A 142314-nucleotide genomic window follows, 5' to 3' on the forward strand; every position below is an offset into this window, starting at 1 on the left:
ATGCAGTTTGAACATGTTCTGAGAAATGACAGTATCTAAGAACAAAACTGTGGCCTCACAAGGTCTCAATATGGAGGAGCAACAACCATTTGGGTAGCTTTGCTAGAAAAGAAAACATCCCATGGAGATTATACCTACATAGACTTCATGATACTAGTTAGCATTTTAAAGCATTTGCCATGCTATCTCATTTAATGCTCACAATATATGAGGCAGGTACCAAAAGGTATCATCTCCCTTTTGCAGATGAAGAAACTAATTCCCAGGTCAGAGTTGAGACTCAGACTCTGATGTAACTCCAAATTCCAGTCTCATAATCATTATGGTACACAGCCAGAAGAGATGAATGAAACCCAATAAAGTTAAACTTTCGTCTTTTTAAGCCTTCATATTTCCAAACCTGAAGTTGGTAGTCTCTGATTTTGAAATTATTTTTGTCCTTCTTTTTTAAATGAGTTCTCTGCTCTCCTTGGGTTCTGTTGAGGGAATACAGAAAAAGTGTGTGTGTGTGTGGGGGGGGAAACTGAAAAAGAAATTTAGCAAAATGAGCTCTCCTTTCCAACCTTCCATTTCCTCAATCAAACTCAGGAAAACAAGAATTGGACTTCCCTGGTGGCGCAGTGGTTAAGAATCTGCCTGCCAATGCAGGGGACAGGGGTTCGAGCCCTGGTACGGGAAGATCCCACATGCTGAGGAGCAACTAAGCCCGTGCGCCACAACTACTGAGCCTGCGCTCTAGAGCCCATGTGCCACAACAAATGAAGCCTGCAAGCCTAGAGCCCGTGCTCCACAATGAGAAGCCACTGAAGTGAGAAGCCCGCCCACCAGAACGAAGAGTAGCCCCCGCTCACTGCAACTAGAGAAAGCCCACGCACAGCAAAGGAGACCCAATGCAGCCAAAAACAAATAAATTTATTTTTTTAAAAAAGAAAGAAAGAAAACAAGAATCAGGAATTCCCTGGTGGTCCAGTGATTAGGACTCTGCGCTTCCACTGCAGGGGGCACGGGTTTGATCCCTGGTTGGGGAACTAAGATCCCGCATACCACGTGGTGTGGCAAAAAAAAAAAAAAAATCAACTTTCAAGTTCAATTAGGTTTGTTAAGTCCAATTTAAGAGTGATGAACACTTGGTCTTTGGAAGAATTTAACACCACATTTTCCCACTTAGCAACAGCAGGATTCCCTGGAGACTCACCATCGGCACCTTGGCGCATCTACCCGCTAACACTGAACTCTGCAGCCATTAAAGAGACTGGCACAGGCGGTGGCAGCAGCTGCCACCTAAATTCCAGAAATCAAATTCTAGGAGACTGTTGAACATAATATTTGGTCCATTGAGTTTTAATTATTTTAAGGCTTCCCTATAGGCAGACAGAAGAGTTATGTGTGACAAACCTTAGGAAGTGTTACTGTAAGCTTTTAAACAAAATCCAGTAGAATTCTACGATTATTACCCATATACCAATATACATGTTATACTGTTACACAAATCAGATTTAACAGGGATTGTGAGTCTTGCTCCCTCAGTATAACTTACTTAGGTTTGTTTTGAAAGTGCAATAAAATAGTAAGAATTGATTATAAATAGACTACATGTGTATAACTAAACTTTCATTACCTTTAAGTTAAAATAACCATTAGAGGAAGGGGGAAAGTCCTCCCTAATTATCATTAATACTAACAGTCATATAATACCTATGCTTGCATGGAGTTTTTCCATTTACAAAGAGTTTCAAATACAGTATCTCACTAGACATCTGCTACATTTGGACATCTTGAAATGTGTCACATCCTTTGCCCTCTGACCCTCCTCTCCGGATTTTTCTCTGGGTTCTGTAATACTCCTCTCCTCTGCCCATCATTACCTATTGGCGCTCCCAGGATTCCAACCTTGATGCTGTTCTCACACTCAATCAGGGCCACTCCATTCACTTGCATGGTTTTCACTGCTCATTTCCATATTCACTATTCTCATTTCTTTATCTACAAGCCCATTTGGGGTCCTGAGCTCTGGACTCATATTTTCAACTACCTGCTGGGCATATGAACATGTGTTTGGACGTAACAGGTGCTTTAAACTCCTCAACAAGTCTCTAAAGATGGTTTTTATCTCCCACCATTTGCCCCCTTCCTCCCTGACCTCCACCCACCCGTCTGGTTCCTCCAGTATGCCAACCGCTGCCTAGCACCTTACATTTGCTCTTTGGTAAATTAAGTACTTAGAACACTTTCCTCCAGATATCCTGACAGCTTCTTCAGAAATCTGCTCTAATGTCACCCCTTTGGAGAGTCTTGACCATCCTGTCTAAAATAGCAGTCCCCCTTCACTCCCCTTCCCTTACTCTATTTTTCTTTATTGTACTTGTTACCACCTGATGTTATGTATACCTTTGTGGATTGTCCATCTCCCCCACAGAATACAAGTTCAACAAGGGCAGAGTCTTTGCCTCATTAATTCCTATGCCAGGTACATTGTTGGTGCTCAACAAATTTTTGTTAAATGACTTAATTAACTTCTATTCTCTATACCCACCCCAGATTCCTCCTCTTTGTGTGTTCTGGTTCCATCCATAGCATACTCGTCCATCCAACAAATTACTCACCTCAGGAATCTGGATATCATAGGTTCTGACTCCTTATAAGTCACTGGTAAAAACAGTTGATAGGGGCTTCCCTGGTGGCGCAGTGTTTGAGAGTCCGCCTGCTAATGCAGGGGACACGGGTTCATGCCCCGGTCCGGGAGGATCCCACATGCCGCAGAGCGGCTGGGCCCGTGAGCCATGGCCGCTGAGCCTGTGTGTCCGGAGCCTGTGCTCCGCAACGGGAGAGGCCACAACAGTGAGAGGCCCACGTACCGCAAAAAAAAACAAAAACAAAAACAAAACAAACGAAAAAAACAGTTTGATAGTATGCCTGGAGGCTAGGACTAGGAGATGAGCAAGAGTACAAATAAGGGACTTCCCTGGTGGTACAGTGTTTAAGACTCCACGCTTCCAATGCAGGGGTGCAGGTTTGATCCCTGGTTTGGAAACTAACATCCCACATGCAGCAGCATGGCCAAAAACAAAAAACAAAAAATAGAAACAGATGAAAGCTTGCCCGCTTCTTTTCCTGTTCTGGCTTTGTCCTATTCCAGGAGGGCCCTCAGGTCCACGTGTGGCTGCAGGTCCAGTCTCTGTCCATCCTCCCAAACCAAGGGCTATGGGTACACACATGGAGATTGGTTTGCCCTCAAGAGAACAAACTTGGGGAAGAGGCTTGAAGTGGGCTGTCCGGGCAAAGAATTCCAAGGTCCGAGATAGTTGAGGTTTGTGATCTAGAAGGGGAGTGGGGGGGGGGAGTATGAGCTCTAGATGGGCACATCCCCTTGGCATAGTGGGGAAAGGTGCAACTTTAAAGTGCAGGGCTCAGGGAGATGGCCCTGTTGCTCTGGTATAATGGCAGTACTACCTGGGCTAAAATCCAAACTCCAATAGAGTGGACATAACCAAATGAGGGTGAAATCTAGAAAGCATTCTTCTTCCCTCCCTTGCCTAAAAACCAAAGATTGAAGTCTTGTAACTCAAGAACTATCAATATGGAGATTTAGAAAAGGAAATCTTGGGTAAAAATCCTATTAGAAAACAGGACTTCATCAAAATTTAAAACTTTGGTTCTTTGGGGTTTTTTTTTAATATAAGTGTATTTATTTATTTATCTTTGGCTGTGTTGGGTCTTTGTTGCTGCGCATAGGCTTCCTCTAGTTGCAGGGAGTGGGGGCTACTCTTCGTTGTGGTGCGCAGGCTTCTCATTGCAGTGGCTTCTCTTGTTGCAGAGCATAGGCTCTAGGTGCACGGGCTTCAGTAGTTGTGGCACGTGGGCTCAGTAGTTGTGGCTCACGGGCTCTAGAGCGCAGGCTCCGTAGTTGTGGCGCACGGGCTTAGTTGCTCTGCAGCATGTGGGATCTTCCTGGACCAGGGCTCAAACCCATGTCCCCTGAATTGGCAGGCGGATTCTGAACCACTGCGCCATGAGGGAAGTCCCAAAACATTGGTTCTTTGAAAGGCACTGTTAAGGGAATGGAAAGCCAAAGACTAGGAAAAATATTTGCAAATCATATCTGATAAAGGACTTGTAAGCAAAATAAATAAAGAACTCTCAAACAAGAGATCCAAAACTTTCATTAGATTCTCAAAGGAATCTGAATCCTCCTGAAAATATTAACAACTATTGGCTTATGTGCTCAGCTTGGAGAATTTCAGAGGTTGACCAACAGCCAAACCTGCAGCTGGGAGCTTAGAATCCTGCCCAAGCTTCCTGTATTGAGAGCTTGCCTTGTAACATGTCACCAAAGTTGCCATGATGTCTAATCCTAGATAACTCTTCAAAGATGACAATGATTCAAGTACTGGAGCATGAGGGGCCGGTGACTTTATCCCAGCTTTACCTTGGGAGGGGGTGTCTTAGTTGGGCCACATTGCCTTTAGGTGCCTTTTTCCTCTTGCATTAGGCCTCACCAGATATGCAATGAGAGAATATCTACCGTTTCTACAGAATTTCTTTTACGAATAGCTTGTGCAGTGACAAATCAGAAATGAAGTCACCAGTCCTGATGAAGGGAATGAAGTTTATACATATTCTCCTCTCAATTATCCAAGAAATATTTGTTGCCTGCCTACTCTAAGTCAAATATTTTGCTAGGGGCTGAAGATACAATGATGAGCAAGACACAGTGATTTCTTCAAGGATATCAAAGTCTAATGGAGGAGATGAAAAAGTGAACAGGCAATTACAAAATGAATAAAGTGCTTTCGGTGGGATAATCCCAGGGAACACTGAAGAGGAACACTTGATCCAGTCTCATGGGATCGGGAAAGGATCCCTAGCACAAGTTAAGTATGAGACCTGAAAGATGAGGAGGAGTTGACCAGAAGAGTGGAGAGAAAGAGATGCAGCTTGAAGAGCGTTGCAAGTACAGGGAAAGTGCAGAGAACTGAAGCTGACGAGGGCAGCAGAGGCCAGATCTTGATGACCTACATCACACTGTAGGCTGCTGGCAATGGGAAGCATGAGAAAGTTTTGCACAGAAGAGTGGCATGAAGGGATTTGCCCTTCAGAAAGCTCATTCTCGCTGCAGCAAGGGAGAACAGATGGAAGGGGGTTGAAAATAGATGAGACTCATTAAGAGATTGTTTCAGTAAGCAGGCTGTGGCTTGGTGATGGTCTGAGTAACTGCAGTTAATATTTTGAGCGCCATTATTTAATCTTTGCAACTCTGTGAGATGGATATAATTACCCCCATTTTACAGATGGGCAATCCAAGGAACAGAGAAGCTAAGTAACTTGCCCAAGGTCACATGATAAGTGGTGGCAGAACAGAGAGCAGGTAGACAGATTTGAGAACTATTTAGGAAGTGGTATGTCATAAGACTAATTACTGAAGACTAATTATTCAACCAATTTTCATGATTGATTTTAGGAAGGTGGCTAAAGGAGAAGGTTTCAAGTATGATATGCAAGTTTCTAGCTTGGATGACTAGGCCATGACTGAGTTAGGAAATAACATGAGAAGCAGGTGAGGGGAGACGGTGATAGAACAAAGTGGTAAATTCAGTTTGGGGTCTGCCTGGGTAATTTCCAAGTGGAGACGTCTACAGGGCAGCCGCAGGGGCTGGTGTGAGAGTCAAAGTGAGATTTTGATGTTATCAGCCTCAGTCTCTGCCAGAGGGAAAAAAAGCACCTTTGAAGAAGCTGAAAATGATACAAACTTCGAATATGAAGCATTTAGGAAAACAGATCATACAATGGGATTCACCATGAAACCGTTTTAGGTCATTACAAGGTAATTTTCTTCTATTCATTTTACTCATTTTTCACTAACAACTTTTTATTTTCTCCAGTCCTTTTCTCTCCACTAATTTTCTCCCCTTTGCCTATTCACATATCACAGTGTTCTCTGTCCTTAAATGAAAACCTTTTCCATTGCTTTATTTCCAGGACTTATTCCTTACTTCTTTTCATACAGTCTTCTCTCTCATCTTCACCAAAAGTTTGAAGTAATTTCAACTGGCTGCTTCTGATTCCTTATCTTCCATCTATTTTTTTTTACATCTTTATTGGAGTATAACTGCTCTACAATGTTTTTTTAAAAGATTTTTTTCTTTTTGATGTGGACCATTTTAAAAAATCTTTATTGAATTTGTTACAATATTGCTCCTGTTTTATGTTTTGGTGTTTTGGCCACGAGGCACGTGGGATCTTAGTTCCCCGACCAGGGCTCGGGCCCACACCCCCTGCATTGGAAGGCAAAGTCTTAACCATGGGACCACCAGGGAAGTCCCACACTAACAACTTTTTATCTTGAAGTCTCCTATAGATAAGCAGGTCCCAGTCGGCTACTCCATCACAGAGTTAGGTATCTAACCAATGCTTCAAAGAGGTGCCTTTCTCCCAGGGCGTAGGAACTCCTTTTTCAGCAGGAACACTAACCTTTGAAACACTAGGGAACCATTTAACAAATTATCATTTCAGTAGACTCAGTGGGGTTCTAATGGGTTGGAAGCACAGCCATAACAAAGGGCTAGCCTCCTAGAGAAAATTCAAAGAAGGAAATCTGCCTCTACTATAATCATGGCGAAACATTAACATGTTAAATGCCCTGAAGGAGTGGTTCCAGGTGACCTTCTCCAGCATTTTCCTTACTTTCCTACCCAGAAATAAAAAATGCTGAACATGTAGAAAGGAGAAAAGGAGTTTAAAAAAATGTTTACAGGAACTCTCTGGAGGTCCAGTGGTTTGGACTCCACGCTTTCACTGCCGAGGGCACGGGTTCGATCCCTGGTCGGGGAACTAAGATCCCGCAAGCCTTGCGGTGCAGTCAAAAAAAAAAAAAAAGAGGTTTGATAAAATCTCTTTCTTTTTCTAGTCTTGGCCATAGGGTTAATTAAAACTTTTCTTTCGTATTTGTATTTTTCCCTGATTTAAAGCACTTCCACTCCCTACCTCTGCCTAGACTGGCCTTCCATTTAAAAAAATGTTTTTGTAAGATAAAATTACATGTAAGTAATTTGAAAATCATGGCCACACCCTAGTAGAACATAATCACTGCCTTAGGCAGACTGCACAATCATGTCATGAATATAGAGCCTTTGTTTCTAAGACGTATCTCTGTTCTGGGATCCTAATACTAATTTAATAGAAATTGTTTTAGTATCCTTAACAGATACTCAAAAATATCTCCTTAAAGCAATATGGCCTCCTCTCATTTTTCCGTTAGGATTTTTTTTTTTTTTGCTTCTGTTTCCCTTCTCCAAAGCTAATGAGTTACCCATATCAAATATTTCCATGTTGCTTTGCCACCAGCCTAATCTTCATAGGGAACTGTCCAGGTTTTTGCACTTGCCAAAATATGGCAATATCCAGAGGGTTCACCAATAATGTGAAGACACGGTATTCCCAAATTCCCACAAGAACATCTGTACAAATGCATCAATATAAAAACAATTGTGCCCAATTTTAATAAATCTGATGAAAAGCCGTTTTATGAATTGGTGCTGGATTACTAAAATAATTCTCAGCTTTTTGATTTTAAAAATTATACTTTTAATTACAGGATATTGTTAGAATAATACAGATATAGATAGACACAAGATAACTGTGACAAATACCATAAGGAAAACTGCTGTACATACTTACTTGTTCACTCACTCTCCACAACCATAGAAAACAGGCACAATGTGTCCAGGGTGTGTGCAGAAGCAGCCAGAGACTTGGGAGCAGAAGGCATGCAAAAAGCTTTAGCAAAGAGAGACTGAGGCATAACTTTACACAGAGTTCAACACAGCAAATGGGCAACAATTGGCAGGAAGAGAGGAGACAGAGCTGGTCCGGCCCTTGCCCTTTTAACTTCTCAACTGAAGTGTACATGTCTGGAGAGATGGCTGGGGCACTTAGAAGCCAAAAGCAGCAGAAGGAACAGCTTGGGGGCGGGGCAGGGGAGTAGGGAAGGAAAAGGGGGTGAAATAGTTAGGTCATGGAGATGCTGTCTTCTTCTACAGCCACTCCGAAGCTGATGCCCCTAGTGGCTCACAGAAACAACAGGAGAACTTTGATATTCTTTAAAACCACCAGCAACACTGATATGGGAAAAAGACATTTGAGTTTAGTCATCAAGAACATGTAAGTCATTCAACAATTAAAATATGAATATCCAAAGTCAGCTAGATTTTGTATAGAACAAAAACCATGCTCCCTGCCCAAGTTTGTATTTAAATAAGAGTGACAACATAAAGACACCTACTTGGTGGAGTGGTTTTTCATTGTTACTTTTGAGGTTGTGTCATTTGCAAGGGATGCAGACCCACATGGTTGTGGGTCATAATAAATCACTATAGTACACTACCTAAGGGAGACCACTGGCTCCTTTAACGCCAAGTCCCAAAGAGCTATGGCAAAAGTTTTTCAAACGTTACAACACTCACAATACAGTAGAAAAAACGTGGGGCAGGCTCAAAAAATATATATTCCTCACTCTAGTCCCATCTCCTGGGCATCAGTTCCCTCCCACTCCCACCCCCAAATGCTTGGATAAGCATCAACATTTGGGATATTCCTTAATTCCTATTTGGGCTGAGATAAGGAGAACTGACACTACTGGGCATAAATTGGGTCAACTCTTACATTAACCACTTAAATCTGTAGGCTGGGAGAATGGAAATATATTCCTATCTAGCTTTATTAATTCCCTGCGACTAGGCCAAAGAGAAGATAATTCAGTCTGAGAACAGGACAATCAACCTATTTGTCTGGTAATAATCTCCAACTGACTGATACATATAAACAAGTGCTTGGTTCTGTACAAAGACAGATCTTACAGGAGAGTACACATTACAGCACTAGTGTTTCAATTTTTTTTCATAAAGAATGAAAAAAAGGACATTTCTCACATTGGAGTTATGTCTGTAGTTCTGTCACATGATCAATATCACCCAAGAACATGCTAATTCCGTGTGAATTCAGTTTCTGCTATTGGAAAAACAATAGGATTACACGTTTTACATGTACATACACATGCCCTTATGCAAGCTAAGATAAACACTGGGATGTGGCCCTTATCAAATCCTAGAGTTAGCAGTATAGGGAGAATTGATCTTAAAGGGTAGAGGGGAAAGAACAGAGAAATGACCTGCATTCCTTGGGAAGGGACTCTGTGTTTCCTTCCCTGAAGTGGTCAATTCGACTTGCTCCTTACACTCCACCATCACTTATGGTCCTATCTTTCCTTGAAGATATTTTCCCTACAATATTCCCTACAGTGATCCCCAAAGAAAATTAATAAATTCTGATTAATGGCAATAACAGTGGGCATCTCTTGCTAAAGTCACCACTGTTGATGAGTCCTTGGTCCCCAAACCTGTGTCTCATTTTTCCTTTTAATCTGTATCTTCAGTTAGCTTCCACAAACATGAAAGCTTTAAAAAAGTTAATTAGAAACAATGAGGCAAAAAGTTATGATCATTGCCTTCATCATGCAGAATCCTGCTCTTAGGAAGACAGAAAGATACAAATGCATGAGCAACTCAAGGAGAAAGCCCTTTGAAGGGAAGATGTGTGTGCCCAGCTACCATGGTGAGTGAATAGGTGTGGCAATTCAGGCAAAGTCTCTGGTTGTCTTTTACCAAAGCAGCTGTGACCACCCTATCACAGGTCAATATTTCCCCTAGCATAGTTCTTTGGGCCAAGGATGGGAGAAATTACTTTTAAAGATTTACTCCATTTCCAGGCCTGAGCATTTACCAGCATTTAGCACCTGGTCTTCAGATTTCCAGTTACTTGTGGGGCTGATTTTGATGAAATAATCATTAATATTGGGTGAATAAAAATCACTATTTTGGAGGAAGGAATACCATTCCCAAAGCCATGGATCAGAATTTCAAGTGGCTTGTCTTCTTCGATGTTTTAAACTGTGGCCCACAACACGGAAATTCAGTAAAGTAAAAGCAGCTCAGTCTTGAGAGAGCTCTTTGATATCAAATAAAATTGTACCTTCAAATGAATCATTTCTCAGTCGTAATTACAGGACTTAGTCAGTGTGAACTCTCTTATGTTTAATGAGAGCTGAGCTCCGGCTGAAACTCTTCTCACATTCGGTACATTCATAAGGCTTCTCTCCCGTATGAACTCTTTGATGTGTGATGAGGTTGGAGCTCTGGGTGAAACCTTTTCCACACTGCACACACTCATAGGGTTTCTCTCCTGTGTGGGTTCTCTGGTGTTTAATTAGGTCTGACCTTTCACCAAAGCTTCGCCAACACTCGTTGCACTCATAGGGCTTCTCTCCAGTGTGAATTTTCTGGTGTGTGATAAGATGAGAGCTCCGGCTGAAGCTTTTCCCACAGGCGTTACATTCATATGGCTTTTCCCCAGTATGGGTTCTCTGGTGCTGAACCAAGTGTGAGATGCGGCTGAAATTCTCCCCACATTCATTACAGTGGTACGGCTTTTCCCCTGTGTGGGCTCTGCGATGGCGCACAAGGTCGGAGTTCTGACTGAAATTCTTCCCACACTCATCACACTTGTAGGGCCTTTCCCCCGTGTGGACACGATAGTGTTTGATCAGATCAGATCTCTCACTGAAGCCTCTCCCACATTCGTTACATTCGTAAGGCTTCTCACCTGTGTGGGTCCTCTGGTGCTGAGCTAGGTGAGAGCTCCGGCTGAAGCTTTTCCCACACTCCTCACATTCATAGGGTTTTTCCCCACTGTGGGTCCTTTGGTGCTGGATTAAGTGAGAGAGCCGGCAGAAACTTTTTCCACACTCGTTACATTTGTGGGGCTTTTCTCCAGTGTGGATTGTCTGATGCTGAATGAGGTGAGAGCTTCTTCCAAAACTTTTCCCGCACTCATTACAGTCATAGGGCCTCTCTCCAGTGTGTGTTCTTTGATGCTGAATAAGGTGGGAACTCCGACTGAAGCCCTTTCCACATTCATAACACTTATAGGGTCTGTCACCGGTGTGGGTTTTCTGATGTCGATTAAGGTCTGAGATCTGACTAAAGGCCTTTCCACAATGAGAACATATATGATATCGGATGCTTGTATGGACTTCTTTGTGGACAAGCAGATCAGTGACTTGTTGCAGAGGATAGCTTACCCACTCTTCTGCTGTTAGATCTCCCCATTGTCTTTCTGATCTATCCCTGTTTTCAAAGGCCTCTTCACTTTCAGGACTGTCCTCAGTATTACCAACAGGTCTTTCAGATGCAGTCCCAAATTCCACATCTTCACTAATCTCTTGCTTTGGATTCACCTCGTTTTCACTCCTGATTTCAAAATCTGTAATAAAAGGTGAAGAATAATACTGGTAAACACACACAAAAATTATCTACTGTGTGCTGGGCACTATGCTAAGTTCTTTTTTAATTTATTTTGGGCTGTGTTGGGTCTTCGTTTCTGTGCAAGGGCTTTCTCTAGTTGTGGCAAGCAGGGGCCACTCTTCATCGTGATGCGCAGGCCTCACTATCGCGGCCTCTCTTGTTGCGGAACACAGGCTCCAGACGCGCAGGCTCAGTAGTTGTGGCTCACGGGCCTAGTTGCTCCACGGCATGTGGGATCGTCCCAGACCTGGGCGCGAACCCATGTCCCCTGCATTAGCAGGCAGATTCTCAACCACTGCTCCACCAGGGAAGCCCCATGTGCTAAGTTCTTTACGTGAATTACCTCAGCCACCCTGAGAGCCAGGCATTATAATGATTTCTACTTTATGAATGAGAGATTCAAGACCCACAGAAGTGACTCACAAAAGGTCATACAGTAATAAACGGTGAAGCTAAGATTCAAATCCAGTTGTCTGATAAAAGTTCATGCTCTGGGGCCTCCCTGGTGGCGCAGTGGTTGAGAGTCCGCCTGCCGATGCAGGGGATACGGGTTCGTGCCCCGGTCTGGGAGGATCCCATATGCCGCGGAGCGGCTGGGCCCGTGAGCCATGGCCGCTGGGCCTGCGCGTCCGGAGCCTGTGCTCTGCAACGGGGGAGGCCACAACAGTGAGAGGCCCGCATACCGCAAAAAGAAAAAAAAAAAAAAAAAAAAAGTTCATGCTCTGTATCACTACAGTTAATGGTTCCTTATGAATATTGTATATGTTCCTGGTGTTTCAAAAGAAGAAAACCATAAACAGAAAATATAAAGACTCTAAATTAGAATTTCTAAAAGCCAAGAGCCTAAATATTTTATATGTGAATGAATGTGTGTGTATGTGTATGTTCCTAACTTGTCAAGCCTTCTCCATTACCATTATATAATATTTACTAAGAACCTACTGGGTTAGCATGGAGAAAAACAAATTTTTATCAATCTATATCAAGTCTCGGTTGACAGGAAAAATGACAGCCAAATGTTACTTGCTACTTTTCAGTGGCTTTTTTTTTTTTTTTTTTTTTTTGGCTGCGCTACGTGGCTTGCGGGGAACTCCACCAGGGATCAAACCCAGGCCCAGCGCAGTGAAAGTGCGGAGTCCTAACCATGGGACCGCCAGGGAATTCCCTCAGTGGCCTTTTAATGAAAATAGAGGTGGGAAGGTTGGAGAAGGCAAAAGAGATGCCTGGCTCAGAATATTCTTGGCATTGACTAGGTAAAGACTTTAAATGAAAATCAAAATATACAAAGTCACTGTCTACAAGAAACTTTCTACCAGACACTGCTTTTTCCAAGTTGTGTTTCTTGGTACACTCTTCAGAAAGAGATTACTAGGTATGCTGGGAGAAAAGGGTCCAGGGATAAATTAGTTTGGTAAATGGTGCATACAACATCATCTTCTTAGAAATTAAAAATGCCTGATATCACATTAAAGGTTCTGAAGAGTCTTGAGGTAAAGAAGCCTTGTAAACATTATCTAACTCACTCCCAAACTTATATGGGCAAGAAATATATATATATATATATATATATTTTTTTTTTTGCGCTTCCATGCTTCCATCCTTCCAAAATGTGCTCCTTGGGCTGGACTACTGACATATAAATTCACATTTCTTTAAGATTCTCATTTCTTGCTTTTGTTGGATTGAATGGAATATTTGGGTTACTGACTACAATAGATCTGGGTAGATAACTTCACTTCTGGCTGCATTTTGAAAGGAGGGATCCAAGAAAGTTGGGACATCAGAGGGAGCCCAATTTAAAGAGGAAACCCTTCACAGTTTGCCTTTTGTTTGTTAAAAGCTATAGGAATAAAGATTTCATAAAAAGGAATAATCCTAATGAATGGCAGATGACCTAGTCAACCATACATGATTGCTAACTTCTGTCAAGTCCTAACAGGAGACAAAGTGAGTCAAAAGACTTTCAGCTCAAGAATACACTGTTTATTCTAGTTACACCCAGACCAAAGGATATCTAAGAGAAACGAGAGGTTTGCAGACCATCAAAAAAATTAGCTTCCCTCTCTAATAGAATTTGTGATCTCATTTAGTTCAGGATTCTTCTGGAACAACATCATCTGACACACTCAAAATCTATGATCAGCTCTGAAACATCTCTAGACAAGTACCTGCTCTGGATAAATAAAGGACCTAAGTCAAAGCTACAGCTCTGAAGCCAAAGCAAACACAAAAAGGTGGCTTTTGCCTTCCCATGAACCTGGGTCAGAACCCCTTTATCTTCTAGTAAAAGCACCATTTACAGGGGCATTTATATCCTGGCAAGCACCATTATGTCAGACCTGTTTGGTCAGTGATCTGTACAGACAGGCTGGAGAATGGCAAATGACTCAGGGCGCAAGAAATCTGAGTGTTTCTAAAATGTGCAAGAACGATTTTTCATTTTAGACCATATGACCTTGATATTCCCGCATTCAAAGATCTGCCTGAGGACTCAACTCAAGCCAAAATCCAATTAAGAGCTTTAAGAATCAACTAACTAGGTTGTGTTGAAAGAGCTAAGGCATTTTTGACAGTCTCAAAAACGTGGGGTGGAGAAAGATAGAGAATCCTTACCTAATGAGACAACATTTCCATAATTCTCCTGCATAACATCCCTGTAAAGGTCCCTCTGTGTAGGGTCCAGAGGTCTCCATTCTTCCCGGGTGAGATACATGGCCATATCTTCAAATGTCACAGGTGCCTGAAATCACACATTGCTTCCTCAATACTTGGTATCTAGGAGGTTAGTACCAGTTTTTCTTCTCGAAATTAGAGACATGGCTAGAATTGTTGAGGAGGCAAAAGGTATTAGGTCTGATATGTAGAGTCCAAAGGAGATATAAACAAGCAACAAAGAGATGTGGCAAAGGAGAGAGCAATTTATGAGCTGATTGCTTTGGTCCCATGGCCAGATATCCCTGCCCCACTCCGAACCTTACCCTCTAGCAGTACTTTTCTCAGAATACAACTAGCACCTACATCATTCCATACCTTTACCCACACTGTTCCTATTTTCTTGGAATATCTTTCTCAGGGTAGTGAAATCCTACTGTTCCTTAAGGCCCTGTTCCAGCACCGACGTTCTTCAATGCGCCCCATCTCGCTGCTCTGCTACACTCCTCCCTCCCTCCCACACCTCAGATAGAATTAATACTCCCACTTCTTGGTTCCCACAGCATGTTGCTCCTACAGAAAATAGTGCTCTTATCATGTAGTTTCACGGTTAACCGGATGCATCTGTCTTCCTACTGATTGTGAGCAGGCAGGGAGGGCATGCCTCATGCATGTTTTGTCTCCCCAGTATTTAAAGGCAAACAGCAGGTGTTCAATAAATGCTTGTTTGTGGCTATACTGTCCTGATACTGGGTCTCTGGAAGCAGAATACCGAAGCAAGCGAATTACTAATCTCAGGGAATTTCCCACAGAGATTCGCGGAGCAAAGAAACGCAGGGACGAGGTGGGTAAGCACAGGCAGGGTCCGAGAAGCCACCCCCGGCTTACCTGGGACCCAGCCATGAGCAGGGTGGCTGCCATCTCGGGCTCAAGGATTCGCCTCCCAGGAGAGAGAGAGCAGGAAAAGCAGCTAGCAGACAGCGCTAAAGGAGGCGAAAAGCAGGGCGTGAGGCACAGAAACAGGCCCTGCCCACTCCCCGGGGCTGGAGTTCTGGCCGCCAGGCGACTGGGGAGGGCCCTGAATCCGGGCCGGGTCACTCTCCTCCCTGACCCTCGAGCGCGACCCGCCCTCCGTGTCTCCGCCACCAAGGGGTGGAGGCTCCGGGAATTACTAAGACAGCCCCCTGGCTCGGTCCCTCCCGGGCCGGGGGGTCAAGCCGAGGCTGTCTCAGGGAGGAGGCTCTCAGCCCAGCCCACAGAACGCCTCTGCTCTTCCATGTCGAGGCTGGGCCCTTTCCGGCAGCTGCCTCAGCCAATCAGCGAGCGAAGTGAATACGAGGCCCGCCTCTTGTAGCACGGCCGAGCACCTTTATCACGCCTGAGCCCGCCCCTGTGGCCTGTCGGGAGTTGGAGTTCCATTCGGGCGTACAAAGGCCAGTCAGAGGCCAAAAGCCACGGAGGGAAAAGAACAAAAGGGTGAAGAAAAAAGCGCGTCCTCCTAGCCAGGGCGGAGTATCTTCCGCTCTCCTCTCTTGGAGACCACAGCCGGCTTAAGCCAGGGAGGTTGCCTTGCTTCTCTTCACGTCCCTAGAAGCTTATCTTGAGTCGGACCTTAACTGCGACGTCGAGCCTAATTTAGGCGCTGGCCTGTGTTGAGTTCAGCTGGGATTAGCTCTCACTTGACATCCTGGGCCTGAGAGGAAAGCAGCAGCCGCCCACTCCCCAGGGGAGACTCAGCGGCCGCGCTGGAACTTTGAGCTCCACCCACGCACTACATCACCCAGCAGCGACTGCGGCATTCTCACACTGCTACGCAGACTACAACTCCTAGGGGGCAACGCGCCACCCGTCCGCCAGCAAGTGTGGTCCGCGGCTGGGCCAGGCTTGTGTCCCGGCTCCATCGCTGTTAACCCTGTAGGGGCGTCCTTCTAAAGAGGGCGCTCCTTGAGGGGCAGGCTGAGTTGCGCCTAGCGGAGGGGACGCAAAAGCCGGAGGGAAATCAGAAGCGAGGGTGGGGTATAGGGGCGCGTAAGGTGGAGCGAGCGAGACCCCCAGGGTTGGGAAGGACCGTCCTTATCATCCCTGAGGGCTTGCCTGCTAAAAGGGTTCCTGGCGGCCTCCCGCATCGATGGGATCGTGGGCCTCTAATGGCCCACGCCCGGCGGACCCTTAGGTTGTTAGCAGTCCCTGATCAACTGAAGGTGGGAAGCCGAAAACCCGAACTGGGAACGAACAGACCTACCTCCTGGCCCGCAAAAGATCCGCTAGGTCGCCGGCTCCGAGATCCAAGAGGCCTCAAACAGATTTCAAATCCGCAGGCAGAGTTCTCTGAGACTACAGACGTTCGGAAAGATTCTGGGGGTCATTGGCAGATCCTGTCTATCTCAGATCTGCAGGTAGATCTCGAATCCGTAGACGTGCAGGCAAAGCCCAGAGATCGTAGGCGGATCCCAAAGACTCACAGATTCCCGAGACCTCAGACTCTCAGACAGCTCAGAGAAACCACAGGCTCCTAGGCAGATTCCTGAGACCACAGCAGCTAGCCAAGAAACACCACCAGCAGCTAAGCTACATTCAACTGGAGTTCTTCCGAACGGAAGGACTTGCAGCCTTCCCTTTCCCCAGCCAGGATGAGAAAATTAGACAATGGAAGCCGAGCACTAGGGAAAGCAGGCATTCTGCGTGGGGAAGAGCTCTGAGCTCGCTGTAGCCTTGGAGAGGGAAGTGATGGAAAAAGAATATAGCAGCTTATTAGGGACTCCCACCCTCTTCAAGTTATAAATATCCCCAGAACCTTGGCTACATGCCCAGAAGCCTGTTGTCTCTAACTGTACAGGAGACTTCTCTGCCTGGGCTGGGAAAGGGGCTTTTCTTTTGTTTTGCAGATATGTCCACCCACTAAGTGACTTGAATTTTTTTCTTCAAACGTGACTCTAGGCTATGCTTTTATTAGTGAGTGTCCTGTTCCCAGTGCCCAGTTATCTATGGTTAAATTACTCAAGTGTCTAAAAAGAACTAAGACCCTACCCAGCCATGAAGCAGACTCTCCCACTCCCGCTCCTCCTCTCACTCCCAACTGTGAGGCAAGGAATTTTTTTAGATACCACAGAATTGTACCATCCTACCCCGTCTAAAATTAATATGGGAACCACAAAAAATAGAATCGCAGAGGGTCCCCAAGAGGCAGTGTCCTGAGTGGGAAGTGTGTGGGCACCAAGGTCAGACAGACCTGGGTTGGAATCCAGTCTGTGTATCCCTTGGGAAGACATTTAATCTCTCCAGGCCTATTTCCCTTTCTGTGAAATTGGGTAATCATACCTAAGGTGGTGGTGAGCAGTAAGTGAGATGACTTAAAGCATTCGACACAGAGTGAGCACTCAGATGATTGTTGGTATTATTATTAATCCTGCCTTTGGTGGCAGGAGAGACTTTCAGAAAGGCCTGTGGATATTTTCACTGGCTCAGAACATCTGGGCAGTCAGAGTAGCTGGATAGCTTTGAGGATCTGCTGATGACTGTATTATCCATAGTTTCTGCTGAAAATCCAGAGAGAACTGGAAGTTGAGCCAGTTAGTTGGGTTCAAGAGAACTGGTGTATTGAGCCGAGTAGAGCAGAGGTATTTGGGGCTGCCAAAACCCCAGCAAGGTGAGGCCTTGCACTCCCAGGGAAACCTCTGGGACAAGGAAGAGGGAGATCGGTTCAGACTTTGGCCAAGTAATTGCAGGTTTCTAACTGGGCCGAAGGTGAGGTGAGTGCCTGAGCCCCTCAGCTCAGTGGGGTTCCCTTTTCACCCCTTCTCTGACAGATTGCTTTGTAAACTTTCTTAGGCCTTTTCTTTCCCCTTGTTCCAGAGCTTTAAGTCCTTTTTTGTCCTCTCACCGTTCCTTTTATTCCTCAGGCCTGCCTGGGGGCAGGACTGACTCTCCAAGCCCAGCTTGGCTGCTTGCCTCCTTCTGTGAGTAAGTGCTTTTCTCTTTCTTCACCTGGGACCCTCCAGAGGCTAGAGGAGAAGAGGGGCGGAGAGCAGATGGAAAGCGTGAGTGCATTTGGTGCCCCTGGGTGGGGGTGGCCCCTGAGTGGGGAAGAGAGGGAGGAAGGACAGTGGGTGAGGGGTTTCCTGTTGCAGCCTTCAGCTGGACTCTGAGAGTTGGGGGTCACTGGAGGAGGAGGTGGCTTCCTGCCCCATTGTTCAGGACTTCATTGTTTCCCAGGAATACTTATTGTGTGTGGGTGTTCAATAACCAACTTGGAAAGCTGTGTTTGTTACCATTATTCTGCAAACAATGCGCACCTACTGTGTGTAGAGGCAGCAGCACAGCCTACCACTGGGGAAAGGGGCCCGGAGTACCATTTCATCAGGGTCTCCAATTTAGGCTTTTGACATTATCTCCAAATGGGGTTTTACATTATGTCAGATCCACTGACCAGTTTGATCAAAGAGCCTCCTTGTATATCCTGAAGCTTGTTTCCTATTAACAGACCACTGTGCCTGGGGAGCACTATAAATTATTATATTTTAATAAATGCTATAATTATCTTGTGAGCAGCACAGTTATAATTTTTTGTATTGGAAGCATTCATTTGCTAGACATTGAAAAATATGCCTCAATATTTGAGATCTTTTTTTTTTTTTTTTTTTTTTTTTTTACCCGGTACGCGGGCCTCTCACTGTTGTGGCCTCTCCCATTGCGGAGCACAGGCTCTGGACGCGCAGGCTCAGCGGCCATGGCTCACGGGCCCAGCCGCTCCGCGGCATGTGGGATCTTCCAGGACTGGGGCACGAACCCGTGTCCCCTGCATCGGCAGGCGGACTCTCAACCACTATGCCACCAGGGAAGCCCAATATTTGAGATCTTGTTTTGTTATCTCTTCATTTTCAAATATACCAGGAACATTGAAAAAAAAAATCAGGGCTTCTCTTTACCCCTGCTCAGAGCAGAGATGAAGCCTCATCTCAGCACAAGGAGCTGGGGACATGGGGGACACCCAGACTTACAGTTATTGCAGTCCAACTGCTAGAGCATTTGGAGGAGCTAGCTAGTGGGCTTCGAGGAGGGGCGGGCTCACAGCTAGGGGGGCGGGTAGGGGAGGAGTCTTCACAGAGGAGGTGACTTCAGAGCTCACTTGCGAAGACTGTAGGAGTCTCGGAGGTGGAGAACGAGGGGAGGGAAAGCATTCCAGGCTTCGAGAACAGCATGTGCAAAGTCACGGAGGCGTGAAAGGACAGAGCATGTTCCAGAATGGTCAGGATTGGGTATGGTTAGAGGGAAGAGTATGGGGGTGGAGAGGCAGGTGGAGGAAGCAGAGCAGGGACAGTCTCTCATATCCCTTTGCCTGCCTGCCTGTTTGTCTATGGTTTTGGCTGTGGATCAGCAATGCTGGTGATGAAGTGCAGATTGGGGGGTGGCCTGGGGTGTGAAGAGCAGATTGACTCTGCAGGAGGGGAGGGGAGTGTCGAGGATTGGGAAGCTCTTTATGACCTCATGCATTTCAGCTGGTTTTCTCCTTAGAGAGTCAACATTTTCAAATAATGTAAACAATTGCATTAAAAATGCACAACAAACGTATTTAGTATTGTTTAACCTATTTAAAGGCATCAAATAGGCCTATATTCACTGAACATATTTACTGTCTCTGCCCTGCACCGACACTGTGCCGGGAGATAGGATACTGCCCCTCACAGTGACTGCAGGGCTGCTGTGAGGATTAAATGTGAGAATGGCTGCAAAACGTAAAATGCACGGATACAGAGGAGGGCCTTGTCACACAGTGGCCATCATGGTTTAGGAGAGGTAAAACGCATCACAGATGATTTTTCACCTCCCATCTGTGAGGTGAAATCATATTTCAAAGTGACTCAGAGCATGAACGGGGGCCCAGGTTCAAGTCCAGATTCTGTCTCATAGAAGCAAATTACTCTCTGAGCCTCGGTTTTTTTGGTTTGTAAAAAGAATATAATAATACAGTTCATAGAGACAGAAAGTAAAATAGTGCTTGCCAGGGGTGGGGAAAGGGGGAAATAGGGAATTGTTTAATAGGAATAGAAGTTCAGGGTTTTTAAAAAAATATTTATTTTATTTACTTATTTATTGGTTACATTTTATTTATTTATTTGGTTGTGCTGGGTCTTAGTTGCAGCAGGTGGGCTCCTTAGTTCTGGCTCGCCGGCTCCTTAGTTGTGGCATGGGAACTGTTAGTTGCGGCATGCACGTGGGATCTAGTTCCCTGACCAGGGATTGAACTCCCTGCATTGGGAACGCTGTGTTAACCACTGCTTCACCAGGGAAGCCCCAGAAGTTCAGTTTTGCGAAATGAAAAGAGTTCCTGGAGATTGGCTGCACAACAACGTGAATGTACTTAACACTGCTTGACTTTATGTACACTTAAAAATGGTTAAGATGGTAAATTTTTTTGTTATGTATATTTTCTCACAATTTAAAAATTTATTTTTTAATAAATTTATTTTATTTATTTTTGGCTGTATTGGGTCTTCGTTGCTGCGCGCGGACTTTCTCTAGCTGCGGTGAGCGGGGGCTACTCTTCGTTGCGGTGCGTGGGCTTCTCATTGCGGTGGCTTTTCTTGTGGAGGACGGGCTCTAGGCGCGTGGGCTTCAGTAGTTGCATCACATGGGCTCAGTAGTTGTGGCTCACGGGCTTAGTTGCTCCGTGGCGTGTGGGATCTTCCCGGACCAGGGCTTGAACCCGTGTCCCCTGCATTGGCAGGCGGATTCTTAACCACTGCACCAGCAGGGAAGCCCTCCCACAATTTTTTTTTGCACACAAGTTCATTTAATCTAAAACTCACCAGTTCTCAACCCACAAATTTTTTTAAAAAGAACCTAGTTCAGGGGGTCTGAGGATTAGTTGAGACAATATAAAGTACCCCTATACTCATAACAATAGCTAACGTTCACTAGTCAGGTACTTTGTGTCAGGTATGATTCGAATGAATCCTCACAACAGCCCTATGAGCTAGGTGCTATTATTGCCATCATTTTACAGATGAAAGACGAAGGCATGAATTTACATAATGTGCCCAAGATACCCAGCTAGTAAATGCTCAAAAATTAATAGATATTATTTTTTTTAATTAATATTTATTTATTTATTTTGGTTGCGCTGCACCAGGTCTTCGTTGCAGCACGTGGGATCTTCACTGCGGCATGTGGGATCTTTAGCTGCAGCATGCGGGCTCTTAATTGCAACATCCATGTGGGATCTAGTTCCCCAACCAGGGATCGAACCCAGGCCCCCTGCATTGGGAGTGTGGAGTCTTACCCACTGGACCATCAGGGAAGTCCCCTTAATAGATATTATTGACACTGTCATACAAAGGAATTATTATCATCATCATGGTAGAATGCACTGTAATTATTGGCATTTCACAGTGCTGTGGGAGGTCTGAGGAACCATCTCTTGCGGCCAGGGTTATCAGAGAAGACTTCGTAGAAGACGTGTATCTGAGGTGAGCCTTGAAGAATGGGTAAGATTTGGACTGGGGTGGAGGAGGGGGAATTGGAATAGGCAGTCACAGTTGGGAAGGTCCATCAGGTTTTCAAGAACAGGACAAATACCTCCCTTAGGCTGGAGCATAAGGGGCAGCAGGGGTGGAAGATAAATCACTAAAGACAGGCAGATGGAAGGGAACTTTGAAAGTCAGACCAGGTATAGCTGGTGAAAAACCACTGAAAATGATTGGGGGAATGATGCTCAGAGCCATGCATGGCTCATGCAGGTAAGGTAGGGACTGTTTTTTGTTTGCTTATTTGTTTTTGTTTTTTTGGCTGCACCACGCGGCATGTGGTATCTTAGTTCCAAGACCAGGGATGGAACCTGCGCCCCCTGCATTGGAAGCGCGGAGTCTTAACCACTGGACTGCCAGGGAAGTCCCGGTAGGGAGTGTTTTGAGTTGGGAGACCAGTAGAAGGCCTTGGCATCAGTTGGAGAAAAAAGAAGACCTGAGAGAAAATGTTGATGGTGATGGCAATGGAGAGAAGGATTGGGTAAGGGAGAGACTGTAGAACTGATCAAATGAAGAGGGCAAGGGGAAAGGCTCAAAGACAGTTCTAAGTAATGAACTAGTTCACAAATAGAAAAGACAGAAGAGGGGATTTAAGAAAGAGAAGATGTGAATTCAGTTTGTGATTAATTGTATTGAGAGGGCCAGTGGGGTACTTGGAGTAGATATCCAGATAGGTACTTGGTGACTTAAGTCTCAAGCTCAAAAAAAAAAAAAACCTCAGAGCTAAAGACAGAAATTTGGTAGTCTGGATGAGACTACTAAGAAAGACGTCTCTGTAGTATTTCAGGTTTCTGTAACATTTGAAATCCTGTTTTAAACTGGTCATAGGATCTTGACTCTGGTTTTCAAGGTCATTTGGCCCTAACATTCCTGGTGAGACCTTCTTTCCTCCATCCCAACCATGTTGCTTCTCTGTTTCACCTAATATCGTCTTTTTCCTCCTATAAGGTAGCAGCAATCTCCCTCCCCCTAGGAAGACTGTCAGGGAGGTAGAGTTAACGCTAACTCCCTTGAAGCTCGCACCCTCTTCATCTTTTTTTTTTTTTTTTGTCTTCATCTTTGATATTAGGGAGGCGATGGGGTTAAACCATGTATTCTGGCCAACAGCATGTGCAAAGCCTGTGTGACGGGGAGGAACACAGCACGGCCAGTGGGGCTGGAGCACAAAGTGTCGGGGAGAGGCACAGGCTAGCCCTGCAGGGCCTTATAGGCCCTGCCAAGAGTAGTGGGAAAAAATGGAAGGTTGCAAATAGGGTGGTGGAGTGGGGGGGCAGGAGCTGTAACATGATCAGACTTGCAATTTTGAAAAGCCTATTCTGGTCAGCGCAGTGGAGAGCATGAACTGGAGGGGGTCCTGGGTGGACACAGGAAGACCAGTGGGGAGGGTATTGACGCGTGCTGATGAACACAGTCTGAGGCTTATTCATGCTTTTCTGTGTCCTTTTGCGAATGTAGATGTGTACTGTATAGATGTGCGAACTGGAGCGGACTTGTTCTTCTGCTGTTTAATCTGACTCATCTCCTTTGTAAACAGTAAGGTTATTGAGGGTAGAGATTCAGTTTTGTGTTTTTTCCTATGCTGTAAATCCTTGTGACACCGGGAGCGCAATGGACATTTAGACCGTGACTATTGAAGATCGCCCCAGGGTGCCATCTTTAAAAAGCCCAAAAGTAACATTTATTGCTATTATTATATTAATAGTGGTTGCTATTTTGTTCTGCTTTTGATTTCTAGACGTTTGGATGGTGGATTAGATAATGCAGAGAAAAATCTGGGTATCTCAACCAGTACTACTCAAGTGTGGTCTGTGGACCAGCAGCATTGGCATCACCTGGGAGCTCGTTAGAAAAGAAGAAAATCTCAGGCCCCACCCCAGACCCACTGAATCAGAATCTGCATTTTAACATGATCCCCAGGGGATTCCCACCTATATTACAGTTTAAGAAGCACCTGGGTATCTAAGCAACATCCTTCTACACTTCTGTGGGTAATATTCATACCTCAGGCTTTATCACACCCCACCTGGTGTGGAAGTCTGCACCTGTGGCTTCTTCCTCTGCCAGGCTGGGAGCTCCTGGAAGGTAGGGGCCGAGCACTGTGTATGGCCCTGGATTTCTCATAGCATAGAGCACAATGACAGGAAGCGGGAGACCTGGGTTTCCGTCCTGGATCTGCCATTTACGAGCTGTGTGTACTGTATCTTCTGTGAGAGGATTTTCAGTCCTTCCAAAGGACCCACCCCAAATCTGACTGCTGAAAAGCTGGAGATGGTGGCAGGTTTCTGTACACAGTTTATTTACAGGCTTCATCTACAGGAGGAGGCACTTGGGTAGGAGGAGGAAGGTGATAACCAATTCCGCCAGGGCACATAAGAAACTTGGGCTGAAGTTACCCCAACAGCTACCCTAAGTGTGAACCAAGGCAGATGGAAACTCTATGAGGCAGGCACTAGTACCACTCCCATTTTTAATGGGTAAGGAAATGGGTCAGAGAGGTTAAGTGACTTGCCCAAGCTCCCAGGAGTTCACAAGCTCCTACGCGTTAGTTATTTTAGAAAACACGGTCCAGGAGCCTCAGCCTGGGGCTGCTGGAAGGCCAGGGACAGTCAGAGACTGAGACCCAGGACAGACCCACCAGACCTGCCCCCAAGGCTTTTCCAGAAGGTTCCAGATTTGCCTAAAATTCCTATCAGCTTAAAAAGCAAGCCAATTTCATCACGAGAGAAACACAACAAGGGCCCTTGTGCCCTGCAGACTTCCTCTGTAGCTCGGGCCACAGTAGAGCTGTGAGGAATGCATTGCCTGGGCCTGGATGGGTTCCAAGGCTCAGGACCTCCCAGGGGCCACCAAACTCGGGCACCACTGTACTCTTCACTCAGAAACCCTCAGCTCAAGACGATATGTCCCCTGCCTAGAGGGACCAGGTCTGTAGTCCTCAAAGGCCCCCAAACAAGCTAGGAACAGGGAATAGCAGAGAGTCTGGGAAGAGTGGGGAAGAGGAGTGGGGAAGAAATCTTTCTACACGATGTGGAAGTCATATCTGCCTAAGGCAAACCATGTGCCAACTGTACTGCACGTGTGATTCATGGTGGGGTGGGTAAGATTTGAGTCGGTCTGGTAGTTTTCAACTCAGAAAAGGCCAAGAGGTTCAGATGTGAAGGAAGGGACTCAAAGCAAAGGTCTGCCAGTCACTGTCAAAGATACGGCACCTCAGCTCTGAGGCTCTGAGTTTCTACAAGAGGTCTGTCAACACGGACTAAGCATTGTACCCCAATTAGCCTCCCCTATTAATCACTATTAATAACTGATTATTAATTTGTAAAAGAATTCTCCCTCTGATCCCTAATGCCCCATTCAGAGTTAAGTACTTTTCTTCATTTTAATTTTTATTTTTCTCCAGTTACGATGGCTTAGTGCTTTCTCTTTGTTCTTCCTCACCTTGTTCACTGAAATCCTGGCTGGTGGTTCTATCAGCAGAACTACAAAACCAAAAAGGCAACAATGTTTTAGAACTTTCTTTGCCGTGACTCAGGGAGGCTAGAGGCAGGTGGAGGGACATGAAAAGGAAGGTGGGGTCTGGAGCCACACAGACCAAAGTCCAGATCCCAGCTCTGCCGTTATTAGCGGTGTGACCCGGAACAAATCACTCATCTGCGTAATGGGATCATAATGCCGATCAATGCAGAAAAGCATATCAAATAATGAATGGAAATTCGATGGTGGACATGCAGTAGGCTCTCAATTTATGGTCAGAAATAACACCGTGATTATTACTAATAGCTTGGTTAGACTTTAGGTCTCCCACGTGGCAATGGACACTACCTGAAAATTTTGTCAGAAGCCATGTAGCTGCCACCTCTAGTGGGACCTGCCTCTCCAACTTCCAAATTCCAGTTTCTCTCCAGGAATTAGGGAGGAGGAGCTGGGTTTGGAGCTTTGCCCAATAGTAACACAATAGCTACAACTGATTGAGCACTTACTCTGGGCTAGGCAGCATTAACGTATATTAACTCATTTCATCCTCACAGCCACCCTGTGAGATAGGCACTGTCATATCTCTTCCATTTTCACAGGTAAAGAAGCAATTCAGACAGGTTAAATGACTTGCCAAAGCTCCCATAATACCTGATAGGTAACAAACTCAGAATAATAAGAATGGTGGTTTCTATGTACCAGGCGCGTATGTGCTCAGGGCTTTTTTGTATGGCTGTACAGCTTGTTCACTGCACAAGAGAACTTGGCCAAAGGGGCAGGTTGGGGCTGAAACTCAGCCCCTGCTCTTTGCCAAGCTCTGTACCCTGGTGCAAGGCTGTGTCTACATGGAGGCAAGGACACTTCTTTCTAATTTGACAAAAATACCACATGAGCTATCAGAAGCCCTGTTAATTCTTTATGTGTATTACCTTCTCAATCCTCAAAACAGCTCTGTGGGCTAAGTATTCCTACCCTTATTTTATAGATGAGGAAATCCAGACCTAGAGAGTTCAGGTCACTTAGCAAAGTCACCTTGTAAGTCATAAAGCTAGGATTGGAGCCTGATACCAAAGCCCATGCTCTAAACCAGGAGGCCATTATACTGGCCCCATCCCTAAGTGCTCAATAAGTGAATAAAAGAAAAATACATAATTGTCTGACTTTTACCCTAAAATACATGGCAGTTCTTATGAGGCCCCATGGCTGTTGAGGCCCTACATAAAGCTGTAGAAAACTCAATCGATCAGGAATTTGGAGTACTGTCTTTCAGTGCTCGAAACTCTGTGACTTTATGCTTGTTAACCATTTCAGTAGCTCAATTTCCTCATCTGAAAATGAGAGTAATGTTATAAAGGAACATTTCTCTTAGTTGTTGCAAAGTGAGTGTGCATATGTAATAACCGTCACATCAACCATGGGAGGAGAGTGACACGCTCAGGGTCACCCAGCGAGTAGGGCAGAGTGGAGACCTGAAACCAGGGCTCCTGACTCCCAGTCCCATGCTCAGTCCTTGCTAAGTACCTTACAATTTTAGGAGCACCTGCAGCCTGCCTGGTGGCCCAGACATTACACAGCACACATGTGAGTCAGATGGTACTGTAAACGGACATTAACCATGTGACCATACTCAGTTGTTTCAGAAGACGAGGCAGGAAGGAGCGCTCTGAAGGGAGTCTTTGCTTGGCTCCCATGCCTGAAGACAAAACCGCTGCCTTTGCAGGAGCTGGGGCCCACCTGGGTTACAGCCTTGGGTAATGTAAGGCTTTTCCAGAGCTGCTTTAGGAGGGGAGGATGACCTGGGAGCATCTGGGGGCAACGCTGTCTCCTCATCCCTGGCTGTGACCAGGTTCCAAGGAAAGACCATCTGTGGAACCACTTTGCAGAGAGGCGTGGTCCAAATGCAGAGTGCTATTGTTTTTCCTCCCCTCTGTGGATCTCAGGAGGCTGATTCCATCTGTGTTCAAATGACAGACTTGCCCTTCCCGTGATAAAATGCGGGCTGCTGTCCCCACCCCAGCTGGGTGCTTTCCAAAAAAAAAAAACATGCACATACACATGTACACTGTCCCCACCTCCCCAAAACAACCCACCACTATCTCCAGCTCTGCAGGCCTGCTCTGAGGAGGCTGGCAAGCCCCCCATGTATGAGGTCCCTTTTGGGCTGTGGGCATCCTACTCCTTATGTGGGCAGCATCTGTGGATGACAGGGAAGGAAGAAAGATACAGACATACAGACCTTCCAGCGATTGCCACATTCATTGCATAAGACAAAGGTAGTCATGGGCTCATCAGCACTGCGTGTCTGCACCTGAGAGAAAAAGAGAGCAGGGACCACTCATGAAGTCACTTTCCTGCTCTAGGACCTGCTATGGCTCCCACTGTCTGTAGAAGTAGGTCCAAATCCCAGAGGTTGGCACCATTACTCCCACTCCACTTTGGCAATTCTCTTATCACTAAGAATTCCATTGTGTGGGGCTTCCCTGGTGGCGCAGTGGTTGAGAGTCCGCCTGCCGATGCAGGGGACACGGGTTCGTGCCCCGGTCCGGGAGGATCCCACATGCCGCGGAGCGGCTGGGCCCGTGAGCCATGGTTGCTGAGCCTGCGCGTCCGGAGCCTGTGCTCCGCAACGGGAGAGGCCACCACAGTGAGAGGCCCGCGTACTGCAAAAAAAAAAAAAAAAAAAAAAAAAAAAAGAATTCCATTGTGTATTCATATGTTTTCCATCAGCTCACTTCCAGTATCTCCCTGGCTCAACCTGACCTTTGCACTCTCACTCTTGTTGTTGATTCTTCTGAACTGATCTGTCTTCTCTTGCTTCAAGACTCATCTCCTACTGGAAAAATGAACATATCCTATTGGATGTACCTCTCTGATCAGAACTGAGTGAGCTGGAAGCACCCTTACGGATCATCCAGTTTGTTGTTTATTTTACAGGTGGAAGAACTGAGACCCAGAGAGGAAAAGGGATTTGAAGATCATTGGGGATATTTAATATTGTTTTCTAGTTTCTCATCCCCTTAACCAGACCATTCAGGTGCAGAAACCAGGTTTCCCACAGCAAATCCCTGGTATTTCCAGATTTAACAATTGCTGTTCTGATTTTCTGCAGCCAACCCTGGATGGCCATGACATGTAGCAAGTTGTTGCTTTGTGGACACTCAGCTATGAACATGTCAACTGGAGTCTGTGGAGTGGGGGGAAGTCCCCCTGCTAATGGGTGAGTCCAGCAGTGGGCCAGGAGGACACAGCCTAGCACAGCCTTGTCACTGCAGAGCAATGACACCTGAGGAAGGATACCACTGGGGTCTCTCTGTGGAGAGAGAACTTTGCAAGTGGGCATTTGACTTCTGGTGGGAGGCGATGCACAGGAGGCATGTCATCCCACAGGGAAACGTGCTTGGAAGGGAGCAGGAACTTGCACACACATCTCCAGATTCCTGAACTAGAATTCTCCGAGGGACTCCTGAAAGGCAAGGCTCACTCTTTCTGCTGTAGCCACAGATCCCCAAGGGCAAGGTGCTCTGATAAATCTTGCTTGAGAGCAGATGGGGGAATGAACAGAGTTCTAGAGTGACAAAGCACCAATTAGAATCCAAGAATATTGGTGCCCCAAGGGCATAACACGTACAGCCCAGAAACAGCTTTTAAGTCTCAGAGAAGAGGCCTCCACAGCCTCCCACGGCTCCCCATGCCAGGGCAGTGGTCTTCACCCTTACCTTACGACTCGGGGCTAAATCCCTTAGGCTTTACTACCAAGTTGGCTGTATTGCAGGCAGAAAGGTCTGGATCTGGGTTTATTAACATCTCTGCCACTGTCTTTGCCTCTTTAGACAAAGCCGCAAAACTTGTCCCCATCTGGACCTCAGCTTCCTTGTGTGTGAAGTGAGGGAGCAGAGTGTTTATTGCTAAGTTCCCTTCCAACCATCTGTGACTCTACAGTTGTTCTGTGCCCTGTGAGTCTGGTCCCTCTTATTCTTGCTTCAGGGCAGGCCAGAACACGCTGGCCAAGCCTCACAGACTCAGATCTGGGTGCTTCTGCATGCATCTTTTCTAGAAGCCACAGACGTATCATGTTGGTGTACCAAGACTTGCCCTTCTCTCTGCACCCCAGGGTTTTAGCCCTTTCTCCCCCCAGCTTGTCCCTAAGCTCCTCCTGGCCCCTGTCGCCTCCTCCCCCACTGGCCCCTCCCCCACCCCATACCTGGTTATAGGTGCAGTTTTTCTTCTTGCATTTGCTGCACTGGAAGAGGTCGGTGGTGGTGCCGCCTGTCTTGGCCATCTGGTGCTCACGGATGGCCTCTTGGGTCATGGCGTTCCTCAACTCCCTCAGCTCATCACTGGCCATTTCCTGGAGAGAAATGAGTCTGCCCTTCAGGGCCAGGGAGCCCCAGGAGCCCTGGCCCTGTCCCAGCTGGGAAAAGGCTTTATCAGAAGAGTCCCCATTCTGCCTTTGGGTGGAAGGTCAAATCCGGGTGCTCCAACTGGGCCAAGTACAGTAGGGCACATATAGGAGAGTACAAGGCAAATAGCCTCCCCCAGGATCAACACTCTTGTGTACATTTCCTCAGGTACTCTTGTGTACCTTCCTGCTTAATCTGACTTGATTACTGACCACCTGATCTATGATGTTCCCCTTGTCCTTCCAGTCTGGACTTGATCCACTGCCCGTCTGAGCTGGGATCCCTGCCCAGCCAGGCCATTCTGCCTGGTGGGAACCTTGGTCTCGACTATTCATGCCTTACTGCCGTTACCCCCACCCAAGCAGGACCTGAAGCTCCTGGGTTCACACAACGAACTGCTCACCTGTGATTGCATCATGGAATATCTTCTTCCATAAGTTCCTACAGAACAGAGCCCCCTGTCTCTCGTCAGCTCACTGTAGGCACTTAGTGTCTGCATTATCCAGGTCCTCCCCTTTTCTGTCCCTCCCCTGGCCATTTGACTTGCCTTGAACTTCTTCCAGAAGAGAGCAGAGAGGGAGACACTCAAACCAGAGAGAGCTGTAGTTAGTGTTGGTTTGGGGGGAGGAAGATGGCTGAAGCTAATTTTTTTCCTTTTTAAGATTTTTTTGATGTGGACCATTTCTAAAGTCTTTATTGAATCTGTCACAACATTGCCTCCGCTTTCATGCTTTGGTTGTTCGGCCGAGAGGCATGGGGGATCCCAGCTCCCCAGCCAGGGATGGAACACACACCCCTTGCACTGGAAGGCAAAGTCCCAGCCACTGGACCGTTGGGGAGGTCCCGAAGCTAATGTTAAAAGAAGATTTGGGGAGTTCCCTGGTGGTCTACTGGTTAGGATTCAGTGCTTTCACTGCTGTGGCCTGGGTTCAATCCCCGGTCAGGGAACTAAGATCCCGCAAGCCACGAGGCACAGCCAAAAAAAAAAAAGCAACAAAACTTTTTTTTTTTTTTTTAAAGAGGATTTGGCACTGGCTAAACATTTTAATTATTGCCATCTAGCATGACCCCTTAAACTGTGGAGAACAGAGTTGGTACAAAGGTCAAATGAATTTAGTATGCTGACTGCTACATTATAACCACTTGGGTTTCTTGACAAAATGCAGATTCTTATGAATCCAAAGCTCTAAGGGCAGGTCCAGGAATATGCATTTTTATTAGTGCCCCCAAGTTATCCTAGTACACACACGAATGTCCTACTGTGTCAAATTCAAGGACTAGGTCCTAACCAATGGCAGGGGTATATACAAAAACAAGTCAAGCCCAGGCCATATAAGCAAAAAGCAGCTGACTTTAATGTTGGGGGACTTTCCAGAGCATAATACATTTATTCATTCAAAATGTATTGGATGTCAATTTCTTGAATGCCTTTCACTGCACTTGTGTGCTGGTAAACTGGCTTTGGCTGCAGTGGTGGCTAATTTGTAGCATTTACCGATTTCCATGGTGTAAACACTCCCACCATGGCCATTTTCAAGCTACTAATGTGAATGCAGAGTTGGGAAGAGCTACACATAATCATCTCTCTTGAGCTGGTAGGAGCTGGCTCCAGTCTACCACTGCCTCTAAGCCCTAAGGATTCCGACCTGATTGGGTTCCTGTCCCCAGGTAATGCTAATCTAGTAGAACAGCCAAACATTTAAACAAGATTGCAAGATAGTGTAGGAGGTACTAAAGCAAAGGTATACAAAGTGTAGGCAAAGCCCATATGGTGGCTAACTGCCTGGGAGCAGGGAGGCTCATTAAAGAAGCTGACACCTTCACCAGTCTTGAAAGATAAGCAGGACTTCCTGAGGGGGATGGCACAAGAGAATAATAGATGCCAGAGATCAGAGGACAAGAATAACATGTTTGGGGAAGGGTACTCAGTGTGGGTCAAGGTGAGGAGTGTGGGAGATGTGGCTGTGGGTCAGACTGTGCCAGCTAAGAAATAAACAGGAAATCAACTATGCTTCAATTAAAAAAAAAAAAAGAAAAGAAATAGAGATCAGGAAAACTCTATCCACTTACCAATCCATTTACCTATCCCTTCCTGCCTCATTTAGGAGGCAGCATCGGGGGCTTCCCTGGTGGCGCAGTGGTTGAGAGTCCGCCTGCCAATGCAGGGGACACGGGTTCGTGACCCGGTCCGGGAAGATCCCACATGCCGCGGAGCGACTGGGCCCCTGAGCCGTGGCCGCTGAGCCTGCATGTCCGGAGCCTGTGCTCCGCAACGGGAGAGGCCACAACAGTGAGAGGCCCGCGTACCACAAAAAAAAAAAAGAAAAAAAAAGAAAAAAAAAGGAGGCAGCATAAAAGACACACGGGGTCGGTTCAGTAATATAGAAACTAAGGTCGAAAATGAGGGAAATAAGTCTAGAGATGACACTGGATCTTCACGTCATGTACAATGTGAATTTGCTAAATATTTGTTGAGTACTCATGACACACCAGGCACTGGCTTTGACGCTGGGAACAAAACCCCTCTCCTTGTGGGCTGCCAGTATGTCCACTCAACAGCTCTAATGGGTATCTCAGAATCTGCCCCATTCTTTGATTCATCTGGGTTTGAGAGAAAAAGAGAGAAGGAGGAAGAATGAGGGAATCAGGTGGACCAGGAAAGAGACATAAAGAGGGAGTTAGGGAGACACAGGAGGCAGAGAGGGATGTCCACTCACTCACACAGGCATCGGCTGCCCCAGGCTCTGCCTGACGGGAGCCCCTGGCCTCTGAGCCACAGCATAGCAGGCAGCCCAACCCAAGCTATTATTTTTCTATTTTCTTTTTTAAAAGATTTATTTATTTGGCTGTGTCAGGTCTTCGTTGTGGCACACGGGATCTTCGTTGCGGCACGTGGGATCTTGCACTCGTTGTGGTGCGCGGGCTTCTCTCTAGTTGTGGCGCGCGGGCTCAGTAGTTGTGACGCATGGGCTTAGCTGCTCTCCAGCATGTGGAATCTTAGTTCCCTGACCAGGGATCAAACCTGCACCGCCTGCATTGGAAGGCGGATTCTTTACCACTGGACCACCAGGGAAGTCCCTGTTATTCTTCTTCCTGGAGCAAAAATGGTCCTATATTTCTTTCTTTCTTTCTTTCTTTTTTTTTTTTTAAGAAATTTATTTATTTATTTATTTGGCTGCACCGGGTCTTAGCTGCGACATGTGGGATCTTTTAGTTGCAGCATGCTGGATCTAGTTCCCTGACCAGGGATCGAACCTGGGCCCCCTGCATTGGGAGCACGGAGTCTTAACCACTGGACCACCAGGGAAGTCCGATCCTCTATTTCTTATAAAAACTTCCTGCCTAGAGCAAAAGTTGACCCCAGGAAGGAGGGCTTCTGGGCCTCCGTTGCCTGGGTTGCGGGCAGGGGGCTCCTCAGCGACTGGCACTGGCAGTCCTTGTGGAGGGCGTGATGCAGTCCTGGCTTGCTGCCCTTGGCCTGGTCAGCCTCTTCTTGGGCCTGGGTTGATCACCCGATTCTCTTGCCCTGTTCTAGTGAATAGTCCTTGGATGGGGCCAGACTTGGCCGGTTCCTTTGCTGAGACTTCTGGGGCCTGTCTTTGTCCTAATTCAGTCACCCAGCTCTGTTCCGACCTCCAGCTTCTGGGAACTTGCTGGGTTTGGCTCACACCTGTGCCTATACCTTGCTCTTGGTTCTCCGAGGCCTGGTTTCCCAATGTTTCTGGAACTGCCCGTAAGACAGTCTCTTGATAGCATTCCCATGACACACACACAAAGAGAAGCAGAGGGACCCCAGAGCCACAGAGTGAGGGACAGAGAGAAGGAAATGCAGGCTGGATTCCCATCAAAGTCACAGCTTCACCTCACAGGGAAGGATAATACTCTGTTAAGCCAAGTTGCAATTTGTAACTCTGGGTATATGTTGTTATTTGCCTAAAAAGAGCATATATTTTAGATTAAGCCAAAAGATATCCCTGTCCACCTGTGCCAAGTTCCCCATTTTATCCTAAAGCCAGGGCTCTTTGTAAAATTTTGGGTATTTGAGGAAAGCAGCAAACCCTCTTCTCAGAAAAATGTACACGTACACATTACATAACCCACACACCACACACCTGCATACACCACACACTAACCACACACACCACACACACATACACTACATCACACAAACCACACATACATAGACATTACGCACACCATAAACACACAGAGGCACACTCTTGACAATCGTTTCAGAGGGTTCCCAGACACCCCAAGGCACACCCAGACTCCAGGACGTCAGTGCATTTCCCCTCCCCTTCTCTGGGCCGCTTGGATTTTGTAGCGCTTTAGCAGCGCCATTGCCACGTGCTTGCGGGGAATCCCCTGAGTTAGCTCTGGCAGCAAAGAGCCACTCATACCTGAGGGTGTACAAAGGTCTTTCCAAGACAGAGACTCTGAAATAAACAGAGCTGGGATCAAATCCTCATCATCACTTATGAGCGGAGGGTGGCTTCAGTTTTCTCATCCACAAAATGGGGATAATATTTCCTCTTTGATTGCACTGTGATGACATGGCCAGTGAATGGGCCTAACATATACTAATTCCTGGGAGGGCTTTACTTGCCTTAACCTTCTAAACACTTCACATGTGTTAACTCATTCAAGCCTGCATGGGATAGCTGTTATTACTTCCACTTTACGGATGAGAAAACTGAGACACAAAGAGGTTAAGTGGCTGGTCTAAGATCACACAGCTAAGTGGCACAGGCAGAAGTCAAAGCCGGGCAGTTCGGCGCAGGCCCCGAGCTTCTAACCACTGCGCGTACTTCCTCAGACGGGCTTGTTCCCTTTACCTTCCCTTACTGACCCCTTCAAACTGGGTCAATCCTCCCCTCCCGTAAGTTCCCATGGTGGCTCTGTCACGGCAGCCACCACCTCTGTATTCTATGTATGTGTATACATGTCTGTCCCCACACCTGGGGCTGTGCTCCATGGAGTCAGGGACTCCGATTCTGGCTTCGGCCCAGAGCTGAGTAATGGGATATAGGACTGAACGAGGCAGAAGAGGGAGGCAGGTCACAAGGCAGGGAGGAGAGGGTGCTCCGGGGCCAGACAGCTTGGCTCCTGGCATCGACCTTTTCTAGCTGTGTGCACGGGCAGATCACTTAAGTCCTCTGAGCCTCAGTATCCTCACCTATAAGATGGAGATGATAAGCATTTCTGTCTCGGTTGGTGTGAAGCTAGAATTGGCCAACACACCAAAGCGATTAGCACAGTGCTGAAGACATGGTAGCTGTGTTCACTGTCCTGATGGTCCAGGGGCCCTGAGGGATGGGGAGTCTTAGATGGTCCGGCTAGGGAAGCCCCTGGTTCATCACTGAGTTACAAGCCACTGCCTCTCAGACTTGGGCAAGGCTGGAGGGGCCCGGCCCCTTGTCCCACCACGCAGAAGTCCCGGCCCTGACCCTCACCTCTGCCGTCATCTTGGCAATGAGCCCAGAGGAGATGGCCCCGCTGAGCACGTTCCGCCTCAGGCCGGGGTTCCTGGGGTCCTTAAGGTTGCTGATTCGGCTGCGCACGCGGTTCCGGTACTTCATATCTGTGCTCTTGAGCTCCTGGTAGATATGTGACACAGTCAAGGGCCAGTCAGCCACTCGCAGAGAAGCACAGAAGGATGGGGAGCCTGTCCCTGAAGCCCGAGGAGCTGCAAGGCCACCTCTTCCTTTCCTTGGACTTTTACAAGTGGTCAGGCACCTCTGTGGCCTCTGACTCCCCAAGTAGGGGGTCTCACTTGGGCATTTGGGGTCAGCCACATATCAAGGAAAGGAAATAGCCTCCAAGGTGACAGCAGGTCATCTCAAGCACTGTGGTGTCAGGGACCCCAGGAATGGGCAGCCTGGGTTTGTCTAAGCCTCTTGTGTGATCTCAGGTGAGTCCCATGACCTCTTTTGTGCCTCGGCTTCCTTATTTATAAATAAAAGGCCGTTATGAGGATTCCGTGAGCTAAGCTGCATGAGGCACTAGCGTGGTGTCTGGGGCATGTCAAGTGCTCAACATTTAGGGGCTAAGGTGATAGTGATGACGATAACCTCTAGTTTGAAAGGGCCTCTGGAGGTCGTAAGTCCAGCCATCAGAGGAAAACATAAGATTAGGGGCCACGTGTCTAAGGCTCCAGGCAGTATTGCAATAAAGAAATCGTTGAGTTTTGTTTACTCTGGTGTTCCCAACATATTAGAGCATAGACCCACCTGCCTGCCCCTCCTCCCTTTTCTCTGGGAATACCTATCGCGGAACCCACTTTGGGCATTGCTGGTCAGTTACTTTGCTCATTAATAGATGAGGAAGCTGAGGCTTAGAAAGGGTGCAGGCCCTTGCTCAAGGTCACAGGGCACATTCCCAGCAGAGTCAGGGCTGGAAGCCAGACCCCCTCCTAACGGTAATGCTCTCTCCACTCACCCGGCAGGAAGTCGCCCCTGGCCACCGACCACAGTGAGTTATCTGTCCAGACACTGCATCCCAGACAGGCCTCCCACCCCTTCCTCCCTTCTCCATCCTCTGGAGGACCTCAGGGAACAAAGCCACATTTTCTTGGTCTCCTAAACTAAGAAGAATCAGGAAGATGAAGCCTTTGCTGGGAAAAACCATATACAAGAAAGAGAACGTGGGGAATGTGGGAAAATGGACACAGCTGGCTTTCTCCAAGTGGTGGGAGGGAAGGTGGTATTATTTATGTTTTCCTTGATTGTTGTTTGTACAATACAAATGTGAAAAGAAAGAATATGCCCTAATGCATTTGAAAGCCAAAATATTTGTTTAAAAATCTGTGTTTGAGATTCTTGGAGGTGGGGATCTGCTTGATATGTGGGGACAGCAGGGCTGGCAATCCTTTCATCAGCCTCTTCCTGGGTCTGCCTCCATTTCCTGAGGTCACAGAGGGGGATGAGGTGGAGTGCAGACCTAGGGATCATAGGCCCCTACCCCCCGAGACGAGCATATGTGAGCCCCACGGCTGCCATGTTAGTCCAGGGTCGCTCCAAAGAGGTCAGATCTTTTTTAGGACATAGAGCTTTCAAGCCCCCAAACTTATCCTTCCCCTGACCTCCCACCACCTAAGAACAAAGAGCTAAAGCGTTGGTGCAGCTTTGATTTCCTTTCCTTCAGAAGAGGGTCGTTCAGAGGAGGGAAGGCCAGCAGTGGAACTATGGACTGGATCATCCACCTTTGTATCTAACTGGGCTTGAAGGTGGAGGGACCTGCTTGGAGGGACAACTGTTTGGGAGAAAACAAAGATGAAGCTCCTGAGAGTCTGATACCTCATGTTCTGTGTTACTGAATTAATTGGAAATTATGAAAATGTACTTGGAGAGGTGTTAGATTAGCTCAAGAAGTGCTGGTTAATAACTAAATGATGGTGGAGGGAAACTCCCAGATATGTTGAAAGATAATAGGGTGGTTCTCAGGCAGGAGATGGAAGCAGGAAGTTTGTTTTCTGAGATGGCCCCTGTACCTTCCCAACCCCAGCTGAGCCCCTAGGTGGAGCCCAGAAGGCCAGAAAAGGGCCTTAATGGGACACTCAGACCCCTGTTCCCTGGGGATTCTGTTCTCACCCTCCATACCTTTTTGATATGCAAAGCTTTGTCTCCAGTAAAAGGAATTCCATGCATTCATTCAGTGGGGCACAGTGTGGAGGGATTCCCCCTCCAAGACAGAAATCTTGGGAATTCCCCGGTGGTCCAGTGGTTAGGACTCCGCGCTACCACTGCAGGGGGCCTGGGTTCGATACCTGGTCAGGGAACTAAGATCCCTGAATGCTGTGTGGTGCGACCAAAAAAAAAAAAAAAAAAAAATCTTTCGGTGCAATCGGCCATATCATATGGTAGTCACCTCCTCTGTCTAGACAAGGCTGCTTTCAGATGGTGGAAGCATGGCGCATAAGGGAAGAACTCAGGACATGGAATCCAAAGACCAAGGTTTTCAGTTCAGCTTTGATACTCAGTAGTTCCTGAGCCTCAGTTTCCTCATCTGTAAAATGGGAACAACAGCCCCTGCCTCACAGAGATTATTGCAAGTATTAACAGAGGTAGGAAGTGTCAACTGCCCAGGGCACAGTGCCTGGTACATATTAGGGGGTCAAATATGGGAGCTGTTATCTTCAGAGGAGGAAGAGAGGGAAGGGCTGAGCACAAGGAATGCTGTCCTCTCTCTCTGTCTCATTGACAATGTCACAACCCAGGCACGTCAAGACACAGCCTGAGGACTTCCCTGGAGGTCCAGTGGTTAAGACTTCGCCTTCCAATGTAGGGGATGCAGGTTCGATCCCTGGTTGGGGAGTTAAGATCCCACATGCCTCGTGGCCAAAAACCAAAACATAAAACAGAAGCAATATTGTAACAAATTCAACAAAGACTTCAAAAAATGGTCCACATCAAAAAAAAAAAAAAAAAAAAAAAAAAAAAAGACACAACCTGTCTGAGCCCTCAGGTTCTACAGTCACATTTTCTGGGTTCAAATCATCCCAACTCTGCCACTACTATTAACTGTATGAGCCTGGGCATGTAACTTAGCTGCTCTTAGCCTCAGTTACCTCATCTGTAAATGGGATTAATCCCACAGGGAACCTACCTTGTGGGATTGTTCTCAATGTGAAATGACGTACTGCTCGTAAACAGCTTATCGAAAGGCCGGCAGGTGCCAAACTTAATAGATGTTAGCTAGAATTAAGAACTCAGGTTCAGGGGCAGAGCAGGGGCCTATGCCTGAGTCCTTCCACTGCCCACTCACTGTCCTGGATCCCTTGTACTTGGGAGACCTGCCGCTGGACAGTTCAGGCACCCACAGCCCTGGCACAGCTCAAGGATATGGTCTTCGATTTCTGATGCCATCTTGTCACAGTTGACCCCATAGTCCTTGTAATCGTCTAAAAGAGATTCGGGAAACACAGGCATCAGCTGGAGATGACCTTGGCAGTGAGGCCTGCTTGGACAGGGTACTCTAACATCCTGTACCACTTTCAGGGTGCTGAGAAAGACCACCTCTCCCTGACCTTGGGAAGCCCTCCCTCCCCCGTCCCTGGCCCAGGCCCTCTCACCGTCCGCCTTCAGGGCCGCGGAGAGCATCTCCACACACTTGTCCCGGACAGAGTCCCCCGTGAGATAGCAGGGCGCCAGGAGGCAGACAGAGTGGGCAAAGGTGGGGCTCGAGGGGCTGCTGGGTGCTCTGGGAGTCTCTGCTTTCGATTTGCTGCTGTTTGATCTGAGGATGAAAATCAGTAATAGACATTTTGACATTAAGTGAATAAAGCATTTACTGAGCACCATTCTAGATGTTTTTATGGATGATCTCCTTTAACCCTCATAAAAACCATATGAGGAAAGTACTATTTTTTTTTTTTTTTGGCTGCGCAGCATGTGGGACCTTATTTCCCTGACCAGGGATCGAACCCGAGTCCCCTGCATTTGAAGCGTGCAGTCTTAACCACTGGATGGCCAGGGAAGTCCGGAAGGTACTGTTTTAGGCACTTGACATGGATCATCTCATTTAATCCTCCTAACAACCCCATGAGGTCTGTACTATACGTAGCCCCATTTTAGAGTTATATTTTCAAGTGCGTTTTCGAGAGAGAGATGCATTTAAAGATGCATTTAAAATAATATGACAGGTCACATATCTGGAAACCAGTAGAACCAGAATTGAAACCCAAGAGGGTGAACTCTGGTACCCAGGCACTTAGCCAACCACTGTGCTCTACTGAGAGGTTACAGAAAGTGTCACGATGCCAGTAACTCTATCATCCACCAGGCACCATGCTAGCGGCTCTATCTGCTCTCATAGAACCATGTATTCACTCATTCAATAAATATTAGGCACCTATTTTCCAGGTACTGTGCTAAGAACAAGGGATAAAGCAGACAAACCAGGAAAGTTCCCTCACTACAGTCCAGTGAATAATGAATTTACCACCACTTAAGAGAATTGTCTTTAACCATGTGCCAGGAACTGTGCCAGGCACTTTAGGAGCATTTTCTAATTTGATCCTCACAGCAGTCCTTGGAAGTAGATACTGTAATCATCCCCATTTGCAGATGAGGAAACAGAGTTACACTACTGAGATCTGCCTAAAGTTACAACGCTAAGATTTGAACCTAGATCTATCTGATTCCAATGTCTATGCTCTTAACTCCTATGATACACTGCCTAAGAATGATCCCATTTTGGTTTTGGCTTAAAAGACCACAAATATATATGAACTGGAAGGATAATCATGTGTCTTAGCTCAGGCTGCCAAAACAAAATACTATAGACTGCATGACCTAACAGAAATTCACTTCTCACAATTCTGGAGATTGGGAAGTCCAAGATCAAGGTGTCAGTTTATTTGGTTTCTGGTGAGAGCTCTCTTCCTGACTTGTAGACATTCTCTTTCTTGCTAAGCCCTCATGTGGTGGAGAGAGAGCAAGTGAGCTCTCAAGGTATCTCTTATAAAGATGTTAATCCTATTGCATCAGGGTTCCACCCTCATGACCTCATTTAACCTTAATTACCTCCATCTCGTAAAGGCCCTATCTCCAAATACAGTCATATTGGGGATTGGGGCTTTAACATATGAATTTTGGGGGATCACACAGACCATAACACCATGTTAATAGCAATTATCTCTCTGAGATGGGATTATAGGAGATTTTCATTTTCTTCTTTCACTTATACATAATTTCTAAGTCTTCTATAAAGAATAGATCTATTGATACTTTTGTCATGAGAAACACTTTTTTTGTTTGTTAACATTTGACAATCATGAGTGGTCCCTCTGTGCTGATGGCTCAGACCGGAAGCTTCCTGTCTTCCTGTTCTCAAGAAGCCGCCAGCAAAAGGTGGAAGCAACCCAAGTGTCCATCAGTAGATGAATGTATGAATAAAATGTGGTATATAACACAATGGAATATTATTCAGCTATAAAAGGAATGGAATTCTGAAACATGCTACAATTTTGAAGACATTACGATAAGTGAAGTAAGCCAGATACAAAAGGACAAATATTGTAAGCGTCCACTAATATGAAGTACCTAGAGTAGTCACATTCATAGAGTAGAATGTGGCTGGGGGAGGGGAGAATGGGGAGTTATTATTTAATGAGTATAGAGTTTCAGTTTCAGATGATGAAAAAGTTCTGGAGATGGATGGTGGTGATGGCTGCACAGCAATATGAACGTACTTAATACTAGTGAAGATGATGCTGGGCTTCTGAAAAGTCAAGCCCAAGAAATTGTGTCTGGGAGTGAGGCTGGCTGAGTAGCTCAAGCTTCCCAGTGTTAAAAACCTGGGGTTACAAGAGAATCCCATCCGACAACTTGCTGAACACTGATCAGTGTGAATTCTGCCGTCCGCCTCCTCATCCCCCAACTTGTGCTATTTGTCCTAACCTTGGATCCCCTCTGTCACCAAAGATACCCTTGGACCACTGAGAGTTTTGTGTTTTCTGGAGCCTTCAGGTTCCTCAAAGGTGTCTCAGTGCTGCCACAGGAGTGGGGTGGTCTGAGGAGGGAAGGCTCTGCTCTTTTAAGGCTTATGGGTTTTTTTTCATAGTTCCCCAACCTGAGATTGAACCCAGACCCAGGGCAGTGAAAACACCAAGTCCTAGCCACTGGACCGCCAGGGAACTCCCAAGGTTTACATTTTGAGTTCCCAAAAATTTTGTCCAAAGGGATTCCCTAGCTTTTATTTTTTTAATGCAGTTTGAACTTTACTCTTCTAGATCAATTTACCCTGGATTCTACCCAGCTCTGTCTGACAACTGGGTTGCCTGGCAGCAGAGCACAGGGAGGGATAGGGAAGCTGAGATGCAACCAGCTCTCTCCTGTAGTCAGATTTCAGCGGGAGTAAAGGTGTGGGTGGGTGAGTGAAGGCTGGGAAGGGTATAAACTCTAAAGTCTAAGGGCTGCCTGCGACCAAAATGAATCCCCCTGCACCCAACCCTTGTCTCGGCCCCTGGGCTCTCACCTGCACAGCCACAATAGCCCCAAAGCTGGTCTCCTCTTGCCCTCCTTACAATCTATTTGCCACACAGCAGCCCGGGGGGTCCTGATCCCATCGCTACCCTGCTTCTGACCCTCTAACAGCTTCCAATCATTTTCAGCATAAAGTCAAACTCCTCACCATGGCCTCCTACCCTCCCCTCTACATCTGGCCCCTGTCTCCCCTTCTGACCTAATCTCATGCCCCACTCCCCTCATAGTTCACTGAAATCCCCCACTGCACTGCTGCTTTCTGTTTCTTAAATACACCTATCACTCCCACCACAGTGTCTTTGCACTGGCTGGTCCCTCCTCCTGGAAGGCTCTTCCTCCTCCAGCTTTTCCTACAACTGATGACTGGTGCTTTCCCACCAGGCAGGTCTCAGCTCAAATGTCACATCCTCAGGGAGACCTTCCCTGACCACCCCAGCCAAGCCGACTGTCCTGCCCTGTAACTCTCTAGCACATGACCTGATTTCTTTCATTCACGGCACTTATCCAAGTCTAAAATTAACTTGTTTATAAACACTGTCTGCCTCCATCTCCAGGGCACACACATGATAAATCTCTGTCAAATGAATGAATAGATGAGGGAGTTGAGGGAGTTGGCCACAAAGAGATGAAAGGCACATCCAGGGGTCTAGACGGAGCTGAAATGGGCAGGGGCAGGTCCTCTTTGGAACACCAGCTGCCCCACTTCTCTAGGTTTAAGAGAGGGATCTCCTCTGAGCCAGCATCTGTCAACTCCCACAACCTGGGCCAACCCATCTTCTACAGCTGGGATGGAGCCCCAGATTCTTCCTGGTGCTGCTCTTCACTGACCTGTGTGCCCAGCACCACACCCTCAATGTCTAGCACTCACCAACGGGGAGCCACCAGGAGTCAGTAGCACACTGCTTGGAAGGAGGCGTAATAGAAACATTAACAGCAGTTGTCATTTTGGGGACAGCTACACTGGGGTGGTATATTTATTAAGAACCCAGGCTCCAGAGCCAAACTCCCAGGTTCAGTGTCTGACACCACCACCTTGTAGCTATTTGACCTTGGGTCAGTTCCTTAACCTCTAGGTGCCTCAGTTTTCTCACATGTAAATGGAGAAAACAATAGTACCCACATTACAGAGTTGCTTAGAAGATTAAAGCACCTAAGAGAGTTCCAGACACAGACTATTTACAGAGATTGCCACATTAAGTGTGAGTATTATTACTAAGCATTATGCATCTATTGAGTACTCATTTGGGTTAGGGATGGTGCTAAGCATTTCGTTATCTCATATGATCCTCACAGTGACCTTGAGAGGTGGGGTCATAGTTATCCCCATCTTACAGTTCAATAGACTGAGGCTCAGAGAGTTGAACTGACTCTCTCAAGGTTATCCAACTTGCAAATGGTAGAGTCAGATCACACATCTAGCTCTGTCTACCTTCCAAATTCTTTTCAACACATCTCACTGTGTCTCTAAAAAGCGGAGAGTTTTCCAGACTCCCCTTACCTGGGCTGGGCTGCCTGCTGCATTTCCCGCACCCACCTTCCTGGCAAGGCACTCCCAGCCTTAGTCCCTCCTCTTGGCTAGGAGCTGGCTGGCTGGCTGGGATTCGTGTCTGGACGGCATATCAGGCAGCCACGCTCATTTTGCTTTCAATGCACATGATTGGGAACTGTGCCAAGTTGCAGAGAGGGCATCATCGGCGGAGGCGGGGGTGGGGGTGTTGGATTTGTCAGCAGCTTCCTTCTGCTCCCCGGATGTGGCAGTGCCAGCACCCGCCTGTGGTCTGACATCACCAATTTCTTAAAAAATCCTGCCCCAGGACTGAGCAGAGGCACCTGGAGGCCCGTCTTGCTGCTCCTATGCGCCACCTCGAGGGCATTTTGGTTACTGCACCACCAAGCCTGCCGAAACTGCTTGGGTGAAAACAAAAGTCAACCGAATAAGACAAATGGTCCTAAGGGCAGCTGGCAAAGTGCAACCTTATTCTCTGTCACAGTGGTGGCCTTTGTAGCCTGTCCCCTGGTACTCCAGCTACAGTTCCCCGAGCACCATGCTCACTCATACTGCCACACCTCTGCACGTGCCATTCCCTCTGCCTGGGATGCCCTCAATTGGCTTGTCTACCAGGCAATTCATCTTTCACTTCTCAGCACAAATACTCTCTCTTCCCTGAAGTCTCCTTTGACTTCTCCTGTCATGTTGAGATACTGTGTTCCCATTATGCGTTACATCTTCGAAAAACAAGCATTTTGGTGTCTGCCTCCACACTAGTGATTAGCTGTGTGAAGGCAGAGATCATGAGTTTATACCTTTGCCTGGCTTTAGAGGCCACAACCTGGTGGGCTACAGATGTGTTTTGTTTGTCCTACTGTGTCTTAGAAAAATCTGAATATGTTGCCAATATATAAAATTGGGCGTTTCTTATGAAAATCTAATTGGTCAGCTTTCCTTAAAAAATTGGAAGGCATGGCACTCTGGGCATGCATTTCCATAAAGCATCAACCAGCTGGGGCTGGGTAGTGGGTACCCCCTTCAGATGGGCAGGTACTCTCCACTAGCCACCCAGTGTGTAAACATGCCCTTGACCCCTGGAGGATATTGAGTTTGCAAGAAGGTGCTCAACAAATATGCTTGCTGAATGAATGAATGAATGAATGAATGAGAAAGATAAAATAGAGAGGTAGAGAGTGCAGGAAACAGCCTGGGTAGTGGATAAAGTGAATTCACAAGACTTGCTTCTCTTCCTTTGGGTTGCCCACCCTCAATACTGAACCAGCAAGAAATGGCACAACTTCTGGAAAGCCAAACATACTCTGCTTGACTGACCTTCAGAGAAAGAATGCATTATGGGAAGGGTGCCAAGAGACTTCCAGGCCACAAGGCAAAGTAAGGAGAGGAGCCTGAAGGTGTAAATCCTTACACAAATGCCAAATGTGTTTACTATAACATCGAACCCAGAAATGGGTTAGTGGTCAGTGCTTCATTTTCGGATAGGACAGTCCTTCTTTTTTTTTTTTTTTTTTTTTTTCTTTTTGCGGTATGCGGGCCTCTCACTGTTGTGGCCTCTCCCGTTGCGGAGCACAGGCTCCGGATGCGCAGGCCCAGCGGCCATGGCTCACGGGCCCAGCCGCTCCGCGGCATATGGGATCCTCCCAGACCGGGGCACGAACCCGTATCCCCTGCATAGGCAGGCGGACTCTTAACCACTGCGCCACCAGGGAGGCCCAGGACAGTCCTTCTTTATGCAGGGCTGTCCTTCACATCCGGGACTTTTAGCATCTCTGGCCCCTGCCTACTAAATTCCAGTAGTACTCTTCTCCTCCCTCCCATTATTGCATTATATTATAGACCAGATGTTTGTGTCTCCCCCAGATTCATATGTTGAAGCCCTAACTGCCAATGTGATAGTATTTGGAGGTGGGGCCTCTGAGAGATAATTAGGTTTAGACGAGGTCACGAGGGTGGGGCCCTATGACGGGATTAATGCCCTTATAAGAAGAAGAGAGATCACAGCCTGAAAGCTCCCTCTCTCTGTCATGAGCAGTCACAGCGAGAAGGTGGCTGTCTGCAAGCCAGGAAGAGGCTGCTTTAGAACCAGGATGGTGCTGGAGCCTCAAGTCCCAGGCCTCACCCATGGCAGACGTTGCTAACTGACTACAAAACTCCTTTCTTCTGACGTAGGACGCAGCCTCAGATTCACTCTCCAAGCAGAACTCCAGAGAGCCTCCACTCAATGGCTGGAGCTGGCACTCGGCTGCCAGGGTGGGGTGATGCAACACAGCAGCCCCATCAACATCCCGGGCCTGTTTTATCTTCATGAAACCTTAAACGACCTAATATTTGCACCTCTTCTTTTCTTTCCAATGTCAGTCTTACTGGTGCGTTAGGCCTAACGTACCTGGGCAGCTCCCACACATACTCCCCTAGAAGCCAACACCCTTACCACTCCCTCTGGTCATCCCAGCATCCAGTATGGCCCCTGGACCTTAATCATTTGCCTTGATAGACCTCTAAGCCACTTCCTGGCCTGCCTCGCTCTCCCCTCGCACTGCTTCTTCTGCTCTGACCTCTGACCTCCCTCCTGGACGACAGTTCATACTCCTCTCTCCATCCACAATCTCTCCTTGGTGATCTCATCCAGGTTTGTGGCTTCAAATGCTATCTACACATTAATGACTGAAATTTATATTTCCAGCCCAGAATTTCTTCCTGAATTCCAGCCTCGTTTAATCTATTGCCTCTTCAACTTCTTCACCTGAATGATTTATACACCCCTAAATCCAACATAGCCAAACCTGAGCCCTTGATCTCCCACCTCAAGCCTGATGTACACACAGTCCTCCCCATACCAATCCATGGCAACGCCATCCTTGCGGACGCTCAAGTGAAAAGTCCTGGAGTCATCCTGACACGTATTCTTCTCTCGTACCCCACATCCAATCCGTCCGAAAATCCTGACGGCTCTCCCTTCAGAATATGCCTGGGGTCCCCCACTTCTCCCCACATCCACTGCTGCCACTCTGATCCAAGCCACCATCATATCTTGCCTGAATTATGGAAACAGTCTCCTGGCTGGTCTGTCTGCTTCTGCCCCGGCCCTAACAATCTAGCACAGCAGCTAGAGGGATCCTGATAAATTCGGTCATAGAATTTCCACCCTCAGCAGCCTCCAGTGGCTCCTGTTTCACTCCATCTTCCAACTCCCCCCCTCACTTATTCACTCCGGACCCACCGGCCACCTCACTGCTCCTTGACCCTGCCAGGCACACTCCCACTTCCGAGCACTTGGTTTGGAATGACCCCGATGTCTGCCAGGCTAATTCCTTTCATTTCTTTCACGTTTTTGCTCAAAGGTCACCTCTCAACGAGGGCTCTCCTGACCACTGCAGTGACCGTCCTTCCCAATCCCCCTCACTCTGCCCTTTCCCATAGCATTTATCACCTTTTGAACCTTCGTGTGATTTACTTATCATATGTATTACCTGTCTCCCCCATGAGAAAATAGGCCTCATGCCTGTGGGGATTTTTGTTTCTTTTGTTCACTGCTATATCCTTGGCACCTAGAACAGTCCTTGGCACATAGTAGGCCCTCAATAAATATTTGATGAATGAGTGACTTGATGATTTAGGGTAGTTACCCTAACCAGGTCTGCCCAAACCCAGAGATCCCAGTCCAGGTACAGTCTCTCAAGACCCGTTCTCACTGGGTTCGACTTGACCTTGAGAATGTTCCCCAAACAGTGATGGGGCAATAGTGATTGGTCAGCCACCCCAGTGAAGGAGCCACACCTCTGATTCAGAGGCCCACCCAGTCTTACTGTGTGGTCTTAGAAATCAGAGGCAACATAAGATATGACGTTTCCTCCTCTCTCCTGCCTCGGGCCTCCTCCAGTAAAACAGAGAGACACACATGCTGAACAGGACTGCTGGGGTGGAGGAGTCCATGGCTTCCTTTACCTTTCCATCGATGGTCTTTTTGGAGAGGAGGTGGCCAAAGTCTTGGAGTCCACAGAGTCTTTCCTGAAAGAAAAGAAACTGGAGATGAGATACTCTCGTACGCTAGCATGAGTACTGGTCTAGAGAGCTCAGAGGCCGGAGAGAAGGCATCCTGGAGCCAGACCTGCTGTGCTGAGGATGACGAAGCCCACCTGGGCCACAGCTGCCTGGGAGGGAGAGCTCTAGGAGGTGCTGGCTGGTCACCCTCACCTACCCTCTGTCAAATGAAGTAATACGAGGGAAGGAAACCAAGATCTGCCAAGCACCTAATACGTGTCAGATATGTTACATGTGTTATGTCATGTGTTACTAATTATTAATAGCTAATTCTCAGCAGGCCCTTCCTCCTTGCTGACAGGCAGGCCTTGGCTAGCTGGAATCGATGGATTGGAATTCCTGGGATTGTCAATTCTCACGAGGAGCTGGAGAAGATCAGCTTCAGACTCTCCTGTGGGCACCTTAAGAGGAGGAGAGAAGCACGTGGGCCTTGGAGCTAGAAGCTGGGTTTAAAACGGCAAGTGAAAAAGCAGGATATAGGACTTTGCTGGTGGTCTAGTGGTTAAGACTCTGTGCTTCCACGGCAGCAGGGCACAGGTTCGATCCCAGGTTGGGGAAGTTTCGCATGCCACACCAGTGCGGCCAAAAAGAAAAAGAAAAAAGCAGGGCACAAATTTAGATGCATACTGTGTCTTAAGTCAGACGAGAAAAGTAATGCTTAGGAGGGGAAAAGATGAAAAGAAAATACATCCAAATGCTAACCATGGTTATATCAGGGTGATGGGATTAGGAGGGAAAAGTTTCCCCCCATTTTCCAAAATACATGTAGCTACAGTCTTTATACGGTAGAATGCATTTTCCCCTTTTTTTGGTTTTATCATTTTAATCTGCTTGTAAATTATAACTCCCCATGTCATTTACCCAGCTCTCCTTTTTATTTTTTATTTTTAAATTTTTATTTATTTATTTATTTATTTATTTATTTATGGCTGCATTGGGTCTTTGTTGCTGCATGTGGGCTTTCTCCAGTTGCAGTGAGCAGGGGCTACACTTCATTAGAGTGTGCAGGCTTCTCACTGCGATGGCTTCTCTTATTGTGGAGCACAGGCTCTAGGCACACGAGCTTCAATAGATGCGGCACGCGGGCTCAGTAGTTGTGGCTCACAGGCTCCAGAGTGCAGGCTCAGCAGTTGTGGCACATGGGCTCAGTTGCTCCGCGGCAGGTGGGATCTTCCCAGACCAGGGCTCGAACCCGTGTCCCCTGCATTGGCAGGCAGATTCCCAACCACTGCGCCACCAGGGAGGTCCCCCAGCTCTCCTTTTAATTCCAGCACAAGTATCACCTTCTAACAGACTATTTGTTTACTTATTTTATGCATTGTCCGAGCACCTCTCATGTAAATTTCAAAAGAGCAGAATTTGGTGGGTTTTGTTCACTGTGGTGAACGCTGTCTCTGCTGAGCCCACATCATTCCTTGGGCACTCCTTCTCCCAAGTGCACTGGGGCCCAAGGGCTTCCTCCTGCAAAATCCCCTGGGCCTCTGCCCCAGGGAGTTCTCCATGCCAGCCAGCGCCAGCAGACCAGTGGGCAGGAAGTGCTGGGGAGTTAGCCCCAGGAGCAGCCCTCAACCAGACACGTGGAAATAGGTGGGCAAATACCCCAGCTTCCTCGGCCCTCCAGAGGGTGAGTTGAGGTGTGTTCTCCACTGCTCTCCAGCGGGATGTAAGCCCTGGTGACCCAGGGCAGTTACCTGCCCACAAACGCACCCTGTGCCAGTTCCCTTCCCTTCCCTGTCTCACTTCCTCACTCCTTTGTCTGCATTTCCTGAAATCACTTCCCAAATAAGCCTCTTGCACTTGAATCCATGTCTCAGGGTCTGCTTCTGGGAGGCCCAATCTAATATATTCAACTGACTTCTCCCAAGTGAATAGAACAGTGCCTGGCACAGAGTAGGTGCTCTATAAATGTTTGTTGCTGAATGCTATGAAGTCGAACAGTAAAGAAATATTTTAAAAAGTGGAAAAAGAAACCTGCCCAGAGGTAACAACTGTTAGGTTTAATGTCCTTCCTTCCAAATCTTTTTCTACACGCATACAAACATATATGACATTTATCATTCTAAAAAGGGAGGCAACGACGTGACTTGTAATCCCAGCCCTGCCCCTGGGCAGGTCATGTTCTCTGAGCATCAGTTCCCTCATCTGTCAAATGGAGAGAAAAGGACCTATGTCTTGGGGCTGGCTGGGAAGAAGAATTTAGATCATTAACATCCCTACAGCAGTTCCCACCACAAAGCTGTCCTCAATACTCCATAATCCTAGGTATCTGACTTCTGGTCTTCCAGATTATGCAAGGTTCCTGCATGGATTTCCAGCTCCCATCTCATCCTCCAGGTGGTCCGGGAGACAGTGGGTGAGGAAGGTTCAGGGGCCAGCTCTAATTATCCTGTGGACCAGACTCATCCAGCTCTGGACCTTTGCCCCAGCTTAAACACAAGGAGAGGCAGCAGAAAGGGAGAGGGGCAGAGACCCTCCTTCACATGCCCCTCCAGTCCCACACGGGGCCCTGGGAGTTCCTCTGCGGGGTTCCTCCCCGAGTGCCCCATGGGGATGGACAGGTGCAGGCAGAGCCGGAAGCTGAAATTCTTGCAGCGGGAGAAAGGAGGGAAGATGCGAGCCTCTCTCCACAACTCCCGAGACTCCCCATTTTCTGGTCCTTCCTCATTGCTTTTCCTTTCAGAACAAACCAGAAATATTCTGCAGTTTTAGCAAATGATCATTATGAAAACTATTCAGGAACATGAGAAAATGCCTAGAATACACTAGGAAGATAAATGAACAGGGAGGTAATAGTTTGTAGATGCTGCCTACAGGAATTGGGAAATTATGTATGTAAGTAGATCAGGACTGGGAGGGAAGAGAAGAAAATGAAAGCTGTTTCATTTGTTAGAAGTGGCAAACTGTGAAGAAATATTTTTAATTCTTACTTGACATTTTACTAGTGTGGTTATACTGTTTATATAATAAATAATGATAATGAATTGTCATTAAGAAAACTAAAAAGAAAGGAAGTTCATCAACTGAGCTGCAATAGGACCCCTGCCCACTAGATTCTCCCAGCAGGGTGGGGGGACCACTGCCTGCTCAGCCGTGGTGACAGCTTCATCTCATAGCTCCAGCTGTGAAAAGTGAGCTGGCATTAACAATTCAATGCCCCAGGATGTTGTATAAAATGCTGGTTACAACACAGTACATACAGTGAGGTCCCAATTTTATTAAGAAAATACAACTCTCTCTCTCTATGTTCTTAAAAAAGATGAGAAAGATATACATCAAAATGTTAACAGTGTTATTTCTGTTATGTTCTTCTTGTGTTTGACTTTCTAAACTTTTTATAAAAATGTGATTCACCCTTGAAATAAATAAATATATTATGTGAAAATGCTACAAAATAGAATGTAGAGTTTAATTCCATTTTATTAATACAATAAGTATTTCATGGGTAAATGCATAGGAAAAATTCTAGAAGGATATATATATGTGTGTATGTATACACACACACACACACACACACGCACATACACTTTATATATAGTGAGATAATGACGCTTAGGCCATAATACCGAGTCTTAGAGTCTAAGGGTGTGTGTAAGTGATTAATTTCAGCCCAGAATTTGGCTTTCTGCTTTCCAACCGTCTCCTTGCCATTACCTATTGTCCTTGTAGGCCTTTAAAGGAAATCCCTTTGCTGATCATTCAGTGGGATTTGGGGACAGAGCAAAAGGAAACACCTGTGTTCAGGCTGCCATCTGTTCCCAGACGTCTGCACTCGCTATTCTACAGATTAGTCCCGTATCCCATTTGGTCTCAGCCTCTGTCTTTCAACTACATCTCACAACATCCTGAGGCTTCATTTGCTAAGGTGCTCAGGACCAAACAGTTGCTCCAGACATGGCCAGACCAGCCAGAGTATGAATTTTCCACAGGGGACTGCAATGGTACAGCCGGGCCTAGCAGTATTCAATAAATGCTCACTCCATACTGGGCATGGTGGCTCACAGGATCCCTGGCAGCCAACCTTCTAACCCATTTGGGAAAACCAAACACACCATGTGAAAAGTTAAATGCCAATCAGGATTTCTCCAAGTGGGATACAATTGCAAAATTAGCAATATGAAAGGAATAGAACATACAAAAGATTACACAATCTTTTGACAAGTACTGCATTTTAAAAAGCAGACTATAAAACTGATGATGATTATAGAAAACAAAGAGAAAATAGAAAGAAAAAACATATAACAAAATATTAATAGTGATTGTTTTGGGGTGGTGGGGATGTGAGTGATTTTTTTCCTACTTTTTATTATTTATTTATTAAAATGTATTTTATTTATTTATTTTTGGCTGCATTGGGTCTTCGCTGCTGCATGCAGGCTTCCTCTAGTTGCTGCAAGCAGGGACTATTCTTTGTTGCGGTGCGTGGGCTTCTCATTGCGGTGGCTTCTCTTGTTGCAGAGTATGGGCTCTAGGCGCATGGGCTTCAGTAGTTGTGGTGTGCGGGCTCAGTAGTTGTGGCTCGCGGGCTCTAGAGCGCAGACTCAGTAGTTGTGGTGCACGGGCTTAGTTGCTCCACAGCATGTGGGATCTTCCCGGACCAGGGCTCGAACCTGTGTCCCCTGAATTGGCAGGCGGATTCTTAACCACTACGCCACCAGGAAGGCCCTAAAAGTACTGTTGTTCTGATTTCAAAAGCAATACAGAATCATTGTGAAAAAAACAATACAGATGAAAAAATTTTATTGTAAAACATAGAATATGAAGCTCTTCTTAATTACAATCACACAGATACAATTTTGTTTTTTAAAGAAGTTTCATTATTTTTTCTCATTTCAAAATTGGTACATATTTATTGGGAAAATATTAGGAATACAGAAATTTGCAAAAAGAAGAAGAGGGACTTCCCTGGTGGTCCAGCGGTAAAGAATCTGCCTTATAATGCAGGGGGCATGGGTTCAATCCCTGGTCAGGGAACTAAGATCCCACATACCGCGGGGCAACTAAGCCCGCGTGCCACAACTACTGAGCTCGTGCGCCTCAACTAGAGCCCGTGTGCCGCAAACTACAGAGCCCACACACCCTGGAGCCTGAGTGCCACAACTAGAGAGAGAAAACCCGCACGCCACAACTAGAGACAAGCCCGCGCACCGCAATGAAGAGCCTGCGCACTGCAACGAAAGATCCCGCATGCCCCAACGAAGATCCCGCATACCGCAGCTAAGACCCGATGCAGCCAAAAATAAATAATAAATAAATAAAAATAAATCTTAAAAAAAAAAAAGAAGACGAAGAAAGAAAAGGAAAAAAACCTCTCAATCTTACCGCCCAGAAATAATCACTATTACCATCCTGGTGTATATCCTTCATGTCTTTTTTCCTATGCATGTACATAAAATTCACTTATTTAATTTTTATAAAAATGGAATCATACTATATAGTACACTATATAGTACACAGCTTCACTTAATACTTAGTGAATATTTTTCCACGTCATTAAATATTCTTCCATTCTCTCCATGGGGGCCCTATTGGCATTTTGAACATAATAAATGGTTCTTTGGTGTGTAGGACTATTCTGTGCATTGCAGGAAGAGTGGCATGGAGCATCTCCTCTGCCCCACAGTTATTTTTACAACTAAAAATGGGAGTAGTGTGGTGGAGGTATATCTCCCTCCTGGTCAAGAAACACTCCTCTTATAGCATCATTTCCTAAAAACACTTATTTCATAGAATTATAATAAACATTCATTTAAACAGCGTTCAGAGGAAAAAATGTTTCAGAAATGTCAGCTGAAAAATGTTACACACAGAACATAACATCTGTATGTTTAATCTGATTAATTCCTTAAAATGAATTCCTTGTAGTGGATATATTTGGCAAAAAAGGTATGTACATTAAAAATGTTGGTATATCACGATACTATCTGTATTATCTAGTACCATCAGGTACCATTCAGTGTTATCTAGTCTCACCCCCTTATCTATTAGATGACCCCCTCCCTAAGGAATGAAGTGATCTTTCTAGTCACACAGGGAATAGGTAGGACTTACTAATCCATCCATGAAGGCTTTTATCTACTGTCATGGATAAGGCATTTGGGTCTATCAGAAAGTCATGCATTTTGGGGGATCCTGGCTGCGGGGGGCAAAGGGGAACGGGCACGGTGTTGAGACCTCAGCAGAGGTCTGGGGGCCTGACAGGCAAAGATGGGAATCCCACTCTGTCACATGATGGCTGTGTGATCTTGGGAAAGGCCCTGCTCCCCAACCTTCAGCTTCCGCGTCGCAAATTGGCAATTTGAATAAAGAGCCAACAAAACACTTTTCCTTCTCTGTGGACAAGTAAGTTTCTAGCCCCATTTACCTGGAACCCTGACAAAAGTGGAACGTCAGCTGTACTACTAGGCAGCGTTGCTTCTAGTGCAAATGAGTACTGATTGGTGAACTGTGTCTAGACAGGAAGGGCTATGAAAGAACTATAAAGGATTAGTGGAAAACCACAGCTTTTGGGCTACCCTGAGTGCAGTGGTCATTGCTCTTGTAACTGGTCATTGCCTTTGCTGGGATCCTGGAAGCTTTGTCTATGGGACTGTTGTAAGATTTAGGATGTGGGGCTTCTAAGTCAGGGCGTTCCCACCCATTGTGGTCTCATTCTCCGCACCTGAGAATGTCACCTGGGTGGGCCAGAGAATAGCTCTGGACGCGGCTGGTCCCCTATGAGAACTCTTGGTGATGAGAAACACCTGAGGCTACCCTGCTGGCACAGTGCGTCTCCTGTCCCTGAATCCTTCTAGGCAAAGCCTGTGTCAGGGATGGCCTGTTTGGGTCTTGTGAGTCTGTCTGGTTGAGCCAAGAAGACCCCCAGAGGGGGCACTGTAGGAGATAATAACAATAGCCACCTCCTAGTGTGTGAGGATTAAATGAAGTTATATAAACAGAGGTGTTGCCATAGGATGTGACAAGTGTCAGCTCCCTTCTCTCCATCCCAGAAAAAATACCTGTCTTTGGGCTCTTCCACTCGTTTTTTCCTTGGTGGAGAAAGGCTTGTCTCTGGCTTCCAATCTGAACAGTCAAGCCCTTTATCCTTCTTCTTTGCTTTCACTCTTTCTTCTCCTTTTTCTCCTTTGGGGGGGGCTGGGGAGCGTAAAAACAAAATGGTGACATTGTTCCTTAACTCTCTGTCTCAGCCCAACCCAGGACATGGGGAGGAAGGAGCAAAGGTCAGGGACTGAGATAGCCTCCCCCTCCCCCAACAAATACCTGTTTAGAAACAAGCGCATATCCAATATGCACATGTGTGTGCAAACCGAAGCTCACACATGGGGACAGGAAGATCTTTGCACACACCTATGCACATATTCATATCAATGTGTATATACAGATATGTACAAACACACAAGCACACAGATATATATACATAGGAACATGTACAGGAAAACCCACCCATCTACAAATCTCCCACTTGTTTAGACAAGCACTGGCAGTCCCACTAGAGGCCATCTGTCACTTATTAAGTCATTCAACAACCATACACTGAGTGCCTGTGATAAGCCGGGCACCGTCCATCCAGGTGCTGGGAGGAAAACTTGGCCCAAGCGACCCTGCCCCTCTCACCCAGCAGCTGCTTCCAGTTTCTGATGAGGACTTTGGCCAAGGACACCACCTCCTTGTCAGAGCAGTGCTTGCGGACCCCATTCACGGCAACTCCAATCCTGGTGGTCTGCAAAGCAGGAGGGTTAGTGGCCGGTCTGGGAATTAGGACCCACTGGACTGGCTGCCTTCATTGGCAAGACCTGCCCCAGCTCAATCACCCCCTTCCCCTGGCCCAGCCTCTCCCGAGTCCCAGCCTGGACCTGTGGCTGAGGTAATAACCCTGACCTTATAACCGAGGCCCTGACCTGCTGTCCTGAGTGAGGTCAGTGCCCAAGGCCCAGCGCCCTGCAGGGATGGGTAACTGTGGCTCTGGTGAAAAGCTGGAGCAGTGGTGGTGGGTCTGGCTGATGACCAGGACTCCTCCCCATTCTCTTCCCCCTGGTGTCTTTGAGTTCAAATTTCAGCTTAAGACACAGCTCTGGCTACTACAGCTTGGGTATGTGCTAATTTTTTAGGGCCAAGAGCTTCTGGTAAAGTTTGGGGGCTACATGGGTAACACATGGAGGATCCAAAAATTGGGGGTTTGGGCTTCCCTGGTGGCGCAGTGGTTGAGAGTCCGCCTGCCGATGCAGGGGACACGGGTTCGTGCCCCGGTCCGGGAAGATCCCGCACGCCGCGGAGCGGCTGGGCCCGTGAGCCATGGCCGCTGAGCCTGCGCGTCCGGAGCCTGTGCTCCGCAACGGGAGAGGCCACAACAGTGAGAGGCCCGCGTACCGCAAAAAAAAAAAAAAAAAAAAATGGGGGGCTTTTCCCTCTCCCTGAGTCACTGGCCTCTTGGATCCCACAGGCCCAGGGCCTTGGGAATTGGGGTACACGAGGAAAGCAAGTCAGTCTTTCCCCCAGACCCAGAGGGCCCCGAGGGCTTAGAAGCTACCCTGCCATCATCTAAAGGCCTGGGTTCCCACCCCCAGAGTACCTCAAGATCCCATCCTGCTGCCTTCCCTTCAGAAATTCCTCCCAGACCCCATCCTTGGAGGGCTCCCCCTAAAGGGTCTTTCCCTGCCCCACAAAGTCACCCTCCACTCCAGGCACTGCCCATCCCCACACACCTGGAGTAGCTGGATGGACATCTGCCAGCTGTTCAGCTTCTTCAGAAGGTCAAGGGCCCCTTCCTGTGGGAGGCCACAAGGTGAGGGCTGAGGCCCGTGGGGTCTGCCCCAGGCCCCTCTCTGACCATTGTGTGGTCTCAGTGGGAAGGAGGGTGGCAGGAGGTAGGGAGGAGACTCTTCCAGTGACAGGATGCAGGCAGCCAAGTGGTCAAAGAACAGAAGGAGGAGAGAAGGAAAAGCTTCTGCCCCAAACCAGCTCTCTAACTTCACCTCCCACCACCCTGGGTGGTGGGTTCAAGCCCCTCTGAGCCAGGGTCCAGCCCTACCCACTCACCCTGACCCCCAGCCATTGGTTCTGCTGTTCCTTCCACTGGGCACGCTCTTCCCTTCCCCATCTCTTCCTCTGAATTTAATTGCTTCATGGCTTATTGCTTCCGCTTTTATGTCTGTATCTGCCTCCCCTCACTTCCCAACTGGGAACGTCTGTAGGTTGAGGACTGTGGCTTTTTCTAAACAGCTTTATAGAGGTATAACTGACATACAATAAAACACACATGTTGTAGGCTACAATGTGATGAGTTTTGACACACATATACTCCCCTGAAACCATCACCACAGTCAAGATAAGGACATAGTCAGCATCCCCAACATTTTCCTTGTGCCCCTTTGTTATACATCCCTCGCTGCACCCCCAACCCCTCTAGATGAGCTTGCATTTTTAAGGATTTTATAGAAAATGACTGTAATGGAATTTCGCACCTGCCTCCTTTCACTCAGTGTAATCATTTTGAGATTCATGCACGTTGTTGCACAGATCCACAGTTCCTTTTTATTTCTGAGTTGTTTGCCATTGCATGTATATACCACAATTTGTTTATCCATTCACCTGTTAATGGTACTGTTAGGTAGTTTCCAGTTTGCAGCAATTACAAATAAAGCTGCTGGGAACGTTCATGTACAAGTGTTTGTGTGGACATGTACTTTCTTTTCTCTCCGGTGAAGAGGACTGTTTAATCTCTGAGACCTCCGGGGTCAGCATACCGAACTCATCACTCAGGGAGCATCTCCCTGAGTGAATGAATAAAGCAGAAAGCAGAAGGCAGAGTGGGAGAGTGGGAGGGGAAGAAAGGAGACTCGGATGTGAAAAGCTGTTGGCTGCCAGGCCCTGAACAACCCCTGACCCATTTCAGCCTTCTCTTTCTTTCCACCCACTTCCTAGAAGCCAGCCTCGGTCTCCAGTCCTGAGATGGGTTCCCTGGGGAGCACCAGCTGACTGTGCTCTGTATGCCCCGAGTCTTGGTCCCACTGTGCACTGCCAGCCACCAAGCCCCTCCGTATTAGTCTTCCTGGGCCACATCCCAAGAGCTGCCCTCTGTCAGTCCTCAGCCTCCCTTAGAACTTGGGTTCATAGTCTGTTTCCCAAGGTGTGACCTGTGGATGTGTATGCATGTGAACTTGTGGGCACATAAGCCTGCATGTATCACTAATTAAAGGCTTATTATCTGCTGGACACGATTCTAAGTATTTTACATACATTATCTCTTCTAACTCTCTCAATGACCCCATGAGGTAGGTCCTATTACTATTCCCATTTTTACAGAAACATTATCCCATTTTCAGAGAAGAGAAATAGGAACTGAGCTGGGATTCAAACTTAGGCCCTTTGGGTTCGACCCAATATACAACCATATAGGTAGGTATGGACATAGGTCTGGCTAGACGTGTGCAATCATGAAATATCAACATGGGTAAGTGCAGTGGTATGTTGGTCAATGTTTAACAACAAGTTCTCAAAGGAAAAAAATTGATTTGTAGTGTTTGCCCATTTCTGTGGTGTCAATACTCCTCCCATGGCCAATGTCAAGATACCAGTATGTTGTGACTGACCTGAAGGAGGTATTGGGAAGAGATGTGTGATGCGAAACCATATTGATATAACAGAAGTAAATAACCTCCAGACCACAGATGACAGTAAAATGCAATAAAATAATAAAGAAGTGATGATTTTGGAGTATTTATGACCTTTGTTTTTAATATAATTTATTTAATGTAAGCATATAATTTAATGTTAAAAATAATGGCTGTATTTAAAACTGGCTTGCAAAATCCCTGAAAGTTCAACAGTGTTAAGCCAGTTCCGGCTCACCACTGGGCGTGTGCCTCTGCATGTCACACTGTATAACTGGGTCATGTTGGAGAACAGCCATGAGCCTGGGTTGCAGCTGGACTCACAAAGCCTTGTGCAAATGTTGCCAGCTGTGTCTCTCTGCATGCACGAATGGGATGTGCAGCCAGCAGTACCTCTGGTCCAGGTAGGGAGCTGCTGTGTGTATGCTGCTCGAAGCATAATGTGTTTGTCTTTGAGAGATGATGGCCATGTCATAACATGTCTGAACATGTAAGTGTGGCTGTCTGCTAAGTTTGTAGATTTGCATGTCAGGGTGTAGCTTATTGTGTGTATGCACACGTGTAGGCATGTGTGTAGTTGTCTTTGTGTATCCTTCTGCAAATATAATGGTCAGTGTGTCAGTCATGTCAGGGTCAGTAACCACGTCTTTTACGTAGTTATGTTCATAGTTGCTTGTTTAGCTGTATTGTGTGTGGCTGCATGTATGTAGTTATGTTTGTTGTGTGTGATCATAAGGATGTTTGGCTGTAAGTCTGAAGCTGTTACAGTTGCTGCGTGCTCCCGGCATCTGACAAAAGCTCTAAGTTGCTGGGACTTCAGTAATTGGCAGTAAACCCTGGGCCTGAGCTGCAACGTGGAAGATCCGTCTTATTACAGGAAGTGTGTCCTCCTCTCCCTAACCACCACTGGGCGGGCCCACTTTCGCTCCCAGAGCAGGCCCCACCTTTCTAGGTCACATGCCCAGAGCTCTGTGCCCACCCAGATGCTGCCAAGAACCCAGGCGCAGACGTGGCTGCAGACTGGCTCTGTGCTACAGGGACCCTGAGGCCGGACTTGCATCTTTACTGGAGAAAGCTCTGGGTACTTCCACAGGAATCCTCGCCAAGGGACACCATTTCCTCTTCCCATTTCACAGAAGAGGAAATCGAGGCCAGAGAGGGAAAGTAGAGTGGTGGGTCTAGGTCCATAAAAGGAGTGAGGGGAGGCCAGGGCAGGTCCCTTCCTCCTCAGCCAAGCTGCCTTTCTCAGGTTTCCTAAGCTGCCCCCGCACCCCTCACCCAGAGGCCCGAATCTCCTGGCCCTGGGGTCAGCAGGGGCAGGGCTGGGATAACCTGTCTACTTGAGTTGGAGTTTGGTTCAGGAGCCCCGGGCTGGGCTCTGCCGTCCCCAGTTGAGCCTGATGACTTGAGGCTCAGTTTCACTGACTTTGGAGCATCCTGGAATGGGGGCTCCCAACACTCTGCAGGTTTCTGTGTTTCCTCTGGCTGTGCAAAAGCAGGAGTCACTCTCTAAGCCTTCCCAAGCACTAGTCCAGGTCTTCCTAAGGGTTTCACATCTCTTCCACCCTCACCACCACCAGCAGAGACAAAAATCCAGTGACATTCCTTCCCAAGAGGTATGTAATCTCATCTTCTTACAGATGAAGAAACTGAGGCTCTGGTCTTTGTATGGACACCAACTCATTACTGCCCATGTCTACTGGAGAGCTCCCTGACACTCCATGGATCCAGCGACCTCTCCCTCTTCCCTGCTCTAAAACCACCCTTAGGGTCCATCCCTCTCTCAAGCTCCTAGGATTACAGAATGTGCTGGAAACTCAGGTCCTGCTCCAGCACATGCCTACAGATGGTGGGAGGAGGAGGGCTCTGGGACAGGGCAAAGTGAGGGACCTGCCTGCTGGCCTACCTCCTCTCTCTTCCCTTTCCTGGTGAGCTCCAGCCCTCCCCGTCCCAAGGCCAAGTTTGCTTGTCTAGGCAACAGGGCGGCAGCCAACTTGAGGCAAAGATCACAGGGAGGATCAAACATTAACTTCAAGTCTGCCCGCGCTAAGGGCTCCTGGCACTGAGCGCTCAGGGATCCGCAGGTGAGGCCTCCATCCCTGATTCCCTGCAACCTCCGGGCCCCCCTCTCCCCCCAGCCTCCTCTGCGTCGCAGCCCAGGCCTACAGCCGGTCCCCCTTCCCCCGCCCCGCGGGCCCCATGGGCGCAGCGGCTGCCCGACACCTGTTCGGCCCCCGCCCGCCTGGGCCCCAACCCTCGGCCAAGGAAAGGGAGAGTTGCAAACAGAGCAGCTCCTGGAGCCTCAAGCTGTGGAGTTGCGGGATCCGAGGCCCTTCGCTTTTCTCCGCCAGATCCACTCCCGGGGTGCGGGGTAGACGCGGCTCAGCACCCCTCATCAGTTCGTTTCTTTGCCCCTTCTCGGGTCACCCAGGATTTTGTTTCCCCCCGTCTCCGGCTCCCCCGTCCCGCAGTCGCCGCCGCTCCCCGGGCTTTGCACACGCCGAGTCCCGGGGCTTCGAAAGTCCTTTTCCAGCTGCCGGTCTCTTCACTCTCTTTCCCGGGCCCTGCACAAGCTACCCAGGGGCCCCAACTCTGCACGTCCAGGCGTACGTGCACAAGCCCAGTCTTTGGGGCCGGCACGGTCCACCCCGGAGCCCCGGGCCGTGCACACGCCCACCCCGAGGTGCCAGCAGTCCCCAAGGGGCTCTGAGCCCTGCCCCGGCCGTGCCTCCCTCCGGTCCCCGAGTCCCGCACGCGCCTTCCGGGCGCCCAGCCAGCACGGGCCCCCGGGACTCCCGGGCTCGCACGCGCCGCGCCTCCCGGGGGCTGGGGCTGTGGGTCGAACTCTGCAGCCTCACCGTGTTCTTCCTGGCCACCATCTTCTCCAGCTTCTTGGCGATCCTCAGCAGCTCCTCTTCCTGGCCCATGTTGGCCCGCGACGCCCGGCGGGACGAGGGGCGCAGGGGCGGCAGCCGGGTTTCGGGTGCCAGAGGCGCAAAGGCTGAGGGCGCGCAAGCCGCGCGGGCCCCAGACGCACCCGACACACACGCCCGGCGGGGGCGGGGCTCTCCCCCCACACCCCCTCGGCCGCCTGCCTCCCGACAGTGGGGGAGGGGTGGCGTGCACTAAATATAGACTTCAAGGACTCGCCGGGGCAAAGATTGCCCGCGCCCGCCAGTCGGGCCACCCGAGAGAGGGACGAGGCTGCGAGAGCGGGCCCTCCACCTCGGGCCGGTCCTGGGGCGCCGGGAGCTGAAGGGAGATTTGGGAAGGAGGGCTCTCTGGCGAATGCGGAGGCCGACGTCCCTGGACACAAGAGGCTGTTGCGGCGAGGAGGGCACCCGAGGGTGCCCCGGGAGCTTCCAGAAGAGTTCTGGGCTCCCGTGTCTCTGCACCGTTGCAGCTCAAAGCCGGCGGACCTAGTTCATGCCTATGCCCAAGTGGAGGCAGTTCGGTACGCTTGAATCACATTATTTTGCATGATCATTAAATCCAATTCTGTCCTACCCTGTGCTCACTATTCGTGCACACGCGTGCATCCAGGCCCACTGTTGCCCTCAGTTTTGTCTCTTACAGTGACGTTTTGCATTTCTAACAAGCTCCCGAGCGCTGCTGGCCCCACGACTACACTTTGAGTAGTGAGGGCTTGGGAAATTCTTAAGCGCACCAGACTTTGAGAAATCCGTGTCCAGGTGCATGTGCCCTTTATTTAGTCGGGGTCAGGACACTGCCTCTCCAATGGGATTGGATCTGGAAGGGAGGAAACAGAATCATGCCTCCACAGCTGTGCACACATCGGTGTTCCTGTGGAAGGACCTTCCAAGTGTCCCCAGCAGACCCAGATCCCTTCCTAAACGGGAGTTTAATTGATAGAAAATGACCTATGTGTGTGTGGAGTGTGTGTGTGGGTGCTTATGGGCCTGGAAGGGAGGCATGAAAAATGGTCCGCAGTGTGTGGGGATGGGAAGTTGTGGCTTGGAGTGTTCAATGAAATCTCCAGACTTTCCTGAGAGAACCTTAGAGAACCTCATCCTCCATCACAGGGTGGACTCACCTGGCTTCTGATGACAAATTGAAATTAACATAGAGTGATCACAGTTAAGGCATACAAAAATGGAGTCCGGTAGCAGTTGAGGATCTGGTTTCAGACACATCTCTGCATCACTGAAAACCTGAACTTTCTTTGGGCTGTACCAGATCCACGGACATCACCAGAGTACTCAGAACAACACTTGCCAGCTGCAAACCTTATGGTCTCAAGGTCTCCCCTTGTAATTATGCAACCATTTCGGACCCCAACCAATCCTTATTTAATAAGCGCCTTTACTTCTGGCCAGCTCCAATTGTAATTCTTGATAAACAACTCCTGTAACTAACTGTAACCTTGCGGTTTCTGCCTTTATAAGCCTCCCCATTTCGTAGTCCTGCAGAACACGATTGAAGCTTTTCTTTTTATATATAAATATATATATTTATTTTATTTTATTTATTTATTTTTGGCCCCCTTGGGTCTTTGTTGCTGCGGGAGGGCTTTCTCTAGTTCTGGCGAGCGGAGGCTACTCTTCCTTGTGGTGGTTTCTCCTGTTGCGGAGAGCAGATTCTTAACCTCTGCACCACCAGGGAAGCCCTGAAGCGCTTCTTGAATCTGTGTCTCCAGGAGTGCAGTGCTAACAAACCCCAAATAAGCACCTTGTTTTTCAATCAGGTCTCCATTTCTAAAATTTTGGTTAAATCTTCTAACTGTGCTGGAACCAAGGTAGGAAGGGGTGGGTTTCTCATTCATTCAACAGATACGTATCAAATGTCCAAGCAATGAATAAGACAGACCCAGTCCCAGCAAGCTTGAGACTCAGTCTATGGGTAAGAAAAACCTTAAACAAATACAGACACCATCAATTCTGTGTTATCACAACTGGGGTGAGGGTCAGGAAGAAGTAGAGGATAACTTGCAGACATCTGAGGGGACTTGCACCATTTGGGGTGTCATGTTCTCTGAAGAAATGAAGTTTAAACTTTGGGTGGAAGTGCTGAGTGGGACTTGGGAGGAGGAAGAGGAGAGTGTTAAAGTAAGAGGAGAAGAAACATTTATACATATATTTATTGAGCACCTACTAGGTGCCAGAACTTTTAGCCCTGAGCATCCTGAGAGGTACAAATCAGTCCTCCTGGAGTTCCGAATGTACAAAGCTTGGGGAAGGGAGGGTGCTTCACGTGTTGGGGCTTGAAGGAAAAACTGGTGTGGCTACAGCACAGCGATGAGAGGGGTGTTCGGAGGGGAGGGGCAGAGAGTCGGAGGTGGGTGGGGCCTGACCATGAAAAGCGCCGTAGGCCACTTTTAGGAGGTTAGACTAAAACTTCTTGGCCAACCCCCAAGCAAGCCCCTCTGGGTTGAAGAGACAGCTGTCTGCAATTACTTAGGATTGCCTTTTAGAAAAAGCAGATTTGAGTTTCCTCAAACTTCCACCCAGCTCCCACTGTGAGTTGAGTGACATCAAAAGAAGACAAGACTTCAGGGCTTGAAGGACCCTAAGAAAACATCAAGTCCAACCCTTTCTTTGTACAGGTTGGAAGACTGAGGTCCAGTGAGGCCCAGGATTGCACTGCTCAACCGTATCAGACAGGTCAATACCCTCTACATCCCCTCTGCCTACCCATCCACCTTGGAGGTCACCAGCAGGCAATTCCTGGACACACCTCTGACAGCTTCCTGCATCTCTCTGACTGAGGGCTTCAGGGCAGCCCGGAAGTAGAGAATTAGGAATTGACACCCCCAGAAAGGACCCCTGAACCAGCGAGAGACCAGAGTTGGTAGTAAATACACCAATTTCTTCACTCCTGATGGGATAACTTGATGGCACGCTCCTTTTTTTTCACATCCCTACTACCCACTGTGGGATCACCTCACAAATAAGCAGGGACTGTGGCAGAGTTAAACTGCAGGTCTCCAGACTCCTAGTCCAGTGCTCTTTCCTCACACCAGGGTTTCTCAACCTCGGCACTATTACCATTTTGGACTGGATAATTCATTGCTCGCAGGGGCTGGCCTGTGTATTGAAGAATGTTTAGCAGCATCCCTGAACTCTAGCCACTAGATGCCAGCAGCACCCTCCAGTTGGGAACAATAAAAAAATGTGTCTTCCTTGTCAAATGTCCCCTGGGGGAAAATCACCCCTGGTTGCAAACCACTGCTGTACACCAGGCTGTCCCTCTTAGGAGGTCTAGAGAAAGAATTTCAAGCCCTAAGAATCCCTCCCCTTCCCGATGGTTCCTCAGAGAACATAAATGAAACCACTGAAATTTACTCTGAAAAATCTTTTATTAGAGATGAGTGAAATAACAAGACACTGGGGGCTCTGAAAACAACCTCGCTCCTGTGGGATCACAGACCTGTCAGGTCTCCAGGGTAAACAGCGCAGCCTCCCGGACCAGGCTGCTGCATTGGCCATTGGCATCGTCTGGCCTCCCCTGTTTGTCCTGGTCCATCCCTGCCAGGGCCCAGCGCCCAGTGCCTATAAAGCTGACCTGTTAGAGACTGATGAGGGCTTAGGTTTTCCAATATGGGCCTGAAAGCGACGGTGGAATTTCTGGCGCTGGGAAGTAGAACCTTTAAGTCTCCACCCTCCATTTCTCTCACTCTCCTTTCTCCTTTCTTGGCCCTTTCCTCCCCCGAGACTGGAAGGTTCCTGAGTTGACTGACAGAAAGAGGAGAGAAGTGAGGATAATCATCCCAGACTATTCCTTTCATTCTTGCTAAATCAAGGAGAGTAAGCAAATGGGGGTGAACCCTCCTCTACTTCCTGGCTGGGAATCTATTATAACAGAGGTCCCCAGCAAGGCTGTGCTGTCCATCAAAAGGAGTGATATTCAGAATATTTATTTAACAGCCAGTACAGCATGGGCACTGAGAAACCAGAATGGATACAGGCTGTAGACAACTGCAGTGCTATTCAGGTGTAAGCCAGCTGATGGTCAGTCTGCCCCTAAGCCCAGAACCATCCTCTGGAATCTAGCCCTGCCCATTTCCAAGCCTAATTCGTGGGACCGGCTGCCCAGAAAGGGACCACATCTGTAGGACCTTTGTCTTATTCCTATGACATCTGCAGTGCCTAGCACAGGAATGGATAAAGAGCCAGAACTCAGTCAAAGAATACTAGGCTAATGAATGGCTGAGAAGACAGTCCTAGTCTGGCAGAATCCCTGGCCTGCAGAATGATGAAGGCAGGTTAGAGCCCCCCAGACTGATGGAAGAAACACAGTCCTGGTCTGATGAGGGATTGAAGGCTCTGCAGTTGGAGCTGGGTCAGGAGCACTTGGGTCCAGCCATAGGGCTCCCTGGTCCCTGGCAGGTATGAGATGGAGACAAACCGCCATCAGCCCTAACATGGAGGGGCCCAGTGTCCTTGGCAGGGGCATGGGCCCATGTCAGGGAGGAAGGCCAGCCACAGAGGCACAAGGGACAGAGACAGCAAGACCCCAGGGCATAAACACCTCAGCTCCCCAGTCTTGTGGGCTCAAGTCCTAGCTCTGAATGCTGGCGTCCAGCATGGGGGTGGTTCAGGCACGCAAGGGCTAGTAAGGAGCTAGTCTTGCAAAAGCTGCACAGAACTTGCTGGGAGAACCCCAGTCCTTGAACCGTCTCCTTCAGTGAAGCCAACCTGGAAAGAGAAGGATCAAAATTGACATTTCTTAAGCACCTGTTATATACCAGCTGTTTATCTCACTCAGTTTTAAAAGGTCCTATTGTAGGAACATGGAATTATCCCTATTTTACAGATGAAGCTGAAGCTTGAAGAAGTGAAGCCACTTTTCCAAGACCTCCACGCTTCCAAGCCCAGGCTCTTATTATCACATATGTCTCAACAACAGGCATCAACTAAATGCTAGGTGATGGACACCTGGTTGTAGACACACATTTGTGTCTGGTGCCTGACCCTGATAGACTGAGGATGATGATTCCCTAGAGCGACCCAGCTCCTTCCATCCCCTACTCTCAACACAGACAACCAACGCCAACCCCGACAAATCCCCAGGGGAACCAGGTACAGAGATGGCTTCCTTCTCGGCACAACTGCCTCTGTCCTATGCCCACTCCCAGGCTCCTCATCTAAATATGTATGATTGTGCGAGACTCTGTGATTCAGCAGGGAGAAGCTGGATTAAGGATGACAGCTCTTGCCTTGTTCCTGTCACATCCCTCTATGCCTGGAAGTTTCAGTGGATTCCAGGAGACTCCTGTACAAGGGGAGAGCTGTGCAAACCAATGGCTGGTACACGGCCACCCTAATCCTTCCTCGTCTGCAGGGAGCGCTTCCTTCTCTGAGCCACCAGCCTGGCTGACACAGCTTTGCTCACCCTCCTTTAGGGAACAGTCAGAGCTTGGGCCTTGTCACCTCTGCCGCCTCTCAAGGCCTGGGCTCACCCCAGCTGCACCCATCCTGGACTGGGGAAGGAGGAGCACCAGGACAGGGACTGGGCAAATGATGGCTGCCCCCAGCCCTGGAGAGAGGTCTGCCGCCCTAATACACTTACTCTTGACCAGCTCTGCCTCCCACGTACCCCATCACCGCCCTTCAAACCACAGTCCCGGAGTCTTACCGGCATGTTCCTTCTGGGGAGAGGCTGCCGGGCTGAAGGACAGTCCTCCAGGCTCCGGCCCCCCCGCCGATAGGAGCGAGTGCTCTCAGAGCTGGAAGACAGGGAAAGGCCAAGGTGACCCCTGCACCCAGAGAGCCCCTTAGAGTAGGGGAAAGGGCTCAGGGATAGAGCAAGGCTGGGGGCTTGGACTGGGTGGGTAGAGAGTTCACGAGGCCCCCAGGCTGGGTGCATCACAGGCCCCAGAGGCCCGGAACTGACCTCCACACTGAAAATTTCACCATATCTATTCCCCAAACTCCAAACTGAAAGGGTTTGCAAGGAAGAGAGGACTGGATCCTGGGCTGGAGGTGGGGACAGAGTGAAAACCCCACTGCGAACCTCTAGAACAAGCCACAGTTGGCACTAGGCCTTCGCTCTTCCAGCTTCAGCAGCCTGAGCCCCAGACCCCTCCCCAGCTCTCCAGGCCAGACGCAGGAGCAGGTGTGTGAAGGGGGAAGGGGTCCAATCACCCTCCACTTAAGGTCTAGCATTTCTGCATTGTTCATGGGCCTCAGCGCTGGAAGGTATCCCAGGCCTCAGGCAGGCACCGTTTAGAGGTAGCGAAGTAAATGGATGCTCAGAGAGGTCAGGAGACCTGCTGAGACTACACAGTTGGGCTTTCACCAACCTGAACCTGACAGGGGGATACATCTCTGAAGGGGTGGTTCCAGATGTCAGGCTGGGTCGGGAGGGGCCCGGGGGCTCCCAAAGGCCCTCTTCAGAGCTGGGTAGGGTTTGGTTGGGACCCCCAGGTTCCACGGGGCTTGTGAGGCTGGAGGAGGAGGAGGCTGGACTGCTCAGGTTCTCAGGGACCCCAGCAGACTCCGAGCTCAGGCTGGGAACTTCGGAACGATCTGAAATCAGAAGTGATAAAGCCTGTCTTTATCACTTACTCTGTGCTCAACTTCCAAGCAGCTTTTGGCCTCTGGGATCTATCATGGTTCTCTCCCAATTCCCCAGCTCCCATCTACCTCTCCAGCACTCTCCTTCAGCTCTTCCCCATCACGCTTCAGTATCATGGTTCATGATGTTCATTCCTGATGGCCAGGGCCACACTGACTAGCACTGTTTCACTTCTGCTCACACCCTCTCCTCAATCTGGACTCTCCTGCTTGTCCCTCAGGCTCAGCTCTGATGCTGCCCCCACCAGGAAGCCTTCCTAACCCACCTACCAATCCCAGCAGGATAGGCTCCCTCCCTCTCCCGAGTTCCCAGAACAAGCCTGTTCATTCATTCAACAAATAGTTCTTGACAACAGCCAGGCACTGTGCTAGGTGCTGGAGAAATAGTAGTCAACAAAACTTGCTTCTGTCCTTTTGGAATTTATTTTCTATGTCACACTGTGTCTTATAATGAATTACATTCCAGTTTTTATCTCTCCCACTAGACCGTGTCTCAGTAGCCCCTAAGGGACTCAAGACACAGTGGATGCTTAAAAAATGCTTCTCTCTCTTTTTATTTCAGTGAAGCATTGAGGAATTTGGAATAAGACAGACCTGGGTTGGAAGCCCACATCAGGGACTTAGCTATGGGATCTTGGGCATGTTACTTAACATCTCTCTTCCTTTACCTGTAAGGGGGAGATGATAACCCCTACCTGACAGGTGACAGTGAGGATGGTATGGACTAACACAGCACTCTGAGCTCAGTGCTCCAGCACATAGCAGGCCCTCAATGAATGGCATGAGAGCATTTTTCTGGGCAGCCAACCATACCTCCACTGGCATGTCCCGCACGCCCTTGGGCCATGGTCCGAGAAGGGTTTTTGACCGGCAAGGGTGGGGGGCAATCCTCACTCTGGATCTTAGGGGCAGCTGGTCCCAGGCTGGCGATGGTCTCGTAGGTCTTGTTGCTGATGTCCAGCCTCCCACTGGCCCAGCGGACCTGGGCTGGGGGCTTCAGCGGGCAGCGCTGCTGGGGCAAAAGTGTGGGAGGGAGGATGCCCTTGCTTCCTCCAGCTCAGCCCCGCCCCTCCCCACATCAGGTCCCATGTGGACCTGGAAGACCATCAGGTCTTCCCTTCGGCTGTCTGGAGGCCTGAGAGACAAGGGCTGGGACGCACCTTCTCTTCCTCATCCTCCTCACTGTCAGAGCCAGGCTCCGTGGAAATCCCCCAGGGGTAGTCCAGGTGCAGGGGGAAGGTGAGGGTCCCAGCATGGGCCTGCTCCAGCTGCCAAAAACAAAGCCTTGGTAGTTCAGAAGGTCAGGGGCTCAGCAGAGAGACAGAAAGGGTCAGGGGCTCCCTCTCCTTCCCTAGACCTCACCAGCTCCTCACACTCTTTGTGCTGCTTCTTCCTGGCTATGTCCAGAGCTGTCTCTCCGGCCTCGTTCACTGTGAGGGATAAAGTCAGGGGTCATGGTAAGTGTCAAAGAGGCATTATAACTTAGAGGTTAGGATGAGCCTTTGGGATCAAGATCGTCTGGGTTTGAATCCTGGCTCTGCTACTTCCTGGCTGTGTGACTTTGGACAAGTGACTTAACCTCTCTGGGCCTTAATTTTCTCATCTATAAAATGAGTATGATACTTGTAACTACTGATGAGGTTGTTATGAGGATTAAATGAGTTAATATACATAGAGCACTTGGCACATTACCAGGTACACATTAAACAGTAAATCATAGCTATTACAAGCACTATTATTCAGATTTAGTTAATGTTTATTTGTCTAGGTACTTTAAGAAACGTTGTTTTATTTTATCCTTTCAGCAGGTCTGCTAGGTCAGTGGTATTATTCCCATTTTACAGATGAAGAAGCTGAGGTTCAAGAGATGAATGGACAAACCCCAAAGTCACAAAGGTGGTCAGAAGCAAGCCAGGATTAGAACCCAAGTCTGTGTGCAAAGTCCATGCTTGTTACCAGAGCTCTCTGTCTGGAAATAAGGCAGGAAGTCCCCCACGAGGGGTGGTCAGGAATGGGAGTCTGATGGAGGAGTTGTCGGAGCCCCACCTGTGCCAAGTGAGGCTCTCCCTTTCAGCAGCAGCTTGAGGCAGTCGGGTTGGTTGTAGAGAGCAGCGCAGTGCAGGGCGCTGTTCCCATCAGCAGCCTTGGCATCCAGGTGACCACTGTGGCGGGGTGTGGGGGGGTGGGTCAGGGAGGAAGGAAGGGAACAGACAGGTGAAGGGGTCAAAGTCAGGGCGAAAAGAGAGAGAGGAAAGGAGGGAGGAGAGGGGGAGAAGAGGAAGGCAAGGGGAGCGTGAGGAGGTGGGCAGGGAGGTTCTCACCCGTTTTGGATGATGAAATCCACCAGGGGCAGGGAGGTCTGGTTGGTGACTCTGATAGCCAAGTGCAGGGCGAGCTCTCCAGGTGCCTGAATACATGTCCACGCTTCTAAGTTTACCCCAGTTCACCTGCCCCCCAATATTACCCTCTTAAGCTCTTGCTGCCCCCTGACACCTCCAGATATGAAGCTGCCAGAACCCCTGAGAGAGGAAACTGAATGGGGAAACCTCATGTTTGGGAGGAGGATGAAAGGCCATTCCCTCACTGCTTCCTTCAGTGGTTCTACCTCCTTCTCCCCAGTAGAAGGTGTTTCCCAAACTTGGTTCATGGCCTTGGACTCTTCTCTCTGCTCCTCTCTCACTGCCCCCAGAGACGTCGAATAACCTCAAGCTTTCACTTAACACTCACGTGTAGGCTGTTCCAAATTCTTACCCTGTAAGTGCTACACCCATCCTGCCCACTGGATAGCCCACAAGATATCAGGCAGACAGCTCAAAGACATGGCATCCAATTTTTGATGTCCAATCAGTGTCAATTTATTCCTTCAAATGTCTCTGATATCCTTTCCCCCTTGGCTCACGTGATGTTTGTTACTACAATCACCAATGCAATGGCCTTCTTTGCTCTGATCTGACCCACCCCTCCCCATTTCTAAGGCTATTAAAGGGAAAAAAAGATTCTAACACTTATCGCACATATATTATGCACCAGGCCCTTTCATACGGGACTTAATTCTCACTTCGACCCCATGGGTGCTATCATTAACCCGTTTTACAGATGAGAAAATGAGACTCAGAGTTCAGTAAACTGCTCAGGATCACACAGCTAGGAAAAGACAGAGCCAGGATTTTGGCTCAGGATTGCCTGACTTAAGTTGTGCTCTCTCCCATTTACCCCTCTGATGGGTGGGGTTTGAGCAGATGTCAGAGGTGGGGCAGGGGGGAGTAACAGCCAGCCCTGGAGGAAGACTGGGGCGTGCTAAGTGTGGCTGGGTTATAAGTGGCCCTTGGAGAGGGTTCTCACCTGCCCCTCAGGCCCCGGCAGTGGCTGTCCAAAGTCCTGCCCATTAGCGAAGGCCTCCAGTACAGACAGGAGGTCCCGGTTGCAAATGGCCATCCAGAGTCTCTGAGGCTCAGGGGTGGACCGCCGGGCAAACCTGTGTTCCACATACTTGGCCACGATATAGTCCCTGCGGGTGCTCCTGCCAAAAATAACCGCGGGATGTCAGAGCAAGGACCGTTTCTACTCAGCTGACCCTTGAAACTACCCCACATGTCCTGGACTCTTCCAGATCTGAGGCTCCCCTCTCCCCAGACTTCTCCCTGGGAGCCGGGGAAGCAGAATCCCCCGGCCAGAATCTGCCCCCAGCTGAGAATCGCCTTACATGTCACTCTCAGTTGAGGGTTTAGGGCCGCCGTGCGAGGGCAGCTGGGCCTCCATGACCTCATTGAAGCGAGTGTTTCCGATGTTCAAGGCCAGCTGGGTTCGCGGGAAAGTAGTGGGGTTAAGACGCGGTGGTTAGGACAGCGCCCCCTGGAGGACTGAGCTTCCAGAGGTCCCGCCCCTCAGCCTCCCTCCTGGTCCAGGCTCGGCTCCGCCCCGCCCATCCTCTTTTTGGCTCTTCTGGGTCCTGCCCCAACTTGGCCCGGCCTCACCTTGGCCCCGCCCCATCCGACCCCATAGGCTCCCGCTGAGCCCTTTGGGCCCAAGCCCCGCCCCCTCATCAGACCACGCCCCTGATCGCCTCCGGCCCCTCCCCGCCCTCACCAACAGCTCGGAGGGGCCCAGCAGGTCCAAGGTGAGAGACTGCATGCGTGAGAAGCGAACGCCCAGCTCGCGGTGGACGCCGGAGCACTGGATGCAGGTGAGCACGCCCAGGTTGGTGCTGAGCCAAGTGGGTTCTGCAAAGTAGCGCAGCTCGTGCCTGGAGGCGCGGGCCCCTCCCCTCCGTTTCCACCTCCCTCCTCGCCCGGCCCCACCTGCAGCCCCGCAGTCGCAGCACTGGCCATTCCCGGGCCTGCTCTTGACCTCGGCGATGAGCAGCTTGGTGAGGTCCTGGGGCTCCCCGTCCAGCCCGGCGCCCCCCCAGGGCCCCGGGCCGCCGCTGGGCTCCCCCAGAAAGGCACTACTCAAGGCTTCGTCCTTGCTGTTCTGCAGCACTGACACCCACCTGCGGAGAGTGCGGCGTGGCGTGGGGATGACGCCCGCGGTGGTGCGGTCCTGTATCGGGCCGGAGGCTGCTCCCCTGCCCCTACCCCCAGGCTAGCCGTGGGGGGCACTCACGCCTCACACTCATGTTCGTCCTCCGCCTGGAAGTGGTATGTCCTGTTGTCTGTGGGGAGAGGGGCGTTGTCTGGCTCACTGAAATCCTGCTGTCCTTGCTGCCCTGGACCTGGGGAGCCCTCACCCCCACCGCCGGCTCCAGACGGAGGTTTTGTTCCTTGGGGCCAGGCTCTGCTAAGCTACAGTGGGCGGATAATGATAGTGGCCAGCAGAGGGGGTAGTTTCTCAGAAGAAACCTCCAGAGTAGGACCCCAAGAAGGCCCTCTGTGAAGCCCAGCTTCCAGGGTCAGGCGAGGTTTCCCAGGGCACAGGACCCCCCTCAGGTCACGGGCAGAGGAGCCTCTGAACCTACGGCCACCTCCCCTCCCAGCCCCACAGCCTCCCTTCTGGTCTTCCTGCTCCCCACCTCTCCCCCTCGTCCCCCAGCCCGCACCAGCTGCCAGATTGCTGGGCCAAAGGTTCTGCTCAAATCACGCCACTTCCCTGCTCCAAGGCCTCCCGTGGCTCCCTCCTGCCAGGAAATAAGGTCCAAACCTTTAAGAGGCGGTCCCAGGCTTCATCTCCCACTACTGCTATGGGAACCCTGCACCCTGTCTAAACTGGAGGACCCACTCTCCTGGTTCCATGCCTTTCATCTCCTGAAACATCCTCCCCCAGACTCTATGTTCTGTGTCCTTCACGGCTAAACTCTGAGGAGGCTTTCCTGATTCCTCACAGCAGGGCAGGGCTTCCCTCGCTCTAATATATCTTTTTAAATTTTTTTTTGATTGATGATTGATTGATTGCCACACCGCATGGCTTGCAGGATCTTAGTTCCCTGACCAGGGATTGAACCCAGGCCCTCAGCAGTGAGAGTGCTGAGTCCTAAACACTGGACCTGACAGGGAATTCCCCCCTCACTCTAATCTCTCTCCTGGACATTCCCCATCACCTTGCAGTTCCGGGTCCCCACCTCACACCCCTGCCAGACAGAGCTTTCTGAAGACCAGATCTAGGTCTTTCTCAGCCTGCGCTGGCGCTCATGAAAAGCCTGTCACCAAGACCCCCAAAGATGAAAACTGAACATTTTAAAGTAATAATTTTGAAAGCCAAATTACCCAAATCCACTTAAATATGCTTTACAGAAATAATCATATTTCATGTGGGGTGTGGGTGCATTTTAATGTTTAATGTGACATGGGGTGAAGCCTCTAAAAAGTGTCCAGAGCTTAAGGAGTCTTATGCCTGCCATAGCAACTATTTGATAAACACGTGTGGAATTGGACACAGGCCCCTAATTGGAGCCTCCCAGGAGCTGACAGGTCTCTCAGAGAAGCCCTGGGCAGTTGCTGGGTAGGGGGCAGGGACTACTCACGGGTCACCAGGTCAAAGCACTTTTTCTCCTCGGGGTTTGGCCTCACTTGGCACGTCAGCAAGGTCAGCTTCACTGGTGGCCGGTTTATCTGTGCGAAGTTGGGGATGGAGGATGTACATGTTACCCTCTGGGCCTCCCAAACTCTTAGGCTTATTTCCCAATCTGTTAAATGGGCATAATAATCGTGTTCCAGTTTATGTCTCCCCTCTCCTAGCACCTCAAGGATGTGGAGTGTGAGGCTTTGGATCCCCTCCTTCCTCCCACAGGGAGTCTCCAGTTCCCTGGATCCAGGTTTGCAACCAGTCTTCGAGGGAGGGTTTGACATCTGTCTGCTCTGAACACCAGGAGGAGAGGACCTATCATGTCCCGAGACCCCTCACCCCTCCAGGCCTCACCGTGCTGTGTGAGATGGTCAGGCAGCCATACTTGACTCCACACTTCCTTTTCTGCCAGACTCTTCGAATTCTAGGGCCCAGAGGGATAGAAAGACAATCACTAAAGGCTCACACCTAATTCCCCTGTATCAGTGAACAGAGTCCTGGATCAGGACTCACTTCTTCACCTCTTCTGTCCCGTGACCCCTATGCCCCTCACTCCCTGGGCTCCCTTCTGCTGGAGGGGACACAGCCCTGCCATTAGGAAGCTCCCAGTCAGACAGCCCCACTCTCTAGGAATCTTTATTCTAAAGGGGCATGTGACCTTGGCCCTCTGAGAGCTTCCAGTCTGATGGATGAGACAGTTCCCAACCTTAGGGACCTCCTAGTCTGAGAGGAGGAACAGGTTCTTGACCACAGCAGATGAATTATGGTTAAAGACAAAGCAAGATAAATATCGAGCCCTCAAAAATAAAATTAGCAAATCCATGATCAAAGCTACTTGACACTTTTCCTGTAAGAGGTAAATATTAATCGGTTTAACAAAGGTATTCTTCTCTGATAAAAACCGATTAGTGGGCTTCCCTGGTGGCGCAGTGGTTGAGAGTCCACCTGCCGATGCAGGGGACACGGGTTCGTGCCCCGGTCCGGGAAGATCCCGCATGCCATGGAGCGGCTGGGCCCATGAGCCATGGCCACTGAGCCTGCGCGTCCAGAGCCTGTGCTCCGCAACGGGAGAGGCCACAACAGTGAGAGGCCCGCGTACCGCAAAAAAAAAAAAAAAAAAAAAAAAAACCGATTAGTAAGTAAAAAAATTAACGGATTCCCATAAAGGCCTTTGCATTTCACAGACTGATTTTTTTTTTTTACACCAGGGAGCAGGGCACAGTCAACAGTTTCATTTCCAGGCATAGTCAATATATTATAGAGATTACGGGTGAGGCCATGGAGACTGTCTAGTGCATAATAAGTGCTCAAAATTGTTCGCTGCTGCTATTCTTCTTCTTTACGTTAAGAACAACCACCAACTTTAGCAGAAATTCACGAGCCCAGGATTCTGATGGTTTTGCACTGCCAGAGTGGAGGGTCCTGGAACCCTCAGGGTCTACACAAATGATAGGAACAGTCCCTTCAGGCAGCTCACCCAACCCTATCATTTACTGGCTGGGTGGCTTTGGGCAAGTTACTTGAGCTCTCTGAGTCACTTACCCATCACTTTTCTTGTACAGAAAGCCCACCTTCTCTGTCCCAAACTGCTTGTTGCCTTGGTGCTGGTGGATGCTGTAGCCACCTCCCGAGTTCTTCCGGCTCAGAGTCTCCTGTTCCTCGGACATGCAAAGGAGACCTCAGGGCATGTGGGTGGGAAGAGCCCCAATCTGCAGGGGTCTCACTCAGGGAGACTTCTCAAGGGGACGCTATGGGGTCTTCCTTCTCTCCCTCCCTCCAGGGTGGGCCTTGGGAGTGGGCACTTGGTTGGGTATGATTCAGGGGCTGACTTCTCTGCTCTCAAGCTGCAGTGTCCCTCGGAGGGAGTCCCGGAGCTGGGTCAGCTTCTGTAGCTCCTCCTCCTGGGCTTGATGCAGCTATGGGACAAAGGGCAGGACCCCATCATCAGCCAGCGGATGTGCCAGGTACAGAGCCCAGACCCAGAGCAGCAGGGCAGTAGCCACCTTGCTCTCTGGACAGAAGCCAGCAATTCCACGGCCACAGATTCTCCCGGAAGGACAGGGGACTTGACCACAAGCTCAAGGGTGAGGCCCAACTTACTGTGTGTACTGAGGCTGCCAGCTTCTCCATGAAGGGGGACAGGCTCTGAGCAGCCTTCCAGCCATCTTGGAAAAAGCTAAGGGTGTGAGGCCAAACAAGGGACCAGAGAGAGAGATGAAAATGAGAGGGGAGGTGTGGGAGAAGGTGCTCTAAAGATCACAGGGCACCTGGGGGCAATATAGCGTGACGGCCACGAGCAGGCACCCCGGAGTCAGAGTGTCAGGGTCCAGATCCCACTTCCTAGCTGTGTGATCTTAGTAAATCTGAGCTTCAAGTTTATCATCTATGAAATGGGGATACCAGCAGTAGCTGCTCACAGGGGTGTGTGTAGGGTACACAGGTACATGGTGCTTGATACGTGGTGAGCATTCAGTAAAGGGCAGCTGTAGAAAGCATTTCCAGTGAGGTACAGACACGCATGGAAGCCTCAAGGGTCTGCCAGACCCTGGGGGTGGCCTTGTTCTCGGCTGCCTGAAGGGTTAAGGGGCGAGCGACCGTGGGGATGGGGGTGGGACACGGGGAGAAACCTACTTGTGCTGGGCGTGGAAGAACTTGATGAGGCTCTGCAGGAAATCAGGACCTTGCTTCATCTGGCTCTCCCCGGCTTTCAGCAGATACTGGGGAGAGGGCAGGGAAAGGTGTGTGCTGTGAGCAAAGCTGAATCCTGGGCACAAGGGGCTGCTGTCCCCATCCCAGGCTAATCCTTTTGGCCATGACTGGACCTTGGTGACCTCTCAAGGGCCATCTGGCCAGGACCTGGGCTGAGACTGTGACTGGGCCCCCGGGGGCGTTCAGGGATGCAGACAGGAAGACACATCCCACCCCTCCCTCGGCCTGGGGCACCCCTTACCTCACACATGTGCAGCTGGAAGACGCGTCGCTCTCTCTGGGTGTCCTGTGCCACCTCCCCGGCACTCCCTCCTGTCACCCTGGCCCGGTCCCTCTCCTTCTCCAGCCTGGCCCTAGGCCCCCAGGAAAGAGAGGCCTGAACAACTCTCACTATCCCCTTGCATGTCCCACCATCCCTACGTGCTCCTGTCTGTACGGGCACACGAGAGTGAGGGGACCCTCCTCTGCACAGCTGTGTGGTGGGGCTGGGGTACAACGGTTAACAGTGTGGATTCAGGGAATGTACAGGCTGGTGAGGGGGGGAGTCAGCCCCGTGAATCAAATTACAGCCTTGAAGACAGCAATGGGAGAGTAAAAAGGGGGATCCGACCTCATCCAGCTACTCAGGAAGTGATTCTGGAGCTGGGATCTGAAGTCAGAGGAAGCTAGGGCTGGGTGGGAGGATCAGACCATGGGACAGCCCGGAGGCAGGAGAGATCAGGGATCACAGCAGAGACGGAGAGGGAGGTGGTTCCACGTGAGGTAAAGAGAGGCCAGACCACACAGGGCCTGAGTCAGACCGTGTTGACGTGTTGACGTTCTTGGTCTTTATCCCAAGAGCAATGGGAAGGAGGTGATGGTTTCTAGGCAGGGAGGGGATAGGCTCAGATAGGGCCAGGTGGGATTGGGGGTAACCAGTTCTGATTTTTCTGCAAGGGATTTAGGACCATGTGGGTTAAAAGACCACAAGGTGCCTTCATTCTTCTGAGCCATGGAGCTTCCCATTTAAAGCTTAAAAAACCTTGATTCTTTTCTTTGTAGGTGAAGACAGAAAGCGCTTCCCATCCTGTAGCTAAGAGTAACCTGGGCTTTCTCCCCTAAGGATCTCAGAGTTGGTGGTTTCTCCTGTTTGTGGATGGGTGGAACTGTGTATAAATGGTTTCCTGGAAATCCCACACCCATCAGACCACCCACTCCCAGCCAGGAGAGTATATCCAAATCTGGGGCTGGACGCATGAGACCGTGAATCCCGTGTAAAGGAGACAGCTTGTGTATAGTTTTGCTCCCAGTGGGTGCCAGCCCTAAGCAAAGAAAAGAGATGCGGGATAACCTTACATCTGCATTACTTCCCTTCTCCAAGCCCTAGTCTCCTCATCTGGAAAATGGGGACCTCTATCTGTACCCAGATGAGATAAAGTATGCAAAAGACTCAGCAGACAGAAGACACTACAGTATAATATTATAGGCCCCTTTAAGCTTCAGTGTTCCCGTCTGTAAACTGAGGAAGCAATGGCCCAGACTGAGTTCTCAGGCCCCTTCTGGTTCTAAAGTTCTAGACCTGGTTCTAGAGTTCCAGACCTCTGGAATGGTGTTTATTTGCAGAATCTGTCCCTGGAGACCCAGAGGGCAGTTTCTCAACCTCGGAACTACAGACATTTTGACTAGATAATTCTTTGCTGTGGGGGCCCTCCTGTGCATTTTAAGATGTTTAGCAGCATCCCTGGCCTCTGCCCACTAGATGCCAGTAGCATCTGCCCTGTTGTGACAACCACAAATGTCTGCTGGGGTTGCAAAATCACCCTGGGTGAAAACTACTGGGTGTGTGTGTGTGTGTGTGTGTGTGTGTGTGTGTGTGGAATCTGTGGCAGGGGAGTGGAGTTAGGTGAGGACTGACCCTGTGAACGGGCCTGGAGGTCAGGGCAGATGCTTTTTTGCGATCTGAAGATGAGCAGCAGAGAGAGAAGTGATGGCCAGGCCTGAGCAACAGTGAGCCTGGCAGCTTGCTAAGGAGGGCGGGAGACTGAGGGGGCAGAGCAGCTGGGAGAGGGCAAGGGCAGCTCCCATCTACACTGTTACCATATCTGCAAAAAGTGAGAGGGACTTCCCTGGTGCTCCAGATTTAACAGACTCTGCGCTTCCACTGCAGGGGTCATGAGTTCGATCCCTGGTGGGGGAACTAAGATCCTGCATGATGCGTGGCATGCCCCCCCAAATAAGTAAATAAATAGGGAGAAATGAAAAACTAAGCTAAATATTTATCAACAGGAAGTAGTTAAATAAATTATGCTATGTGCACATATAGGAATACTATGCAGCTGTTAAAAAGGATGGGGGAAATCTATATATACTGGCATGGAAAGAAGTCTGCTCCAGAGTATATGGACAAAAAGGAAGCCACAGTATAGTACAGTGGCTAGAAATGTGGATTCTGGATTTGAATGGCAGCTCCCTCGCTTACTTAACCTTATAAATCTTTCTAAGCTTCAGTTTCCCCATTTCAAATATGAGACTAATACTGCCTAGTTCTCAGATGACCTAATGCACTGGAAACATTTAGGACAGTCCCTGGTGTATGGTAAGCCCTCAATAAATGACAGGATTATGATGATGCTAATGACACTGATGATTATAGTAATAACTTGATGACTCCCTTAGATAATTTATTTTTATTTATTTATGCATTTATTTATCTATCTATCTATGGCTGCGCCATGTGGCTTGTGGGATCTTAGTTCCCTGACCAGGGATCAAACCTGGCCCCCGGCAGTGAAAGCGCTGAGTCCTAACCACTGCACCGTCAGGGAATTCCCTAGATAATTTTTTTAGTGTAGCATACTTCCTCTTTATTTATTTAATATTTTTTATGCAAGGTCTAGTGGAGGTTAAAGGACAGAAGCTACTTAGCTCAGGATGAAGATAAGCTGTGAAGTATGATACATGGCCTTGTGAATTACCATAGCTCTGTCCCTCAGCCTCAGCTATGGTAATTTACAAAGATTTCCCTACGAAGTCTGAAATAGTCACCCGAAATGACCTGATACACCTCAGACTAACAGCTGGGAGTGCTTTCATTCCACCGCACATAACCCCACACAGAAAACAGCAAATCCCATTCCCTCCCTGTCCTCAAAGTATGATCAATGTTTCATAAACATTTCAAATGTTAGGAATATTTTTATTTTCTTTGAATGGAGTTGCAGCAGGAATGAAAAGTGCTGAAAGGCTAGTTACTAAGAAGACAGAGATAACTGGAGAAGGGGACCACAGCCACAGTCTAACATCATTCAGGGGATGAGGAACAGGTACCAGTGGAGTGAGGAGGTCACAGGGGAGGGAGACGGGAGAGGAAAGGAATCAAAACGAATCATGCATCTGCCAACCTGACACCTTGAACCACCTCTCCTGTGATGCCTTTTCCAACCACCCTTCCCTCCACCCCAAAACTGCCTGCCTGTTCTGCCACCTCTGTGCTGATGCCTTCACTATAGCACTGTCACTTTGTATTTTCATTATTTGGGGACCCACCTCTCTTCTTGCTTACAAACCAGTGGGATCCACCAAGGCAGGGATTGTGGTGATATTTTTTCCCTCACTACTTACCTATAAATTGGGGATAATAGCACCTTTCCCTTCCAAGATGAATAACGGATGACAGATGTAAAGAGCTTATCACAGCAGTTGGCACAAAGGAAGCTCTTAAGTAAGTATAAGTATTAGCTGCTATTATTAATAATTATTGTTAAGTGCTAATTTTGTGCTGAGTGGTCTGCTAGGCCCTTCACACACTAAAGCAATAATCTCATGAGGCAGGAATCATGACTCCATTTTACAGATAAGTCACTTGTCCAAGGCACACAGCTGCTAAGTACTAGAGGATATGAACCCAAGTCAGCCTGATGCTAGAGCCTTAGGGACAGCACTGGTAACGAACACTGTGGCTCCGACTTGTTCCATCCCTCCTTCCCTGCCTGGTTCCCCCAGCTGGTGACAGTCACAGTGTCTTTTCTGATAGATCACGGTCAGGGACTATTTTCCAAAAGATGAAGCTGAGATCCAGAGAAGGGAGGTAATTGCCCCAAATCCCAGGCTGGTCGGGGAAATGCTAGGAGCAGAGGTCTGGGCTTTTGCCTCTGAACCCCTTGCTGTGTTATTCTGGCCCCAGTTCTGGCTCAGAAAGATGGCCAATAAGTACGTGTTGAACTGCAGTGCCAGGTGCTGTATATGCACTGCACTTATTTCATCTCCACATCAACCCTGCAAGGTATCGTTGGCCCCATTTTTCAGGTGAGGAATCAGCCCTGAAAATGGAACAGCCTAGATAATTGTGTCCCCTGCACAGGGCCTGGGATGCCTTTCTTAGCAGCCCCAGGTGGAGAGGGGAACCCCCTATATGAACAACCAGGGGGTGAGAATCCCGGTGGTATTCAACAGATGCTATCAGGGCCCTTGGGCCTTTGCAGTTGCTGCCCAGACTGGTTTGGTAAGAATGAGTTTGGAATTACACAGCAACTCATGGCTCGCTAATATCTAGCTATACCTGGAGCCCTCATAAAACAAATGTACACAGACACCTGTGCCAGGACATGTAGCTCGACCTATGGCATAGAAGCAGGAGCCAGGAGACCACTGGAAGAAGAAGGCCAGACTCAGAAGTCCTGGGTTCTAGCCCAGGCCCTATCGATAACTCACTGCGTAACCTCAGACAAGCCTCTTTCCCCATCATTATACACAGTCTTTTCTTTAAACGAAACCTTACAGGCAAGATCAATATATCAATCTGGTAAAAGCAGAGCTACTTGGGGAAGGTCAGTAAGGTAGGGCTTATTCTTTCTATTTAGTAGATGATGCCCTGAAAGGCTAAAAGGCTAAGGGCTTAGTCAAGGTCGCTCAGGAAGATGAAGACCATGTGCTCACCCATCAAATCATAAAGAGAAAGATCACCTGCCTGCCTGTCCACACCCCTCCCTAGGCCTCTGATGAGAACAGATGGCCACGCTCATCACAGCTCCCACACCCTTCACCACAAGATCTACACCCACAGCGGGAGTGTAGATGGAGATCCTCGTTGTGGGTGAGGAGTTTCAGCCTCCTTCAGACTCAGGGAGGTCCCCATGGTGCTGGGAGCTTGAGGAACAATAACGCTCCAGGATCTACTTCTTGGAAGGATTTTACAGAAATAATTATGAGTGGGAGCAAGGATTTAGTTCCAAGGATGCTTCCCCAACAACAGGGGCAGATTAAATACATTGTGGATTATGCATATGTTGACACACAGTGCACCCATTTAAGTGACGTTGTATAAAGACATGTAATGATGTAGAAAGATGGTCACAATGTATTTTTAAGCAAAAAAACCCCAGTATGATTATTATGATCTCGGTTTTGTAAAAATATTTCTTTATATATAGAAAAATGACTAGAAAGATGTTAATACTTTAGGCTTGGAAATGAAGGATCTTCTTCCTGGGTTTTGGTAGTTTCCCCTGCCCCCGCTTCCCCCTCCCAACCCCCAGCCTCAACAGGCCACTTGTGGGATCTTAGTTCTCCGATCAGGGATTGAACCTGGGCCACGGCAGGGAAAGCACCGAGTCCTAACCACTGGACCACCAGGGAACTCTCCCCCACCCTCCACTTTTTTAAAATGATGAAATTACAGTGCTACACACACTATGTAAAAAAATTCTAGCAATAGAGAAGTACTAGATATTCCCCCACATGACCCTCATCTTCTCCTAGAGATAATTAAAAATGTTTCCTCTTCTACTTCTCCATATTTTCTTAGTTATTCATAATGAACACATATGGCTTTTGCAAAATGCAAGAGAAGCCAAAATTTTACAAAGAAGAGCAAACGGTGCCCTGAGGTACAGTGGGCCCAGCTGGGTCCTGGCAGAGGGCTGGGGCCAGGACCTGGACAGAGTTTGGCAGGCAGAGCCCGAAGAGTCCCCGCTCAGGGGCAGTTGGTTACTGGGTACCTGGGACTCCCTCTGTCTCCCTAGCATCCCAGTAGCTAGGGAGAAATCTGGAGTATTGTGTGTTGCACACAGAGGCCCGGGTATGGCCTTTCATCCTCTATGTCCAGCTAAATGTTTATAGATACTGCCTGGTGCTGCAGAAACAGGATCAATGAACGTGAATCCCAGCCCTGCCTCTGCCTAGCTATATGGCCTCGGGCAAGTAACTTAACCACTCTGAACCTCTAGTTCCTCCTCTGATAATTGGGATACTCATATCTCCCTCACAGGGCTGGGTGAGTGTGAGGATGGGTGTCTGGCACATGGAGGTGTGGAGTAAATGGATGCTCCTTTCCGTCTCTCTGCCCATGTCTGGCACCACTGAGCAGATGGGTCTCTGAGAGCAGCATCTTGGGGTCCCTTCACAATAGCTCCCCTTTAGTCATCTCGTGGTCCAGCCCCCAGACTCCTGTCAGGCCTGGGCATAAACCAGCCCCCATAAACATTTCTAGAGAGTGAGGTGCCATGCGCTTCTGGGTGACGTGCCCTGGCAGCACTTAGGTTCTTCCCCACATCCAGCCTCCCACTGCAACAGAAACACTGCTCTCCTGGACAAACCATCCTGGACGCAGCCACTTACATTTTGGCTTCATAGTCCTTCCATGCCTTCTCCAGTTGCTTTTTGGAATCCTGTAGTTCAGAAAGAACAATTTGCCCAAAGGGGCTCTTGGGGTGTGGAATCTACAGTACACTTTGCTACCATTAGGGGGACCCTGCACTTGCATGCTCCCCTGTGCTGCTCAGAGCCACAATCCAACCGCCCCCTGCCCACATAGCCCTGACTGCAAACCTGACCCCCCAAAATAGACCCAACCAACCCCATTTCTCAGCGCTGAGCCCCTTCTCCCAACTGACCTCTTCCCGCAATTGTCAGTAATCCGTCTAAATTGGTAGGCTCAGGCCTAGGGTATTGGGGAGATTTTGGGGGGTCTGCCCTGAGTCCCCTCCCTTAGAAGATGGAGATCACCATGAGGAAAAGGATGGAGGATGAAGATCAGAATCCTCCCCTAACTTTACCCCACTGTTTTCTCCTGCCTGGTACTTGCTCACCCTTTCAACAGGAAGGTACAGGTGGAGGGACATATGCACAGAGAGGCTAAGAAGTCTACCCAAGGCCACACAGCAAGCCGGAGAGACCTGGCTGATCCCTGGCCTAGTTTGCCTGGGCCTCATCCAGCAGGCTGCTCACACCCTTCAGAACAGCCCCCCTGCCCCCACCCCCAAACTTCCAAGGTGCCCCAGTCTACCAGGCGAAAAAGCTGCTGGTCTGGTTTGGGTGGTTCCCAGGCGAGGAGGAAAGCCTCTGGGGGGAGAACCTCTCAGGGGCCTTCTGGGGCAGACTTCCCAGGGAGATTATTCTGTTACTCTCTTCGAGTTCTACTTTGCCTCTAGCCAGGAGCTGCCTGCTGCAGAGATAGCAGCCAAGCATGGGCGTCAGGAGGCCTGACTCTCACACTGGCTCCTCCACTGACCAGCTGTGTAAACTGTAAGCAGGTACCAAACTCCCTGAGCCTCAGTTTCCTCAACTGCAAAATGGGGATAACAGCACCTACAGGACCCCCCCCCCCATTGGGTTGTTGTAAAGGGCCCTGGCAGACAGTAAGTCAGCCATCCTAGGCTCACCCCAGGGCCAGGTCCTCCTGTCATCCCGAGGGTCAGTAATGTGGGGTCAGCACACCCACTGTGACAGCCTCGCTTGGCCTCCGTCCTCAGCCCAGCCTTGCCTCCCCTATCGTCTCCTGCCCACCCCTGTCTTGCTCCATCCCACCACCTCTGCACTCGCCCTGCTGCCCACGTGGAAACTCACCTGTCGCCCGTCCCTCAGCTGCCCCTTCAACAGACTGTCCAGGGGGAAAGAGACAATGTTGTTCAGGTTCTGAACCTGGAAAAAGCAGAGACCCCCATACCCCACCTTGGGTGACCATCCATCCAGGCCCAAGGGGCTCAGGGTACGGTGAAGCATCACAAGGCAAAGGACAGCACTGGGGTAAAGGAGGCAGGGGAGAGAAAGACAAGAAAGGGAAGGAGTACAGGGGGTGGCGGGGTCGGCCTCCTGTGAAAGCTCTTCCCCTCCCCTGACTAATCCGCCTTATCACCTCACTGCTCAATCCATGGCATCCATGGTCAGCCTGTCTTTGTCCCTTTGCCAGAGAAACACCCTCACCTCTCCCCTCTGACCCTCTGAGGTCCACCTGTAGCACCCATGTGTTGTTTCTGTCTGGCTAGTTCCTCGACTCCCCTTATAATGTGGGGAACCCATTCCCTATGGTCACATGGGGTGAACACAGGAGTCAGAGCTGACCAGAGTGCCCCACCCTCCGGCTACTGTGATTGGATCAGAAACAGGCACATGACCCAAGCCAGCCAATCAGGATACTTCCTGGGACTTCTCTGCCAAAGTCACGGAAGAAAGATTGTCTTTCTTCTGTAAGGTGTGAATCTGGGCCTGCCCACTGAGCAGAGACAGAGAGAAACTCTTTAAGAGTTGGAAAAGGAGCCTAAGACCAGCTGCATACCTGGACTTCCCATTACAGGGGCCAGTGAATTCTCTTTTTAAAAATTAACCTAGGGAATTCCCTGGTGGTCCAATGGTTAGGACTCTGTGCTTTCACTGCCAGGGCTGGGTGGGCCCAGGTTCAATCCCTAGTCAGGGAACTAAGATCCCACAAGTTATGTGGCATGGCCAAAAAAAAAAAAAGATTGAAAGAGAAAAAGACATATAAAAAGAAAAAAATTAACCTAGTTTGAGTTGAATTTCTGTCATTTGGCAACTCAAAACAGCCTATCTAATATTTTAGCCCACCTTTCAAGGTACAGCTCGGGCCTCCCCTCTTCCAGGAAGCCTTCCTGACTACTTCCTCCTGTGGTCTATCCTGACCTCCCCTTTTCTGAGCCATGGCAGCCCTAGGCCTCTGACCCAAGCCGCTGGGTCCTTGAGTTTGTGCCACACTGCTGGTCTTGCTTGGTGTCATTTCACATCTCAGTTCCTCGACTAGGCTGTGGCTCTCCGAGGCAGTCTGACTCTTCCCTGTGTCACCAGCCCCTGGTACACCACCCACCACTGAGGAGATGCTCAGCAAACACTAGTTTGACTGAAACAAGGGGAGGAGAGGTAAAGACAAAAGACGTCACTGATTCAGGTGAACCCAAACACTGTTAAAGGCCTCTACGTGTAGGACAGGGTGCGAGGCAGTGCTACGCAAAGAGACAAAATGATGACAGACGGCAATATTAGCTAATGTTAACTGAGCGCTACCCCGGAGCAGGCACTTAACTTGCGAAATCCTCATCACCACTCTGTGAGGTGGGGACCATTGTTATCCCCATTTTACAGATGAGGCTTGGGCAGACTGAGGCACTTGCCCAGGGTCATACACCCAGTGAGCAGCAAAGCAGGGATTCAAGGCCTGAGTCTAAGCCTGAGGTGTGGGTGCTTGATCACTAAGCAAATTGCCTCGTAGAGATGATGTGGTCCGCGCCAGCCAGGAAGGGCCCTGGGTGGAACTTGAGCCACGAAAGCTGGGCCAAAAGCTACGGAGCCTAGAGGGAGAGAGGCTTTCCTGGGAGGTGGTACAGCCAGGCTTGTGCTCGGATGCTGGGTTCAAATCAGCTGTGTGACCTCGGGCAAGGTGCTTAACCTCGTGTCTTAGTTTCCTAGCCTGTACAGGGGGGACAATAGTAAAAACAACCCCACAGAGCTGTGCTCCAGGATGAAACGTTAACACACGTGAAGTACTGAGAACCATGCCTGCACCAGGAAAGAGCTCATGTTTTGGGGTAGCTTTGAGGCGGGGACTTGGCAGATGGGGAGGAGGCCATCTCAAGAAGGAACCTGAGGCCACTGGGCCACGTGCAGGAGCTGAGAGGCTTGCTGAGGCGAGGCACGTTCTTGCCTTTGAGGACAAAGCAGGTATGGTTGGGAAAGCAGAGGACAAAGGGGGTGAAGGAGAGGCAGTGGTGCAAAGACAGGAACCCGAGCCTGCCCTCCCTTGAGTGGGGCTCCTCCCCACTGTGAGACCCCCTCTGCTCCTGGGTGCTCACCACAGAGGAGAAGGAGGAGGGCAGGCAGGGAGGGAGGGAGAGAGGGGAGAGGAGACGCCGGCCGGAAAGAAGTCAGAGAGGAAGAAGAATGCAAATAGGAGGTCAGAACTGGAAAGGGGGACTTCCCTGGTGGTCCAGTGGGTAAGACTCTGCGCTCCCAATGCAGGGGGCCCGGGTGCCATCCCTGGTCAGGGAACTAGATCCCACATGCACGCCGCAACTAAGAAGTCCGCATGCCGCAACTAAAGATCCTGCGTGCTGCAACTAAGACCTGGCGCAGCCAAAATAAATATTAAAAAAAAAAAAAAAGAACTAGGGCTTCCCTGGTGGCGCAGTGGTTGAGAGTCTGCCTGCCGATGCAGGGGACACGGGTTCGTGCCCCGGTCCGGGAAGATCCCACATGCCGCGGAGCGGCTGGGCCCGTGAGCCATGGCCGCTGAGCCTGCACGTCCGGAGCCTGTGCTCCGCAACAGGAGAGGCCACAACGGTGAGAGGCCCACGTACCACAAAAAAAAAAAAAAAAAAAAGATACAAAAAAAAAAAAGAACTGGAAAGGAACCTCAGGTCATGGGTCAGAGATCAAGGGAGACTAGAAGTCAAGGGAAACCTGAAAGAAGGGTGGAAACCAACCCTTTCCCAGTCGGGTTTTTAAGTCACTGGTTAGATTTGCCCTGAGCCTGGGCTGAGGCTGAGTGAAAGAGGAGCAGGGCCTCACCAGGTTCTTGAAGAGCGCGGCCACCTCACGGGTGAACACGGCCAAGTTCAGGAAGCCGGTGGACAGCTCGTGACTGTTTTGAGACAGGTGGCTGTTGCCCAAGGACTCCACGGCCTCTCGGTACTGCTCCTCGTTCTCCACATGCCCTGTGGAGCAGGGAGGCGCAGAGTTAGTTCCAGGCTGGAGCTGGGGAAAGGGCTGCCTCGCCAGGCTGGCACCAAGCAGGCTCACTCACCGAGGCCGGAGCTATGGATCGCCCGCACAGCCTTCTTTATTCTCTGTAGGATGGCCTGGTCTCCTTCCAGCATCTGGAAACAAATGTGGACAGAGGTTCAGGGATGCTCAGCCGGGAGGGGTGCCTGACTCTGCGATCCCACCCTCCAAACACACACACAGCACACACAGTTCCCTCCCTAGGGTCCCCCTGCACTCCAACGGAACATAAACAGGCCACCCTCCCCCACCCAGACCACATGGGAAGCCACAGACCAGTCACACCACACCAGGAAGGCCAGGCTTTTCTCCTCATGCGGGACAAGTAAACATAGCAATTCCAAGGCACGTGGCATCGTGGGGTATGCCAGGCCAGGGTTTGAATCTCGGCTCTGGCACTAACTAGTGTGTCAACCTAGATAAATCTGTTCGCCTCTCTGAGCCTAGGGTGCCTCATCTGCAAAATGAGGATGACACTACAGAGTTGCTGAGAGAATGATCTGACGAACACATACATGACGCTTAGCAAAATACTAGAGGAAAACATGGACATCTCTATATTCTCGAAAGACTCAGATGCGGAAAGACTTGGTCCCCAAACCCCAGCCTCGGTAAGCAGCCACGTGAGGATAAGGAGGGAGAGGCTGGGACACCGTCGGTGGGCAGTGAGATGAGGAGGGTAGAGGTGGACACTCAGCGCCCCTGGAGAGAATTGCTGGGACGATATCAGGCAACCCCAAATTCCAGGGGCTGCAGAACAAACAGCAGACTGTGGGGAAGCCAGAAGATGTGGCTGCATCACATGCAGGAGTCCCATGTCCCGGGCGGCTCAGCCCGGATGCAAACCCCCCAGACACACCCCTCTTCCAGTGGGGTATAGAAGCTGCCAACCTCATGAAATCCTCATGAAATGCATAGTTAAGTGGGAAATTATAGAATTAGGGCTGCAAAGGGCCCACAGAGCCACAGATGAGGAAACTGAGGCCAAGAGAGGGGAGGGTCTTGCCTAGAGTCAAATAGTGGGGAAGCAGCAGAGCTGGGCTTCCAGGGGGTGCCCTAGTACAGCGCTCCATCCACACACGATGGCTGCACCCTGACCCCAGCCCCCCCTATTTTGTCCAGTGACGATAATGGGATCAAAGTTTGATCGCCAAAGAGTTACTTCAATGTGGCAAGAGTTAGCAAACATTTGGAATGGTATCTGCAAAGATTCTAAACCAAACTCACAGGAGGACAAGCACAAGGCAGTCCTCGGAGGCAATGTGGAGTGTTTTCAGATGCCTTGGGCACACGGGAAGCCTCTGGAGGGAGAGGGGTCTGGTTTTGAAGCCCAGCTCCACTGCCCAGATGCTGTGTGACTTTGGGCAAGTTGCCTATTCTTTCTGAGCTCCCTGATTAGCTATCTGTGAAATGAGAGAAATAATGCCTACCTCTCAGGGTTATTATGAGGACTGTATGTATGAGATGATGCACATAAAGGGTTTAGTCTGGTGCTGAGCACAGATGTGTCCTAAATGAACAGTACCTCTGATTGTCAGCAGTTGCTCCTGATGCTAAAAAGTACCCATCAAGGGCTTCCCTGGTGGCGCAGTGGTTGAGAGTCTGCCTGCTAATGCAGGGGACACGGGTTCGTGCCCTGGTCTGGGAAGATCCCACATGCTGCGGAGCAACTAGGCCCGTGAACCACAACTACTGAGCCTGCGCGTCTGGAGCCTGTGCTCCGCAACAAGAGAGGCCGCGATAGTGAGAGGCCCGCGCACCGCAATGAAGAGCGGCCCCCGCTTGCCACAACTAGAGAAAGCCCTCGCACAGAAACGAAGACGCAACACAGCAAAAATAAATTGATTAATTAATAAACTCCTACCCCCAACATCTTCTTTAAAGAAAAAAAAAAAAGTACCCATCAAATTCTGGGTACTTTTCCTCCAGGGAATAGAAACCTAACAGTCTCTCCCCTGAGTATGACCTTGAGACACTTTCATGTTTGGGACCAGTAGAGGCCCATCCCAGAGCTGAAGAAAGAAAGTTGAGGACTTAGGGAGATTGGGGAGAGGGGGCCATAACTGACTCAGCTAAAGAACTAAGACGTTTCTATCTGAGAGACAAAGACAAGAGGGGAGGACACGGACATGTCTGTAGTTCCCAAAGACCTAGACGGGGAAACTCGTGTTTGCCAAAGCCCTTGACTCCCACCTTGAAACTTGAAAGGGAAAGATAAGAGTTGATTAATTTAAAGAGCTAGGATTTCACTCCAAAAGACAGTGCAGGTTAAAGATACGAACAAATTCCAAAGAGATTTAGAAAACTCCCTAGAAGGCAGGTCCATGTGCCTAGCATACAAAAGGTGCTCAATAATTGTTTACCTAAATGAATGATGGTTTGCAAAGCCCTGGGACACAGACCTGAGAGGTCTCTGTCCATGCTCTAGATACCCTTTGGGGAGTCTTCCTATCCCATGACACTCGTTCTCTGAAAACCCCTCAACAGCTGGGCCCTTGCTGCCTTGTTTGTCCTAGCCAGAGTTGACTGGACTAGGGTTGACACTTGACCTAAGCTGGGCCAATCCGATTCTCTTTCCAAGGAATTTGGAATCGGGCTCTGGAAAGCTAGCTAATTGATTGGAAGTGTTTAAGCAAAGGGAAAAGAACAAAGTAGATGTGTAGAAAGAAGCAAATGAGACCCATGCTGCCACAGAGAAGCACAAGAGAAGAGCTGCCCTGGTTTCTGGCAACTTTCCAGATCCTTCACCCTCAGAGGCCCTTCCATACTTCCTGTCCTTGGGCCTCCATGAAATACCCCTGAACCTAGCAAACAAATTCCCTTTACTGCTTAAGCTAGTTTGAGAGGATCTCTCTTCCCTGCAGTGTAGCAGAGGCTGCTGGTTGGCTCCCAATCCATTCTCTCTTCCTCCTTAGCAATTAGAACTCTGACTTTTCAGATGGCCACTTGGCCACTCACAATAAAGACTACATTTCTGGGGCTTCCCTGGTGGCGCAGTGGTTAAGAATCCGCCTGCCAATGCAAGAGACACAGGTTTGAGCCCTGGGCCGGGAAGATCCCACATGCTGCGGAGCAACTAAGCCCGTGCGCCACAGCTACTGAGCCAGCACTCTAGAGCCTGCAAGCCACAGCTACTGAGTCCATGTGCCACAACTACTGAAGCCCGTGCACCTAGAGCCCATGCTCTGCGGCAAGAGAAGCCGCCGCAATGAGAAGACCGCGCACCAACGAAGAGTAGCCCCGGCTTGCCGCAACTAGAAAAAGCCCGCGCGCAGCAATTAAGACCCAACGCAGCCAAAAAAAAAAAAAAAAAAAAGACTACATTTCCCAGCCCAACTTGCAGCTAAATGCGGTCATGTGACAGTTCTAACCAATGGATATATCATTTGTTAGCTTCCAGAAAGTAGTTTTAAAAGGAAGGAAGGGGACTTCCCTGGTGGCGCTGCGGTTGAGAGTCCGCCTGCCAGTGCAGGGGACATGGGCTCGAGCCCTGGTCCAGGAGGATCCCGTGTGCAGCGGAACAACTGAGCCTGTGCACCACAGCTTCTGAGCCTGCCTCTGGAGCCCGCGAGCCACAACTACTGAAGCCTGTACTCTGCAACGAGAGGCCACCGCAATGAGAGGCCCGCGCGCAGCAACAAGGACCCAACACGCAGCCAAAGATAAATAAATAAGATAAATGGATTTATTAAAAAAAAAAAAAAAAGGAAGGGAGGGATTTACACACCTATTAGAATGACCAAAACACTGACAACACCAAATGCTGGTGAAGATGTGGAACAACAGGAACACTCATAGTGCTGGTGGGAATGCAAAAGGGCACAGCCACTTTGGAATCCAGTTTTGCAGTTTCCTACAAAACTAAACATACATTTACCATATGATCCAGCAACTGCTCTCCTTGGTATTTACCAAATGAGTTGAAACTTATTTCCACATAAAGACTTGCACATGGATTGTTTATAGCAACTTTATTCATAACTGCCAAAACTTGGAAGACAACGTACTATTATTTACTGCTAAAAAGAAGTGAGCTATCAAGCCACAAAAGACATGAAGGAAACTGAAATGTATATTACTAAGTGAAAGAAGCCAATCTGAAAAGGCTACAGACTGTAGGATTCCAACTATATGACATTCTGGAAAAGGCAAAACTATGGAAACTGTAAAAAATCAGTGGTTGCCAGGAGTTGGGGGAAGGGAGGGATGAATAGGAGGAGCACAAAGGAGTTTTAGGCAGTGAAACTATTCTGTATGATACCAGGATAGTGGATACACGTCACTATACAGTTGTCAAAACTCATAGAATGTATAACACCAAGAGTGAACCTTAAGGGACTTCCCTGCTGGAGCAGTGGTTAAGAATCTGCCTGCCAGTGCAGGGGACACGGGTTCAATCCCTGGTTCAGGAAGATCCCACATGCCGTGGGGCAACTAAGCCCGTGTGCCACAGCTACTGAGCCTGCGAGCCACATCTACTGAGCCCACGTGCCACAACTCCTGAAGCCCGTGTGCCTAGAGCCTGTGCTCTGCAACAAGAGAAGCCACCTCAATGAGAAGCTGGCGCACCGCAGTGAAGAGTAGCCCCTGCTTGCCGCAACTAGAGAAAGCAACGAAGACCCAATGCAGCCAAAAATGAATAAATAAATAAATAAATAATAATAAAAAAGTGAACCTTAATGTAAACTATGGACTTTGGGTGATAATGATGTGTCAGTGTAGGTTCACTGATTATAACAAATGTACCATGCTGGTGTGGGATGGTAATAGTAGGGGAGGCTGTGCCTGTGTAGGGCCAGGGGTGTTTGGGAACTCTCTATACTTTCCACTCAATTTTGCTGTGAACCTAAAACTGCTCCAAAAATAAAGAAAAAAATATTTAATAAGAAAAGAAAAAAAAGGAAGGGAGGGGTGTCCTGTCATACTTTTCTCCTATCTAGAATGCATTTGTGATGTCTAGAGCTCAGGCAGCCATCTTGGACCATGAGGTAGAAGCCACATGTTATGGATGGTGGAGCAACAAAGTGGTAGCCTTGTCCCTGGTGACTGTGGAGCCACCCTATCAGCTCTGGACTACTTATCTGTAGATGTCTTTTATATGAAAGAAAAGTAAATGTCTATCTTATTTGAGCCACTGTTATGCTAGGTATTCTGTCACTTGTAGCTGAACCTAGCTCTTACTGGTACAGGCAGGCAAGTCATCCTAATCACCCACAAACTGTCCCTTGATGCCCTTGTCAGAAATGTATCAGGAAATGGCTTCCTGGCAAGATACCATTCCTGCCCCTACTGCTCTTAGCAACCAAGGTTCACACAGCTATTCATTCATTCATTCAACTAGTTATTGAGTGCCTGCTATGTGTTCACATCCTGCATAAGAGACACATCTCAGCTCTTAGGGACACCACCATCTAAGGAAAGAAAGAGCCAAGTAAATAGATACTTATAATGCAATGTGATTAGGGTTATAATGGAAGATGGACAAGGTACCTCAGAGCCCAGGGAAAGCAGAGCTGTGTCTGCTTAGGAGGAACAGGGAAAGCTTTAAGCTGTGGTGCTTGGCTGTGAGCACTGGACTAAGAGGCTGCGCTGTGACGTGGTGTGGGGGAGTACTAGGTATAAATGATAGAAATGCTAGAGGAGGGAGGCTCGCTCTGGGAAGGATGGGCAAGGAGAGGATCATTCATTCATTCATTCATTCATTTCAACAAGCATCCCCTGGTGCCTATTTTATGGCCCCTTCCTTCAAAAGGTTCACAGACATATAAACACAAAGTGCCCGAAGGGGAAACAAAGAGGGGGGAACTCTAATCACCCTTTTCTCAAGAAAATATTTGAAAATCATTCAAACTGGGGTATAAATGACTGATAACACCTACCCTCTATAATACAATGGGGCAAAAATTTTAGCTAAAAAAAATACTGTTTTAAGGAGAAAATTCAGATCAAAGCCTGGGGATGGGAAGGAATTTGGAGAAAGGCACAGAAGTTTCTAGAACTCCAGTAATGAGGCAAGCACAGCACGATGAGTCCCAAGCTACGATTCTAGCCCCAGTCTCCTGAGAACTATCTCCCTGGGTGATACTAGTCCCGCCAGATCTCTAAACCTCCTCTTCTTTTTTTTTTTTTTGAAGTACTTGGGCCTCTCACTGTTGTGGCCTCTCCCGTTGCGGAGCACAGGCTCCGGACGCGCAGGCTCAGCGGCCATGGCTCACGGGCCCAGCCACTCCACGGCATGTGGGATCTTCCCGGACCGGGGCACGAACCCGTGTCCCCTGCATCGGCAGGCGGACTCTCAACCACTGAGCCACCAGGGAAGCCCTAAACCTCCTCTTCTTTAAAATGGGAGGAAGATAATATCACATGGGGAAAAAAATCCATTCTCCACTTAACTCATAGAGTTACTGTGAGGCTTAGATGAGATCACAGACACAACAGCATGGTGCCAAGGCTTGGGGCATTTGGAAAATATGAGTATGATTTTTACCGTGATTTGTTTTCTGCTTCTGTACGAGATCAGCCCTCATTCCTCGTGCCTGTGACTGGATAGGTTAACAAAACCCAAAAATCAGCCTCTGGACTCAGGGAGTCCTTTTAATCCCAAGTAGTCAGTGATTCTCAAAGTAGGGTCAGCAGCAACAGCTTCACCTGGGAACGTGTTAGAAATGCAGATTCTTCAGCTGAATCAGAAAACCTGGAGGTGGGGCCCAGCGATTTGTGTTTCAACGAGCCCTCGGGTGATTGCGACCCATGCTCCAGTTTGGGGATCACTGGTCTAATTCCACCTTTCAGAGATGCAGTAACTCATCATTGTTAAAAGTATGAGGCTGGCCCCAAACTACCTGGTTTTAAATTCTAGCTCCATTTTGGTATTTGCTATGTGACCTCTCTGTGCCTCAATTTCCCCATTCACGAAATGAGGATAATAGTTTCTACTATATAGGGTTGTTGGGGAGATTAAATGAACTCACGTAGGTAAAGTGCTTAGAACATTATTATTTGATTGCTAATGATGTTATCCATTGCAAAATTAAATGGAATTTGGTTTAGGAATTTCTCAACTTTCCTTGAGCTAATTAAAGATACCTCCCCCCACCCCCATGATCCTGCTCAGCAAGATGTGGGAACCACAGGTACAGAGGGACTGCAGTGAAACCTCTGTCACTGGGCAGATACAGGATGCAAGATGTTACATGTCCTGAGTGCCTGAGTAAGGGCTCTGGGCCAGACTCTTACTTGTCACCCTCCCAGCCACCGTTTGAGACAGGCATCACCATCTGCATTTTTATAGATGAGCCTGTCAGGGGAAGGAACATGTCCAAGTACGTCCAGGTCACATAATGCTGAACAGTGGCAGAGTCATAATTTAGACCCAGGTCTGGTCAAATCCAGGGCCAATGTTCTTTCCATAACACCAAGCTGCCCCACAGAGGTTAAGGGACACGGCTTCTTTGACCCTGGGACTGGATCTGCCTCTGAGCCTGAATTTCAGCTCCACCATCTCTACCATATCCCCTCAACATCCCCTCACACAGGAAGGGAGGAGGGAGGGACAGAGGGAGACCTGTCCAAAGAAAAGGAAGTTGACAGCAGAGTCAGGGCCCCAACTGCAAATACTCCAAGGGCTGTCCTACTGGAGAGAAAACAGGTTTATTGAACTTGGCCCTGAAGAGGATTTCCAGGACTGAGAGGTAGAATTAGAGACACAGAGACAGATTTCAGCTCAAACACAGGAAGAAGTTCCTAAGCAAGAATAAGTGACCCTGGAGGGAGTGACCTTGAAGTATTTAGGGACTTCAGATGGTAGAGCATGATTCAGGCACCAGATTTTGGATTAGTAATGATGGCCATTTAGATTTCTCTCAAAGCTAAGAGCCCATGCAAGAGCCTGGGCAGGCACTGGGCAAAGGCAGGCGAAACTCAGAATACAGGGACATGTCTGAACTTGGAAAACCAACTGGAGTCCTTCGGGCAGCCTTGCCTGGCTAGGCCTGGACAAAGTCTGAATTCCAGTTGGTGATACCGCCCTTTGTGGCCCCCCACCCCCTCCACACACACACACACACACACACACACACACACACACACACACACTGTGCTCTCGCTCTCTGCAGGCAAAAGATCATAGATGGCAGCACTAGGGCCATGCCCAGCTGCCTTGCTTGGAAGGGCCTTCTGCATGCCCCCTTCCTGGGTCAGGATTCATCAATAGGAGCCATTCTTCATTCCTGTGATTTCTCAGAGCCAGCTGTGGTAACCATGGTGACCCAGCCCAGGGGGCAGAGCTGCTAAAGCTAAGGCCTTGAGAGCTGCAGATTAAATTTCACCATTAGACATTCACTCTTTTGGACTATTATAATACGGGGCATAGGCACCCCTTTTGTGGCATCCCATGACCATTGGAGCCATCATTAATCAGTCACAGTATTTTTCCCACTGTCTCTGGTTTTGTTCCATCATTCTGTTGAGTCAGTTCTTCAGGTAGCCTCTACCAATTAAAGTATAGTTGGCACAGGAGAAGAAAACCAGTTTCTAGCTTTGTTTTGGACCATGATGTTGTCCCTTGAGAGACTAAATCACAGAATATTGGAGATAATCTAACATTACTTCCTCGTTTTACAGACTGCAAAACAAAGGCTCAGATGAGTTTCTTGCCCCAGGTCTCATAGGAAATGCAAACAAACTAAGGAAAGAATACAATCCAAAACTTGCACAGGGCTTTACAGTTTGTAAAGTAATTTGACATCCACTCTTTAAGATTCATAGCATCCTGATAAGACAGTCATTGCTTTTATTCCCATCTGGCTGATGAGTTAGTGAGGCTCAGAGAAGTAAAGAAAGTTGCCTGAGCTCACACAGCCAGGAAGTGGCTGAGATGGACCTGGGACAGTTGGACTCCAACTGTTGGACCCTAACTCCCTTGTTTATTCCCAGTCTGTGGGCCCCAGGCCCTGGAAATCCAAGGAGTTACTACCATGGCCCTATGAAGGCACACTTATATAGTAAGCACTACAGACCAATAAAAAAGTCTCACAAATTAGTATGACCACATTCCAAATATGAATGCAGCTGTTATGATCAATAAGACACAAATCTTTAAATGTATTTTTTTTTTTTTTTTTTTTTTTTGCGGTACGCGGGCTTCTCACTGTCGTGGCCTCTCCCATTGCGGGTGCGCAGGCTCAGCGGCCATGGCTCACGGGCCCAGCCGCTCTGCAGCATGTGGGATCTTCCCGGACCGGGGCACGAACCCGTGTCCCCTGCATCAGCAGGCGGACTCTCAACCACTGCGCCACCAGGGAAGCCCTTAAATGTATTTTTGAATTCATGGTAGCTTTTTGTCCTTTTCCATATTTCTTAATCAATCAATCAATCAATCAATCAATACTAAAAGTACAAGTGTAAAGGAAAGGTCAGTGAAACCTTGACATTAAAAAGCGTTCCTTCTGTCATAGAGAACAGACTTATGTTTGCCAAGGGGAGAGGTGAAGGAGGGATGGGCTGGGAGTTTGGGATTAGCAGATGCAAACTATTATATAGAGAATGGATAAACAACAAGGTCCTACTGTAGAGCACAGGGAACTATTCAGTATCTTGTGATAAACCATAATGGAAAAGAATATGAAAAAGAATGTGTGTGTATCTCTCTCTCTCTCTCTCTCTCTCTCTCTCTCTCTCTCTCTCTCTCTATATATATATATATATATATAGATAGATAGATAGATAGATAGATATGTATAACTGAATCACTTTGCTATACAGCAGGAATTGACGCAACACCGTAAATCGACTATACTTGAATAAGATAAATTTTTAAGAAAGGGGGTCCTTCTGTGAGGTGGCAGGATCCTGGCTCCTTTGATCTTTGATGTCCAAGAGAAGATGAAATTATATGTACTACATGTTAACTGTGAAAAATAAAATACAATATTTTAATGAGCAAACCAAGTTACACTTCAAATATTTAATGAAATGACAAAAAATGCACAGAAAACCCTGGGGCTTTTCATTTCTAACTGCTGATTTATTTACAGAAAGTGCAGAAGATGGAGAAACTCGTTAAACCACACCTGGGGAATGCAACAGTGAGCACAATCAGATGATGTGAAACTACAGAATAAGCCACTGGTTTGTTTTCCTGTGGACTACAAAAAATGAAACCAAAAATGATGGAGGGGGAATCTTAGGAGCCTGAAAACACCCATCAACAAATGGACTTCACTTGAATCCTGCTTTTAAAAAAATAAACTGTAAAAGAAGTTAGGATAATTATGAGACAACTGGAAATTTGAAAACTGGATAGTTGATGATTTAGGGATTATTATTAATGTTTCGGGGTATGAGAATGGCATCCCATTTTAGTTGTGTAAGCAAAAAAAGAAATCCTTACTGTTTAGAGCTATGTATTGAAATATTTAAGGCTGAAACAATATGACGTTTGGGATTTGCTTCAAAACACGATGAGAGTTGGGGAAGCAGGTTGGGATGGGCACGGGGCAGGACTGGGTTATGAGCAACTGGAGGTTCATCATTTTGTTCTGTTTTCTATGAATATACCAAACTCTCCACAAGAAAAAATGAGGGCTAGGAGATGAAAACATAAAATTAGCAAAATAATAGTTGTTGAAGCTGGGTGAGTCTACTTTTGTGTTTGAAAATTTCTACAACGTGAAGTTAATGAAAGAAGACAGGGGGTTCCTACGTTCAGAAAAGTTGAGGACCACTGCACTGTTACCTGGAACCCCTTGACACCTTAGTATATGAGCGGGCCCCTTTCAATGGACAGCTGTCTGGGCACAGCATATTTTTTTTTTTTTTTTGCTGTACATGGGCCTCTCACTGCTGTGGCCTCTCCCGTTGCGGAGCACAGGCTCCAGACGCACAGGCCCAGCGGCCATGGCTCACGGGCCCAGCCGCTCCGCGGCATGTGGGATCTTCCCGGACCGGGGCACGAACCCGTGTCCCCTGCATCGGCAGGCGGACTCTCAACCACTGCGCCACCAGGGAAGCCCATGGGCACAGCTTTTGATAAGAGGAATGGGATGGGAGAGAGTGGGGTTTAGAGAAATCGGCCTGAGAGAGACAAAGGAAGGCAAGGACCAGGTGGGAGGGTCCTTGAGGGGCAGACAGGAAGGGCTTAAGGCTGACCTGCTGGCTAAAGGAAGCTGCACAAGCTCTGTTGCCTAATTCCAAAGAGGGCACGTAGCAGAAAGAGCACAGGATGTAGAGAGAGGAGACTGGGGTTCTATTCTGGACCCAATACCAAGACCCTGAGCAAGTCTGCAATCTCTCCAGTCTCTGGGCCCCAGGGTCCGCATCTGCAAAATGGGAATGATAGTCAGTGCCGTTCCAGCCACCTCCCACTGGGAATCGAATCAATAAGGGCTGGCTAAGTTTGTAGCCCTTGCAAACGTGAGCTGTCCTGTTCACATCATGCTCAAAGTTTGCTTTTGCTCACCCACCTGCCCAATCAGCAGATCAGAAGAAAGCAGGGAGCCCCACAGGGCCCTTCGTGGGTGGCCAGCAAGGAGGGGCAAGGGTGGGACTGGGAAGTATTCGCTCGCATCCCTCGTCCAGGTGATCCCAGCTCAGCTCTACTCCCTGAACAAGCATCTCCCCTGGAACCTCAGATCTGCAAGCCTGCCCCTCTCCACCCAGTGGGGTAGAGGGAGGGGCTGGGGCAGGGTCTCCAACAGAGTCACTGGCACACAGTAGGGGCTCGTCCACACATACTGAGTGTCCGGCTGTACCGTGCCTGGCCGTGAAGGTGCTGGGAAGAGAGGGAGGTCAGGCTGGGCCCTGCCCTCAAGGTGCTCACAGCCCAGTGGGGAAGACAGAACATAGACAAGGATGTGCTTGCCAAGGGCTGCGGAGGCCTGGGTGAGGCCACAGCAGAAGAGAAGCCTGTGGGGGGCACAGACCAGGAGCGCCCACCCCACCCTGGGATGAAGTGATGCTTCACCAGAGCCTTGAAAAATGAGGAGACACTGGTGGAGCAAAGTAGGACAGGGAAGGTGACTCTAAGAGGACAGAGGCGCCTCGGTAAAGTCCCCGGGTAGGAGAGTCAGCACGTTAGGGGAGCAGCCTGGAGCTTAGGGGGCAGGAACCTACCAGGGCCGGTGAGGAAGTGGTGAGCAGTGAGGCCTCAGGCTACGCAGGGCCCCGAATGACCCTCTGGGAGTCCATGCTCCTAATGAGAGGCGAGGGGATGCTTTTATATCACGGCCACATGCCAGGCGTCTTCTAAGCACCTGACAGACTTTGCATTATTTCACCAAATCCTGTCAACAACCCCAGGAGGTTTTACAGATGAGGAACCTGAGGCCCAGGGTATGGCACCTGTCCAGCTCACATAGCTGATAAGTGGTAGCACCTAGACTCCAGCTCAGGGTGTCAGGCTCCAGAATCCATGCTTTTAACCCAAAACTCTAGGTTTTGTCCCACAGGTGATGAGGAGCTCCTGCAGGGTTCTGAACAAGAGAGGAGTGATTCAATAAATTCTCATGGTAGATGGGACTTCCCCAGCAGTCCAGTGGTTAGGACTCCACGCTTCCGCTGCAGGGGGCACAAGTTTGATCCCTGGTCAGGGAGCTAAGATCCTGGCAGCCACGTAGTGTGGCCAAAAAAAATTCTTGTGGTAGAAAGACTTGACTCTGGGGCTCATCTGCAGACCCAGGCCAAGTGGGAGAAAGGGGGTGCAGCCCTGAACCCCAGGCTCGACTGGGTGACAGAGAGCACAGCCCAGCCCAGCTCAAAGCAGATGGCCAACAGGAGACACTCGGATTCCAAGCTCCCAGGCTGATCTGATTACATGAATCCAACCGCCACCCCACTTGCTACGTGCTCGTTTTATTTTTGTTACTTTGTTTATTCCTGTGAGGTAGTTAATATCTTCCCCATTTTACAGATGAGAAAACTGAGGCTGGGGGAGGCGAGGCAACCGGCTCAGGGGCATGTCAGTAGCTCTAGGAAGTGTAGAGCCCTCTGCCTTCAGAACCTTCTCTCACTATCACACCTCTCTAGGCCCCACTTATCTCTGTAAGGATCACTGTGAAGATTAAATTAGGTCCTATTTTTTCTAACGTAAGCAATGCAGAAACCCTTTGGGGGAAGGGAGGGGAGGCACTGAATTTTAGGCTTGCCTGTGCCATTAGGCCCTCTGTATCCCTCTGAGCAAGTTCCTTCCTCCATCTGTGCCTCCGTTTCCCCACCTATACAATTCAGAGCTGACAGACACGCCCCTTCCAGGTCAAAGCTCCGGGACTCAGGGGCGGGGTTAATCATATCCTGCAAGACTGCCCCAACCTCAGCCACCAGCAGGAGCAAAAGTCTCCAAATGGTTTTCATCTGGATAAGGCCCCAGCCCTGGCCCCCAAGAGTCCAGGCTGGGACAGTCAGGAGGAGCTACACTGCAAGGCCTGCAGCAGGACCTGGGGCCACCCCGGGTCGGCCCTGGCCCCCGGTGTGACCTTGAGCAGTCTCCTTCCCTCCCTGGGCCGACTCCCTGTCTGGACCGAGGGGCTGGGCGGTGACGTGGAAGGCTCCTGCCAGCTCTGACATTTATTATTTCAGGATCCCTCAGTCTCTCGCTGTTTTCCTTCCTGCGCTGCTGGAGCCTGTGGCGGGCTGTGCGTCCCTTCAGTTGGGCCCCTGAAGCCGTCTCCCCAGCCCGGGAACCCGGCCAGCCCTGCCAGCTCAGCCTCAGCAGCTGCCCCCTGCAGCATGGTGGGAAGTGGGGAGGAAGAGGGGTTGCAGGAAGGGAGCCGCACCCTCTGCAGTGCGCTGAGGCCTCCACAAACCCCAAGTTTCCTGGCTGGGATTTTCCTCGGGAGACTGCTCGGCGGTGATGAGCTAAGAGACCAAGAACTCTGCAGGAGGATCGCTGAAGATTCCCATCTGACCCCTGGCCCCAAGCCCTGAATTCCACCCAACCCTGGGGAGAACCAGCCTGCCCTCCTGGACACAGCAGCAGAGGGCCCCACGCCACCCATCCTCTGGGTTCCCTTGTTGGCCTGGATGAATCCCTCCGTGCCCCAACTCGATAGTCATCATGAATCCCTTAAACCAGGGGTCCCCAACCCCCCGGGGCCACAGACTGGTACCGGTCCTCGGCCTGTTAGGAACCGGGCCGCACAGCAGGAGGTGGGTGGCGGGAGAGCCAGCGAAGCTTCATCTGCTGCTCCCCGTCACTCGCATTACTGCCTGAACCATCTCCCCCACCCCACCCACCCCACCCCCATCCCCCGTCCATGGAAAAACTGTCTTCCACAAAACCGGTCCCTGGTGCCAAACAGGTTGGGGACCGCTGCCTTAAACCCCAGTCCTCCCCAACTCTGCAGTTTCCTCAACGTGCCTCGCTGTTTCCAGCCGCTAGACCTCTGCCAGGAAAGCCTTTTTCCCATTCTGCCTAGTAAACACTCCAACTTTCCCTTCTCAGCTTACAGGGCACCCCCTCCCCATCACAACAAAACTGACTTTATGCCACCCTGTGCCCACTACAGCCTTCTATCAGAGCATTCGTGGCCCTTATTTACCACGTCTGACTCTCTATGGCACTGAAAATGCTAAAAGGGCAAGGACGGGCTCATTTGCCTTTATAGCCACAGCACCCAGCACGGGGCCTGGCACATGAGTAGCAGTAAAGTTTTGTGGAATGAATGAGTGAGTAAATGAATGAATAGATACTAGCAAGGCCCTGTGGGAACACAGAAAAGGCAGCAGGGGTTAAGAATTCAGGACATCACACTGTTCTGAGGTCCAAATTCTACTTCTAATACTCTTAGTTGTATGACCTGGGGCAAGTGACTGTTTCTCTGAGCCTCCATTTTCGCATCTGTCAAATGGGATAATAATAGCACTTATCTCATGAGACTGAATGTGATCGGGCATTTAAGTACCTAGCCCAGTGCCAGGTATAGAGGGAGGGCTGCATGATAGCCATCCTGCCCAGCAGACATCTCTGTATTCCCAGGCCAAGCGACACATCCCCAGGCTGAAAGGAGAATCACCTGGGGTGCTTAAAAAAATAAGGGTTCCAGAGCCTCACTTCACACCTGTTAAGTCAGAGTCCCTGGGGAGGAAGAAGAGGAGTGAGAGGTAAGGCACTCAAGTGTGCTTTGAACTGCCCAGGTCCAAATCCTGGCTCTGCCACTTACTGCTAGCAGAGTTGCCCAATTTATCAAAAATAAATCCAGGACATGCAGTTATATTTGAATTTCAGATAATCAATGAATAATTTTTAGTATAAGCATGTCCCATACCTTGCACGCACAACCTGTATGTTCTTTGGCAATCCTGTTTACTGGGTTATTTCATCTCTCTGTGCGTTTGATGGGGATTACATGAGTTAAAATGTATATGGGAAATGCCTACAACACTGCCTAGTGTGTTTGCTATTCCTATTTTTGCTTTAAAAGCAATCCAGACGATATGGAAGAAACTTGAAAACATTATGCTAACTGAAAGAAGCCAGACACAAAAGTCCATATATTGTAGGATTCCACTGACATGAAATGTCCAGAATATATGTCCAAATCCACAGAGACTGAAAGTTGCCAGAGGCTGAGGGAGTGACAGTGGGGAGTGACTTCTAATGAGCACAGTATTTCTTTTTGGGCGGATGGAAATGTTCTAGAATTAGTGGTAATGATTGCACAATACTGTGAATAAAGACTGCCGAACTGTACACTTTAAAATGGTACATTTGGGCCTCCCTGGTGGCGCAGTGGTTAAGAGTCCGCCTGCCGATGCAGGGGATACGGGTTCGTGCCCCGGGCTGGGAGGATCCCATATGCCGCGGAGCGGCTGGGCCCGTGAGCCATGGCTGCTGGGCCTGCGCGTCCGGAGCCTGTGCTCCGCAACGGGAGAGGCCACAACAGTGAGAGGCCCACATACCGCAAAAAGAAAAAAAAAAAAAAAAGGTACATTTTATGTAATATGAATTTTATCTCTATTTAAAAAAAAATCTGGGCTTCCCTGGTGGTGCAGTGGTTGAGAGTCCGCCTGCCGATGCAGGGGACATGGGTTCGTGCCCCAGTCTGGGAAGATCCCACATGCCGCGGAGCGGCTAGGCCCGTGAGCCATGGCCACTGAACCTGCGCGTCCGGAGCCTGTGCTCCGCAGCGGGAGAGGCCACAACGGTGAGAGGCCCGCGTACTGCAAAAAAAAAAAAAAAAAAAAAAAAAAAAAATCTACCTAAAAGCAACCCAGGGGATTGTAATGTGTAGCCAAGACTGAGAATGGGGTAGGCTCTCAACGAATGTTTGATGAAGAAATGAATGGATGGGAGAGAGGAGAGAGCAAAGGGCAGAGCAGAGGGGAGAACCTGCCTTGTCCAGACCTAGGCTCAGCTATTCATTCCCGGACACCCACAAGGTACACAGATTTCTCTTTTTGCTCTGGTGCCAGGACTGCACAATTTTAGTGCTTACAGTAATTACTTCAGCCCTGTTGCAATTATCTTCCCCTTTTCTCTGTGGTTCCTAATCTATTTAACCATCCTATATGCAGGTGTACTTGTGTCTTTAGCAAAAGGGAATTAAAAAAAATTAAGTACCTGTCATGCACCAGGTAGATGCTAGATGCTTTATATGTAATCCCCTCAAACAACCTCATAAGACAGTTATTATCACCCTGATTTGCAGATGGGGAAACCGAGGTTCAGAAAATTCAAGTCATGTGCCTGAGGTCACACAACCAATAGGCATTCAAACCCAGGTCTGCTTGACTTCACTTACGGGACAGTCTCCACAGATCTCAGCCACCCCCCTCTATGCTGTGGGCTGTCAATCATCTTTTCATGGGCACGAGTCTTTCTTCCCAGATGGGGACCTTGTCTTGTCATCTCCATCCCCTCAGAACCTACCATCTCGCCTTCGTACACAGCAGGTGTTCAATAAATAGTGTTTAATGAATAACTAACCTTAAGGGGGCATGCAATAGCTCACCACAATAGTTTTCCCTCTGACTGCTCATCAGAGTTGCCTGGGAACCTTCTAACTGTTCCCTTGCCCAGGCCTCACCCCTGGGAGATTCTGATTTGTAGGTCTGCATGGAGTCAACAGCATCTGAAGTTCTTAAAAGCTCGGTCAAGGTCAAAACCCAGCCCAGTTAGAAAACCTTTAGCAGCTGTTCCCAGCTCAGCCTCCTGTACCCTTCACAGTGAGGCCCACTCTCTGACCCCAGTGATGCCCTCTCACAAAGTTCCCAGGACAAAGGGGGCCCAGGGCCCTGCCCCAGACTCTGGGGATCTCACTGTGCCTCCGTAGACTTCACTGCCTCATGTACTCTGGGCCCATCAAAGGGACTTTCTAGCAAAGATGTCTGAGGGCTATACTACCAAATTGCTTTTGAGGAAAGCATTTTCCTTCTGCTCTGACCTAAAGCTTCAGTTTCTGTCCCCAAATATGCCTGTGCCACCTCGGTGGCCAGAAACAGCTGAATACCAGGCAAGGAAGGTGGGCTCAAAGACGGCCACTTGGGGAGGTGAGGAGCCTTTGTGAGACTGGGCTTGAGGCTGACACTCCAGGAGGACCCTGTGTCCTTGTGCAGAGGCAGCCTGGAGTGGGAAGAGGCTAGGCTCAGATGGAGTTGGGTTCTAAGTCTGGCCTGGAAAACCCTCTTGGCCCAGGTCCCTGGCCACCATCCCATGCCTCTACTTCCCTTCTCAGGAATAATTCTCACCTGCCTCCTCCTCAAATCCAGTCCAGGCCAGTGTGGAAGGGAAAATAGCACTAAGTCTGTTTTTTTTTTCCCCCTAAATCAGTTCTCAAGGTCATCAATGACCTCCGTGTTGCCGACGTCAGGGGTGTGTCTCTTTCATTTTCTTATGTGACCTCTGGACATCTAGGCAGCATCCGACAAAGCTGAGCATGGCTCCCTCATTGAAACATTCCTCCCCGGGCTTCTGAGGCACGGTCCTCTCTTGATTTCCTTCCTTCCTCACTGGCAGCTCCTTCTCAGTCTCCTTCATTAACTACTCTTCCCATCCTAATCTCTCGATCCTGAGCTCCCCAGAGCTTGGGCCCAGGTCCTCTTCATTCCTTTCCTTGGGTGATTTTATCCACTCCCACTTCTTTAAAACCAGCTAATGCACTATACGCATTATGTGGTTCATGGACCACCTGCATGAGCAACTCTTGGGGGTGCTGGTTAAGATGCAGATTCCCGGACACCCTCCTGCAGGCTGGTGAACCTGCCAAGGACATTTGTCGTTTTAAAAAAATAATTAATTAAAGTAATTATTATTAATTAAATAACAATTAATTTATAATTAATTATAAATTAATTATTTATCTTTGGCTGCATTGGGTCTTCTTTGTTGAGCGTGGGCTTTTCTCTAGTTGCGGTGAGTAGGGGCTACTCTTCGTTGCAGTGCATGGGCTTCTCACTGCGGTGGCTTTTCTTGTCGTGGAGCACGGCCTCTAGGCGCGTGGGCTTCAGTAGTTGTGGCTTGCAGGCTCTAGAGAACAGGCTCAGTAGTTGTGGCGCACGGGCTTAGTTGCTCTGCAGCATGTGGGATCTTCCCGGACCGGGTCTTGAACCCATGTCCCCTGCATTGACAGGCAGGTTCTTTTTTATTTTTTTTTGCAGTACGCGGGCCTCTCACTGCTGTGGCCACTCCCGTCGCGGATCACAGGCTCCAGACACACAGGCCCAGCGGCCATGGCCCATGGGCCCAGCCACTCCGCGGCGTGCGGGACCCTCCCGGACCGGGGCACGAACCCGTGCCCCCTGCATCGGCAGGCAGGCTCCCAACCACTGCGCCACCAGGGAAGCCCCGACAGGCAGGTTCTTAACCACTGTGTCACCATGGAAGTCCCAGACTTTTGTCATTTTTGCCAGACTGGTATCTGAACCTCTCTCCTACATCTGGGAAACTACTTGCTGCACAAGTCTCAGCAGAGCTTGCCTCCTACAAAAGCTGACGAGACCAAATTCATGCTTTTCCAGACTCCTTTGCAGCTAGGGTACAGGTGAGTATGAGCTAGCCTTGGCCAATCCGAGGCACTCACTACAGACTTTGAATCAGGAGCGGAGAGAGTGGAAGGTCATTCTTATACTGATGGCAACAGCAGTGAAGGTGCCCAGTCCCCAGGGGACAGTGGTGGTATATGCTGTGGCATTTAGTGCAAGGCAGCAGTGTCCTCGCCAGACTGGCTCAGTGGAGTGATTTTGGCTGAGATCCCCCCTGCTGCCTCGCCCCAGTTCTCTAGCTTCCCAGAAATCCTGTGAACTACTGAATATTCCCTTTCAGTGAACTCCTCTTCTGTCTAAATCGGCTCAGGTTGGTTTCTGTTACTTGCAGTAAGAAGCCTAAGTAAGAAACAGCTACTGAATTGGACTCTCTGGGAATGATGCCAGGTGATTCTTACACAGATCCGAGTTTGAAGCCCACTATCTCAATGCTGACAACTCTCAAATGTGTATCTCCAGCCCACCCACTCCTCTGACCTCCAAACTCATATATCTAAATGTCTTCTTGACTTCTCCAGTTGTATGTCTCAAAGACCTGTAAGATGTAAAAACAGAATTCTTGACTCTCCTCCAAACCTGTTCCTCTCCCAGATTTCCCCTTCCTAGGAAGGGGCAATGGCGTTCTTCCATTAGGAATTTGGGAACCATTCTTGACCACTCCCCACATGCACTCCATCAACAAATCTTGATGCTACTACTTATAAAATACTTCTAGAATCTGTCCACTTCTCCACCAACCACAGCCCTACCCACAGCACCATCGTCTCTTCCATGGACAAGTGCCAACAGCCTCCTTGGGTCCTCTCCTGCCCCCTCCAATCTCGTCTCCACACAGCAGCTGATATGACTGTCCTAAAATATAAATTGGATCATGTTGCTTGCCTGCAAAATAAATAAAATCCAAACTTGCCACCAGGGCCTACAAACTTGAATATGATCTGGCTCCAGCCTACCTTCCCAAACTCATCTGTTGTCACTCTTCCATTTGCCATCGCTACGCTTCTGCTCCTCTGGCCTCCTTTCAGTGTCACAAATACTTTAGGTTCTTTACTGACTCAGGGCCTTTGCCTAAGATGTTCCCTCCAACTGGAGCACCCTCACACCATTATTCTCTATTAATGCTCCTTTTCACGTTTCTTCTTTTCTTTATTTGTTACTCCCATTGATATTTTCTGAGCTCCTACTATGGTGCTGTGGTAAATACTAGGGATAAAATGGTGAGATAGGTTATTTTCTCATGGAAGTCAAAATCTAGTGAGAAATCAGATTTTAATAATTATGCAAATAAATGTCAAATTTATCTAGGATGTGTGCTGCAAAGGAGAGAGACACACGGTGCTATCAGGGAGAACTGAGCTATAGAGTAAATGTGGAAAGACAAGTTAGGAGGCCAGTGCAGTGTTCCAGGGGAGAGGTGACGGTGATGTGGACTAGGGTAGCGATGTAGAGAAGTAGATGGGACGGCAGAGGTGTTTAGAAGGTAACACTGATGACCCTTGGTAAGGAAGGGTGCATGTGGAGCTTCTGGCTTGCTTACCACAAGAGAGGGAGGGACCACTCTCTGAGAAGGGAACACCAGAATGGCCAGCCTGGGGGGGAAGTCATGAATGTGGCTTTGGACACATTGAGATGTCCAAATGAAACAGCTGAGTGAGCAGTTGGACATGAGGGTCTGGGCTAAGGTACAAATGTGTGAGTCACCTGAAGATGGAAGAGGACTTAAACCATGGGTGTGGATGAGATTGCCTGGGGAGAGAGGCTAGCATGCCAAGAGATGAGGACCCAGGACCAAACCTCAAGGCAGGCCTGGACAGGGAGAATGAGCCTTCATGACATTTATTACACGTGCAATTGCTAACTTGTTTGTTTACCTGTTTACTGCCTGTCTTCCCCAGAAGACTGTAAGCTCAGTAGAGAAAGGACTGTGTCTCTTTAACAAGCAATGTGTCTACCCAGTGCCTAATACAGGGCCTGGCATGGAGCAGTTCCCATGCATGATGCTGGCCACTGTGTCCCTCGGCAGGGCCGGCCTCATCCATTCCTTAGATAACATGGTCTCCACTGGTCTCCACTGTCCAGCAAAAAGCCCAAATGCCTAAGTGACATTCAAGGCCCTCCAAGTCATGCTGTACCCCCTGAGCTCTCCGATCCATCTTTTTAATTCCACTACACCTGAGCTTTCCAAACTGGGGTTCCTTTACACCTGAATAACCAGAGGCACAAAACAGGATGAACACAGTGCCTCTCCCTGGAGCCTAGATTGTGCCAAATGAAGAGAAATGGCCATGGACACATGGGGGTGCGGGTGGGGACTTTCCAGGCCCTGCTCCTCTTCTTCGAGGAGTGTCCCCTCCCACAATGTAGGTCTCTGTGGCCATGTTTCCCTGCCTGAGTCAATCCCCCATGACCTCTGCTAATGAAACCAGGGGTGGGGACCCAGCTTCTGGAACCAATCCAGAAGCTGGGCTGGGCCGTCAACCTCTCTGCCAGGAACTTGGACGCAAGACAGGCTTAGTTGCCTTTAGATGCTGGACCAGTGAGGTCACGTGAATGTGGGGGCTGAAGATGCCTGACTTCCCCAGAAGACTGTGTGATGCCCTTTGGGGCCTGTGTGATGACAAGTGAGCAAAAGCACTGTTTAGCTGTGCAGAAAGAAACAAGAGGCAAGAGACAGCGGGAATGAGGAAGCAGCTGCCTTTGTTCCTGATGATTTCCCAGATTCAAAGGAGGCCCTGGTGAGGCCCGGGTGAGCTCTACTTTGAACTACTGTTCTTCAGTCCCATGAGGCACCTCTCTCTCGATCCTTAAAACAAATTTCCTTTCAACATAAGCTTTAGAGGGTTTCTGTTTCTTGCAAACAAAAAAATCTCTAAGATTACATAATTTTTATTATTTTTTGCAAAATAAAAATGTTATTATTTTGGTAAAACAAACATCGACACATGATGAAGCAGAATGGAAAAGTCACAAGAATATTAAGAATTAATGAAATCCTTTCTAAAATAAGATTCAAAAACACTAAAATCACAAAGGAAAAGATACATTTGGCTCCACTGAAACTTAAAACTATGCATTATAAGACATGATACCGACTTAGACAAACATTCCTCTTAACCACCACCCCTGTATTGATAATACATTTTCTCTGAGGACAGATAATGGGAAGCATGCACATTTCCATAGCAGTTACCTCTGGGGAGAGTACAGGAATCGTGAGACATGGTCAGAGGTGACTTTAGTCTTTTCTGTTATGTATTTTAAATTTTAAATTAAAAATTAGTATGTCTTTTGTTCAATTAAAACTTCATTAAATCTCAAAAATATATATATAAAACACAAGCCTTTGAAGATCCCCTGATTGTGGTGGACTGCTTCATCCAAGACTCACTGGGAGATTTAAGTTCACCAGTAGTTTGAGACACATGATATAGCATGAATTCTCAGCACTGTCACAGTGGCTTACTTGGTTCCTGAATATGCTTTCTTCCCCTCTGTCTCCAAATTCACTCATTTGTCCTCTCCACTTAATTGAGTTCTTGCATCCTTCAGGACCCATCTGGAAGTGTCACCTCCTCCAGGAAGCTCTCCCTGACTGCACCAGTCCTCACTGCTCTCTCTCTCTCCCTCGCTCCACTGGCCTCTTATGGCACTAACCATACCTTCTCTGTATACCCTGGACAGACTCCTGGGGTTCCACTTATCTCGCTAAGACAGGTTACATCTCCCCAACCAGCCAGCAAAGCTGAGCAGCATCTTTATGTCCTTGGTGCATAGCAGAGAAATGGCATGGAGAACTGACATAGCACAGGCCTTAAAGTCGGACAAAGCCACTATGTGGCACAATGCAACTGCCTTAACTTCCCTGGGCCCATTTTCACCTGTGTTATTGTGAATATCAATGAGATGATGGATGTAAAGGGGCCCAGGACAGGAAGATGACGGTTGACAGAATGATTATCTGTCTTAATACTCCCTCACATTTGAGCAGCTTTTAATTAAAAACAAAAAAACATTTAACAACCCAGAGAGGTAAGCAAGGAAGGTGAAATAGGGTGAAATCTTAAGGGTGAAATAACTAAGGTTCAGACAAATTACATTGGGACTTTAGAAGGAAAGAGAATAGGACCAGGGGTTAGAACGTTTGGGTAGAAATGCCAGTTCTTCCACTACCCAGCTGTGGGAGCTTAGATAAGTCTATAGCACTCTCTGGACATCAGTTTCCCCATCTTAAATGAGAGAGTTCCTAGGTGATCTCTATCTTAAAGGGTCCCTCAGCACTGACATTCTAGCTTCCTGTAACCTGCCCAGGGTCCTTCCTAGCAGGACTGCAAAAAAAGACGTCAAGTCCCAGGACAGAGTCCCTAGTTACTCCCAGGAAACCAGCTGGGACTGGAACACTTGCTTTGAGAATCAGTCAAATTTGATTCTGCCAAATGGAGCTTCAAGCCTGGGGGTCAGTCATGCCCAGAACTGAGATCGGGGTAATGACAGCATCAAACTACATGTAAATATAAACACAAATGCAAAGCCAAACAGGAAACCTCAGGAAAGTCCAATCCAAAGGTCAGATTCTAACTTTTGAGGCACTGAAATGCTGAAGAGAAAAACTGTATTTGGGTGTCAGAAACCTTTCTATTGCAAAAATGAACCTTTGTGCGCACCAAACTAACGTCCCAAAGGCAAAGGAGACTGGGTTTTGTCTGGCCTAACCTGGAGTAAAGCTGAGCCCTGACGGGAGTCTGCTGTGGCCTCCAGATCCATCCTAAGGGCTCTCTCCCCCAGGCACACACAAGTGCTTACACACACGAAGCCAGGCAAGGCCAGATGCACGGGCATAAATGGGCATTTCTGTCCCTGGAGAAGGGTTCATAGTACAGCCCTTTCTCCTGATCCTGCTCTAACATTTTAATGAACAACCCAGAGAAGAGTGTGAACTGTGAAAGCCCTAAGGATGCTGATCGTACTGACCTCTTCTAGGTCACAAGATGAAGACAAACCTCAGGAATCAATCTCTCCTCTGGATGAGGCTCTGAGGCAGTTTCCCTGTGAGCCTCCAGTAAAATACAATCTACCTTCATAGGCGGTGGACTCTAAGCTACTGGTTCTGCCCAAGGAAGGAAGCCAAAGCTTCTTATTTTAATTAAAACATGTACCCCCACTATATGCAAAGCACTAGGCTAGGCTCTGTGAAAGAAATGAGGACAAGAGAGACCCAGTCCCTATCTAAAGAGGTCTGTCAATTAACCCCATAATCATTCCACTAATCAAAATGCATGCCTTACATACATGGCCTCATGTAATACCATAGTCCTGTGAGGTAAACATTATTATCCCCATTTTATAGATGCCAAAAGTGGGGCACAAACAGATCAGGTCACGTGTCCAAGCTCACAAGGCTGGCAAACTGCAGAGCCAAAATTTGAACACAGGTCTGCCTTCCCCAAAGTGGGTGATTTTCCACAGTCCTCTATCACCCTTACCAAGTGATACACACAGACTGTGGGATGGGGGTTCAGACTGCTGGGGAGAGGAGGAGAAGAGATTTCCCAAGACATTGGCCCAGGGTATTATGAACTATAAATCTTTGTATCTACCACACAGTAGGTGCTCAGTATTCTTTGGTGAAGGATGGAAGGTGAGAGCTGCTGTTGAGGTCCAAAATGCCACACCAATTCAGGGCATCTTCTGAAAGGGAGCTGCAAAAACACATTATTCTTTGGCCCAAAGCCTCAGGGTGTCTGCCCTAGAATATTCCTGCAGAGGAGGCCGGGGAAAGTGCAGCAGGTCTGAAGAAAAGGAACTAGCTCCAGTGAGCAGGGGAATGGGGTGGGGCAGCCTGCAAGGGCCAGAAAAAAGGCCTGGGATGCATTTCTGGAAAAGACAAAGAGGAGAGGGGAGGGGAAGGAGACTGTAAACTTGTGAACAGCCTGGCCAAGGTGAACCCCGGCTCCTGGCGCCTTCTCATTCGCATTCATTCCACAAACACCGGCCAAATCTCAGAACCAGCAGTCTGGGGGAGGGCGCCTCACTGTTCCCAGGGAGAAGTTAAGTTCAGGACTGAGGCTGGAAGGTCGGCTTCGCAGAAGGGGAGTGACTTGGGGGACGAACTTGTGGGGCTCCAAAGATGAAAACCCAAACAGATGCAGTGAGGCGCTGAGCAAACCCACAAGCGACGGCGCGGCAGGTCACGAAGAGCACTGGGGGTATGTCCCTTGACCCGTGAAGTCTGTCGTCGAGGTGACCTCGAGGACCCCCAAATGGTCCCTCGGGCCTTCCCCCAAACACTCGACGGTGAGGACGCAGATGTTTGAGATGCACTCTGTTCTCACAGCTCTAGGGACGGGGAAGGTTTCTGGGGCGCGGTAAGGAGGGCCATCGCAGTTCTGGTCACGCCTGTGAAGGTCAAGGCGAAGCCCTGCCGAGACCCCAGACCCCTCCCGCCTCGGCCCCCTCACCTCCTCCCGCGCCAGTGCTGCCCCGCGGCACCGGGGCATCTTGGCGGCGAAGGCGGCAGCCCCGGCCGGGGAGCTGAGGTCCTCTGCAGTGACGGCCAGGAACTCTGCGACGCTGAGCTGCTCGGGCATGGCGGGCGCGTGGTGGGGGCGCCGGGGCTGCCGGAGTGGGGCCCGGGGGTCGCTCGCCGCAGTGATCTGGGCCGGCCTCCCAGCCCGCCGCGGGCGCCGTCCTGGCCACCGCGCCGCCCCGCCCCCTCCGCGCCGCCCCGCCCCCTCCGCGCCGCCCCGCCCCCGACTGCCTTTGCCCCGCACAGCCGCGTCCCCTCTCGTACTGGGACCCCAGACGTTTCCCACTCCGCCCGCTTCTCGGCTCCGCCCACGGCCTTCCAGCCTCGCTCCCCACCTTAGCCTGGAACGCCCGTCCCCCGGCCCTCGCGGACCTCCCAGCCCTGAGAGTCCCGCCCCTGGCCCCTCGCCCGGCTCCTCTGCCCAGCCCTCTGGCCTCCCATCCCCAGAGAGCTCCGCCCCTGGCTCACTGCCCCGCCCCCGGCCCATCGACCCAGCCCTCTGGCCTCCCATCCCCAGAGAGCTCCGCCCCTGGCTCACTTCCCCGCCCTCGGCCCCTCACGCGGCTCCGCGGCCCCGCCCCATGCCTCTCTGCAGGGTGCTTTGGCCTCCCTTTCTTAAAGCCACCTCCCTCTCGGCACGTCCACGGCTCCGCCCCTTTGTCCCGCTCCCGGCCCTCCGAAGTCACCCTGCCTCCGAAAGCCTCGGTGCCCTATCTCCGCATCACTCCTTAATGCGCCTTGCGTTTCCCTCTCCTACCCATTAGTTCCCAGTCCTCATGACCTCAGCCCTTCAGCTTCACCCTCACCCAGCCCCTAGTCTCTCTCCGAAGCCCGGGGTGGTGGGGGGCAGGATCTCGGTGCCCCGCTCCGCCCCGAGTCGCCCCACCCCTCCCTTGCTCCGCATACCCCGCTCTCGGCCTCTGCTCCGCGTGCAGCCAGAGCCGCCCAACCGCCCCTTCGCTCCTCCCCTAAATAGTGTGCCCCGCCTCCAAGGTCTCTGTGGCTCTGCGCCTCGGATAGCTGTGTGATTTGGGGAAAGTTACATCCCTTCTTGGAACCTCAGTTTTCTTCTCTGAAAAATGGGAAGTCTAATGCCCACTTGGTTGTGATGTTACGAGAAGGGAACCTTACACGTGCGTGTACCCAATAGGCGCTCAGGAACTGGCTCTCTCTTATCCGGCCTTCTCACCCACACCTTCATTCTTCCTGGGCTCAGTCTCCTGCCTTTCACTCCTCAACCTGGCTCACCAACCCCACCAGGCTAAAGATTGCCACTCCTCCCCACCCACTATCCTCTGCCTCTTGGGAACCACCTGTATATTTGGGTGGATGAGGGAGGGTGTGCAGGATAAAAATCCACTTAGATGTAGTTCTGGAGCCTGAAGTCCTCTGGAAAATATCAGGGAAGCACTGCGGTGAAGAACATTGGCTTTGGAGTCAGATAGGTCTAAGTCCCCATCCTGGTGCTGCTGTTGACCAGCTGTGTACAGCTGAGTAAATTGCTTGCTTCTCTAAGCCTGAATTTTCCACCTCTTGAAATGGCCTAATGGTATTTCACCCCACTAAGTGACTGAGAGGATTATGTAGTTTGCGTGGAAAAAAAACCCCAAAAAACTGAAAAGGTAGACACTAAAATATTACCAGCTGAGGATGTTATGAGTAATTTCTTCTTTTAGCTAATCTGTCTATCCTAACATTTTGGTAATGAATTTATACTATTTGTGGAATAGAAATGAAAGTTGGAAAAAATGTGTACAATCTGGTGGAGGAGACAGGACCAATAGGCTGTGAAATACAACTCCGGTTCCCCCCTCAGTCACCCTTCAACCCACTCTAGCCTGTTTTCAGCCCAAACTACTGCAAACAGTAATTTCATTTTTTGAAAAAGGACCATTTTCCTCGGTGGTCCTCCTCCTCTCTGACTGCTCCATCTTAGGGCCCTTTCTGAGGTGCACTTCCTCTGCGTGTATCTTAAATGCTGGACCCTCTGCTCTTCTCACTGTACTCAGGCTTCCTGAACACCTTCATCCAACTCCACCAGCTCTCTTTACACCATTGATGTTGATGTCTCCTGTGTTCGACTCCTCTGTAACAAATTAGCGCAAACTTGGTGGCTTAAAACAACACATTTATTCTCTTACAATCCTGGGGGTCAGAAGTCTGAAGTGAGTTTCACTGGACTGAAGTCAAGGTATCAGCAGGGCCACACTCCCTCCAAATGCTCTAGGGGAGCATCTGTTTCCTCACCTTTTCCAGCTTCTAGAACTGCATTCCTTGCATTCTTTGGCCTGTGGCCAAGTTCCTCCATCTTAAAGGGCATCTTGCTTCTGTGTCATATTACCTTCTTTTCTGTGGTCAAATCTCCCTTGATCTCCATCTTATAAGCACATTTATGGTTACATTTTTGGCCCACCCAGATGATCCAGGATAATCTCCCCATCTCAGAAACCTTAAACTAATCACATCTGCAAAATTCCTTTTGCCATATAAGACAACATTTACAGGTTCCAGGGATTAGAACCTGGGTATCTTTGAGGGCCATTACTGAGCCTACCACATTTTCCAAGGCTGAAGATTTATGTATCCAACCATTTGTAGGATGGTTTCATGTGACTATCTCACAGACAGTCTATATGTCCAAAACCGAACTGGGCATCTTGTACCTCACTTCTGGTCCCAGCTCCTTCTCTGTCCCTGTCTGGGTGGAAGGCACCACTGTGCACTCCCTGAGGATCATCCTCCCCATCTCCTTCCACCAACTTACACTCAATCATTATCACTACCTCCTGAATGTCTCACAAATATAGCCACCTTCTCCAGCTCCTGGCCAACCCCAGTCCAGGCCATAGTACCTCTGACCTCCTCACCAGTCTCTCTGTGCCCAGTCTTGCATATCTGATCTGTTGCTCCCTTGGTTAGAACTCTTCAATGGCCTCCATTGCTCTCTGGATGAAAGACAAACTTTTTTCATGGCTACCTGGTCCTGCATGATCTTTTGCTCCTGCCGTTTTCATTTTCTTCCTTACCTCTCACCCCTCCTTTCCTGCCATGAGCCAGGCTCTCTCATTATTCTTCCTTCTGCCCATAACACTCCCCGACCTCCTTTCAACTACTCAAATTAGATGTCAATTCCTCCAGGAAGCCTTCCCCAATGTCCTTCTTGGAACTCCCACAGGACCCGGTATCCCCTGCCCCAGCACTTCTCACTGAGAACTGTAATCACCTGTTTCCTGGTCTGGGTCTCTGGCCCACTTGTTTATTTATTGAGCACTTACTATGTACTAGTCACAGTGCCAAGGGCTATACAAGCAATAGCTCACTCAATATCCACAACAACCCAAGGAGTCAGGGAACATTATTCTTCCCACCTCTGTGTTATAGGTGGGAAAATCAAGGCTTAGAGGGGTTAATTTGTATAAAGTCAGAATGAAAATATAACCAAGATTTCAACCAAACTCTGCATGACTCCAAAGCTTTTGTTTTATTATTAATCACCAAACTATGCTACCTAACTATAAAATACTGCCTCTTATAAGTAGATATACATGTTCCATATACTCTCTCCTATAATTAAAACATGCCACCAACCAGAGGTAGAATACCATCGTAATATCTTGCAGGCTAACAAATTATTACTATTTTGTAAAGCAACTTCTTCAATGTCAAATCCTCTATCAGATACTCAAACCAAGAGACACATACTGCTGAGGGTGGGCCACTTTCTGAAGCATAATTTTTATTTCAAGACTTCTGGGAGAAACTGAATAATAAATGGTAAGTAAATTACAGTATTATTTGGAAATAAGATAAACCCAGAGCTATATCGGCGTAGGTTGCAAAATTTTTAGGAATTTTCAGAGAAAACATGTGCCTTCAGGGAAATTTCAGTTGCTTCTAGTTATTTTCCCAGACCATCCTACATAAACATTCAGTTTACTAAGGCTATTTCAAGGAAAGAATTTGAGACACACTACTTATAAAATTGCTGTTTCTAGGTCCCTGGACCAGCCAGTGCAAATCCAGCTCCCTGGAATTCAATTGTTCACTCAATAAACATTTATCAAGCAGTTCTAGGTGTATTCCTGAGTGGAAAATGACAAGTGGGGAGGCTTTGGATACAAAGGTGGGCAAGATATAGAGCAGTTCTCAGGGAAATTGTATCCAAATAATCATACAATGCAAATTATAAATGCCCTTAACGAGGTGCTACGGGAATTAGGGGTGGGGAGGGGAAAAGAGTCCTTTCCCTGTCTGGCTCAGGGAAGATGGGGCAGCTTCCGAGAAGGACGGCACCTGAGCTGAGCCCTGAAGGATCTGAGGGAGTTGGGACAGGATGAGCAAAGAAAAAGACAGTACAGAAAAGTCCGTTCCCATCAGTGTGGAAACATGCTGTAATGTCTCCCATAATTAAAACAATTCCTCTTGAATTCTAACTCCTCCCTCCATCTACTGCCCCCTTTCAGAAGTCCTTGAAAAGTCGCCACTATATTTACAGTATCGAATTCTTTCTTCTGATATTTTTCTTTTCAGTAAAATAACATTTTGCTTTTATTTAAATATTATGTGAACAATTCAATTACAGTGAAATTTTCCCAAATTTCCAGGTTTGGGGGAATCTTTAAGTAATCTATAGATGTTTGATATCACATCATGCCCAAGATTATGTTTATATTGGGTTAAAGTAAACAGAGGATTAAAATGTAAGAATCCCAGTGTTTGATGTACCTAATGCAAATACTCTCTTTTAGTTTCATAACATTTATTTTTATTATTATTATTTTTTAAATTAATTTATTTAATTAATTTATTTTTGACTGCGTTGGGTCTTCATTGCTGTTCGCGGGCTTCTCTAGTTGTGGCGAGCAGGGGCTACTCTTCGTTGCGGTGTGTGGCTTCTCATTGTAGTGGCTTCTCTCGTTGTGGAGCACGGGCTCTAGGCACGCGGGCTTCAATAGTTGTGGCAGGCAGGCTCAGTAGTTGTGGCACACGGGCTTAGTTGCTCCAGGGCATGTGGGATCTTCCCGGACCAGGGTTCGAACCTGTGTCCCCTGCATTGGCAGGTGGATTCTTAACCACTGCGCCTTCAGGGAAGCCCCGCTTCATAACTTTTAAAATAGAACCTCTTAAGATAGCTCCTCTTTATTTCTGCCTGCAACCAGTAGTATAGAGTCAGGAGCAGCTGCTTGGACAACTGTTCACCAGAATCATTGGATTATTGTGCTTGATTTTGGGTCATGGGCAAACTGCCATCTGTCAAGAGGAGAATCCAGGATGTTGCTGGGACTGAGCAGCGGGGAGGGTAAGAAATGAACTCAGAGTGGCCCTGGAGGCAGCTCCAAGGAGCCAGTGGGCAGAGCAGTAGGAGTTTAGGAAGGAGGCCGTGCCTGTACTCTGATATTCTCTTAAACTATCACTGATCAGGCTTTTGCTCCCACTAACCACTGAAACTGCTCTCATCAAGGTCACCAGAGACCACCACGGTCCTGAACCCAATAATCACTGCTCAGTTCTCACCATGCTTGGCCTCCCAGCAGCTTCCTCCATGCTACACTTTCTTCACTTGGCCCCCAGTACACCACACTATTTTGATTTTCTTCCTCCCTCACTGATGTCTCCTTCTTTTTTTTTTTTTTTTTTTTTTTTTTTTTTTTTTGCGGTACGCAGGCCTCTCACTGCTGTGGCCTCTCGCATTGCAGAGCACAGGCTCCGGACGTGCAGGCCCAGCAGCCATGGCTCACGGGCCCAGCCGCTCCACGGCATGTGGGATCCTCCCGGACCGGGGCACGAACCCGCGTCCCCTGCATCGGCAGGCAGACTCTCAACCACTGCGCCACCAGGGAAGCCCTGATGCCTCCTTCTTGATCTCCCTTTCTGGTTCTTCCTGTTCTTTGTGATTTCTTAACACTGAGGACCCAGTCCTTGGTCTTCTACCCCCCTACCTCCATGCTCACTCCCTTGATGATCTCATCCAGTCCCATGACTTTAAGTACCATTTAGATCCTGATGATTCCCAAACTTATAACTCCAGCCTGGACCTCTCCCCTGAACTCCAGACTCCCATATCCCACCACCTCCTTGACACTCCCACCGGGAAATCTAATAGTGCATCTTGAACTTAATATGTTCAAAGCTGAGCTCCTGATTTCCCTTCCCAAACCTCTTTCCCCACATCAGGAGATCTGTTGGCTCTTCCCCCCAAATAGATTCAGAATCTACTACCCCACGTCACTGATCCAAGCCACATCATCTCTTGCCTGCATTCCTTTGGGTGCCTTCTGATTGGTCTCTCTGCTTCCACCCTTTGCTCCTCTACAGGCTATTCTCAACAGAGGAGCAAGTGAACCTTTGAAATGTCATGTCAGGGGCTTCCCTGGTGACGCTGTGGTTAAGAATCCACCTGCCAATGCAGGGGACATGGGTTTGAGCCATGGTTGGGGAAGATCCCACGTGCCATGGAGCAACTAAGCCCGTGTGCCACAACTACTCAGCCTGCGCTCTAGACCCCATGTGCCGCAACTGCTGAAGCCTGTGCACCTAGAACCCATGCTCTGCAACAAGAGAAACCACCACAATGAGAAGCCTGTGCACTGCAAAGAAGAGTAGCCTCCACTCGCTGCAACTAGGGAAAGTCCGCGCACAGCAACGAAGACCCAATGCAGCCAAAAATAAAATAAATAAATAAAAATTTAAAATATGTCATGTCAGATTATGTAGTTTCACACCTCAAAACCCTCTAATGGCTCCTCATTTCACCCAGACTAAAAGCCAAGTCCTTGCATGGCCTGCAAGCCCTATATAATCTGTCACTCTCTGACCTCATACACTCTTCCCCATGTTCTCCACCTCTGTTCCAGTCACACTGACGTCCTTGTTCCTTGAATGCACTAGGCACACTCCTGCCTCAGGACCTTTGCACTGGTTGCTCCTCCTGCCTAGAATGCTCTTCCCCTGGATATCCACATGGCCAACTCCCTCTCTTTTATTCAAGTCTTAGCTCAACTGTCACCACCTGACCATCCTATTTAAAACTGCAATCTCCTGCCTCTTCCGCACACTCTCGATCACACTTACCCTGCTCTATTTTTCCCTATTGAGCACCTTTTAATACTTGTACCTTTTCACATGCTGCTTTTCTTATTGGTTTATTGTTTGCTCCCTCCATTAGAATGTAAGTTCTGTGAGAGTAGGAGCTTCTTTGTCCTGATTAGGGCTTTGTGGGGAACCAGGTTATGTGCCTAGGCTTTGGAGCCAGACTGCCTGGGTTTGAATCCTGGCTTTGCCATCAACCTTGGGTAAATAGTTTAATCTCTGTGAGCCTCAGTTTCCTCATCTGCAAAATGGGGGAATAATGGTGCCTCCCTCAAAGGGTTATAGAAATGATTAAGTGAGATAATGGATGTACAGGATTTAGCAGTAGTGCCTGGCATACAGTATATGTCTTAGCTCAATATGTGTTAGTTATCGTCCACTCCCATGTCTGGTCCATAGAAGGCATGCAATAAGTATTTGATCAATCGAGTAGGTGTTATTAACCCCCATTTTACTGATGCCCAAAGTTACATGACCAGTGAGTGGCAGGGGCAGGTTTAGAATCCAGGCTTATTTGCGGTCAAAATCCCTGCTTCAGGGACTTGCCTGGTGGCACAGTGGTTAAGAATCTGCCTGCCAATGCAGGGGACACGGGTTCGAGCCCTTGTCTTGGGAAGATCCCACATGCCATGGAGCAACTAAGCCTGTGCACCACAACTACTGAGACTGCACTCTAGAGCTCACATGCCACAACTACTGAGCCCACGTGCCACAACTACTGAAGCCCGCACTCCTAGAGCCCATGCTCTGCAACAAGAGAAGACACCGCAATGAGAAGCCTGCACACTGCAACGAAGCGTGGCCCCCGCTCGCCGCAACTGGAGAAAGCCTGCATGCAGCAACGAAGACCCAATGCAGCCAAATAAATAAAATAAAATATATAAATAAGTTTATTTTTTAAAAAATCCCTGCTTCATCCACTGATCCATAATCTACCTTCTGGTGGTAGGTTCTAGGCTCACCTCCAGGGAGTGGAGAGTTCATGTTTCATGTCATGGACGAGATGACCAGAGACCAGAAGAAGTGAAAATGAGGACAGCCAAGGGAAGTGGATACAAAGAGGGGCTCCACCTCCCCCTTAGGATCAAGCCCATGCTCCTTTGCGTGGCCACAACCCCTTCCCCACCTGGCCCCATCTGCCTCTCCAATCCTCTCTCAGGAGAAGAAAACCAACCTCAGTCCAGTTCCTGAGGCTACCTCTCTTCTCATGCACAGTCTGTCCCTTCTGCCTGCATTACTTTTCCAGCTTCTTTGCCTGCTGACCTCCTATTCATTCTCATAACTCAGATGTCACAGACGTCACTGCCTCAGAAAGCCTCCCCTGATGCCCTGAGATGGTTTGGTGCCCTTCCCTTTGGTGCCCCTGTGCCTCCTCATCATGTCTCACTTTGTTTCCTTGCTTCCCCCTCATTCCCTGTGTATGAAGACCCACCCCTATCTACCCTTCGCTAGAATGAGAGCTATATGACCCTGTGGCCTCAAGTTGTGCAAGATGTTTCCTACCCAAAGATCCCCCAGGAACTGGAAAGTACCCAAGAGCCAAAGGAAGCTACTCTTCAGGGCCAAATGGTCTTTGTTTGCATATCCTCAGTTCAAGCCACCAACAGAGACTAATCTCAGAATCTCAACTTTTAAATTCCCTTGAGAGAGAGTTGGATGGCCCCAGCCTGCCTCACAGGAAGCTCCCAAGCCTCCCTGCTGCACACTTGACTGTGAATTGCAGTCTACATCACGGCGCCCCCTAGAGGGGAGCAGTGCACAGGCTGCCCAGCTGGAAGGCTGGGCACAGTAACACTGAGTGTCCACTAGGGTGGGCCAGGCTCCCTGGGAGCTGTGGGAGCTGCCTACACCATATAGACTACAGGGCACCTATAGGGGCAATTTGCAGAGAAAGGTGTGGACTGATCAGATATACAAAGATCTGTAGTTGTCATCAGATTCCCAAAGGGTTCACAAACCCATAAGAGTTTTAAAATTCCTAAGGAGACATTTGGTGAACACATAAAAATATTCATATTAAAAGGGTATGTACGTGGGCTTCCCTGGTGGCGCAGTGGTCAAGAATCTGCTTGCCAATGCAGGGGACACGGGTTCGAGCCCTGGTCTGGGAAGATCCCACATGCTGCGGAGGAACTAAGCCCGTGCGCCACAACTACTGAGCCCATGTGCCACAACTACTGAAGCCCACACGCCTAGAGCCCGTGCTCTGCAACAAGAGAAGCTACTGCAATGAGAAGCCTGTACACCACAACGAAGAGTAGCCCCTGCTCGCTGCAACTAGAGAAAGTCCGTGTGCAGCAACGAAGACCCAATGCAGCCAAAAATAAATAAGTAAAATAAATAAATTTATATATTTAAAAAAGGGTATGTACGTGAATCCATCTGCACAGCCCGCCACCATCATTGTTTCTGAGAAGGGTGCTTGAGATGGGGTGGGTTTCCCAGGATATGAAGTAAAAATGAAAATAATGATATCAGTTATCAGATTTACTCAGTGTAGGTACTTTTCTAAGCTCATTACATACAATAACTCATAGAATGCTCTCATAGGTAGGTACTGTTATTATCCCCATTTTGTAGAACAGGAGACTAAGATAGGAGCAGTAAGGAACTTACCCAAGCTTACCAGTACTCAAGTGATGGAACCAGGGGACAAACACAGGGAATGTGGCTATAAACTGGTGTCCAGTGCCTGCGCGTCTATCTCCCGGCCTAGATGAAAGCAGATTCAAGCCGGGGTGGATAACTAAGTCCAAGTTGTCTTCACCAACTTCCTCATTGGAGGGGGGAGGATAGCCAGTCTTCCAACCCTCTGCCCCTGCTCCAGCCAGAAGGGCCCCTAGCACCTTTGGCTGAAGCCCATCCAGGCAACTTGGAGTAGAGACTATCATGTGAAGTCTTTTCTCAAGCCTAGTGGGGACAACCTTTGGAGACAAGCCTGTGTTTCCATCCTGGCTATGCTCCTTATTAGCGTGGGCAAGCCTCCATTTCTCCAATGGAAAATGGAGAGAATAGTGCCTGTCTCATGGGGTTGTTGTGAGGATTAAAGGAGAGTGTGCTCATAAAGTTCACAGCGCTGTAAGCGCTCAGAAAGCAGTTACTGCTCTTTTCATTCACCTTCGGTTGAAGAAAAGAAAATGCCTTACAATTTTTTGGAGGTCTGTCTTATAGCTCTGGAGGTTGGAAGTCTGAAATGGGTTACTGGGCTAAAATCAAGATGTTGGATGGACTGTGTTCCTTCTGGAAGCTCTAGGGAAAAATCCATTTCCTTGCTTTTCCAGCTTCTAGAGGCTGTCTACATTCCTGGTGGTGGCCCCTTCCTCCATCTTCAGAGCCAGCCGTTTAGCACCTTGGAACCTCTCACTGACTCTGACACTGACTCTCCTTCCTTTTTCACATATAACGAACCTTGTGATTCCATTGGGCCCACCTAGATAAGCCAGGATACTCTCTCCATCCCAAGGTCAGCTGATTAGCAACCTTAATTCCACCTGCGACTATAAATTCCCCTTGCTATGTAATATAACATATTCATAGGCTCTGGGGATTAGGACATGGACATCTTTGGATGGCCGTTACTCTGTCTACCACAGTGGTAAGTAAGAAAACAGTGTTGTTGGCCAAAGACATACTGGGACTTTGAGCCATGAGCACACTTGTGCTCAAAAGCCTACATGGCTCCCACTGCCTCCAGGAAAAGGGCCAGGCTTCTCAGCCTGGCAGGCAAGGCCTTTCATGAACTGGCCTCCATCCCATTTATGAACAGGCACTTTCTGGTCTCCTTGCCTCTGCTCTACCTGAAAGGCCTTTTCTTCCAGTTATGATCATTAAAATCCTTCCATTCATCATCGCCAAGTTCAAATCTCATCTTTTCCATGAAACCTCTTCAGAACCCCCAGAACAACTCTCCCTCCTCTGACACTATTACAGAATGTCTGGACTGGAGTTATTTGTGTTATGTCCCGGTTTGGGTTGGTCCCCATCTGACTGTGGGCAGCTGAAGTACAGAGACTACTGTAGCAACGGTCTGTGGTTCTCACACTTGAGTGTGCATCAGAATCACCTGGAGGGCTTGTTAAAATACAGGATTCAGGGCCCAACATCCAGAATTTCAGATTCAATAGATCTTCAGTGGGACCTGGAAATCTGAATTTCTAACAAGTGCCCAGGTGACCCTGATGCTGTTGGTCTGGGGAACACACTTCAAGGACCACAAGCATGGAAGTTGAGGTGGTGGCATGAGGCTAGACTTGGATCTCAGCTCTGCCTTTCATTGCATGACTTTGGATACATTCCTTGCTCTCTCCGAGCGGCTCGCTCATCTCTAAAAGGATTCCCTGCATTTGGATTCCCTCCCTACCCCATTGGGTGGATGTAAGGAGTAACAGGCTTAGGACAGTGCTATGCACCTTTCTGGTACTGAGTAAATGGCATAGAGCTCTATGTCTATAATTTCCCTTTCCCTGTATTTTGGCTTCCTAGTGGGTATTCAGTAAAAACTTGTGAGTTGGTTTTAGGGAAAACTACTGACTTGGACCCTGATGAAGAATGTTGGCAAAATGAGAATAGCTAAAATAGCCAAGTTGCATATGTCTGGGTCAAAGGAATCCTAATTACCTTCACATTGGGGAGCATTTTCCTTCCATGACTGGTGACCACACAGTACAATAACAATCATGTGTATCGTCACGACGGACTGCAGATCAACTGTGTTCTAAGTTCATGGGCATTTATCCAACACATGCTTCCCCAGCACCTCCAAGGAGCCAGCCTGGTGCCCACTGGTTTGGCTCAGGGGATGCACTGCCTGGAGAAGAAGACTCCTTGTGGCTGGGACATTGCCTTCAAGCTTCCCTGAGGACCTGTTCCCTTAGGATGCCAAACACACACACACACCCACACACAACCATGCTTCTGCTGCGGCTCCTGGAGCAGAGCATCTTCTCCTGACTTATATTTGTCGGACACAAGTCTTTTTTTTTTTTTTTAACGGTATGCGGGCCTCTCACTGTTGTGGCCTCTTCTGCTGTGGAGCACAGGCTCCGGACGCGCAGGCTCAGCAGCCATGGCTCATGGGCCCAGCTGCTCCGCGGCATGTGGGATCTTCCTGGACCGGGGCACGAACCTGTGTCCCCTGCATCGGCAGGCGGACTCTCAACCACTGTGCCACCCGGGAAGACCCGGACACAAGTCTTGATCTTCATGGGCAAAGGGCTGTGTCTGTTTTCCCAGCATCTAGCATTGTACACACAAAGGAAACATCCAAGGTCAGAATGCAGCCCCCACAATGCCAGTCAGGAGACTGGGCACATGATGGTTAAGACCGTGAGTCTTGGAGTTCAGTTGACCAGATTCCAGTCCCATCCCATTTTCTCCCTTGCCTCACCCTAGTCACAATCCTGTCTACTACATCTAGCTGTGTGACCTCAGTCAAGTAACTTCATCTCCCTGAGCCTCACTGGGGATAATAATACCTATTCTATAAGGTTTTGGGGAGATAAAACAAAACCGGTCCTGAATGGTCTCCACAGGGAGAGTTTTTTTCCCAATTTCGGCTTTTGGCAGAGTGGCCACCAGAGGGCAGTGGTCCCCATGCTGGGAAAATAACCTGCCTGATGATCTGTGATTCCTTTGAAGGAACAATTGAAGGAACACACACACACACACACACACACATCTGCACACGCGTACACCAGGAGGGTATGTGGCCTTGATTGGGTCAACACAGCCACTGGCCAACAGATGAGCATCCTGCTGGTCACTCTCCTCTGTGGTCACTTGAGGATTGGCATGAGCCTGAGACCAGTGAATTGGCATTTACTGGGACATTCTATTCTTTATACCCTAACCATGGGGCCACCTGGCCTTTTCCAAAGTGGTTCCTTCTGCTTGCTGTGCAGCCTTTTCCCCCTCTTTGCTTTGGCAAATGTCCTATTCAGGTCCATCCCACCATGCCCTCTCTGAGTTCATTCTTCCATAGATGGGGTCCATCTAGGTTCCCAAAACACTCTATTGCCTCCTTAATGGTAGCATTTAGAACACCCATTAAATTACTTATGTGCAGTTTAACTGGAGGTTAAGAGTAAGGACTCTTGGGGACCTGCAGCCTGGGTTCTGTCACTTACTGTGTAACTGTGTGCACATTACCTAACCTCTCCTAGTCTCAGTTTCCTCATTTGTAAAATGGGGCTAATAACAATATTCAACACATAGGGTTTTCCTGAAAACTACACAATATTATGAATGCAAAGCCCTGGTTTGATGACCAAATGAATGAGTGAGTGAGTGAATACCTATTAAAACCCATGGAGTTGTGAAAACTATAAAACATTGATAAGGGATATCGAAGATGATTCAAAGAAATGGAAAGATATCCCATGCTCTTGTGTTGGAAGAATTAACATTGATAAATATTAATACTACCCAGAGCAATCTACAGATTTAATGCAATCTCTATCAAAATACCTATGACATTTTTCACAGAACTAGAACAAATAATCCTAAAATTTATATGGAACCACAAAGGACCCAGAATTGCCAAAGCAATCCTGAGGAAAAAGAACAAAGCTGGAGGTATAACCCTTCCAGACTTCAGACTATACTACAAAGCTACAGTAATCAAAACAGCTTGGTATTATGGCCAAACATTACATGAAAAGATGCTCAATATATACACATAACTGAATCACTTTTTTGTACACCTGAAACTAACACAACACTGTAAATCAGCTATACTTAAAAACAAACAAACAAACAAAATAAACCAGCATGGTATTGGCACAAAAACAGACATATATATCATTGGAACAGAATAGAGAGGCCAGAAATAAATCCATACACCTATGATCAATTAATCTACAACAAAGGAGGCAAAAATATACAATGGAGAAAAGACAGTCTCTTCAGCAAGTGGTGTTGGGAAAGCTGGACAGCTACATGTAAATCAATGAAATTAGAACACTCCCTCACACGATATACAAAAATAAACTCAAAATGGTTTAAAGAACTAAATATGGGACTTTCTTGGTGGTCCAGTGGTAAAGAACCCACCTTCCAATGCAGGGGATGGGGGTTCAATCCCTGGTCAGGGAACTAAGATCTCACATGCCGTGGGGCAAATAAGCCCACGTGCCACAACTACTGAGCTCATGTGCCTCAACAAGAGAGCCCGCGTGTTGCACCCTACAGAGCCCGTACGCTCTGGGCCCACGCACCACAACTAGAGAGAGAAAAAAACCCTCACGCCACAACTAGAGAGAAGCCCACATGCCGCAACGAAGAGCACCCTCTGCAACGACAGATCCTGCATGCCTCAGCGAAGATCCCACATGCTGCAACTAAGACCTGACGCGGCCAAAAAAAAAAAAAAATTATATATATATATATATATATATATATATAGAGAGAGAGAGAGAGAGAGAGAGACAGAGACAGAGACAGAGACATATATATATAGAGAGAGAGAGAGGGAAAGAGAGAGAGAGAGAGACATGATACCATAAAACTCCTAGAAGAGAACATAGGCAAACATTCTTGGACATAAATCTCAGCAATATTTTCTTATATCAGTCACCCAAGGCAAAATAAATAAAAGCAAAAACAAACAAATGGAACCTAATCAAACTTAAAAACTTTTGCACAGCAAAGGAAACTATCACAAAACAAAAAGACAACCTATGCAATGGGAGAAAATAATTGCAAAAGATGTGACTGACAAGGGTTTAATATCCAAAATATACAAACAGCTCATACAACTCAATATTAAAAAAACCCCAAACAACCCAATTTAAAAAATGGGCAGAAGACCTAAATAGACTTTTCTCCAAAGAAGACATACAGATGGCCATCAGGCACATGAAAAGATGCTCAACATCACTAATTAGAGAAATGCAAATCAAAACCACAATGAGATATCACCTCACACTGGTCAGAATGGTCATCATCAAAAAGTCTACAAATAATAAATGCTGGGGAGGGTGTGGAGAAAAGGAAACCCTCCTACACTGTTGGTGGGAATGTAACTTGGTAAAGCCAAGTTACATTGGCTTGTAACAGTGTGGAGAATAGTGTGGAGGTTCCTTAAAAAACTAAAAATAGAGCTACCATATGATCCAGCAATCCCATTCCTGGGTATATATCTGGAAAAGAAGAAAACTCTAATTCAAAAAGATACATGCTCCCCAATGTTCATAGCGGCACTATTCACAATAACCAAGACACGGAAACAACCCAAGTGCCCATCAACAGATGACTGGTTTAAGAAGATGTGGTATATACGCACAATGGAATATTACTCGGCCATAAGAAAGAATGAAATATTGCCATTTGCAGCAACATGGATGGACCTAGAGAATATTATACTTAGTGAAGTAAGTCAGACAAAGACAAATATTATATGATATCACTTATATGTGGAGTCTAAAAAATAGTACAAATGAATCTATATACAAAACAGAAACAGACTCACAGATATAGAAAACAAACTTATGGTTACCAAAGGGGAAAGGGAGGTGGGGAGGGATAAATTAGGAGCAAACAAACAAAGAAACCCCATGGAGCTGTAAGCTTCTCAGCGGTAGGAAGTTTTCTTTCTTTTTTATATTGTGTAATGCCTGAAACCCAGTGTGGGCATGTTACTAGTGCAATGGTTCTCAAAGTAGGGTCCCCCCTGACCAGCAGCCTCAGCATTACCTTGGAGCTTGTCAGATATGCACATTTTTAGGTCCTACCCCTGTCCTACTGACTCAGAAACTCTAGAGATGGGGCCCAGTAATTTGTGCTTTAATTAGCCCTCCAGGTGATTCTGATGTGTGCTAAAGTTTGTGATCCACTGGCCTAGAACATAGAGGCTCAGAAGTGTTTCTTTAAATGGATGTACCAACCTGTAAAATATGTGATTTGGATTAGAATAGGTTGTAAGCTCCATGAAGGCAGCAGGGGCCATGGTTTCCCTAGCACCTAGCAGATGCGGGCACATAGTAGGTGCTCAGAAAATGTTTGCAAAACAAATAAGTGAAAATCCCTTCCAGTTCTTTTTGTGGTTCTAAGTATCTTAAACTTTCCAAATTTCAGTTTTATTACCTGTCCTCTCTCCCAGGATTGATGGAAGGATCAAGAGGCAAATGAAATATATGAATATACATAACAAAATAGTATTGTCATACTGCTAAGCCCCATTAGAAATTCTCCTTTAGAACACCCTGAGAGGTCTGGGCTTCTATCCCTGCTCTAATCTGGAACTTCGGGCACCTTAAGAGTTCTGTGTGCAGACGCACACCTTCCAGGCCTTGTCCATTCATGGAAAGAGGAAGCCAGTTCCTAAAGCAGGTCAACACTCTTGACAAGGAAGTAGCAGTAGTTATGACCCTACCCTGGCACCCTGGCAGAGTACACTGTAGTTAATTGCATGGGTTTTGAGCCCTCAGATCTGGGCTTTTTTCTCCCTCTTGTCCTATTGCTTTGTCCAGGATCACCAGGATGATGTTGAGTTGTAGGTGTCCTGGTCTTGTTTCTAAGGTTTTACTCTTAAGTAGGATATTTTGCTGAGGAATAGTAATTACTGTGTATTCTGATTTACCTATCGGGTTTCTAAAAACCATAAATGAGTGTTGAATTTTTCCAGTGTTTTTCCTGTATCTATGGAGATGATTACATGGGTTTTTCCTTTAGTTTGTTAACATGGGGATTGCATAGATTGCTTTCTTTCCATTTTTGAGGGCAGGAGTTTATGTTATGCATGGTGTCAGAACAGCACCCAGCACTTAATAGGCACCTAAATATGTTTGCTGAATAAATAAATGAGGAACAGATTCCTAGGAAAACTTCCCGAAAAAGTAGCATTTCTAGCTCATATTCTACACATAAGAAAAGCTTGGAGTTTTGCAGCAAATGTGCTGACAACATGTTTGCATGCCTGGGGTCAATCCAAGTTGGCTGTGATTTATTTTTATTTTGCAAGGCTATATTTAACTGGCTAATATATATTTAGGATTTGTGTCTCTACGTTTGAGAGAATTCCTCTGGCATTTTGTTTTCTTGCATTGTTGTCCTTGTCTGGTTTGGGGATCAAGATTATCCTAGCCTCATGAAACACATTAAATGACTTTTGTTTCTCATTCTCTGAAAAATGTGTAAGTTCAAGATTAAGGTTTAATAAAACTTGTAAACTCCATCTGGCTCTGGTATCATTTGGAGTCAGAAACTCCTGAATGCCCATTCAAGCTACTTAACGATTTGTATTTCTTCTTGAGCCAGTTTGCGTAAATTTATTATTTTCTAGAAAATTTTCCCTTTCACACACATTTTCAGCTCTGCCTCTCATTGGCTGTGTTATCTGGGAACTCTTTTTTTTTAAACAACTTTATTGAGGTATATATATATACACACACATATATATATATATTTTTTCGGTACGCAGGCCTCTCGCTGTTGTGTCACTGTTGTGGCCTCTCCCGTTGCGGAGCACAGGCTCCGGACGTGCAGGCTCAGCGGCCATGGCTCATGGGCCCAGCCACTCCGCGGCACGTGGGATCTTCCCGGACCGGGGCACAAACCTGTGTCCCCTGCATCAGCAGGTGGACTCTCAACCACTGCGCCACCAGGGAAGCCCTATTGAGGTATATTTTACATAATCTACATTTCACCTATTTTGGGTGTACAGTGCATTAATATCTAGAAATTTTGTCAAGTAACTACAACTATTACCATAAATTTTCATGTCCCTATGTCCACTTGTAAAACAATAGCTTTGTTGAGATATAATTCATATACCATACAATTCAACTACTTAAAGTATACAATTCAGAGGTTTTTAGGGCATTCATGGAGTTGTGCAATCATCACCACACCGATTTTAGAATATTTCCATTGCCCCCTCTCAATAAATCCCTGTACATTAGCAGCCACTCCTCTTCCTCCTTCCTCCCAAGCCTTAAGCAAGCACTAATCTACTTTCAGTCTCTAGATAGGCCTACTCTGGACATTTCATATAAATGAAATAATATCCTATGTTGTCATTTGTGTCTGGCTTCTTTCATTTAGCATGTTTTCAAGGTTCATTCATGTTGTAGCATATATCAGTAGTTCATGTCTTTTTATTTGCTAAATAATGTTCCATTACTATATGAATACACTATATTTTATTTATCCATTCATCAATTGATAGACATTTGAGTTGTTCCACTCTTGGATTATTATGAATAATGCTGCAATGAACATTTGTGCACAAGTTTTTGTGTGAATATGTTTTCAATTCTCTTGGGTATATACGGGGTGGAATTACTTCGGTTGCATCGTGGTTTTATGTTTAAACTTTTGAGGAACTGCCAAACTTTTTCCAAAAGTGGTTGTAGTATTTTACATTCCCACTAGCAGTGTACAAGAGTTCCAATTTCTCCACATCCTCACTGGAGCTTTGTTATTATCTGTCTTTTTGATTACTGCCATCCTAGTAAGTATGAGGTATCTCTTAGTTTTGATGTGCATCTCCCTGATGGGTGGCTAATGATCTTGTGAATCTTTTCATGCACTTAATGGCCATTTGTATATCTTCTTTGGAGAAAAGTCTATTCATATCCTTTGTACATTTTTTTTTAGTTTGGTGATATATATATTAATTATTAAGTTGTAAGGGTTCATTCTATATTCTGGATACAAGTCCCTAATTAGATATATGATTTACAAATATTTTCTCCCATCCTGTAGGTTGTCTTTTCACTTTCTTTATGATGTCCTTTTCAACAAAAAAAAAGTTCTAAAGTTTGATAAAGTCAGATTTGTCTATTTTTTCTATTTTGTTGCTTGTGCTTCTGGTGTCATATCTAAGAAATTATTGCCTAATCCAAGGCCATGAAGATTTATGCCTATGCTTTTTTCTAGGCATTTTATAGTTTTAGCCCTTATATTTAGGTCTTTGAGTTAAATTTTGTAGATGGTGTGTGTTAGGGGCTCAACTTCATTCTTTTGCGTATGGATATCCAGTTGTCCCAGAACCATTTGTTGAAAAAATTATTCCTTTCCCCAATGAGTTGTCTTGGCATCCTTGGCAAAAATCAATTGACTGTGAATGTGAGGGCTTATTTCTGGACACTAAATTCTATTCCATTCATCTATATGTCTATCCTCATGCTTGTATTGACTACTGTAGCTTTGTAATAAGCCTTGAAATTGGGAAGTGTGAGTCCTTCAACGCTGTTTTTTTTCTTTTTTGAGATTATTTTGGCTATTCTGGGTCCCTTGGATTTCCATGTTAATTTTAGGATCAGCTTATTGATTTCTGCCAAGAAACCAGCTAGAATTTTGATGGAGCCTGGGTTGAATTTATAAGTCAATTTAGGGAATATTACCATCTTAACAATATTAAGTTTTCCAATCCATTAACATGAGGTGTCTTTTTACTTATTTGGGTATTCTTTAATTTCTGTCAACAATGCTTTGTAATTTTCAGAACATACGTTTTGTACTGCTTTTGTTATATTTATTCTCAAGTATTTCATTATTCTTGATGCTATTCTAAATGAAATTGTTTTCTTAATTTTGTTTTTTGCATTGTACACTACTAGTGTATAGAAATATAACTTATTTTTGTATGCTGATTTTGTATCCTACAACCTTACTGAACTCATTTATTAGTTTTATATTTTTTAATGGATTCCTTAGGATTTTCTATACACAAGATCATGTTATCTGCAAATAAAGCTAGTTTTTCTTCTTTCCAATCTGGGTGCCTTTTATTTTCTTGCCTAATTGTCCTGGCTAGAACTGCCAGTACGATGTTGAATAGAAATGGAGGGAGTAGACATCCTTGTCTTGTTTCTGATCTATGGGAAAAATGCGTTCAGTATTTCACAATGAAGTCTGGTGCTAGCTGTGAGTTTTTCGTAGATGCTTTTTATCAGATTGAGAAAGTTTCCTTCTATTCCTAGTGTGCTGAGTTGTTGTTTTTTTAAATCATGAAGAGGTGTGGAATTTAGTTAAATGTTTTTTTCTGCATCTATGGAGATGATCATTTTCGACCTTTATTCTATTGATATGGTGTATTCCATTCACTGATTTTCAGATTTTAAACCAACCTTGCCTTCCGGGGATAAATCCCATGGTATATAATCCTTATTTATATGTTGATAAATTTGGTTTGCTAGTATTTTGTTGAGGATTTTTACATTTCTATTCAGAAGAGCCCTCGTGCCCATTTACAGTTCATCTCATTCCCACCTCCTGTATCAGGCAACCACCAGTTTACTTTTTGTCTCTATAGATTTGCCTATTCTGGACATTTCATACAAATGGAATTAACAACAGGTGCTCTTTTGTGACTAGCTTCTTTCACTTAGCATATTGTTTTTGAAGACAATCTCATCCATATTGCATCAGTACTTCATTCCTTTTTGTGGCTGAATACTATTCCTTTGTCTAGATCAAATATTTTCTCTCTTCACTGGTTGATAGATATTTAGATATTTCCCATTTGGGCTATTATGAATTATGCTGCTATGAACATTCATGTGCAAGTCTTGTCTTTGCATGGACACGTTTTCATTTCTCTTGAGCAGACATCTAGGAGTGGAATTACTGGGTCCTACGGTAGTTTTATATTTTTGAGAAACTGCCAAATTTCAAAAATAGCTTGTACCATCTTACATCCCTACTAGCAAAGTACAAGTGTTACCTGGGAACTTATTCAAACTGAGTGTTTCCTCATCTATAAAGTGGTGATAATAATAACACTGACTTCATAAAGTGAACATTAAATGAAATTATCATGTGTGAAGGACTGAGCACACTGCTGTGTCCAGACACATGTGAAGGCTTAAAAAATGGCGTCTTTTTTGTTCCTTTGTCTATGCTAATGTCTCAAACCTCAGCCCTTGCTTTGCTTACATGGATGAGATTGTCTTCATGCCCTCCATGTAAACTGACATCTTGATGTCAAGTTCAAGACCCTCCTCATTAATCAGTCCCCTGTGGTCTAACAGGACCCCCAGACCTAGTCTCCAGATCCCACTGCCCTTAAGGTCTGTGTCAACCACTTTGGCTCAGCAGGCTTCCCCAGGGCAAGAGCTCCAAATTGGCAGAGTTGGGGCAGCAGGCAGTGCTCTGTGGTGCCACCCTTGTCTGCTGGATGGCAGGACAGAAGGTATTGATTGCTCTGCTTGGAAGTCTCCCATCCCTCATTTACCGTTACTCCAGGCTACTCTTATTTATCTGTTAAGACATACTTTGGGCATCACCTCCTCCAGGAAGCCTTCCCTAATGACTGCCCCTCCCAACTCTTATAATGTATATTATTGCAACTGACACATCATTTGTAATTTTTTTTGGCCATGCTGCACGGCATGCAGGATCTTTAGTTTCCCAACCAGGGACTGAACCCAAGCCCCCTGCAGTAGAAGCATGGAGTCTTAACCACTGGACTGCCAGGGAAGCCCTGTAATTATATTTTTACGTGTCTGTGTCTTGTGAGCATCCTGAGGATGGGGACTATTCTTATTTATCTCTATCTCCCCAGTTTCTAGCACACAGTAGGTATTCAATAACCCATAAATGGCCATATCCGTGTACAAAGTATTAACGGTTACATATTAGTGTCAAGGAAAAACTCTATAAAAAAACTGAACTGGGCCTTGAAGAATAAGCAGGAGGGCTTCCCTGGTGGCGCAGTTGTTAAGAATCCACCTGCCAATGCAGGGGAGATGGGTTTGAGCCCTGGTCCAGGATGATCCCACATGCCGCGAAGCAACTAAGCCCATGCGCCACAACTACTGAGCCTGCGCTCTAGAGCCCGCGAGCCACAACTACTGAAACCCGCATGCCTAGAGCCCGTGCTCCGCAACAAGAGAAGCCACTGCAATGAGAAGCCCGCGCACCACAACGAAGAGCAGCCCCTGCTCGCCGCCGCAACTAGAGAAAGCCCGTGCGCAGCAACAAAGACCCAACTCAGCCAAATAAATAAATAAATAAATTTATAAAAAAAGAGTAAGCAGGAGCCTACTCAGGTGAATTGCAGAGAAGGGGGAAAACATGTTGTTTTCAGGAACTGACAAAGAAGTCCAGTGTGGCTATGGGTGGTGGGAAGGAGTGGCCAGTGAGGCTGGAAAGGTAGGGTAAGCCAGTTGCAAGGTTAGAAATGGACATTCACACCAAATGAAAGGGCACTTCACCCTGAGGGCAGAGGGAAGCCATCCATTAAGAAGGGGAGTGACATGATGAGAGCTGTGTTTTAGAAGGATCTCTCTGGATTAGTGGGGTCATGGTTCTCAAACTTCACCTGCACTAGAATCACCTGGAAGGCTCATTAAGACACAGATTCTGGGTCCCACCCCATGAGTTTCTTATTCAGAAGGTCTGGTGTGGGGCCTGAGAATATGCATTTCTCACAAGTTCCCAGGGAATGCCGGTTTGAGGGCCACACTTTGAGAACCACTGATATAGAGGATGGGGTGGAGAAGAATGGGTAGCAGTGAGAATATTAAGGAAGCTACTGAAATTGCTCAGGTGAGAGGTGATGGAGGCAGACGCAAGGCAGGGGCTCACAGTTTAGATCTGGGTGCTGCTAACTTCAGGGTCTTATTGGTGAGATTTCAGGCATGGTACTAAGCCAACGTGGGGAAGGGAGGCTGTTTCTGGGCATAGATCAGCCAGTTGGTCAGAACAGTCTCCACCCCCGACCTGGGAGGGCCAGACCCACACTTGGTAATGACCTTCAGAAAGCACAACAGAGACAAGGGGCCCAGGTTTGTCATTTAATGCCCAATCATCACAACACGTGGAGGTTTACATGGTGCTCGTCAAGGCAGGACACAGGGCAAAACCAGAAACCCGGCCAGAGGTGAGTGACCCGAATGGAATCCCAGCAGAGACCAGGGTCCTTCTAGACACATGTGTCACATACAAGGCCTCAGCACTTATCCAGGAGCCAGCAGGCTGGCTGGGCTTCTGCTCACCGAGAGTCCCCATGGTAGGCTAGGGTCCTAGGATGAGGTGGGGACCTCAGGACACAGTGATAAGAACCAGAAAGCTGCTTGCAAACAACCCCAAAAGTCTTTCACTTCAAATGCTTTAAGCCACACAATGCTTGGACGCAGGAGCACCCAAACTCTTTCACTAAAAACTAAACACGGCGCAGAACTGAGGCTGAACACCTGGAAAGAGGAAATAAAGTCAAAACCACGCTCCAGCCAGTTTTAACACCCTCCGCCCTCCCCCTCCTCTTCCCTGTAGCCGCACTGTTCAGACCACAGCGTGGCTGTGGAGGAGAGATGCTACTCTGGTTTTAAGAAATCTCTTTGAATCTCCAACACTACTGCACAATTTAATACTACTGGGTTCCCGGGAGTCCCCGAGCCTTTGATGCCCCTGGGGACATGAGTGACGGGGGTGGAGTGGGGGCTGCCAGAGCGGCTGGGAAATTTCCTGGCAGGAATAGTTTACCTCAGAAAGAAACTGGCTTTTCTTCTACCCTGGTTTTAAAGTTTACCTGGGCCCTGAAGGGAATTCCACTCAAAATGTTTCTTAAAGTACTTGATGGAACTTGGGAGGTTTCAGGAATCACCAGGAAGAAAGAGGCACAAGCTTGTTTCCTACACCAAGCCTGAGGCTTGGCCTGGTGATCCCGCCACTGGGCCAAGACAGGTGTGGAGGGGACAGGACGGTGGGGGCGCCAGCTGCTCTGGATATAGGCCATGGGCCCAAGGGACAGCCTCTCTGTCCAGCCCTTTGGCTGGGCTTTGGGGAATGAGCTTCAATTCTGGCTGGATTTCACCACTAAATTCATTTCCCTTTTCTATGATTTAATTCTAGGAGAAAGCTCTAGACAGAGCCCAAGGCATGGAAGTCAGACAGCTCTGTCCTCAGATATGGCGCATGGCTAGATGGCAGCCCAGCAGAGACCTCACAACAACCATGCCATCTCCAGCCCCACCCGCCCCAAACCAGATCTCAGGCAGCACCCCTTCCCCCCACCCAAGGGCCAAGGTGGTCCCTTGGCCCTAGGCATGCTGGGCTTCAAAACTGGCTTCTGGGGCTTCCCTGGTGGTGCAGTGGTTGAGAGTCCGCCTGCCGATGCAGGGGACACGGGTTTGTGCCCCGGTCTGGGAAGATCCCACGTGCCGCGGAGCGGCTGGGCCTGTGAGCCATGGCCGCTGAGCCCGCGTGTCCGGAGCCTGTGCTCCTCAACGGGAGAGGCCACAACAGTGAGAGGCCCGCGTACAGCAAAAAAACAAAACAAAACAAAAAAACTGCCTTCTGATGAGACCCCTGTGTTTAGAGAGTAGAGACCAAAGTCACTTCTGTAAAGCATAAAAAAACTAGCCCTGTTTATAGAGCAGGGTATCTGTGACCATTCCTGAGAGGGCACTAACTTGGGGACCCAGGAAGTTGAGCAAATGACAAGGCCTGACTGTCCCTGGCTGGGCATTAGCTCACATTGGACCCCACCCCCAAAGAAGCCCACCTTCCAAGTTTCAGAAGCCAGTAGGTCAGCTCAGGAGCAATCCCATAGAGCCAACTTCATATTTGAAACCAACTTAATGCTACAAACTTAAAAAAATAAAAGTGCTGCCCAGCTGAGCCCCTGAGGAAACCTAGCTCCCTGAGGGTGGGTGGTGGGTCTCTCAGACCACCACCCCTGGCTGCCTCTCTCAGGAAGGCACAGCCTTGGTTCAGCCCAGAGCCCCCCACCCACCCCAAGTTGGGCGGGGGAGGAGAGCTGACTGCCCCATACCCAGCTGGGCTATGGGGACAATGTGGGATGGTCAAGCCTCTGGAGGATGGGGTGAGGCCAAAAGACCTTCTTAGGACCCCAAGCCTGAAGAGGTAACATGAGCCCATGTCCCCATTAGCTGCCAACGTCTGGTCTGCCATGAAGACTCTTCCCTGTCACCCCTTCAGCATCCTGTGACAAAAGGAGCCAACATGCCATCAAGCCGTGGTCACTTCTGTCCCTGGGGGTCTCTGTGAGAGCTGGGGGGAAGGGGAGGTCCTTAAAGAATCACCCCCTTCGACAGATGTAGCAAAAAAAAGTCCTTCCAGGGAAGGGGAGGACGATACCAGCAGCTACCAGCAGAGGTGCTTTCTGGCAGTTTCTTATTTTATGCTCACCCTTGTCCATAGTGGGCCTATCTCTACCGCCCAGGTCCTCAGTGTAAAACAGCCCCTGTCCCAGCAAGAGGCAACAACGGAGGAAAGGTGCCCACAGCAGCGGACAGCTGCTTCCATGTTCGTGCCCCAGTTTCCCCGGGAGCTCTTCTGGGCTGACTCCCTGGAACCAGCTCTGGGACACAGAAGACCAGGAATCCTGCAGCCCCCGCTCGAGAGAATTAGGAGGCTGAAGTGCAACTGGCATTCCAGCAGACTGGATGGTCCCCTGAGGCCCAGTCCCCCACTGCTGGGGGGAGTCAGGGAGTTGGCCTGGGCCCCTGCAAGCCCCCGCCAGCCCTTGGACCTGTCTGAGGAGATGTCTTCCTAGGAACTAGAACAACCTCCCTGCTAAAACTCAGGGAAGGCAAACAAACAAAACTCAACCTGAAATAAATACAAAGGCATTAAGTGCTTCTTGATAAACTGAGGGTCCTAATTGCCCCTCTAAAGGCAATTGCAGGAACTCTCCTTGGACCTGGTCACCTCCCCTGTGGCCCTTCACATGAGATCAGAGGTCAGAAGACTGGCTGTGTCTTCCCAGGCCCAGTTTCCATCAAGAAGGACAGGACCCAACCCCTGACAGGCTCCTCTCCCGTATCCTCCACATTCCCCTGACAGCGCTGGCTGGCAGGTGGTAGGTAGGAAAGGAAAAGGGGGGACCCCCATACCCTGAGGGCAGCACCTCGTGTCACATCCTGTGCAGGCAGAGGGCCTGTCAGTCTGCCTGTGAGGAGGTAGAGACTGGAGGGGTTGCTGGGGGGCAGGCAGGGGCCATTCAGTTAATCAGCAGGTCCCCGAGGTCATAGGTGTCGAAGAGGTCACTGATGCCCTCCCCGCCGTCCAGGCCCCACAGGTAGTCGTCCTGGTCCAAGGGCGGGGAGAAGCTGATCAGAGGGGAGCTGCACGGCAGCGTCGGGGACAGGAACTGGTCCTCCGTCTGCTGCAGGAGTGGGTGCGGCAGCTCCAGCATGCTGTCGGTGGCCTCCAGGGGAACAAGGGATGGCGGGAGTGGTGGCAGGACCTGCTGGGACGTCAGCGCTGGTGCTGGAGACAAATCGACAAGGGTTACGCCTGATGCTGCTGTCCGAAAGCCTCTGGTCAGACCTCCGAGAACAAAAACAGCCTCCGGTCTCTCCTACCCTGGCTCACGCCTGACAGCACAGGACACCCTGCCCTTTCCCGCCGCAGCTCCAGCAGCCCCCCTCCTTCACCCACACTCTCTCCCCTCCCCTCTCCTGTCTCCACACCCACCCCCAGCTTCTGCAGTCACCCTACCCACTTTCAACGTCAAGGTCCTGGCCCCTGAAGTCACTATCTCTTTTTCCTGCATCATCAATTCCCCTCACTCTCCTAGATCATTCCTGTCAACACACAGACATCCTCTAATAACTCTTATCTTTATTATGTTTTTTTGGCCTCACCACGCAGCATGTGGAATCTTAGTTCCCCGACCAGGGATCGAACCCACGCCCCTTGCATTGGAAGCGTGGAGTCTTAACCACTGGACCGCCAGGGAGGTCCCTAATAACTCTGATCTTTAAAAAGCATCCTCCCCTGACCTCATGACTCTCTCCAATTACCAGCCCATTGTACTGCTCCCTTTCACAGTGAAGTTTCTTAAGAGTTACCCGTGCTCACTCCCTACTTCCCCACCACTATTCATGCTTCAACCCACTCCAACCTGGGGTCTGTCTGAACCAGTGCCCTCCATGTTGCTAAATCCAGGGGTCAGTTCTCTGGCCTCATCCCATGTGACATTCCAGCAGAATCTGATGCAGTCGTTCACACCCTTCTTCTTGAAACATCTTCACTTGGCTTCGGAGGTACTAGATTCTCCTGGTTTTCTTCCTACCTCTTTGGCTGCTTCTTCTTGGTCTCCTTTCCTGGATCCTCCTCCTCTTCTCAACTTCTAAACCCTGAAGCCCAGGGGCTCCATCCTCCGATTCTTCTCTCCTCTGGCTGCACTCCTCGCCAGGTGATCTCAGCGGGCCCCATGGCTTTAAATCCGTCTCCAGATCTACTGCTCCCAAGTGGATGCCTCTGGCACAGATCCCACCTCCCAGCTCTGGGTTCCTGCTACATCTATACTTGATGGCTACACTAGGTCAGAACTCAGCATGTCAAAACCAAACTCCAGGGCTTCCCTGGTGGCACAGTGGTTGAGAGTCCGCCTGCCGATGCAGGGGACACGGGTTTGTGCCCCGGTCCGGGAAGATCCCACATGCCGCGGAGCGGTTAGGCCCGTGAGCCATGGCCGTTGAGCCTCCGCGTCTGGAGCCTGTGCTCCTCAACGGGAGAGGCCACAACAGTGAGAGGCCAGCGTACCGCAAACAAAACAAAACAAAACAAAAAAAACCAAACTCCTGGTCTTCCCCCAAACCTGAGTCTTCCCCCATTGTACTTAATGAAGCCCCGCCCACTCAGTTGCTTAGACCAGAAGGCCCAAGAATCACCTGTAATCCTGCCATTTCCCCGCATCTGACCCAGCAGCAAGTTCGGTCACTTCCACAACCAAATCAACCCTCTAAGCTGCCCATCTCTCTTCAGTCCCGCTGCTGTGATCTGCAGCTCGCCCCTTCCTCTCACCCAGGCCCCTGCAGAAGCCTTCTCACCAGTCACCTTGCTTCGACTCTTGGCCCTTGCAGTCTGTGCTCTGACTTAAAAATGGCTTAGAGGGACTTCCCTGGCGGTCCAGTGGTTAAGACCCCGCGCTTCCAATGCAGGGGGCACGGGGTCGATCCCTGGTCGGGGAACTAAGATCCCACATGCCAAGTGGCGTGGCCAAAAAAAAAAAAAAAGGTGGCTTAGAATAAAATCCAAGTTCCCACCAGGACTGAGCAGGCCCGGTGTGACTTGGTCCCGGCCTCCCTTTCTGGTCCCTCTCCCGCCTCCCTCCCATAGCTCACGCTCACCTCTCTAGACACACCGGCCATCACCTACTCTTCAGCACACCAGCTCATTTCCATTTAGAGGTAAGGACGTGATTCCCTACGCAGGCATGTGGAGCAGGGCACCGGAAATCCCCTGCCAAATATACCCTGACGCCCAGAATCTCACCATCTGGGTCGTTCCTTACCAGCCAAGCATTGCTTTGAAAATACAACCATGTCAGTGTGCCAGACCGCCTCGAGCTAGCTGTGTAACTGTGGGCAAGTGACAACGTTCATAGGTCTCCGTTTCCTCACCCCTAAAATGGGGATGATGATTATACCTGCCTCCGGTTGAGGGGCTTAAATGGTAAGTGCAGATAAAGAACAGCTGGTCTGCAGGCCGCCCTTCTTAAAAACAAAAATAGCTCCCATTTCCCAAGGGCTTACTCCGTCAGCTCTGATCTCAAGGAGAGGCCTGTTTCACCTCCTTGGACACTCCAGAAGCCCCAGCGGGAGGCACTGTTATTATGTCTATTTATAGATGAGGAAACTGGAGCTCAAAGAAGCCAATTAAATGTAGTATTTGAATGAAAAAAAAAATCAGTTTGTTTAGCACATCGCAGAGGCCTGCGTGTGTTAGAGTATGAGGCCTGGCTTGGGAGTGAGGAAAAGGCTGGGAGCTCAGTCCCCAGCCCCTCACCAGCTACAGGACCCAGCACCTCAGTTTTCCCAGCAGGAGAAATAAGGACCCACCACCCTGAGTTGTGGAAGCAGCAACTGAGCTATCACACGTGAGAGCCTTTACCTCAGGTCCGACCCCTCCCATCCATCCATCCATCCATCCATCCATCCATCCATCCATCCTCTCTCCCTCTTTCTCTGTCTCACTGTGTATCACATCCAGAAGAGAACTGCTCTTTGTAACATCTGTGCCTCCACTGCGCCCTGAATGGCTCATATTCACTTAAATATCTCCAAACCCACACATAATAGGTGTCCAGTTCACACAAGCTTTTAAAAAGTCACATTCATGCTGTATCATCACCTGAAATGTACCCAATAATCACGAGGGGGTTTTATTTAGTGTCCCCCTTTTTGGAGACGTGGGAACAGAGGCTTGGAGGGGTTAAAGTGACTCCCCCCCAGTCACCCCATCATAGGAGGTGAGATGCAGACTCACACCCAAGTGTCCCAGCTGCAGCTCCTGTGCCCTCAGCCACATGTAGGTTTAAGTCAGAAAGTCACAGCCCGGAGGGATGTTCAATGACCCAGGTTCAGATTCGTCCCATTGTAGGTGAGGGAAACGAGGTCCCCAAGCAAGAATGATTCCCCTGGTGGCACCAGAACTAGGACGGGAACCTGGGTCCTAAGACTGTAGTGGCCTCCTCTTTGGACCAGGCCCTTGGTGCTTGTATCTCAGAATGACCCTGCTTCAGGCCAGAACATGGAGCACGTGTGAGTGCACGTGTGTGTGTGTACACCTTCTGGAAAACTTCCTCCTGCTCTTTTCAGCAGGGACATCACTAAGAGACCACATGGCAAGGGTGAAGAGGGGCAGCAAGGGCATGGGCCCTGGCACAGAGCTGACTTCTGGGCTGGCCCCTCCACCTACTGTTCCATAAGCCTCTATCTAGGCTTTTCGGGCCTCAGCCTCTTGACTTGTACAACTGAGGTAAAATCCTTGTCCTTGCTTACGCGGTAGGGTCCTCCACCTCTGCCCAAGGTCTCAGACGACAACTGAAGGTTCTAACTCTGGAGAGCCGTGCACATGTTGACAGTAGAGCGAGAAAGCAGAGCGGGGGAGGGGGAGGGAGAACAGGGTGGGGCACAGGTCTGGACTGGGAGATAGGCACTGGGAGGTTCCCAGAGGGACAGATGGTCGGTTCAGGGAGAGCCCTGGTCCTGGGACCAGGCTGGAACACAGGAGAGATCGCTAGAGAAGAACTGGGAGTCTG

At 48.6% G+C, this 142314-nt stretch overlaps 4 protein-coding genes and 1 pseudogene across 5 annotated transcripts in view; 1 reads left to right on the top strand and 4 right to left on the bottom strand.

The window, feature by feature from the left end:
* Window positions 1-7562: 7562 nt before the first annotated feature.
* ZNF436 (zinc finger protein 436) lies at window positions 7563-16726 on the bottom strand. Of its 2 annotated transcripts, XM_060089135.1 has the most exons (4): window positions 16249-16726; window positions 14895-14989; window positions 13968-14094; window positions 7563-11313 (listed from the first exon to the last, which is right to left on the bottom strand). In XM_060089135.1, exons 2-4 carry the CDS (start codon window positions 14925-14927, stop codon window positions 10061-10063), a joined length of 1413 nt encoding a protein of 470 aa, XP_059945118.1. In that variant the 5' UTR covers window positions 14928-14989; window positions 16249-16726; the 3' UTR covers window positions 7563-10060. The 2 variants fall into 2 exon arrangements, with proteins under 2 accessions (XP_059945118.1, XP_059945119.1); XM_060089136.1 differs by lacking the exon at window positions 14895-14989.
* Window positions 15283-16730, top strand: LOC132502579 (uncharacterized; annotated as a pseudogene).
* An 8193-nt stretch (window positions 16731-24923) lies between these two features.
* On the bottom strand, window positions 24924-60469 carry TCEA3 (transcription elongation factor A3). The gene is made up of 11 exons (XM_060080742.1): window positions 60401-60469; window positions 55635-55697; window positions 54547-54652; window positions 53931-54114; window positions 46840-46902; window positions 38474-38637; window positions 38246-38302; window positions 34857-35011; window positions 29205-29351; window positions 27240-27311; window positions 24924-25008 (listed from the first exon to the last, which is right to left on the bottom strand). The coding sequence occupies exons 1-11, from the start codon at window positions 60467-60469 to the stop codon at window positions 25000-25002; spliced, it is 1089 nt and encodes a 362-aa protein (XP_059936725.1). The 3' UTR covers window positions 24924-24999.
* Window positions 60470-63853: 3384 nt separating this feature from the next.
* Window positions 63854-112426, bottom strand: ASAP3 (ArfGAP with SH3 domain, ankyrin repeat and PH domain 3). Its single transcript, XM_060089137.1, has 25 exons — window positions 112198-112426; window positions 86790-86862; window positions 86555-86700; window positions 83606-83680; window positions 82379-82428; window positions 76026-76137; window positions 75707-75792; window positions 75176-75251; window positions 74905-74991; window positions 74618-74727; window positions 73430-73499; window positions 73035-73122; window positions 71681-71729; window positions 71377-71567; window positions 71165-71298; window positions 70782-70876; window positions 70421-70598; window positions 69400-69485; window positions 69125-69240; window positions 68441-68508; window positions 68239-68346; window positions 67892-68087; window positions 66805-67030; window positions 66138-66228; window positions 63854-65197 (listed from the first exon to the last, which is right to left on the bottom strand). Exons 1-25 carry the CDS (start codon window positions 112324-112326, stop codon window positions 65123-65125), a joined length of 2715 nt encoding a protein of 904 aa, XP_059945120.1. The 5' UTR covers window positions 112327-112426; the 3' UTR covers window positions 63854-65122.
* A 22681-nt stretch (window positions 112427-135107) lies between these two features.
* The window catches only part of E2F2 (E2F transcription factor 2), a 20542-nt gene continuing 13335 nt past the window's right edge, over window positions 135108-142314 (bottom strand). The window contains exon 7 of the mRNA XM_060080755.1: window positions 135108-138533. Coding sequence (XP_059936738.1) covers window positions 138265-138533 — 269 coding nt within the window. The 3' untranslated portion in view covers window positions 135108-138264. The remainder of the gene's footprint in view (window positions 138534-142314) is intronic.

This window comes from Mesoplodon densirostris, chromosome 2, assembly GCF_025265405.1.
Source record: "Mesoplodon densirostris isolate mMesDen1 chromosome 2, mMesDen1 primary haplotype, whole genome shotgun sequence".
Classification (NCBI taxonomy): Eukaryota; Metazoa; Chordata; class Mammalia; order Artiodactyla; family Ziphiidae; genus Mesoplodon; species Mesoplodon densirostris.

What these genes read in the sequence shown, in the direction of transcription:
- ZNF436 (XM_060089135.1), bottom strand. Translation starts at nt 14,927, where the DNA reads ATGGCAGCCACCCTGCTCATGGCTGGGTCCCAG. An exon ending in TGCTCATGGCTGGGTCCCAG is followed by an intron (nt 14,095 to 14,894) that starts GTAAGCCGGGGG and finishes GTGTGATTTCAG; the next exon opens with GCACCTGTGACATTTGAAGA. An exon ending in TGGAAATGTTGTCTCATTAG is followed by an intron (nt 11,314 to 13,967) that starts GTAAGGATTCTC and finishes CTTTTATTACAG; the next exon opens with ATTTTGAAATCAGGAGTGAA.
- TCEA3 (XM_060080742.1), bottom strand. Translation starts at nt 60,469, where the DNA reads ATGGGCCAGGAAGAGGAGCTGCTGAGGATCGCCAAGAAGCTGGAGAAG. An exon ending in TGTCCATCCAGCTACTCCAG is followed by an intron (nt 54,653 to 55,634) that starts GTGTGTGGGGAT and finishes CCTGCTTTGCAG; the next exon opens with ACCACCAGGATTGGAGTTGC. An exon ending in AAAACTGCACCTATAACCAG is followed by an intron (nt 27,312 to 29,204) that starts GTATGGGGTGGG and finishes TTTTTCTCTCAG; the next exon opens with GTGCAGACACGCAGTGCTGA.
- ASAP3 (XM_060089137.1), bottom strand. Translation starts at nt 112,326, where the DNA reads ATGCCCGAGCAGCTCAGCGTCGCAGAGTTCCTGGCCGTCACTGCAGAG. An exon ending in AGCTGAGGGACGGGCGACAG is followed by an intron (nt 82,429 to 83,605) that starts GTGAGTTTCCAC and finishes TCTGAACTACAG; the next exon opens with GATTCCAAAAAGCAACTGGA. An exon ending in GACGAACATGAGTGTGAGGC is followed by an intron (nt 71,568 to 71,680) that starts GTGAGTGCCCCC and finishes CACTCTCCGCAG; the next exon opens with GTGGGTGTCAGTGCTGCAGA.